At 38.3% G+C, this 126871-nt stretch overlaps 1 protein-coding gene and 3 pseudogenes across 1 annotated transcript; 2 read left to right on the forward strand and 2 right to left on the reverse strand.

Moving 5' to 3' along the window:
* Nucleotides 1-16388: 16388 nt before the first annotated feature.
* LOC114636407 lies at nucleotides 16389-16847 on the forward strand (annotated as a pseudogene).
* A 13740-nt stretch (nucleotides 16848-30587) lies between these two features.
* Nucleotides 30588-31596, reverse strand: LOC114636402 (annotated as a pseudogene).
* Nucleotides 31597-76162: 44566 nt separating this feature from the next.
* On the forward strand, nucleotides 76163-77230 carry LOC114636405 (mas-related G-protein coupled receptor member B2-like). Its single transcript, XM_028784518.1, has one exon. The coding sequence runs from the start codon at nucleotides 76163-76165 to the stop codon at nucleotides 77177-77179; it is 1017 nt and encodes a 338-aa protein (XP_028640351.1). The 3' UTR covers nucleotides 77180-77230.
* Nucleotides 77231-96951: 19721 nt separating this feature from the next.
* LOC114636403 lies at nucleotides 96952-98700 on the reverse strand (annotated as a pseudogene).
* Nucleotides 98701-126871: the final 28171 nt, after the last annotated feature.

Here is a 126871-nt window from a genome sequence, read left to right on the forward strand (position 1 = left end):
TGGAGCCAGGAGCTGCAACAGTATGAATATTTGAAAAGGCAAAAAGGGATACATATCAGTTTATAATCTTTCTTCATTTCTTTTTTTGTTGCTTCTTTTTACTTTCTTCCTTCCTTTCCTCTCTCTTTCATTCATTCTTTATTTATTTATTTTTATTTATTTTGATAAAGGGCTTCTGTGAAGCTCTGGTTGTCCTATAACTCATAATGTAGAGCAGGCTGGCCTCAAACTCAGAAATCACCCTGCCTCTGCATCCAGATTGTTGGGATTAAAAGCATGCATTATCACCTCCTCGCTTTTTTGTATACACACACACACACACACACACACACATATTTAAAAGAGTTGTTCTGTTTTCCTTAGTTTGTTCCTTGTCTGTTGATTCTGTTCTTGTTGAAGTCCAGTATTCATAATGATGATCTGACAAGATACAAGGAGTTATTTCAATTTTCTTGTATCTGCTGAGGTTTGCTTTTTGACCAACTATATAGTCAATTTGAAGAAGGTTCCATGAAGTCCTGAGAAGAAGATATATTCTTTTTTATTTGAGGAAAATATTCTACAGATACCTGTTAGGTGTAGCCCTCAGTGGCCATGGATGAACTGAGTTCAACTGAAAGGAAGGCTGGAAATGAAAAAGAGATGAAGGGGTGAGAAAAACATGAAGCCAAGAAAAAGTTCTCTGATCAAGACTCAAAGTTTAATATTCAGCACTTGTATATATAGGGAAAGCCCAGGGAACCTATACTTTGATTCAACTGGATTATGCCACAAGGCAAGGTCAGTTGTAGGTTGAGAAACTAGCAATGCAAATAGTCAAGGAACAAGCAAGGCAATAAAGAAAGTCCCATGATCACTCCCCTGATCACTGTTTCTATGGTGCTAATCAGAATGATCAAGATATCTGAGTCTACTTCCCTGTACTAGCCCAAGTCATATTCATGCCTGAAGCCTACTTCCTTGTTGTAGCCTCAGATTTAGATTCTTGCCTAAAATTAATTCCTTGCCATGGCCCAATGTCAGATTCCTGCTGGAAGCCCATTTCCTTGTCCTTGGCCAATTTCAGATTCCTGCCAAACAGCCCCAATTTGCTCTCCACAGTTAGGTCTATTTGATTCTTTACTTTTATTACTTTCATTATTTCTCTGGTTAGCTTTTGTCTCAATGACCTGTCCATCCATGAGAGTAGGATTTGAAGTCCTCTTTAAACAATTATTATGATTTTATTATTATTCTTTAATCCATTTTAAAAATAATCCAGCCTTCATCCCTCTTCAGGTCTGCCACACATCTCCCTCCATGCATCCAGCCTCCTCCCCCTTGTTTCCAAACTGATATCCCTACCCCTTACACCAACCCAATCAGGCCTCCCAACTCCCTGGGGCCTCAAGTCTCTCAAGGGTTAGGTGCACCTTCTCTCACTGAGACCAGACCAGGAAGTCCTCTCCTGTATATGTGTTGGGGGGGCTCATATCAGCTGGTGTATGCTGCCTGGTTGGTGGTGAAGTGGTCAGCTGAGGAACTTTGGAAAGGTCATGGGACACTTGTTCCTCCAGAAGGGAAAGGCTAATTAACATTCCTTGGTCTTGTGACATTTGCCCCTCCAGAAATGAGAGGCTAGTTAACATTTCTCAGACCACAAGGGGTGGGGGGAATTGATCTGCAGATAGGGACATGTTCCACAGGCCTGACTGTTGGCCACCCACAGACAAGGGCAGCCCTTGCTACCTCATTCCATGAAGACCAATCAGTTTAAAAGTAACACTGTTCTGCCAATCATATTGTACCTAAATGCTATTTTTCTATCCTACTCATGAAAACTGTATAAAAACTGGTCAAATGGACTCCATGGGGTCACTACCTCTCCTTCGGGTGCAGGATAACCCTGACATGTTGGAACAATAAATTCCTCTCGTATTTTGCCATGATTCCCGAATCTCTGGTAAGCTAAGGCTTGCCAGAGTCTTACAGTGGCTCAGTGTCTGAGAGATCTTGGGGGTCCAGGTCATCTGATACTGCTGGTCTTTCCATGGACCACCATGCTTATCAACTTCTTTCTGCTTTTACCCAATTCAACCACAGGGGTCCCCAGTTTCTGTACATCAGCTGGGTGCTAGTATCTGCATCTGATTCTTTCAGCTGCTTTTTGGGCCTCTCAGAGGGCAGCCATGCTAGACTCCTCACTGCAAGCACATCACAGCATCAGTTACATTGTCAGGGTCTTTGGGCCTCTCACTTAGTTCAATCCAAAATTGGGTTTGTTACTGGACCTCCTTTCTCTCATGCTCTTTTCAATTTTTATTCCTGCAGTTCCTTAAGACAGGAACAATTCTGAATCAGAGCTTTTCACTGTGGGATGGCAACTACATCATTCCACTTGATATCCTGTTTCTCTACTGGAAGTGGACTCTACAAGTTCCCCCTTCACACTGTAGAACATTCATCCAAGGTCCCTCCCTTTTAGTACTGAGAGTCTCTCATCTCCCAGGGTTCTGTTACATTCTACAGGGTCCCCTAACCTCTTCCTACCTCCTGAGGTTGGCTGTTTACATTCGTTTTGCTGACCCTCATGTCTTCAGGCCTGTTCCCTAGCCCCCAATATCTGATCTTGTTCCCCACAATCCCTTCTCTGTCCCTTCTCCCACCCATATCCCTCCCTCCCTCTGCCCTTGTGCCTCATTTCTTCTACCTTCCAAGTGGGATTGAGGCATCCCTACTTGGGTCCTTTGACTTGTTAACCTTCCTGAGTCCTGTGGTTTGTGTCCTGGGTATTCTGTACTTTTTTTTTAACTAATATCCACTTATTTGTGAGTATATACCATTCATACACGCATGCCATATTGAGTCTGAGTTACCTTACTCAGGATATTTTCTAGTTTCATTCATATGCCTGCAAAAGTCATAATGACCTGTTCTTAACAGCTGTGTAGTATTTTATTGTGTAAATGAACCATATTTTCTACATCCACTCTTCCATTGTGGGACATCTGAGTTGTTTGCAGCTTTTGGTTGTCACAAGGCCATTATGAACATAGGGGAACACGTGCCCCTGTCGCATGGTGGGGCATCTTTTGGGTATATGCCCAAGAGTGGTATAGCTAGGTCTTCAGGTAGATCTATTTCCAATTTTCTGAGGAACCTACAGATTGATTTCCAGAGTGGTTGTACCAGTTTGCAATCCCACCAGCAATGCAAAAGTATTCTCTGCATCCTGGCCAGCATTTGCTGCGACCTGAATTTTTCATCTTAGCCCTTCTGATTGGTATAAGGTGGTATTGTAAGGACCCCCAAAGAGGACCCCCGACTCAAATCCTGATCAGCGTGCACCCAAGGAGACACGAGAGACTGACTTGATGCAAATGGCAAAAGACAGTTTACTGACAAGGGCCCTCGGATCAAAACTCATCCCACGCAGGGGAGAGAATCGACAAAGACTCCAGAAAGTTTGTGTCTTTTGTAGGGAACAGTGTAAGGGGGGAAGGGGAAAGTGGGAAATTCTGACGCGGTTACATATAATTGGACATTTCAAACATCAGTACTTTGCATAAGCAATCATTTTGACAGGCTGGATGGCCCACTATTTTTGACCATGAAACCTCAGACCTTCTAGGATAAACACCATTACTCACTTGGGCATGTTTAGACTTGTCAAGATATGTCTTTGGTTGTCTCTACATTTTTGGTCACCTTGTCCCTAGAGGGGATTGATATTTTTATTATAGCTATTTTCAGCAAGTTGTTGGTGGTCTCTGCTGAGTTGTTTTAATTTTTACTCTCACAGTATCTCAGTGTCATTTTAATTTGCATATCCTTGATCACCAAGGACTTTGAACATTTCTTTAATTGCTTTTCAGCCTTTCAACATTCCTCTGTTGTAAATTCTTTGTTTAGTTCTATACCCCATTTTTTGATTGTGTTTGATTTTTGGTGGTTAGCTTCTTGAGTTTATTATATTTTGGATTTTAGCCCTCTATTGAATGTGAGGTTAGTGAAGATTTTTTCCCAATCTGTAGGTTGCCTATTTGTCCTATTGGCTATGTCATTTGCCTTACAGAAGCTTTCCAGTTTCATGAGGTCCCATTTATCAATTCATGACCTCAGAGTGTGAGACATTGGAGTTCCATTTAGGAAATTTCCCCCTGTGACAATGAGTTCAAGGCACTTTTCCACTTTCTCTTCTATTATGTTTAGTGTATCTGGTTTTATGCTGAGTTCCTTGATCCAGTTAGACTTGCGCTTCGGGCAACATGACAAATATGGATCCATATCCATTTTATACACAAATACTGCCAGTTAGACTAGCATCATTTATTGAAGATACTTTCTTTTTTCCATTGTATATTTTGGGCTTCTTTGTTAAAGATCAAATATGGTTACGTGTGTGGTTTTATTTCTGGGGCTTCAATTCTGTTCCTTTGACCCACTTGTCTGTCTTTGTACCAATATCATGCAGTTTTTATCACTATTGCTCTGTATTATAGCTTGACATCAGGGATAGTGATTGCCCCCAGATATTCTTTTGTTATGAATTGTTTTCACTATTCTGGGATTTTTTTGCAGTAGAATTTTAGAATTTCTCTTTTCATGTTTTTGAAAAATTATGTTGGAGTTTTGACTGGGATTGCATTGAATTTTAAGATTGCTTTTGGTAGAGTGATCATTTTTAGTATGTTAATCCTACCAATTCATGAACATGGCCATCTCTTGATTTCAGAAGTCTTCTGTGATTGGTTTCTTGAGAGACTTGAAGTTCTTGTCATACAGATTTTCACTTGTTTGGTTACCATTACCCCCAAAGTATTATATATTATTTGTGACTATTGTGAAGGGAGCTGTTTCCCAAATTTCTTTCTCAGCTTGTTTATTTTTTGTATAAAGGAAGGCTACAGATTTATTTGAGTTAATTTTATATCCATCCACTTTGCTGAAGTTTCTTATCAGCTGTAGAAGTTCTCTGGTAGAAATTTTGACATTGCTTAGATATACTGTCATATTATCTTTTGATTTAATCTAGAAAATCATCCATTTCATTAGATTTTTCCAGTTTTGTTGAGTATAGGCTTTTGTAGTAGGATCTGATGAGTTTTTGAGTTTCCTCAGTTTCTATTTGGTTTGTCTTGTTTTTTATTTCTGATTTTGTTGATTTGGATATTATCTCTGGGCCCTTTAGTTAGTTTGGCTAGAGGTTTATCTATCCTGTTGTTTTTGTTAAAAAAGAGCTTTTGGTTTGTGGATTCTTTGTATAGTTCTCTTTGTTTCTATTTCGTTGATTTTGGCCCTTGACTATTTCCTGCCTTCTGCTCCCCTTGAGTGTGCTTGCTTCTTTTTTTTTCTCTAGAGCTCTCAGGCATGCTGTTAAGTTGCAAGTGTAGAATATCTCCAATTTCTTTACGAGAACACGTATTGTTAAGAATTTTCCTCTTCGCACTGCTTTCATTGTGTTCCATAAGTTTGAGTATGCTATTTCTTAATTTTCATTGAATTCCAAGAAGTCTTTAATTTCTTTTTACTTTTCTTCCCTGACCAAGTTATCACTGAGTAGAGGTTTTAATTTCCCATGGTTATGTGGGTTTTCTGTTGTGTTTTTTGTTTTTTTCTGAAGACCAGCCTTTGTCTGTGGTGATCTGATAGGATGCATGGGATTATTTCAATCTTCTTGTATTGGTTGAGGCTTCTTTTGTGACCATTTATATGGTCAAGTGTGGTGTCCGATGGGTGATTTAAACTTCAATTATGTTTCTTTTGTGAATGTAATTACCTTTGCATTTGGGACATAGATCTTCAGGATTGAAATGTCATCTTGGTGGATTTTTCTATGATGTGTCCTTCCCCAACATTTTGATTAATTTTATTTGAACATCTATTTTACTATATTTCATTTCCATGGAAATTCCCTTTTGATAACCTTTACACTAAAGTAATTTCTATCTTTGTTGCTAAAGTTCGTATTCCGGTATGCAGCAGAATGATGGACCGTGGTTTTACATCCATTCATCTAGTTGGTATCTTGATTGAGTCCATTGATTTTTGAGAAATATTAATGATGATTAACTTCTGTTATTTTAATTTTGTTGGTGGTGGTGGTAGTGTTTGTATGTGTATGTGTGTGTGAGTATGTGTGTATTTGTGTATGGTATTTAAATTTTGTTTTGTACTGTGGAAGTATCTATTTTCTGTGTTTTCTTGTATGTCCTTAGCCTCCTTGGAATATAGTTTTCCTTTAAGTAATTGCTGAAGGCTGGATTTATGCAAAACATTGTTTAAATTTGATTTTGTCTTAGAATACCTTTTTTTCCCCTCCATCTATGTTTACTGAGAGTTTTGCTGAGTATACCGATCTGAGTTGGAATTTGTGGTTCTTTGGAGGCTGTAACACATTTGTCCAGCCTCTTCTAGATTTTAGAAACTACATTTGAGAAGATCTTAGACCCTAGGAAAAAAACTCTACTCTTTCTTATCTCCTTTGATACAGTATCAAAACACCTTCAAATATTGATGTTTGCAAGCTCAGACAAAGGTTACACACATCCTAAATCTGAGAAGTCTCTCTTGGGAGGGAATGGAGAGATATTCAGAAACCCATGACTGCAATAGGTATTCAGAACAAAGATAGCACAAGGCTCAGCTCTAAACAAGGCATTTGTATCACTCCTTTAAGTCTCAAGCAATCTTGCCAAAAAAGAAGTTGAAATTATCTTAGAGCTGAAGATAGGAGAATTGCTATTAAATGCCATCCTGTAAGCATGACATGGTGATGTCAATATAAACCCACAGCAATTGTGTCTATTCAAAAAGTTGGGCCAATGTACATCCAGTTTTGGATAGAAAGGGGGCTCACAAGACCCTACACTTCTTGCTGAACTATTGGCAGATAAAAATTATGAAAAAAATTAAATTTAATTAAATTTAAATTAAATTTAATTTAATTAAAATTAAAGTGTATCAAGTTGTGTAGCTTCTTTGAGCCTATAGGACTGTGATGGTTAGTTTAAACCCTTGGTCACATAGATAATCCTTTATTAACTCTGGAACACCAAACAAAACAAAAGTAATTATTATGGAACAAAAATTGTAAGGTAGTAATCAGACTTTCCAGGGTGAGGGAAGGAGTAGATGGTAGGAAAAGACAATAAACATAATGAATATTTATGTATAAACTTCCTAAAGAACTAAATTTATTAATTAAAAATGCTACCTTACAGGTTTGCACTGCTCACACTGAGCTTCTGTCCACATATTTTCTCAGATTGTAGCCCTTTGGATCCCTTTGAAAATGATGTAAGTGAACAGTAAAACAAGTGGCACTTGTTATTCAGCTAGGTGTTAGCCCGCATGCTCTATAAAAGACCTGAGAGTAAATACTTTGGGCTTGGCAGGCCATGTTTTCTGTGTCATAACTTCATGACCCTGTCTTCAAACAACCATAGTTAATGAATAAGCAAATCAACATGACTGTGTTTCAATAAAACTTTATTTGTAAAAAAATATATATTTGCATGATATTGAATCAACTTTTCAATTATAATAAGACTCCCAATTTTTCACCCTTCCATTACTCATTCTATTTCTCTGTCCCTCCCTTCCTTTGTTCTTTCTTTTCTTCCTTTATTCAATTTTTCCATTCTTCTCTCATTCTATTATTTATTTGTTGAGGGCATAATTCATGCCTACTCAGCATAACCTGTGAATGAAAATCGGCCCTTATAATACACAATATATAAAAGGTATTTCATGTGCATACAGCCCTTTTGTACACAATGTATGGCTGTTTTTCATCTGCTTTAGCAAAAGGTAACATTATGTTAATGAATCTTCATTTCTTTATTATATCTTGGATGGACCTACATGTTACAAAGAACTGACATGCATCATGATTGAGAGTTCCAGATTTTCTGCCCCTGCTCCAGAACAAAAGCAGAGAGAAGGCCAGAGTTCATTCCTATCCAATACACCCTGCTTGGACATTACTCCTGCTTTCAAGAGATATTATGTCTTAGGGCATTGAGTTAGAACTTTGGGACTACTCAAAATTTAAAGTTATTAGAGGACTGTTGTCAGAGTTTACAGAACCCAGTGTAAGAAACCTCATGTGCTTACCATCAATGCTTTAGCAGGACTGGCAGGAAATGGATTGTTCTCTGCTATTAGGAAGCAAGCTGGAGTGGCCATTCTAATATTCAATAAAATAGACTTTCAACTAAAATTTATGAAAACAAATGGGGGATGACAGTTCATACTCATCAAAGAAAATATCTACCTTGAAAAAGTCTCAATTCTTAGCATCTATGCCACAAATGCAACAGGACCAGCATTCATCATCAAAACAGAAACTATAATGAGAAACAATAAAATTAACAGAAGTTATAAATCAAATGGACCTAATATATAGCTATAGAACATTTCACCCAATCATATACACACAAAAATACATTCACCTCAGCACCTAATGGAAGTTTCTCCAAAATTAATCATGTACTCAGTCACAAAGCAAGTATCAACAGACAGAAGAAAATTTAAATAACCCCTTGTATCTTATTAGACAACCATGTACTAAAGCTGGACTTCAATGAAAGAAAAAAGAAAAAAATTGGACTTTCTACTATTCAATGAAAATTGAGTCTAAATATAACGAAAATTATGGGGCACAATGAAAGCAGTGCTAAGAGGAAAGTTCACAGCATTAATTGCCTTCATAAAGAAATTGGAGCTATCTTATAGTAGCAACTAAAAAGCACAGGTGAAAGTTTTGGAACAAAAAGAAGCAATCACACCCCAAAGTAATAGACAGCAGGAAATAATCAAACACAAAGCTGCAATCAATAAATTAGAGCAAATGAACAAAAGACAAGTACAAAGAAGCAACAAAACCAAGAGCTGATTCTTTGAGAAAACCAACCAGATAAGCAAATCCTTAGCCAATCTAACTAAAAGCCAGAGAGATAGTAGTCAAATTAGTAAGATCACAAGTGAAAGGGGGGCATGAATGCACTGAGGAAATCAAAAGAATCATTAGGTCTTACTTCAAAAGCCTATATTACACAAAGTTGGGAAATCTAAATGAAGTGGATAATTTTTTTTTAGATAGATACCACTTACAACTAATCAGGCAAACATTTTAAATATTTTTATAACCCTAAAGATATAGAAGCAATCATAAAATACCTCCTAACCAAAAAATGCCCAGGGCCAGGTGGTTTTTAGCAAAAAATACTATCCCACTTTCAAAAAAGAATTAATATGAATACTCCTCAAACTATTCCACTAAACAAAAAAATCATGGTCACAATTATTCAATGAGGTTACAATCACCCTAGTACTTAAATCACACAAAGACTCAACAAAGAAAGAGAATTTCAGACCAATTTCTTTTATGAACATGGTTGAAAAATAATACTCAATAAAATACTCAAGAACACATTAAAAACATCATCCACCATGATCAACTAGGCTTCATCCTAGCAATGAAGGGATAGTTTAACATTCAATAACACATGAATGTAATCCACCATGTAAACAAACTGGAAAAAAATGTAATATTCTTATTAGATGCTGAAAAATCCTGTCATAAAATCCAACACCATTTCAGGTTAAAAGATTTGAAAAGGTCAGCTATACGTACCAATAATAATAATGTAAAGAAGAAAGTGTATTGAATTTTAGAGGAAGTAGAGGGCATGAGAATTGTGGTGGGGATGATGCAAATACAGTATTTATATTTGAAAATTTCAAAAGTTAAAATTTAAATAAAATCTTGCATGGAGTTAAGGAGACGGTCTTGGCAGTTGATGAATCCTGGGGAGGAAGACTCATTTTCTTTGATGGTGTGAAACTAGTAGAAAGGTTGTCTGAATCTCAACAATGATACCCAACACATGGACATATCATTAGTATCAGTTGGATTCATTGGGTTGGAAAATAGGTAGATATGAGAATGCATTGCCTCAGTGGGAGTATCTTGCTCCTAAGCCTTACCACATGAATTTCATATCGGAGACAGTGGAAGGATAGAACTCAATGCCAAGCAATGTTCTTTTCTCTAGAGGTACACCATGGATGTGTGCAGCACCTTGACACATGAAAATAATGAAAAGTATCTGGACATCTTAAGGAGCTATAAAAGAAGAAATAAAACTCAAGTCAAAATAAGTCAAATGGAATAAGTGATAAAGACCAGAGAAGGCATATGTGAAGCAACAATTTAAACACAACAACAGTGAACAACATAGGACTGCTAAGTAAAAAGGAGAAATTATGCTGAAAAAAATCTCCATGCAGACTAACTTAGAAAATGAGATTTAAGACTCAAAGATACAACATCATTGTTGAAAAAGACTTAAAGGCTGATGCCACTGAAATGCAAAGGATTATTGATTTTTGAGCATACAGATGCTAAAAAGTTGATAGCCTAGTACAAATTGTCAGTCCTGGAGAGATACACATCACCACTAGCCATAATATATTCATGAAGATGTAATTAAGTGGTGAGGTTGTGAAGAGATGTGATTCAGGAATAAAGAGCACACACTCCTCTTGTGGAGGATTGTTGTTGGTTCCAGCATCTATACCAGCTCACATCCACTTGCAACTCCAGTTCCAGAAGGAACCAATGCTTGTGGCTTCCACCAGGATCTGAAATACACAGACACTGACATTAGACATCACACAGATGCACATGAGCAGACACAGTCACAAACACAAGGACATGCACAAGCATACACACAAACACACAAACACAAAAACACAGGCACACAGAATGACACATGAAATGAAACCATTCAAAAAGCAATGATACTGAATCTACCAGAAGAAGTTACAATCCAACAAAAATTCCATCTACACAATGCAGCTTAAGACATGACTACATTAAAAGTATTTGTACAAATATGTGGCAACTTCCATACCGATAGGTTCTAGATATTGACTGACAAAAATACAAATTCATAATAAGGGTCTGGGGGTGGATCTAGTGTGGTCTCCATCATACAGATTGTACAAAACTCAGGTTGTGATGCCCAGTTACAAGCCCAGTGTCACATAGATCACCCTAGATTAACTCTGGAATACAAAACAAAAAGTCATGAATATGAAAAAATTTTTGTAGTTTAAAAATGGGGTTCCCAAGAGGAAGAGATGAGGAATAGCGGATAGGAAAAAAAGTATAACATGAATGAATATCTATGAATAAACTTCTCAAAAACTAAATGTATTAATTTATAATATTAACGTGATATTGACTCAAATTTTCAACTATAGTAAGACTCCCTATTTTTTTTCCCTTCCATTACTTGGTCTCTCTTACCTTTCTTCCCTTCTTTTGTTCCTTCTTTTTATCCTTCATTGAATTTTCTTTTCTTTCTTCCATTATTCATTTTTGAATGTATATTTCATTGCTGTTTCTTATATCCTGTACAATGAAATATGGCTTTGCAATATAAAAAGTGCCGAATACCCAAGATGTATCTCACAGAACTGAAAAAGGTCAACAATCTGAAGAGCCCAAGTTAGGATGTCTCAGTCCCACTTGTGATGGAAAAGAAAGCAACCACAAGGGTGGAGGAAGGGATCTGGGAGGGAAAGGGGATTGGGGGCAGGCAGAGAGGGGAGCATGATCTGATATTGGGTCGGGGAAAAGGACTTAAATCCCTGAAGGCCAGCAGGAAGAATGGGAACATGGAACCTTGGGAGGTAGGAGGTTGAGGGGACTCTCCAGAAAGTACCAGAGACCCAGGAGGTGAGAGACTCTCAGGACTCAAAGAGAGGGACCTTAGATGAAATGTCCTACATTGATGAGGGAGAACTTGTAGACCTCACCTCCATCAGAAAGACAGGGCATCAAGTGAGGGATGGGGTTGCCATTCAACAACCAAAATTCTTACCTATAATTGTTCCTGTCTGAAAGAATCCCATTCCTTTCAGGGATGGAAATGGAGAGGAGGCTGAGGAAAAGAAGGTTTAGTGATAGGCCCAAAGTGGGATCCAGCTCAAGGAGATGCCCCAAGATCTGATACTATTACTAAGGCTATAGAGCACTCACAAAAAAGGGACCTATCATGACTGCCCTCCGAAAGACGCAACAAGCAGCTGAAAGAATCAGATGCAGACATTTGCACCCAAACAACGAACAGAATCTGCTGACCCCTGTGGTTGAATTGAAGAAGCTGAGGAGGAGGGCGACCTTGTAGGAGGACCAGCAGTCTCAATTCACCTGAACTCCAGAGATCTCTCAGATACTGGGACACCAACCAAACAGCATACACCAGGTGATATGAGGCCTCCAAACATATACTGCAGAGGACTGCCAGGTCTGGGTTTAGTCAGAGAAGATGCACCTAACCCTCAAGAGACTGGAGGCCCCAGGGAGCTTAGAGGTCTGGTGGGGTGGGGGTGGAGGGAGAGGAAATCCTCTTGGAGACAGGTATGGGATGAGAACAGTCAGAGAGTGAACTGGGAGGGGAATAAAATCTGGAGTTTAAAATAAATAAAAAAGAGAGAGAGAAAAAATAAAAATTTAAAAAGACAGAAGAATCCTCAAATAATTAAAAAAAAAGAAAAATAAAAGAAATTCTAAGAGCAAGAAGGGTCTGGGCAGATATCTTACAGATTCTAAAAGAGCACAGATGTCAGCCCAGACTACTACAGCCAGGAAAACTTTCAGTCGCCAGATGGGGAGTGGGAAAGAGATATTCCACAACAAGACCAAATTTCAAAAAATGACTGACCCAAGTTGAGAAACATCCCATGGGAGCAAACCAACCACTGATACTATTAATGGTACTCTGCTCTGTTTTTACACAGGAACCTAGAATTACTGCTGCCTGAGAATCTTCATCCAGAAGCTGATGGAAACAGATGCAGAGATACACAACCAAACACTAGTTAGAGCTCATAGAGACTTGGAGAAGAGTCAGTGAAAGGATTGAGTGAGCTGGAGGTGTCATGGGCACCAAAAGAAAACCTGCAGAATCAATTAACCTGGTCCCATTGGTACCCACAGAGACTAAACCACCAACTAAATGATGTGGGCTGGTATCTGAATGTAATATAAAAAATGTGCCTAGATAGTCCTCGGGGATTGCTCAGTGGTTAAAGCTCTTATCCTGCAATTGTAAGGATCTGGGTTCAAATTCCTATTATCCACATTGATGCTGGTTGGTTGTCTTTTTGCAATCCCAGCACTTGGAAGTCCCTTGGGAAAGATGGTTAACGAGACTACCTTAATAGGTAGGTTCTTGTTTCTACTGCTACGAATAGGGAAGAAAAGCCAGAAAGGTTGGCCTGATCAGTGGCCAAATGCGAAAAACAGTCTCCTGAAGAGCATGACTCAAAGGGGTGACATGCATATGCCAGCAGATCCAAGTACAGGAAACCACAAGGCTTTCTGACATTCTCACCTTCATCAACACCAGTTGCATTGCCCTCCATGCACTACAGAGGTATGTCATACTGACAGCTGAGTCAAGTAAGAGGCTTTATGAGACCTTTTCCCCAAAGTTTTTGTCTATTTTTCTCAGTGTGTACATTAGTCTCAAATGCTTTCTTTCTCTCTTTACCAACTTGTTGGAAGTCTATAGACCAGTTACAATATTTTTCCTCTGAGAACAAGAGCAAGTGTATGTGTGTGTGTGTGTGTGTGTGTGTGTGTGTGTGTGTGTGTGTGTGAGAGAGAGAGAGAGAGAGAGAGAGAGAGAGAGAGAGGCAGAGGCAGAGGCAGAGGCAGAGGCAGAGGCAGAGGCAGAGGCAGAGGCAGAGGCAGAGGCAGAGGCAGAGGCAGAGGCAGAGAATATTGAGAGTCGATTTAAAAACCAAACTTGTAAGTCTTTTGTGAATAGGATAGGTCTGGGGTGCAGATTAAAGCACAGAAAACTAATTTCATAAAATAGAATATAGATTTTCCTTAATCTTCATGAAGATATGGATATTCAACACAGGTGGTGTTCCAAACATACACAAGAAGAAATGAACCCATACACATCAAACTCAAGTGACAATTGTCAAGAGTAGATGACACATAACAAATGCTAATGTTGTGAGTCTCTCCCTGCACTCATTCCCCACCTTCATTAGACCTACTTATCTAGAAGCATACAGGATAATTTTTCTCCGTGTACCCAGTAGAATCCTCTAGGCCATGCCCAGCTGCCCTGAGCAGCCTGTTGTCACTCCTTCAACCTCCATTGTTCAGTCATCTCTCTACACAACTTCATAGGACCTGTTGATATATGTAAGATTTTTCTCCTTGTGCTCATTCCACTCCCACTGAGTCCTCTGGGGAATGTCCAGCTGCCTAGAGTAGTGTACCATCCTCCTGAGCACCATTGTTCCACAATTTCTGCCTGCCTTTCCACTGGAATCCCCTACCCTATTTCCTCAAGGAAACACCCAAAAACTGGGAGATTTGCATTGCTTGATGAGTTCTATTGTCTAGCCCAAGGATACCCACCAGAGGCCTGACCCACCAGAAAATCAAGGTTATGTCACTTTCAAATACCTTGAGCATCAGAAACATCCAAGGATAGCGTAAGACCTCAATCAACAAAAGCTATGGCAATATGAAACCTTCAGAGAATGACTATCCTACTTCAGCAAGCCCTGGATACTCTAACACACCTGACTATGACCTTAAACCTCATATTCTGAAGATGATTGAGGCCTTTATGTGAAATTAATAAGGAAATTAATAAGTTCCTTAAGAAAATACAGGAAAACACAGTCAAACAGATAGAGGCTTTTAAAGGGGAAACAAATCCCTTAAAGAAATACAGGAAAATATAAATAAATAGGTGAAGGAAATAAAAAAGCTGATCAAAAATTGAAAATAAAAATAAAAACAATACCTAAATCACATACTGAGGGAATTCCAGGGATGGAAAACCTAGAGAAGAGAACAGGAATAACAGACACAACCATCACTAACAGAATACAAGATATGGAAGACAGAATCTCAGGCACAGAATATAGGATAGAAGAAAATGATTCAACAGACAAAGAAAATGTTAAACCTAAAAATTTCCTGACATAAAAGATCCAGGATATGTGTCATACCATGAAAAGACCTTACCTAAGACTAATAGGAATAGAAGTTTAAGAGTCCCAGGTCCAAGACCAAAAAATTCTTCAACAAACTCATAGGAGAGAATGTTCCCAACCTAAAGAAGGAGAGGCCTATAAATATACATGAAGCTTACAGAACACCAATTAGACTTGAAAAGGAAATACTTCTGCCACATGATAATTAAAACACTAAACCTACAGAACAAATAGATGAAAAGCAGTAAGGAAAAAGAGTCAGCTAACATATAAGAGCAGTTCTATCAGAATTACACCCGACTTCTCAACATAGACTGTAAAAGATAGAAGGCCCCGGACAGATAGATGTCTTGCAGACTCTAAAAAGCCACAGAGGCCATCCTATTCTACTATACCCAGAAAAACTCTCAATCACCATAGGTGGAAAAAATAAGATATTTTAAAACAAAACCAAATTTAAACACTATAAATCTATCTATAAATCCAACCTTACAGAAAATATTAGAAGGAAACTCTAAACCAAGGAGGATATCTATGCTGATGAAAACACAGAAAGTGAGTAATTCCATATCAGTAAAACAAAACAAGAAGAACACACATGAACACACACACACACACACACACACCCTCTACCACTACAACACCCACCAACAGCACCAGCATCACCAGCATCAAAATAACAGAAAGTAATAATCACTGGTCATTAAGATCTCTCAATATCAATTGACTCAATTCTCCAGTAAAAACTCATAGACCAAAAGAATGGTTCCAAACAGGATCCATCAATCTGCATCATACAATAAGCACACCTCAGCAATAAACATTACCTCAGAGTAGAGGGATAGATCCAAGCAAATGGATCAAGAAGAAAGCTAAGAGTATCCATTCTAACATCTAATAAAATTACCTTTATAACAAAATTAATCAAAAGAAACAGAATGACACTTCAGAATCATCAAAGAATAATCTATGAAAATGATGTCTCAATTATGAGGATCTATGCCCCAAATGTAAAGGCTTCCACACTTGTAAAAGAAACATTGATAAGGTTTAAATCGTACATGGAATACCACACATTAATAGTGACCAACTTTATTACTACACACTCACCAATTGACAGGTCATCGAGGACAGAAACTTAGCAGATAATAATAAAACTAAACCAATATTATGAATCAAATGGACCTAACAGATATCTACACGCACCCAAACACAAGAATACAACTCTTTTCAGCACTTCAGAGAACCATCTAAAAGTTATATACTCAGTCACAAAGCAAGCCTTTGCATATACAAGAAGATTGATATAATGCCTTCTTTATTCAACAGGAGACCTACACACCGCCGTCTGTGCCATCACCATGTCTCTAGTGATCCCTGAGAAGTTCCAGCACATTTTGTAAGGACTCAACACCAACATTGATGGGCGGCAGAAAATAGCCTTCACCATCACTGCCATTAAGTGCCTGGGGCAGAGATTTGCTCAAGTGGTGTTGAGGAAACCAGACATTGACCTCACAAAAAGGGCTGGAAAACTAACGGAGGATGAGGTGGAGAGTGTGATCACCATCATGCAAAACCTACAACAGTACAAGATTCTAGACTGGTTCTTGAACAGACAGAAGGATGTGAAGGATGTGAAGTACAGCCAGGTTCTTGCCGACAGTCTAGACAGCAAGCTGCATGAGAACCTGGAGCAGCTGAAGAAAATTTGAGCCCATAGAGGACTGTGTCACTTTGGGGGCCTTCGTGTCTGTGGTCAGCACACCAAGACCACTGGCCAGAGGGGCCGTACTGTGGGTATATCCAAGAAGAAATGAGTCTCTGGGCCTTTGCTGTTAATAAATAGTTTACATACTTTAAAAGAAAGAAAGAAAGAATGCCTTCTATTTTATCAGTCCAACATGGATTAAAAGTGGACTTCAACAATGACAAAAACATCAGAAATCCTAAACACTCTCATGGAACTGAACAATTCTCTCCTCAATTATCTTGGGGTCAGGGAATAGATAAGGAAAGAAACTAAAATCTTTCTAGAATTAAATGAAAATGAAGGTACAACATGTCCAAAATTATGGGGACAAATGAAAACTGTTCTAAGAGAAAAGTCCTAAAGAAATCAGTAAGTCTTTACACCAGCAATTTGAAGACACATCAGAAAACTCTAGAAAACAAAAGAAGCAAACACATCCAAATATGGCAGGAAATAATCAAATACAGGACTGAAATCAATAATTTAGAAACAAAGAAATAAATTCAAAGAATCATTAAGACAAAGAGCTTGTTATTTGAGAAAAGCAACAACATAAACAAGCACTTAGCCAAACAAATATAAACACAATCAAAAATGAAAAAAGAGACATAACAGACAATGAGGACATTCATAGAACCATTAAGTCATACTTCTAAAGCCAGTATTTCACAAAATTGGAAAATCTAAGCGAAATATATGATTTTCTAGACAGGTACCACTTACCTACATCAAGATAGGCAAAATACTTAACTATTTCCATAACCCTTGAAGGAAATAGAAGTAATCATTAAATACTCTCCAATGAAAGAAAGCCCAGGATCAGATGGTTTTAGTGTAGAATTCTGTGAGAATTTTAAAGAAGATCTAATACCAATATTCTTTGAAATAGTCTACAAAATAGAAGCAGAAGGAACACTACCAAACTCATTCTATCAGGTCCCAGTCACCCTGATGCATAAAACACCTAAAGACTCAACAAAGAAATTAAATTTCAGAATAATTACCCTAATCAACATTGATGCAAGAATAATCAATCTAACACACACACATGGAATCATTTCAAAGCACATCAAAAAGCATCAAGGGGTCTTCCTCCCAAGGATGCAGGAATGGTTCAATATACAGAAATCCATCTATGTAATCCACCATATAATCAAACTGAAATAACAAAATCACATGATCATCTCATTAGATGCTGAAGAAGCCTTTGACAAAATTCAACACCCTGCCATTGTTAAATATCTTGGAGAGATTAGGGGTACAAAGTGCACGCCTAAACATAATAAAAGCAATATGGCATAAACAAGTAGTAAAGATAAAATTAAAAAGAAAGAAATTAAAGACAGGGCTTCCTTTTCTCTCTCTCTAGCTACTCAACAATAGTACTTGAAGTTCTAGCAGAAGTAATAAGACAACTAAAGGAAATGAAGGGGATACAAATTGGAAAGACAGAAATAAAACTATTGCTATTTGTAGATGATATGGCAGTATACATAAGGGAACCCAAAAATTCTACTGGAGAACTCAAATGGCTATAAACACTTTCAGAAAAGTAGCTGGATAGAAAATTATGTCTAAAATGTCATTTGCCTTTAAACAAACAATAAAGGGTATAATAAAGAAATCAGAGAAACTACAAATTTCACTGTAACCACAAATAACAAAATATTTGGTGTAATTCTAACCAAGCAAGTGAAAGATCTCTGTGACACTAACTTTAAGTCTCTGAAGAAAGGAATTGAAAAAGATGTCACAAGATGGAAAGATCTTCCATGCTCATGGATCAGTAAAATCAACACAGGTAAAATGACCAATGTGTTAAAATCAATGTACAGATTGAAAGCAATTCCCATCAAAATTCCAAAACATCTTTATAGATCTTGACAGAGCAGTTCTCAAAATCATATTGAAAAAGATATCACCCTAGATAGCTAAAACAATCCAGAACAATAAAAAAATTTCTGGAGAAATCACAATCCTTGACCTCAAGCTGTAAGCAATAGTAATAAAAACTGTATGGTATTGGTATAGGAATACCCTGGAATAAATCCATACATGTATGGACACTTGATTTTTGTCAAAAATCCAAAACCGTGCAATGGAAAAAATGAAGCATCTTCAACAAATAGTGCTGGCTAACTAGATGTCTGTATGTAGAAGAATGCAAATAGATCCATATTTATCATGTTGCACAGAACTCAAAACACAAGTGGATCAAAGAACCCAAAAGACAACTTCCTGAACAGAACCCCAGTGGCTCAGGCTCTGAGATCAAGAATTGATAAATAGGACATCATGAAACTAGAAAGCCTCTGTAAGACAAAGAGTACCATCAATATGTCAAAATGGCAGCCTAAAATATCAGAAATGATTTTCACCAACCTACATCTGACAGAGGGCTTATATCTAAAGCATACAAAGTACTCAAGGAGAAAGACACTCACAATCCAAATAACTCAATTAAGAAATGGTGTATAGAACTAAACAGAGAATTCTCAACAGAGGAATCTTTCATGCTGGAGAAGCATTTAAAGAAATGTTCTATGTCCTTAGTCATCAGGGAAATGCAAATCAAAATAATCCCGAGATTCCATCTTATACCCCTTAGAATGGCTAAGATGAAAAACTCAAGTGATAGCATATGCTGGCCAGATATGTGGAGCAAGGGGAACGCTGCTCCACTGGCAATGGGAGTGTAAACTTACACAACCACTTTGGAAATTAATTTGGCATTGTTTTTCCAGAAAACTTGAATAGTTCTACCTCAAAAACCAGCTATATCACTCCTGGAAATAAAACCAAGAGCTACTCCACAATACCACAGAGACGCTTGCTCAACTATCTTTATAGCAGCTTTCATGGTTATAGACAGAAACTCAAACCAACCTAGATGTCTTTCGACTGAAGAATGGATAAATATAATATGGTACATCTGTACAATGGGCTACTCTTCAGCTGTATTACAAGCAAAGACATCATGAATTTTGCAGCCAAATGGATTGATCTTGAGAATATCATCCTCTGTGAGGTAATCCAAAGCCATAAAGGCACATATGATGTGTAATCACTTATAAGTGTACATCATTGATAAAGTGTAGTCAATCATGCTACAATGCACAGACTCAAAGAAACTGGGTAATATGGAGGTCCTAAGAAATGATGCTTAAATATCACCCATAAGAGAAAAATTAATAATCAAGAGAGGTGTTTAGAGAGAGGAAACTGTGTACAGGAATGAGGAATTTGGCATAAGGATGGTGATCGAGTTAGGGGCCAGGAGAGGGCTGAGAGTGAAAATGGAAATTGGTGGGGGCATCTCTGCTGACTAGCTGAAGACATGTGATGGGGAAGGGTACAGGAGTCTATGAGGGTGACCCTTGCTGAGATTCCTACAAAAGGGGGATATAGAGACTGAAGTGGCTACTTTCTGCTGCCAGGCAGGAGTTCAAGAGGAGGGAGGGAGAAATGAGTACATCAGAGAGGTTAAGGAAACCACAAGAAGAACCACAGAGTCAACTAACCTGGGTCCATAGGGGCTCACAGAACCTAGGCCACAAACCAGAAGTATGCGGAAGCTTGAACTTGACCCATATTTGTAGCAAATGTAGTGCTTGGACTCCACGTGGTTCACCTAACAAATGGAGTAAACATGGCTGTCTCAGTCTCTGTTCCCTGCTGTTGGACTTCCTTTCCTCCCCACCCGTACTACCTGGTTGGACCTCAGAGGGAGAACATGCATCAAGTCATGCTAGGACTTGATGTCCTAGGGTGGAGCCATACCCATAGGGGGCTCTCTTTCTTTGAGAAGAAGAGGAAGGAGCAGTTGGAGGAGAGCTTTGTAAGAGTGGAACTAGAAAGAGAGGATCAGGGGAGGCTGTGATTGAGATGTAAAAGTGAATAAAAATACCGATAAAAAACGGTAAAGTAAAAAGATATAGAAGCATGTGCCACTTTACTAGCAAAGAAAACTTGTCAGAAAAATAGTACCTTTCTATACAAATATCTAAGTTGAGAAAGCATGGAAAGATGTGTTCTCTACCTTTAGAGCAAACAACTGCCAATCAAGCTGTACACCCTTTCTGGTATGAAGCATTGAGCAATTTTCTTCTGAATGTTCCTATTACAAACAAAACCAAAAGTGATGGATTTGAGAAAGGGTCTAGTAGGGATGGATGAGGAAGTTTAAAGGAATGAGGTAGAAGTAAGAGAAGGGAGAGAAGAGTAATTGGAGAACATCATATAGAGAAATCAAATTATCAAATAATGAAGGTAATCAATGAATAAAATTTGTTGTATGCCTGGGGCAGCTCAACTACACCTACATCCATAGTAACATCCATCTCTTAGTTCAGAACACTAGTACTGTCTATAAAGTTCAACACTCTGTGTTTTCCTAGGGTTGGAGATGGAGTTAACCCTCTGTGTAACTTTCCCTAAATATGTACATTACTGATAAATTATTCTTAACTATATTCTTCTCAGTCACTCATTTTCAGTCCATCTTTTATCTATTGAGAAAGAAATCCACAAAGAAATAAAAACCTTTCTGTTGCAGGAAGCACAGGTGTCTAAGCTACTGACATAACTGGGCTTTTAGAAGCGATAACTGTACCCAAATGCTTGCTAAATCAAAGAGAGTGTCAGAATTCTCACAGTAAAATATCACTTTGATGGTTGGGATGAGAGCAGAAGGGGAAGAAATTACAAGAAGTCAACAGTACCTTCACTCACAGTATTCTAATCTTGTAGAGAGAAATATGCCAGCATAAATAGCAAAAATTCCTTTTGCATCTGCTATGTTTTCAGGAAAATCTGATGGTCCTTGGAATCACCACTTCGAGGTGTAGATATATAGCCACAAATAAAGAAAAATAGACAAAAAACTTTGGAAAAGGGTGTCGTAAAAACCATTACCTTTCCTCCATTTTTCCTATGGGAGATATTAAAGTGGTCTGTGTCAAAGTGAAGAGGCTCTGGAATCAGCTGTCAATAAAAAACCAATCTTTAGTGCATAGATGGCAATGTGACTGGTGGTGATGAAGATGAGAATGTCAGAAAGCCTGGTGGTTTCTTGTACTTGGATCTGGTGGCATATGCATGTCACCCCTTTGAGTCAGGCTCTTCACGACACTGTTTTTCACATTTGGCCTCTGGTCATATCAACCTTTCTGGCTTCCCTTCCCTATTAGTAGCAGTAGAAACAAGAAGCTATCTATTAAGTTAGTCCAGTTAACCATCTTTCCCAAGGGACTTCCAAGTGCTGGGATTGCAAAAAGTCAACCAATCAACATCAATGTAGATAATATAGGGATTTGAACACAGATCCTCACAATTGCAGGATAAGAGATTTAACCACTGAGCAATCCCCCAGAACTATCTAGGAACCTTTTTTTTTCTTTTTTAACATTACACCCAGATTGCAGCCCACATCCTTCCTCTTTGCAGACCCACCCTCCCCTACTCCTCCTTCTGATACTTCCATCTCTTCTCATAAGAGAAGGGTAAAACCTCCATGGGTACCACTCCTCTGGAGGTGTTTCCAGTAGTAGCACAACTAATTACATCCCCTCACACTGAAGCCAGACAAGGTACCCCAGCTAGAGGAAGGGGATCCAAATGTAGTCAACTAGGTCAGAGACAGTTTCTGCTCCAATACTTAAGGGACTCACATGAAGACCAAATGGCACATCTGCTAAAACTGTGTAGGGGGCCTAGGTCCAGTGCACGAATGCTCTTTAGTTGGTGGTTTAGTCTCTGTGGGTACCAATGGGACCAGGTTAATTGATTCTGCAGGTTTTCTTTTGGTGCCCATGACACCTCCAGCTCCCTCAATCCTTTCACTGACTCTTCTCCAAGTCTCTATGAGCTCTAACTAGTGTTTGGTTGTGTATCTCTGCATCTGTTTCCATCAGCTTCTGGGTGAAGATTCTCAGGCAGCAGTTATTCTAGGTTCCTGTGTAAAAACAGGGCAGAGTACCATTAATAGTATCAGCGGTTGGCTCGCTCCCATGGGATGTTTCTCGAGTTGGGTCAGCCATTGGATGGAATTTGGTCTTGTCAGGATTATCTCCTTCCCACTTCCCATTTTGGTGACTGAAAGTTTTTCTGGCTGTAGTAGTCTGGGCTGACATCTGTGCTCTTTTAGAATCTGTAAGATATCTGCCCAGACCCTTTTTGCTTTTTAGAATTTCTGTTGATAAGTTGAATGTAATTCTGTTAGTTCTGACTTATTATGTTACTTGATCTTACCCCTTTGCAACTGTAAATTTTCTTCCTTTTTTCTTAACATTTAATGTTTTGATAATCTTGTTGCAAGGTAATTTTATTTTCTGGTTCAATCTATTTCATGTTCTGTAAGTTTCTTATATGTTTATAGGCATATCTTTCTTTAGGTTTAGGAAATTTTCTTCTATGGTTTTGTTGAAAATATTTTCTGAGTTTTCTTCACTTTCTATTTTTTTCTCACGTTTGGTCTTTCATAGTGTCACAGATTTCTTGGACATTTTGTGTTGCAGATTTTTTAGATTTAACATTTTCTTTGACTGGTGTTCAATTTCTTTTATTGTATATTGTATTCCTGAGATTCTCTCTTCTATCTCTGGTATTTTGTTGTGGATACTTCCATCTGTAGTTTCTATTTTGTTTTCTATCTCCTGTATTCCCTCACTTTGTGTTTTCTTTATTGTTTCTATTTGCATGTCCATGTACTGAAAAGTTTTATTTATTTTACATGTTCGATGGTACTTTTGTTTATTTGTATGGATTTATTAATTTCTTCTTTAAAGACATGAATCATATTTATAAGATTGGATGTGTGGACATCTTGTTATTTGGCTATGTTAGGATATCTAAGGCTTTAAAGTAGGATAGCTGGGTTTGAAGGTGACATATATCCCTGAATCTTGTTGATTGTATTCTTACACAGGTCTTTTACCCATTGTTTGCCCTAGGTGTTGGCTTGATGTTCCTTATATGGGCAGGTTTCCTTGGGAAAACAAGCAGACTCACAGGTCTGACAACTGAGTTCAAGGAACAGCATGCTGCTTACCTCTGCTGGTTGTGTCCCAGATGAACAGGAATGTTCCTGAGGCCCTACAGACCTCCTTGGGAAGCCTGACAGAGTTATGGGCCAAATGATGGAGGTCAGGTAACTGTAGCTCACCCCTTCTCCTAGGATCAATTTTATAAATCAGAAAAACATTACTTTAAACATTCCTGACAGTTTTTAATATGAATGATTTTTAGGCATTGGGATTATTCACAGATTTAGCTGATTTCTGTGTTAAGTTAGTTGTTTATTTATCTTTCTTGATATCCAAGAAATACTAGGAAATGATGTATATAAAGGTATGGTAATCTCCTGCTTCAGCTTTATATTTCAGAAAAGTTAAGAAAATTCTCCAAATTGATGATGGCATTGTCCTTCATCATTAAACATATCTATTTACCCAAAGCAAACAATTTATCACTGCTCCACTGTTTCCCTGCCAGTGCTCTACTGGGGAGACCAAACCATCCCTCTGCAGCCCCACAAGCAACAGTGTACTCTCAGCCATCAAATAAATAAATGAATGAATAAATGAATAAATAGTTAATGGAAACTAGTAAAGGAAACTAAGTGGTTATGAGCCTATGCGTTGTCCTGTGGTAGGAAATACTCCATAATCAGTAAGAAAGAGATGTTCATGTGATGTCCTCGCCCCTACAATTCAGTGATAGTGGATCCTGCGTGGTCCTGATATGGTTTTGTATTTATTTCTTGATCTTCTTAATCTCTACATCTGCCCCTTTGTCTCCTTCTGTAGAGGCCGTGGAAGTTCTTCACATCAAGCTAGCAAGCTTAAATGAATTGCTCTATTTACTTCAACAGCACATGTGACTGTCCACCGTTATTATGATCATGCCTGGATTTGCATCCTGCACTTAGACAGAGATGCTATTAGTAAAGCCAAATTTCCAAATGGTTGTAGTATTCTTTGTCTTCACTGAATTTTTATTGTTAATTACAGCTATTTTCTACAACATGCTTTGTATGTTATCATTCCCTCAGAAAGAAAATGCAAGGAATAAAATAGTAAATATACTATGTTCAATGTGATCTGTGCTGAAAGAAACATGGAGCATACTATTACTAGACCTGAAAGTATGAAGAGAATTCATAATTGGCTGTAGGTACTGTGGTTATTAGAATGGGCCGTTGGGAAGGTAAGGTTTCTATGGCACTGCGAATTGACAGCCTAATACACACACTTACACACACACACACACACACACACACACCACATGGAAACATACAAACCCACACACAGTGTCAGAGACAAAGAGACAGACAAACTGACAAAGACAGACAGGCAGGCAGACAGAGATAGAAATACGGAGAGATATGTAGATACAACAACAGAGAAACAGATAGTAGAAAGAGACAGCGAGACAGAGAGAGAAGAGATAATTAAAAATCAAGCAAAGGAAACGACCACCAAACCATCAAATTGTTCTTTCTCTTCCTGACTTCTGTAAGTGTGTGTGTCTCCCTATGTAAAATTGGGATCAGCTTTGCTATGAATCCATTCATGATACATGATAATGTCTTTCTCCTGGGATGCTGAAGAGCAACAAGAGAAAATATGAGATCTTAATGGAAAATAAAAGTATTTTATATCTTCTGGAGCCTCCACACAGTTTGCAGTTCCAAGAACTTTCTTTATCTCTGTAAGACAAACTGAGTTTTGCTTTGTCAATTTGAACATGTCTTCCTATGCAATGTCAGTTTGGTGGAATGATCCTACTGCTACCACATCTACCATAAGAATGACAGGAGGTGAATAAAATGAGTGTGCACCAGGATTTGTGTTCTACATTAATTAAATTAATTGGGTTTATAGATAGATAGATGATAGATAGATAGATAGATAGATAGATGACAGATAGATGATAGATAGATAGATAGATAGATAGATGATAGATAGAAGATAGATAGATAGATAGATAGATAGATAGATAGATAGATAGATAGATAGATAGAGTGATTTATACAATAGAGGACTTTTTTGGGACTTTGACACAACCAGGAAGAATTTCTCTCATCTTCCCTTTCCCACCTCACTCTGAAATGCATCAGCATTCTGGTTTAAGGAAGAGGATTCTTCCTATAAGGGTCTGTACAGGAAGCAATCCTCTGCTACATATGTAGTGGGATCCATGGAACAGCCTATGTATAGTCTTTGATTGTTGGTTTAGTCCCTGAAAGCTCTGAGGGATCTTGTGGGTTGATACTATTGTTCTTCCTATGGAGATACAATCTCCTTCGGCTAATTCAGGCCTTTCCTGAACTCTTAATTTGGGTGCCCCAGGATCAGTCTAATAATTGGCTGTGAATATCTGCATCTGTATTTGTCAGGTACTGACAGAGCCTCTCAGAGGACAGCCACACCAGGCTCCTGTGTGCAAGCACATATTGTTATCAGCAATAGTGTTATGATTTGGTGTCTGCAGATGGAATGGATCCCAAGGTGGGGTGGTCTCTGGATGACCTTTTCTTCAGTCTCTGCTCTATTTTTGTCTCCGTATTTCCATTAGACAGGAGCAATTCTGGGTTAAAAATTTTGAGATGGGTGGGTGGCCCCATTCCTCCACTGACGGCCATGTCTCTCTGCTGGAGGTGGTTTCTTCAGATTCTATCTCCACACTGTTGGATATTTTGCCTAATGTCATCTCCATTGCATTCTGTAATCCTCTCTTATCTCTGGAATCTGGAATTTTCTAGTGGTTCTCCAGTTCCCCACCTGACACTGCTACTAGTGATGACATGTCCTGTTGGTGCCCCTTGGGCTGGCCATGGAGGTGCCTTGTTGCTAACAGTAAGATCCTATTGTTTGGGACTTAATTCCATTTAGACATAACTTCCATTCTCAATGAGTACATGTATAAAGCAATTTATGCACCTAAGTCTTTGGTATCATTGCAGAAGAGCTGGCATAGGGGAGGTGCCAGAATGATTTTAAAGTCAGGAGGATCTACATGTTTGCTGTGAGATTGTGTCTTCAAGTAATAACACATTCTATACCCATAACCTCTCACCAACATGAATCCCCAAACATGAACTGAACAAGGACAGCAAAAATAGACATGTCAAACTGGATGGGGATCAGATGATAAGACCTCAACTTTACATGAGAAACAACAGGCAAGTTGTTTCAAGTTCTGGACTACTGAGAGTGACAAAAAGTCTTCCACTATAAAGATCATATCAGTGAGAAAAAAGCAAGGAGTAAGATATGGAAAGATTTGAAGGGAGGATAATGAAAATTATGTTATTATATAATAATATGAAAAATAAAAAACATACAATAATCATGTAGACCTACAAATTGCACCAGATGCTTATTTGAAAATAAAGCCATTTCAGCTTAAAATTATATTCAAGGATATATCATAGTAAAAAAAAAAATCATATTTTAAAAGTTCACTGAATAATTGTCCCCAGTGTTTGAGGCAGGTGAGTAACCCAGACAAGTAACAGTGGAGGGATTAATCATGAAATTGTGGCAGTCACATACAGAACATGATTAAGATTACACAACTTGTAAGAGCAAGGAGTCCTGGTCATTTGCTGCAGTACAGTGATTTAATGTACATTATAGTATGTTTTATAAGATGATTGTAAAGAGGAAAAACTCACACCATCTCATTTACAAGTGGAAAGTATTTTGGAGTCAATATATACAGAACAACAATATGATAATTGTTGACAATTCTTTGGTGAGTAAGGGACAGAATAAAAGTATATATCTATTTATGTTACTATTGAGTAACACAAATGTAAAATGAAGCAAAATCATCATCTTAGTTCATTTTCCGTGGCTATGGTGAGACACTGTGAACAAGTGTGAACAAGACAACTTATAAAATAAAATAGTGAATCTGAGAATCACAGTTACAGAGTGTTAAGAGTCTATAACCATCATGAGAGGAGGAGACATGCAATGTACTGGACCAGTAGGTAACAGCTTATATCTGAATCATAATCATGATGAAGAGAAGAAGGGGGAACAGACAGAGATGGATACACAGTGAGACAGGGAGAGTGCTAACTTGGAATTGCACAAGGTTTTAAGCCTCAAAAGCCCACTCCAGAAGACATTCCTCTTTCAAGAAGGCCTCACCTCATGATCTTTCCCAAAACAATCCACCAACTTCAGACTTTTCATTCAAATCCATGAGAACATTTGGGCCATTCTCATTCAAACCTTCAGATTCACTCAGTGGCCTCCATAGGCTTGTAGCCATATCCTAATGGAAAATGCATTCAGTTCCACTTCAAATGTCCCTATAGTATATCACAGTCTCACGGCTGCTTAACTGCCTAAGTCTCTGCTGAGACTCAGAGCAATCTTCTAGGAAAAACCTCTGGTCAAGTCAAAGGGAATAAATGTTTCCAACACACAAAGGCACAAATCATATATCACCATTCCAAAACAGATGAATGGGACAGAATGAGGAAATTCTGGATCAAAGCAAAATCAAAATGCAATAGGGCAAACTCCAAACTCTTGGAGTTTGCTTTATAGTCCATGCTCTTTGCTGTGTTACTGTCTTCCAAGCTTCTACACAAGGCTCACTTATAGCAATCAATTGTTTTCATATTCCATTGTCCCCAAGTCTTCCACATTCCTTCAAAAAGCAACATCTAGTACATTCAGGCCTATTACAACATATTCCCAGTCCACTGCACAAAGTTAAATTTTAGTTACTCTTCTACTCACCCTGAGAGAGGAAACTTCTAAAAAAATTTAATTGGGGACGCATGATTCTAAACAGTTAAGATTCCTGACCACTGAGACAGTGAGTATAGCATTAGGCCAGCAAACAGGCAAGGATCACATTGTGCAGTAGCCGATTGCATTTGATTCACAGGTATAAGACAGACAGACAGACAGACAGACAGACTGGGCAGGGTTTGTAAAAAGGATGTTCTTTTGAAACTCAAAGTGAACCGCGAGTAAACACATCTCCTCCAATGAAGCCTCACTTAGCATTCCCACACAGCAGTGCCAACAGTGAACCAAAATTAAAATTCCCAAGACTAAGTGGCCATTCTCATTCAAATCACCACATTAATAAGTAGATATATTCATATAACTATGAAAGAACACTGCATTGCACACAGGACTTTATCTATATATAAACTTATTCCAACAAGGAGAAAATTGAGTATTTATGTGAAATGATATATAGGTTAGTTTTCTCAACTGTAACAACAATCTCAACCAATCTTCATGTTGCACTCTAAATTTTAGTTTAGAACAGAAATAAGGACACTGCTAACCTCTGAGGCAAAAAGTTCTAATGGAAGGAAATGTAAACGGAAATGGAGAGAGATAGATGTTTTGTGTCTTGATTATTTATGACTCCCATAGCCACACTCACCTATAAATATTTGTTGAACTATTTCCTTTTATCTGTGCATATTGTACCTTCTTAATTGTGCTTCAACTTAAAATATCACATAGTGCAGTTTGAAAACTGAAATATTATTTTATAGGAAATGTTACTAAAATATTTATAATTCAATTAAAGATGCTTGTTATAAATATAACTAATAATTTCAAGTAATAAACGTATCTGAGAATCATGTAAATTTGAGACAGGTTTGATTCCAAAGGAACCTAGCCTAGAAGGCATTATTGCAGACTTCTCATGAGGGATTAGAAAGTCAGAGTGAGGGGAAATTATGACAAAGGCAAGAGAAGAAAGAAAACAAACTTGACCATGAGATGCTAACGAAGGCATTGTGAAGAGAAACACATAGGATAGACTACCTCCACCTTCATGTATACATGGATATTGATGGATCTCATTACAAAACCTGAGTGCACTTTTCCATTCTTAAAATAAAAGACACAGTGAACTTGATGGTGATGACTCAGCTATGTAAGGAGAAATTTAATAGTCTTCCTTTGAGAATGTTTATTTGTTTAGCAAATAATTTACACAAAAAGAATATCACTTCATATATTATTTATGAACTGCAGAAATTAATGAGCACTATGATTTTTAAAGTGTATCCATTTAAATCTTAAAATACCAACCAACCAGAGCTCCCATGGTCTAAACAGCCAGCCTGGGAACATACATGGAAATACCCATGGCTCCAGCTGTATATGTAGGGGAGATGGCCTTGTTGGGCATCAGTGGGAGAGGAGGTCCTTTGTCCTTTGAAGGCTGGATGTGCCAGTGTGGGGGAATGCAAAGGCTGAGAGGCAAGAGTAGGTGGGTGGATGGAGGCACACTCTCATAGAAGCAAGAGGAGGGAGTGAGATAGGAGGTTCTTGGGGGGAAATGGGGAAAGAGAATAACATCTGAAATGTAAGTAAATAAAATACCAAATTCAAACAAGAAATGCTAGAAAAAAACACTGAGAAAAGGGTCTTCTTTTAAAATATTTTTTCAAGATACATTTGTGTAAGCAGTATAAAGTGTCTAAAGAAGAGTAGTTCTTTTTTGTACTTCCATTTGTCTTCTAATGAAGGAGAATTTGTCAACAGTAGGAACAGTTCTCTACACCCAAAGAAAACTTCTTCTACTACCATAGAAGACTTACAAAGGGTCTCAGCAACAGGAGACGGTGAAGCCCTAAGTAACATAGCATCAGATATGCTACAGTCAGTATTTTTATGACAAGTCCTGTATCCCTCAATGTTTAAAAAAAATAATAATTGCTTTTTTAATCAATTGAAGATAGGCAACAAAGAGAACAAGGTTGTGAAAATGGGTCTGCACAAATCAGAAAAAATATTTTCCGTCAAAATCATTTTTGTCTGCTCTGGACTGTTTCCAGTTCTTCAGGGTGTACTGAAAGATCCTTATCCCTATCTTCCTCCTCAGGGCTGTCCTGCATGGCTTTCTGCAGGAGTAGTTTGAGAGTCTTCTGCCTGAACTTGGGGTGCTTAATGGAGCCAATGAGGAAGTAAATGATGGGGTTGGCAGAGCTGTTAATACAGGATAGGAATAGTATCTCGTGATAATAACCACAAATTTTAACATAATGAAAATTATCAACCCATTGATAGAAGCAGTCATAGATCCCATAGGGAAGGCTAAAAATCAGGAAGACCAGGACTGTGAATGCAATGGTCACATACAGCCTAGTCACAGCAATCCTCCATGAGGCACAGAAGATGCTGACAAGCAGAATTAGGCTGGACCCACAGAGAATCACAAAGAAAACAACTGACCATACAGTAGTGATGACATCAAATATTTCACACCAATGAAAGTCAAAACTATTGAACAGTAAGCCACATTACTTCCCTTCCAGGAGACCCACACCAGGGACATAGCCCAAAGCACAAAACATGTATTAGCTGATATGTGTCTTGGACATTTACATCGATACCTGATGGGCCATATTACAGACAGGCAGCACTCAATGCTAATGGTGCTGAGAATTCTCAGGCTAGTAAGATAAGTAAATGTTGGCATGACACAAAAACCAAAAGGAATTTCAATTGAGTAGAAGATGTAAATGCAAATAAAAAGCCAAAATACAAACTGAGAACACAAAAAGGAAAGTCAATCAGAGTCAGGTTGAAAATGTAGACAGAGAAGGCATTTCTGTGAATCTGGAAGCCCAGGAACCACAGCACTAGGGCATTTAGTCCCATTCCATCCAGGGAAATTACAAGGGAAACCAAATTCATGGCCTGGATCTTGATGTTACAAACTGAAGTATCAAAGTTGTAGCTTCCATTTCACAGTGTGATGTTAGTTTCCCAGGCTGTGATGCGTAGGTCCTTGTTTGGGAAATCCCCATTCATGTTTCTGGAATAAAAAAATAAATAAAAATATATGAACACATCTTGTAGACTGTCTGATTCATGATCTCCCTGCCATGTGGTAATGAGTGACCTAGTTCATAAGAAGGAGAAACTGAATTCTAGAGATTAAGTAATTTATCTATCCCAGTATTTCTGGAGCCTTAATTTAATTCCAGTTTGTATTTACTTGGATTATCTACAATCCATGTCATTTAATGGTTTGAGAGTAGTTGGTTCCCACCCCATGTAGACACTCAATGTTTCAGGCGGTGTCAGAAAGAAGTAGAACTCTGAACCTAACTTTCTTTCTTTCCCATTACTATTTATTTTCTATTGCAGGAATTCAGAAGCTAGAAGAATGACCAACAGCTGCTCCTAGTCCTGGCAGAGAGGAAGCCAGCAAAAGGAAAATATGGAAATCATGAATGACAGTCGCAAATGGAATGAAAATTCATACTAAGCTGAGTTTGAAAAGAATCAGACTTATATGCTAGTGTGACTCAGTCTCCATTCCAGATTTAAAACTAGAAAGAAGGAAAGCTTTTGAGCTTTAAGCACTTTTCTGTTGTCTGTTGCTATATCACAAGTGCATATATACATATATATACATATATATGTGTATATATATAATAAGCAATTGAGAATTTTCACTTATTTATTATTATTCACAAATTATATATTTTATATGTATATATTACATATAAATTACATATGTGATAAATATAAGATATATAAAATAAATATCCTATATATGTGATAAGTTATATATGTAATATATAAAAATCAACCTATATATAACAAAATGTGTTGAAAAGTGTCAGAAGTAAGTGACAAAGAATTCTGATCTGAAAGGCTACAAGAACATGTGAAAGTTTACTTGCAAGTAAAACTTATCACTAAAACAACACAGTTCTGTATAACCCTCTTAGAGCAGGAAAATCAGGGAAAGATGGTATTCTACATCCTGAAAGAATCTAAATGCAAAAGTCAAGTGTCACACCCATCCTTATAGAAACCACTTTCCTTCGGACTACCCTACCTATCAGGATAGATACTCAACTTTGATCTCCTCTGTATCAACTTAGATCTCTTTGAATAGAAACTCCTCTGCTCTGAAAGATTATTTATCTCCCCAAAGTATATAGTTCATGATTCATCTGAGGACTCCTCTAAAATGGTGAGCAAAACCTTACACCAAAAGAAATAACTAAGTACCAGACTTCAGATGCCTGGATCATATCTCCAAATTGAAATATATATATTAAAAATAAAAACAATTATGTCTCTCCTAAAGATCAGGAATTCTAGAGTATATACCCCCAGTGAGTATAAAGTAGATAAAGCTCAAGACTCAGGATTCAAAGAAAAAAATCCAAGTATGTTCTGGAGTTCATGGAATTCAAAGAGGATTTGAATAAACACCTGAATGAACAAATAGAAGACAGAAATAAATACCAGAATAAAGGAAAATAACACAACTTCCCAATTCCACATACGGCAGATGATTGTTTTCTAGAAAACATGAAGATCATCAAGAAGAGAAGCAACCCTATCAAGGAAAGAAATATAGACTTGAACAGACACATGCCCAAAGAACAATTATGAATATCTGCTAACATTTTGAAAAGTATTTGTCAGTGGCCATCAGGAAAATGTAATTGTCATGAGAATCTATCTTGTCCCAATAAGAATGGATATTACCAGGAATCTAAAGAACAGGAAATAATGATAAGGATACGGGGAAAGGACAGTAATTCACTCTTGTTGATTCAAATGCAAGCTAGTACTACCACTATAGAAATCAGGATGAAGACTCTTCAGAAAATGAAATAGATCGGTTATAGTACCTGTACTGGCTTGGTTTTTATGTCAACTTGACATAAGCTAGAATCATTCAAGAGAAAAAAACCTCAATTGAAAAAATGCCTCCACAAATCAGACTGTACACAAGTCTGTAGGGCATTTTCTTGGTTAGTAATTGATGGAGAGAACCTAGCCTATTATATATGGTGCTGTCTCTCAGTGGCTACTTCTAGGTTCTGTAAGTAAGCAAGTTGAGCATGCCAGTAAGTAATCAGACTGTACTGTGGACCCTTATCAGCTCTTGACTTCAGATTCTGTTCCTGCTTGAATTCCTCTCTTAACTTCCTTTGAAGATGAATGCATTGTGATATGGAAACACAAGTCTAAAACAACCCCAAAAGACAGAATGACAATAAGACAATCAAGCAAAAACAAAACCAAACCAAAACCAAACCAAAAAAAAAAAAACCAAAAAACAAAAAACCTTTTCTTCCCCCAATAGGTTTTATAATGCTATTTCAACACAGAAAATGGAACCTTGACTATATTATGCCTTGCATAATTTCTAAAGACTTTATATCCTAAACAGTCCTACATCATCCATGTTAATTGCTATTCTATTCACAATAACTAGGATAAAAAATCATCCTGGTTATCAATCCTCTAATGTCTGGACAATGAAATATTGTACATACAAACAATGGAATATTAAACAGATAGAAAGATAAATTACTGTGAAAATTTTATGTAAATGGCTATATCTGGAAATAAATTATTTTCAGGGAAAAACCTCAGGAAGAACAAAAAGGAAAATGCCATATATTCTCAATCTGTGATACCTAGCTTAAAATCTCTAATTTTTTTGATCTTCTAGAATTATCTGTGTAAACAAGGAAACTAGAAAGAGGTCTTTGGGAGAGGATGCTTTAAGAGAGGCAAAAGAATGAAACGAAGAAATATGAATGTACAAACAGGGATATTGGGGCAGAAAGACTTACATAGGAGTTGGTGGAGAAATAGGTAAGTAGGCAAGATTAAGATAGTTAATCAGAATAAGATGATTACAGAAATTTACTGTCTTATACCTGAACATAAAGACACAATTTATCTTTGAAAAATGAGTTTTCAGGGAGCTACTTTATGTACCTGGCAGAGGCTACTTTTGATGACCAATAGGTTGTTAAACAAAATAACATGCCAGACATACATGTATGTATATATCTGTACACACATATATTTATGTATATGTACATATATGAAATATATGTATGTGATAGATATGTGTGCGTCATGGAATGACCAGAAAGCACCAAAAACTATTACAGACTAGTGTTATTCCTTTTCTTTCCAAATATTAAATGCAAGTCAGACCATATTACTGAATACAACACACATCTTGAATGTACAAATTGCATAGAAGAAGCTGATATGAGGGAGAGGTGCTGGGGATCTTACTCCCTGTTGGGTACCTTTCATAGTCCCAGAATATGCTGTTAAGGCTCCAATAAGACTAACATTATCTACGGTCATGAGCAGCTATGAATTCAGCAGTCTATGAGACCAATCTGGAGGCAAGATGTTCACAGTTGTACAATAGTGGCAGTATAGATACAGAGGTATTTGCTTTTTGGCTGCATTTGAAGACAAATTCATAAAAGGAATACTTGCCTTGTGCTGAAAATAGAATACAACCCACATGATTTTGGATATCATCTGCACAGTGGTGAAACTGAGGTCAGTTGTTGAACTAAATTGACATAGCATTGAGCTGCTCTCTGAATATATTATCTATACACATGTATAAACACTACACTCAACCTGCATCAGAGAAGATTGTTTTCAAGAAAATACTTATAAAAAATTTAATGGCAGCATAAGATATTGCGGACAATTAGTGTTTGAGTGTTTCATCCTCAGAAAGTCATGTATATCATCTCTGTGAGGATCAGGTAACACTTCAGGAAAAAGCAGAAAGAATGTAAGAGCAGGAAACAGAAAAAGAAGAGCTTAAAATATGATATATACTTATGAAGACATGTTCATTCTAGTTACAGACTCAAAGCAGTTGGGAATACCTACAAAAGTTATGCACAGACATGTTCCCATCAAGCCAGATACTGATGGAGGGTGGATTCTGGGAGGACTACCTCTGGAAGCTGAATAATTGACTAACATCAGATTCAAGTAAAGGAGAAATAATTTCTTTCAATCAGGTTCCCAAGTAGCAATCAATTCAAGTGCCAATAGATAGCTCAATTCACCCAGCTGGCATACAGAAGAGATTTTATAAAATAAAACTAAATATCATGATCTCAAAAAGGAACTGGTAGAGGGAGAGGTTGACAGAGATGAGAGGAATATTTGACAGACACTGTATGCTTAAATCAAATGTTCAAAAAACAAAATTGATCAATATTTAATGCCTGGGTCATAGCACAGGTATATTGCTATCACAGCAACAGCCAGCCTTGGGTTCAGATAGAGCTCCACACTTCATATTCTTTATTTGGATTGTAGATAGGTTAAACACTTCATGCAACTTCCCCAAAATATGTATATCATTGGTAAGTTATACTTAACTGTGTTCTTCACAGTCACACATTTTTAGACCATATGTTGCCTACTGAGACTGAAATGCACAAAGGAATAGAAACTTTCCCTTGCAGAAAACACAGGAAATGGAGGGAGTACATAACTTGGATTTTATAGACAGTGCCTGTACACATATACACACTAAGTCAAGAAAAGGGACAGACTTACCACAATAGCAGTAGTTTGAGTAGTTGGGATGAGAGCATATTTTGGGAAAGCACAACAAGAGGACATTGCCTTGGTTCAGTCTTCCTTCAACACAGTCTACAAACCTACAATGCTGTCATGAGGAATTGTGTGGGTCCTTCTGCAGAAATGCATGACACTTTTACACTTCAAGATGTAGATACATGATCATAGACTATAAAATGTAGATGATAGTTTTGGAAGAAGGTCTCAAAAAGGCATCTTACATCTGCTCTATTCTTCTTATGAGAAATGTTAAGCTAGTCTGTGGCAAAGAGAAGAATCCTCTGAGCCACTTGTCAATATGAATATGTCCTAGCCCATAGACTGCTGAGAAACTGGTGCTTGAGGGTGACTATTCAAAAGAGAAAGAAAGATATGTGTTTTCCTGTAAATGGATCTGCATTGAGTTTCACTCCTTTGTGTCTTGCACTTCATGAGACCATTCTGAACATTTGTACTGGCTCGTTTCTCCTGTCCTTTGATCATAAGAACCCTATTGGTTCCTCTTCCCTCTTAGTGCTTGGATGTTTTTAACTTCTTGCATCTAGAAGGTGTGCAATGCCAAACAATGTGAGCCAGTGCTGTAGCTTTTTCAGACATAACATGTTTGCAAAGCTAGACAATGATGGAGCAATAAAATTCAGGATAGTAATCAAATCTGATGAATTTTCAGAACAGTAACTTGAAATATATCAGGTAGAAGTCTCAGTCTCAAAACTAGAAGCATTCTTTGGGTCAGAAACATAGCCAGGGGAAGGATTTTGGGAATGTTTAGCCTTAGGCTCCAAAAACATCTGCTTTACTGCTTAGGTGACCAAGAATCTGGCCAACATAACACTCATCAATAGGGCCTTAAAAAACTCAAGATGTCGTTTGCAGGAGTGCTGGATAAACCTCCTTCTACAAAGGTAGTAATGAAGGAAACAGAAAGGCAGCAGAAATGAATAAACTTTAAATAAGAAATAAATAAGCAAGCTAGAATGTGAAAGGAGAGAATAAGAAACAGATCAAAACGAAGAAATTTTTGTAGTTGCAGTGAGTGGTGAATAGTAATGGGCAGTGACTGGCCTGGAAGAAAACAAGAGAGATAGGAACCATGTCAGCTTGATCTCAGAGCTGTGTATCCTTGGTAATTCCTGCTTCACTATTTTATGATGCCAAATACTTTTATAAACTATTTTGCAAAGGCAAATTTAGTAGCTATAGGACATTTCAAATTTGAAAAAAATGCTCATTGTATATGGATTTTCATGTACATTGGTAAAATGGATGCTCTTATAAATATTCTTGCATATGTATGCACATGCTGGTGAAGACCAGAGTTCAATGTCTGGGGTATTCCACTAACTATCGTCACCTTGTATCTTGAATCAGGAGTCTCTACTTGAAACCATAACTTACCTGTTGAACTATTTGCCTTAACTTTCTTTCCCTAGGGTCTCCCATGTGCTGAGAATACAGGCAGACTACCAATTTGAATCAATACGGGTGATAGGGGTTTAAACTCACTCTCACAATTGCACAGCATGAGTTTTACTCTCTGAACCATCTCCCAAATCTAGTTAGGAACATTTTTATTTAGGAGGACATCTCACTTTACCATATTCTAAATATACATGATTTTTAAGAGATTATTTATTGGGTTGGTAAATTTATTTGTATTAGGTTGTTGGTTTGGTTGTTTAGTTGTTTGGCTGTTTGACTTGCTGGCTGGTTAGTTGTGTGGTTGGGTGATTGTTTGCCTGGATGTTTAGATGCTAGGTTGAGTGGCTTGTTGTTGGGTTGTTCATTGGTTGTTTGGTTGTTTGATTAATCTGTTGGTTAACTTTATTTTTTAATATTTATTTATTTATTTATTTATTTATTTATTTATTTATTTATGTGAGTACACCATTACTCTCTTCAGACACACCAGGGCATCAGATCCCATGACAGATGGTTGTGAGTTACCATGTGGTTGCTGGGAATTTAACTCAGGACTACCAGAAGAGAAGTCAGTGCCCTTAACCATGGAGCCATGTCTCCATACCTGGTTGACTTTCTTTAAGTAGGAAACAGTAAGATATGAATTACAATATGATTTGGTTGTTTTGCATCTTTAGCTTTACATTCCATAAGATAAAGTGATTAATTTCCTATTCTAAAATGTGATGCATAGTAATTGGCCAACTTAAATTCAACTACTGTATTTACTGCCTAAAATATTTTAAATTACTTCTATTTCCATATGGTATTTTGGTAAATTCTCTTACTTAGAAAACATGTTTCTTGATCTTGGTTCTGTCAAAGTGGTGTGATCTCTGTAGTGTCATTGGTGATAGTACTATAATCTGCTAATTTTTGTTAAAAGGATATGAAAGAAAATATGAGTGTGTGTTATATATGGTGTAAAACTGTGGATTGGTGAGACAGGTAAACTCTTTTCTGAAGTGGAATGTTTTGTTGTGTTTCCTGATGCTAGACCACATGATTTCTAGTAATACCAAAAGCATCCATTGTGTCTACTGCAGTGCCCTTGTCCTTAGAAACCAAAATAGCTTAGCAATTCTACGCCCTGTATCAACTTGCATCTCCTTTTCCACATATGCCATGACTTTTGTTTTTTCTTTGCTATCCCCTTCTATTATACTTGGATGAACAATAAATACTTAAGAAGTTAAACCACTTCTTCCTAAGTTTATTCCTATTGTCCTACTATCTATAAAAGTAAAGAACCATAAACAACAGTGGTTGACTTGCAACATTCTAATTTTGGGGATAGTGTAAGAGGGGTATTTGTGGCCAGATCCAAAGCTACACTCCTTTCTGTAGCACGTTTATAGCATGAAATAATAAACATGCTATCAGAAATACTTAGTTTTAATTTCCTTTCCCTCTTGGTACCTCCTGACTGAACACAGGAAGACAGCTTGTATTACTTGCTGTGAGGCCCAGAGCTAATATGCAGCATTGTTCATATTCCAGTGGCAAAAGTTTAGCTCATATGTCTATCTTGGACATACAATACTTTGACCAATATTTTCCCTTACCACAGTATCCAAAATACTCTGGAAGCCTTTGTGGTCCTAGAAATGAGAACCTGCTTATTCACTTCTTCAAATACTAATCAAATGCTAATCCCCTGTCATACCCAACCTGATAGAAACTACTCTCCTTGCTTACACACTCTTGTGACGACTCTATCTAACCAGCTACAGGTTCTATCTTGTTTGTTTGTTTGTTTGTTTGTTTGTTTGTTCATTTGTTGTTTTTCAGTAGGAACTCATAAACTCCTGATAAGTATGGAGTCCAGAATCCATCTGGGGACTCCAAAATCATGAAGAAATACTTACACAAATTAAATAACAAAGAACCAAACTCCAGATGTCTAGATACAATCACAAACTTAAAAACAATATGAAAAATAGAAACTATTTCTCTCCTAATGCACATAAATTCTATTATATGTTCTTACTTCATTATTCATTTTGTGAGTTAAAATTTAAAGACTAATCACTATAATCTATACATAGAAATAGGCTGTTGCAATACACAATGTATAAAAAGTTTATAATATACCTATAACCATACTCAGGAAGTATGGGTTTCTCTGTATCTGCTTTAGTGAGAGGTGACATCAGCTTCATGAATCTTCACCATGATTTAATTATTATATCTTGGATAGACTTTTGAAATCACTAATACTGGGCCAGTTTCATGATTGAGAGTTCAAATTTTTCTGCCTCTGTTCCAGAAAAGTAGAGACAAGGCCAGAGTTCTAGCCCATCCCTTACAGCCTGCTCAGACATTTCTACATGCTTTCAAACATAATCTAGCATAGGACATCGAGTTACAGCATAGTGACTAGTCAGTATTCTAATGTAGTTAGAGGACAATTATCAAAGGATCAAGAGCCTAGGATAAGGAGACTCCAATCATTGAACTGCTTCGCTTCAGTCATCTTGTGGAGCTGTCATGAAATAGGCTGATCTCTGCTATTAAGATTCCACCACTTAAAGAAATGGTCAACATCCTTAGACATCATAGAAATGCAAATCAAAATGACCCTGAGATTCCACCTCACACCAATCAGAATGGCTAAGATCAAAACCTCAGTTATAAGCAGATTCTGTGGAGAATGTGGATTAAGAGAAACACTACTCCATTGCTAGGGGAACTACGAGCCTGTACCTGTAAAACTACTTTGGGAATCAATCTGGCAGTTCCTCAGAAGACTGGAAATCGTTCTACCTGAACCCCTAGCCATACCATTACTGAGAATATAGTCAAATGATGCCCCAACATATGACAAGGACACATGATTCACTATGTTTATAGCAGCCTTATTTATAATAGCCAGAAGCTGTAAAGAACACAGACATCCCTCAACAGAAGAATGGACACAGAAAATGTGGCACATTTAACCAATGGACTACTGGACTACTGCTCAGCTATTAAAAACAGTGAATTCATGAAATTCACAGGCAAATGGATGGAACTAGAAAATATCATCCTGAGTGAGGTAACCCAGAAACAGAAGAACACACATGATATGTACTCACTGATAAGTGGATATTAGCCCCAAAGGCTGAGAATAACCGCAATATAACACACAAACCATATGGAGCTTAAAAAGAAGGAAGACCAAAGTGTAGATGCTTCACTCCTACATAGAATGGGGATCAAAATAATAAAAATAATGAAAGGAGGTAGAGGGAAGGAGGAACTAGGGAGAGAAAGGGGGAATGGGCAGAATCAGGTATTGGAATGGACAAGAGAGAAGTACAGTGTGACAGGAAATTGAGTAGAAGCATGTAGCCATGGGAGGATGGAGAATTGAGAGTAGTCAGTAGCAAGTTTCAGATTCCTGAGAAGGGAGAGGTCCCCAGGCCCAGTTGCAACGACTTTAGCCAAAATATCCAACAAAGGGGAGACAGAACCTATTGAGACCATCTCCAGTAGATAGATGATGCTCCCAGTTGAGGAATAGTGCCACCCACACATCTCAAAATTTTTAACTCAGAATTGTTCCTGTCCAAGGGGAAGACAGGGACAAAAAATGCAACAGAGACTGAAGGAAAGGCTATCCAGAGACCGCCCCATCTGGGGATCTGTCCCATCTGCAGACACCAAATCCCCACACTATTACTGATGCCAAGAAACACTTGCTGACAGGAGCCTGGTATGGTTGTTCCCTGAGAGGTTCTACCAGTACCTGACCAATGCAGATGCAGATGCAGGAAAGGGCCAAATTCCTAAGGCCACAGCTAAAATAGGCACGCAATTAATTTCCCATTTCTAGTGAATTTCTTTAAATTATTCCAGTTTCTCTCTCACTTAAGTGAAATACTTCATTTTGATCTGTCCCTACAAAACATAGTATGCTTGACTCTTAGCAGGCCTTGAAGAATATCCATAGTTAATAAATGTTAAGTGAAAAGTGAAATACTTGATATAAAAAGAACTGGTGCATTTTTCTAACTTAAATTTGATTAATGTGTGCATAGACCTGTCCATCATTCAACACCAAACACTCTAAAAAGTCATACTCTGATTCTTGTTCAAATTACTATTGGAAAGTCTCTCCTTTCATATAGAAGTAATTTGTTCCTAAGTGCCATTACCTGCAAGTACTGATAAGAATTTACATGCTTCACCAATTCACCAATGTATGTCATAAATAACACACTCATATTTTCTTGCATGGATGCTAACAGAAATTATGAGATTGAAATACCACAATCAAAGGCTTTACAGAGTTCACACAGCTTTGAAGAAAACATGATCCAGAAACAACTTTTCTAAGAAAACATGTGTACCAAAATATCATATCATATGAGATAGAAGTAATTTTAAGTATTTTAGATTCAGTAAGTGCAGGAAGTGAATTTAAGTTGCCACTTAGTATACATAGTACTTTAGAATGAAAAATAAATCACATTAGCCTATATAATGTAAAGCTGAAGGTGCAGACATGCAAACCAACCTGTGTCATCCAGGCTGTGGTAAGCAACCCCTTATTCACATTCCACTAATAACCCCTACTTACAGTTCTGTAAGACATACAAATAAACTAACTGGTTCATCAAGAAGAACTTTTGTAGAAATGTTACTTTGTTCTTCATGTGATTGCTTGGTAAGTTGAAGTTTATTCACATCTCCCCTGAAAAGATACACAGCCACTTGATACCCAAACAGTGATCAAAGAGGAGTTTTAGAGGAGGGTTGTGGTCCTGCAATGAAGATAACTAAATGAATCTGGCATTCTGAAATGCACATGACCCTCTAGGGTCAAGCGCAGAATGCTAAGGTTTCAGTATGAAAAATACTTTACACGTTTAGATCCTTTAAATAATTCCTTATCAGATACAAACGATATTTTGGGAGATTGCAGGAACTTTAGAAGCTAGAATGTACTGAAGTAAGCCAGTGAGAGGGATGCTATGTCCCTTCCTGTCACCATCTGCTTGTTGTCTTCCGTAGTGCAATCTTCCATCATCTACTTTGTGCGCTGATATCCATTATATTCTGCTCAGGCTCATGGTACCACACAAGCATGAACAAAACGCTCAAAACAAACTGTTATAGTTGACTTATTCTGAAAAATAGGTGATCACAGTGAAACAAAAATAACACAGCATATTTTTTGGTAAGTGTTTGTTGATGTGCCTTAGCACTGAGACGACCTTTATTAATTGGGATGAATCATCTCTCTAGTGTACCATTTGTTGAAGACACAGAGGTTATTGACCTCACAAGTAAGCACTGGAGAAATAAGTACTATTAAACAAACAGGGTTTTCTCTTTAAACGGAGAAAAGTATAACTTTTTTTATCTACCAGAGCTGTGGGAACACATGTAGTTTATAACCTGGTGAGTTTTGTACTATCTGTATGATGGAGACCACACTAGACCTACCCCCCAGACCCTTATTATGGGTTTATATTTTTGTCAGTCAATATCTAGAACCTATCAGTATGGAAGCTGCCACATATTTTGTACAAATACTTTTAGTGTAGTCATATCTTAAGCTGTATTGTGTAGATGGAATTTTTGTTGGATTGTAACCTCTTCTTGTAGATTCAGTATCATTGCTTTTTGAATAGTTCTGTTTCATGTATAATTCTATGTGCTTGTGGTTTTGTGTTTGTGTGTGTGAGCGTGTGTGTTTGTGAACGTTCTTGTGTTTGTGACTGTGTATGCTTATGTGCATCTTGTGCTGTCTAATGTCAGTATCTGTATTTCAGATCCAAGTGGAAGCCACAAGCATTGGTTCCTTCTGAAACTGGAGCAGCAAGTGGCTGTGAGCTACCTGATAGGGATGCTGGAACCAACAGCAATCCTCCACAAGAGGAGTGTGTGCTCTTTATTCCTGAATCACATCTCTTCACAACCTCACCACTTAATTACATCTTCATGAATACATTATGGCTAGTGGCGATGTGTATCTCTCCAGGACTGACAATTTCTACTAGGCTATCAACTTTTTAGCATCTGTATGCTCAAAATCAATAATCCTTTGCATTTCAGTGGCATTAGCCTTGATGTCTTTTTCAACAATGATGCTGTATATTTGAGTCTTACATCTCTTTTTCTAGGTTAATCTGGATGGAGGGTTTTTTTTTCAGTGTAATTTCTCCATTTTACTTAGCAGTCCTATGTTGTTCACTGTTGTTGTGTTTAAATTGTTGCTTCACATATGCCTTCTCTGGTCTTTGTCACTCATTCCATTCAAATTATTTTGATGTTAGTTTTATTTCTTCTTTTATAGCTCCTTGAAGTATCCAGATATTTTTTCATTATTTTCCTATTTGTTTACATGAAGCGGTTCTGCACACATCCATGGTGTACCTCTAGAGAAAAGAACATTGTTTGGCATTGAGTTTTGTCCTTCCACTGTCTCCGATATGAAATTCATGTGGTAAGGCTTAGGAGCAAGATACTCCCACTGAGGCAATGCATTCTCATATCTACCTATTTCCCTATGCAATGACTCCAACTGATACTAATGATACGTCCATGTGTCGGGTGTTATTGTTGAGATTCAGACAACCTCTCTGCAAGTTTCACACCATCAAAGAAAATGAGTCTCCCTCCCCAGGATTCATCAACTGCCAAGACCACCTCCTTAATTCCATGCAGGATTTTATTTAAATTTTAACTTTTGAGATTTAACTTTTGAGATTTTCAAATATAAATACTGTATTTGCATCATCCCCAACACAATTCTCATGCCCTCTACTTCCTCTAAAATTCAAGACAGTTTCTTCTTTATATTATTATTATTATTGGTACATATAACTGACCTTTCCAAATCTTTTTACCTGAAATGGTGTTGGATTTTACAACAGGCTTTTTCAGCATCTAATAAGAATATCGTGTTTTTTCCCAGTTTGTTTACATGGTGGATTACATTCATGTATTTTTGTATGTTAAACTATTCCTTCATTGCTGGGATGAAGCCTAATTGATCATGGTGGATGACGTTTTTAATGTGTTCTTGGATTCTGTTTGCAAGTATTTTATTGAGTTTTTGTTTTTGTTTTGTTTTGTTTTGTTTTGCAACCATGTTCATAAGAAAAATTGGTCTGAAATTCTTTGTTTGTTGAGTCTTTGTGTGGTTTAAGTATTAGGGTGATTGTAACCTCATTGAATAATTGTGGCCATGTTCTTTCTGTTTCTGTTTTGTGAAATAGTTTGAGGAGTATTCATATTAATTCTTCATTGAAAGTGGCATAGTATTTTCTGCTAAAACCCACCTGGCCCTGGGCATTTTTTGGTTAGGAGATATTTTATGATTGCTTCTATTTTCCTTAGGGTTATACAAATATTTAAATTGTTTGCCTGATTGGTTGTAAGTGGTATCTATCTAAAAGAAAATCCACTTCATTTGGATTTTCCAATTTTGTGGAGTATAGGCTTTTGGAGTAAGACCTGATGATTCTTTCAATTTCCTCAGTGTTTGGAGTCATGTCCCCCTTTTCATTTGTGACCTTGCTAACTTGACTACTATCTCTCTGCCTTTTAGTTTGATTGGCTAAGGATTTGTCTCTCTGGTTGGTTTTCTCAAAGAATCAGCTCTCGGTTTTGTTACTTCTTTTTATTTTTCTTTTATTTGTTTGCTCTAATTTATTAATTTCAGCTTTGTGTTTGACTATTTCCTGCTGTCTAATTTTTTCTTTATGTCTTCTGTGATGCAGTGATCGTTCAGTAGAAAGTTGTTCAGTTGCCATTACATTGTATGCTTTCCTTTTTTTTTTTCATTGAAGTCCAGCTTTAGTATATGGTGGTCTAATAAGATATAAGGAGTTATTTAAATTTTCTTGTATCTGTTAATACTTGCTTTTTGAATAATACATGGTCAGTTTTGGAGAAGCTTCCATTAGGTGCTCAGAAGAATGTATATTTGTGTGTATGTGATTGGGTGAAATGTTCTATAGCTATATGTTAGGTTCATTTGATTTATAAACTCTGTTAATTTTATTGTTTCTGTTTATAGTTTCTGTCTCAATGAGTATTGGTCCTGTTGCATTTGTGGCATAGATGTTAAGAATTGAGACTTTTTCTTGGTAAATATTTTCTTTGATGAGTATGAACTGTCGTTCTTCATTTGTTTTGATGAATTTTAGTTGAAAGTCTATTTTATTGAATATTAGAATGGCCACTCCAGCTTGCTTCCTAATAGCAGAGAACAATCCATTTCCTGACAGCCCTACTAAGGCATTGATGGTAAGCACATGAAATTCCTTAGACTGGGTTCTGTAAACTTTAACTAAAGTCCTCTAATTACTTTAGAATTTTGAGTAGTCCCAAAGTTCTAACTCAATGCCCTAAGACATAATATCTCTTGAAAGCAGGAGAAATGTCCAAGCAGGGTGTATTGGATAGGAATGAACTCTGGCCTTCTCTCTGCTTCTGTTCTGGAGCAGGGGCAGAAAATCTGGAACTCTCAATCGTGATGCATGGCAATTCTTTGTGATGTGGTAGGTCCATCCAAGATATAATAAAGAAATTATGAGAATTCATTAACATAATATTACCTCTTACTAAAGCAGATGAAAAACAGCCATACTTTGTGTACAAAAGGGCTGTATGCACATGAAATAACTTTTATATATTGTGTATTACAAGGGCCAGTTTTCATTCACAGGGTATGCTGGGCAGGCATGAAATATGCTCTCAACAATAAAATAATAGAATGAGGACAGAAAGGAAAATTGAATGAAGAGAAGAAAGGAAGGGAGGGAGGGGGGAGAGAGATAGAGTGAGTAATGGAAGGTGAAAATAGGGAGTCTGATTATAATTGAAAAGTTCAGTCAACATCATGCAAATAATTTTTTTTACAAATAAAGTTTTATTGAAACAATCATATTCATTTGTTTATTCATTTACTATAGCTGTTTGAAGACAGGGTCATGCAGTTATGACACAGAAAACATGGCCTGCTGAGCCCAGAGTATTTATTCTCAGGTCTTTTAAAGAGCATAAGGGCTGACACCTAACTGAGTAACAGATGCTACATGTCTTACTGTTCACTTGCATCGTTTTCAAAGTGATCCAAAGTGCTACAGTCTGAGAAAATATGTGGACAGAAGCTCAGTGTGGGCAGTGCAAACCTGTAAGCTTGCATTTTTAATTAACAAATTTAGTTCTTTGAGAAGTTTATACATAAATATGTATTATGGTTATTCACTTTTCCTATCATCTATTCCTTCACTCACCCTGGCCAGTCAGTCCCATTTCTACCTTAAAATTTTTTTCCATAATAATTACTTTTTTATTGCTTTGGTGTTCCAGAATTAATAAATGATTATCTATATGACCAAGGGTTTGAACTAGCCATCCCAGTCCTATAGACTCAAAGGAGCTACACAACTTGATACACTGATTTTTTTTCAGAATTAGTTATGTGCCAATAGTTCAGCAAGAAGTGTAGGGTCTTGTGAGCCCCATCTCTATCCAAACCTGGATGTACATTTGCCAACTTTTCCAATAGACACAATTGCTGTGGGTTTATATTGATATCACCATGTTATGCTTCTAGGATGGTATTTTATAGCAATTCTTGTATCTTTAGCTCTAACATAATTTGAACTTCTTTTTTGACAAGTTTGCCTGAACCTTAAAGGACTGAGAAGAATGCCTTGCTTAGAGCTGAGCCTTGTGCTATCTTTATTCTGAATACCTACTGCAGTCATGGGTTTCTGAATATCTCTCCATTCACTCTCAAGAGAGACTTCTCAGATTAAGAATGTGTGTACCCTTTATCTGAGCTTGCAAATATCAATATTTAAAGGTGTTTTGATACTGTATCAAAGAAGATAAGAAACAGTAGAGTTTTTTCCCCTAGGGTCTAAGATCTTCTCAATGTGGTTTCTAAAATCTAGAAGAGGCTGGACAAATGTGTTACAGCCTCCAAGGAACCACAAATTCTAACTCAGATTGGTATACTCAGCAAAACTCTCAGTCATCATAGATGGAGAAAAAAAGGTTCTAAGACAAAATCAAATTTAAAATTTTTGTACAAATACAGCCTACACAATTACTTGAAGGAAAACTATATTCCAAGGAGGCTTAGGACATATAAGGAAACACAGAAAATAAATAATTCCACACCATCAAAAACAAAATTAAAAAAGCACTCACAAACACACAGACACTCACACACATACACAGACATACACACACTAACAACATTAAAATAATAGAAATTAACCATCATTAATATTTCTCAAAATCAATGGACTCAGATACCAATCAAAATACCAGCCAGATGAATGGATGTAAAAACAATATCCATCATTCTGCTGCATATCAAAAACAAATTTTAGCAAAAAAGATAGAAATTACTTTAGTGTAAAGGTCATGAAAAGGGATTTTCCATGAAAAATGAACCCATGAAGAAAGCTGGATTAGCTATTCTAATATCTCGTAAAATAGTTGTTTAACCAAAATTAATCAAAATGTTGGAGAAGGACACATCATAGAAAAATCCACCAAGATGACATTTCTATCCCGAACATTACTGTCCCAAATGCAAAGGTAACCACATTCACAAAAGAAACATAATTGAAGTTTAAATCATCCAGCAAACCCCACACATGACCATATAAATGGTCACAAAAGAAGCCTCAACCAATACAAGAAGATTGAAATAATCCCATGTTTCCTATCAGATCACCACGGACAAAGGCTGGTCTTCAATAATAATAATAATGATGATAATAATAATAATAACCAGCAACAGAAAGCCCACATAACCATGGAAAATTAACAACTCTTCTCAATGATAAGTTGGTCAGGGAAGAAAAGTAAAAAGAAATTAAAGACTTCCTGGAATTCAATGAAAACGAAGATTCAGCATACTCAATGAAAGTAGTGCTAAGCAGTACTAACAGGAAAATTCGTAGTACAAAGTGTCCTGGTAAAGAAATTAGAGAGGTCCTACACTACTTAACAGCACGCCTGTGAGCTCTAGAACAAAAAGAAGCAAACACACTCAAAAGGAATAGAAGGCAGGAAATAGTCCAATTCAGGGACAAAATCAATCAAATAGAAACAAAGAGAACTATACAAAGAATCAACAAAACAAAAGCTGTTTTAAAAAGAAAAACAACAGGATAGATATACCCCTAGCCAACCTAACTAAAAGGCTCAGAGACAATATCCAAATCAACAAAATCAGAAATGAAAAGAAAGACAAAACACATAGAAAGTGAGGAAACTCAAAAACTCATCAGATCCTACTACAAAAGCCTGTACTCAACAAAACTGAAAAATATAGATGAAATGGATGATTTTCTAGACAGAGGCCACATACCAAAGTTAAATCAAGAACAAGTAAATTATTTAAACAGGACTATATCCCCTAAGGAAATAGAAAAATTCATTAAAAACTTTCTAACTATAAAAAGCCCAGTGACAGGTGCCTTTACTGACAAATTCTACCAGATCTAATACCAATTCAATGTCAAACTATTCCATAAAATAGAAACAGAAGAAACACGACCTAATTCATTCTATGAAGCTATAGTTACTCACTCGGAAACATAAACCATATAAGGATCCAACAAAAAAGAGAACTTAAGACCAATTTCACTTATGAATATCAATGCCAAAATACTCAATAAATTTCTCACAAACCAGTTCTAAGAATGCGTCAAAACCATCATCTACCATCGTCAAGTAGGCTTCATCACAGGGATGCAACATTGGTTCAATATACTAAAATCCATTAACATAGTTCACTATATAAACAAACTCAAAGAAAGCAATCACATGATGATCATGTTACATGCTGAGGAAACATTTGACAAAATACAACACACCTTCATGTTAAAAGTATTGGAAAGATCAGAAATTCAAGGTGCATTCCTAAACATAATAAAAAGCAATGTACAGCAGGCCAACAGCTAATATCAAACTAAATGGAGAAATGCTTAAAGCAATACCACTAAAATCAGAGACAAGAATGCCCACTTCCCCATATCTATTCAATATAGTACTCGAAGTTCTAGCTAGAGCAATAAGACAACAAAAGGAGATCAAAGAGATACAAATTGGCAAAGAAGAAGTCAAGGTATCACTATTTACAGATAATATGACAGTATATATAAGCAATGCCAAGAATTCTACTAGAAAACTTCTACAGCTGATAAATAACTTCAGCAAAGAGGCTAGATATAAAATTAACTAATATAAATCAGTAGCTTTCATTTATACAAAAAATAAACAGGCTGAGAAAGAAATTTGGGGAACAACAACCTTCACAATAGTCACAAATAATATATAATAACTTGGGGTAATGCTAACCAAACAAGTAAAAAATCTGTATGACAAGAACTTCAAGTTTCTCAAGAAAGCAATCAAAGAAGACTTCTAAAAATGGAGAGATCTCTCATGTTCATGGATTGGTAGGATTAACAAACTAAAAATGACCACTCTACCAAAACCAATCTAGAAATTCAATGCAATCCTCATCAAAATCCCAATACAATTTTTCAAAAACACAGAAAGAGTAATTCTCAAATTCACTTGAAAAAATAAAAAATCTCAGAATAGTGAAAACATTTCATAACAATAAAAGAATATTTGAAGAATCACTATCCCTGACTTCAAGCTGTAGTACAAAGCAACAGTAATTTAAAAACTGCATGGTATTGGTACAAAGACAAACAGATGGATAAATTGTATAGAATTAATTAGCCCCAGAAATAAAGCCACACACTTAGCCACACTTGATCTGTAACAAAGAAGCCAAAAATATACAATGGAAAAAAGAAAGTATCATCAATAAATGGTCCTAATCTAACTGGCACAGGGGAAATTTTCTAAATGGAACTCCAATGTCTCACACTCTGAGGTCAAGAATTGACAAATGGGACCTCATGAAACTGGAAACCTTCTGTAAGGCAAAGGACATAGACGATAGGACAAATAGGCAACCTACAGATTGGGAAAAAATCTCCACTAACCCCCCATTCAATAGAGGGCTAAAATCCAAAATATAATAAACTCAAGAAGTTAACCACCTAAAAACCAAACAACACCATCAAAAAATGAGGTATAGAACAAAACGGAGAATTGATAACAGAGGAATCTCGAAAGGCTGAGAAGCACCAAAGAAATGTTCAAAGTCCTTGGTGATTGAGGATATGCAAATTAAAATGACACTGAGATACCACCTTATACCAATCAGAAGGGCTAAGGTCAAAAATTCAGGTGACAGCAAATGCTGGCCAGGATATAGAGAAGAATACTCCTGCATTGCTGGTGGGATTGCAAACTAGTACAACCACTCTGGAAATCAATCTGTAGGTTCCTCAGAAAATTGGAAATGGATCACCCTGAAGACCCAGCTATACCACTCTTGGGCATATATCCAAAAGATGCCCCACCATTCAACAGGGGCACGTGTTCCCCTATGTTCATAATGGCCTTATTTGTGATAGCCAAAAGCTGCAAACAACTCAGATGTCCCACAATGGAAGAGTGGATATAGAAAATATGGTTCATTTACACAATAAAATACTATACAGCTATTAAGAAGAAAGTCATTATGAGTTTTCCAGGAAAATGGATGAAACTAGAAAATATCATCCTGAGTGAGGTAACTCAGACTCAATATAGCATGCATGTATGCATAGCACATAATCACTAATAAGTGGATATTATCTAAAAAACATAGTACAGAATACCCAGGACACAAACCACAGGACTCAAGAAGGTTAACAAGCCAAAGGACCCAAGTGAGGATGCCTCAGTCCAACTTGGGAGGTAGAAGAAAGCAGTCACAGGGTCAGTGGGAGAGGGGTCAGGAAAGGGATTGGGGGAACAAGATCAGATATTGGGGGATAGGGAACAGGCCTGAAGACATGAGAGTCAGCAGAAAGAATGAAAACAGGCAACCTCAGGAGGTAGGAGGTTAGGGGAATATCTAGAATGTACCAGAGACCTGAGAGATTAGAGACTCTCAGGACTAAAATGGAGGGACATTGGATGAAATGCTCTACAGTGGGGAGGAGGAACTTGTAGAGTCCACTTCCAGTGGAGAGACAGGACATCAAGTGGAGGAATGTGCTTGCCATCTCACAGTCAAAAGCTCTGATCCAGAATTGTTCCTGTCTTAAGGAACTGCAGAAATAACAATTGAAAAGAGCATGAGAGAAAGAAGGTTCAGTAACAAACTCAAATTTGGATTCAACTCAGTGAGAGGCCCAGGCACCCTGACAATGTAACTGATGCTCTCATGTGCTTGCAGAGAGGAGTCTAGTATGTCTGCCCTTTGAGAGGTCCAAAAAGCAGCTGAAAGAATCAGATGCAGATAGTAGCACCCAACCAATGTACAGAAACTGGGGACCCCTGTGGTTCAATTGGGAAAAAGCTGGAAGAAGTTGATAACCATGGTGGTCCATGGAAAGACCAGCAGTATCAGATGACCTGGACCCCCAAGATCTCTCAGACACTGAGCCACCGAGCCTTAGCTTACCAGAGATTTGGGAATCCTGGCAAAGCACAAGAGGAATTTATTGTTCCAACACGTTAGGGTTATCCTGCACCCGAAGGAGAGGCAGTGACCCCATGGAGTTCATTTGGCCAGTTTTTATACAGTTTTCATGGGTAGAATAGAAAAACAGCATTTAGGTACAATATGATTGGCAGAACAGTGTTACTTTTAAACTGATTGGTCTTCATGGAATGAGGTAGCAAGGACTGCCCTTGTCTGTGGATGGCCAACAGTCAGTCCTGTGGAACATGTCCCTATCTGCAGGTCAATTCCCCCCACCCCTTGTGGTCTGAGAAATGTTAACTAGCCTCTCATTTCTGGAGGGGCAAATGTCACAAGACCAAGGAATGTTAATTAGCTTTTCCCTTCTGGAGGAACAAGTGTCCCATGAACTTTCCAAAGTTTCTGAGCTGACCTCTTCACCACCAACCAGGCAGAATACACCAGCTGATATGAGCCCCACCCCCAACACATATACAGGAGAGGAATTCCTGGTCTGGTCCCAGTGAGAGAAGGTGCACCTAACCCTTGAGAGACTTGAGGCCCCAGGGAGTTGGGAGGCCTGATTGGGTTGGTGTAAGGGGTAGGGATATCATTTTGGAGACAAGGGGGAGGAGACTGGAGGCATGGAGGGGGATTGAGTGGCAGACCTGAAGAGGGATGAAGGCTGGACTGTAAAAAAAAAAAAAAAGGATTAAAGAATAATAATTGTGGGGCTGTGAAAATCCTGGGGTGTTTGGCCACATCTCGGAACCCAGAGACCTAATACGCAGTGGATCACGTAAGGCACAGTTAGAGGGCGTGAAACAGGTCTCTGCCTCAAGATTTACATATTATCTAAAGGTCCTAGCCCCTCCCTTTTCCCTGATCCCCAATATAAGCAAGCCCCTCCTGGTATTTTGTGGGAGAACACCACCATTCAGATACTACCATCAACATGATCAGTAAAATTTCCATGTCTTCAATTCCACATGACTCCTGGGACTCTGGACTTTCTTTGTGTAAGTGGGAAACTCGCGACCTTCCCCGCCTCCCTGCGCTCCCTGTTGCAGCCGTCCACGGGGCACTCTCCCTGATACAGCAGTCCTTCTCTGCGCTCCCTGCTCCAGTGGTCTGCGGAGCTCTCTCCCCTGTAGTGGCAGCCTATGCACCCGGGCCTTCGCGGGCTGCCCCGTCCCTGCTCCAGGCACCCACTTCTCCCCTGAGCCACTGCTCTGGGACCCTGTGGCCCCCTGCAGCATACCAACCCTGCCCTGCACACCCTGCTCCAGTTTTGAACCACAAATAATAAAATCATAATGATTTTTTAAAAAGTACTTCAAATCCCACTCTCATGGATGGACAGGTCATTGAGACAAAAGCTAACCAGAGAAATAATGAAAGTAATAAAAGTTATGAATCAAAAAGACCTAACTGTAGAGAGCATTTGGGGCTGCTTGGCAGGAATCTGACATTGTCCAAGGACAAGGAAATGGGCTTTCAACAGGAATCTGACATTGGGCCATGGCAAGGAATTAATTTTAGGCAAGAATCTAAATCTTAGGCTAGAACAAAGAAGTAGGCTTCAGGCATAAATATGAGTTTGGGCTAGGACAGGGAAGTAGGCTCAGACATCTTGATCATTCTGATTAACACCTTAGAAACAGTGATCAGGGGAGTGATCATGGGACTTTGTTTATTACCTTGCTTGTTCCTTGACTATTTGCATTGCTAGTTCCTCAACCTAGAACTGACCTTGCCTTGTGGCATAATCCAACTGAAACAAAGGACAGGTTCCCTCGGCTTTCTCTATATATACAAGTGCTGAATATTTAAACTTTGAGCCTTGATCAGAGAACTTTTTCTTGGCTTCATGTTTTTCTCACCCCTTCATCTCTTTTTCATTTCCAGCCTTCCTTTCAGTTGACTCAGTTCATCCATGGCCACTGATGGCTACACATAACAGGTATCTGTAGAATATTTTCATCAAATAGAAAAGAATATATCTTCTTCTCGGGACTTCATAGAACCTTCTTCAAATTGACTATATAGTTGGTCAAAAAGCAAGCCTCAGGAGACACAAGAAAATTGAAATAACTCCTTGTATCTTGTCAGATCATCATTATGAAAGCCAGACTTCAACAAGAACAGAATCAACAGAAATCCTACAAACTAAGGAAAACAGAACAACTCTCTTAAATATATACATTTTTTTCAAAGCTTATAAAAGCGAGGAGGTGATAATGCATGCTTTTAGTTCCAACAATCTGGATGCAGAGGCAGGGTGATTTCTGAGTTTGAGGCCAGCCTGGTCTACATTATGAGTTAAAGGACATCCAGAGCTTCACAGAAAACCTCTATCAAAATAAATTAAAATAAATAAATAAAGAATGAATGAAAGAGAGAGGAAAGGAAGGAAGAAAGTAAAAAGAAGCAACAAAAAAAGAAATGAAGAAAGATTATAAACTGATATGTATCCCTTTTTGCCTTTTCAAATATTCATACTGTTGCAGCTCCTGGCTCCATACCTCTTCTTTTGCATTACAATTGTTCTACCTCTGCTGTTAAATTTTCTCCCATCTTTAAAATTTCTTCTTCATAAGGTCTGTGTTCTGCTTGCTGTTTCTCTTGATCCCCTTATCTCCCTACTCCTAAGACTGCTTTCTACCATCATAGTAAATGTATCATTATTTGTAAACTTGAAACAAACCTAGACATATATTGAAGGAAAGAGTTTCAAGTGAAGACTTGCCTTAATCAAACTACCCTGTAGACTGTCTTTGGTGAATTTTTCTTGATTAAGTTTTTTTGTAGAAAGGTACAACTACTGTGGATATAGTATGCCAGGCTATCATATTATACTGAATCCACTGAGTGACACCAAGCTTGCCATGCTGTGAACAGAGACTGGTTCAAAATAAGTACAGTGCTGAAATAGTTTAAACCCACACTAAGTGACATCTACTGCTGAGATGGACTTGTAACTCTAGCATATTACATTGATCTATGGCTCAATTAGTCATTATATGGACTTGATTCTTGTGTAATCCTGAAGGCTATACTGTAGATTTTCCCAGTGTAAGGTCTTACCTACTCAGTATAAAGTTCTAGGACAAAGAGTTCTACCTACTCTTATGACCTAGCTGCAATAAATTATACCTTACCACATACAATGCAGTCCAAAATCAAAGGACTATTAATGAAGACAACATTCCCCTTCAACATCTAGACTAATTCTCCTAAACAGATGCAAGTAATCTCATGATTTCAACTTGAAGTTGAAATATCTGCTTTCTTTGGAGACTCAGTTGTGTTTGTGGTGTTTTTCTAGAAGCTGTCTTAAGAGAGGATGTTTTGGTGAAGGAGAAACATGACAGGATGTTTTGCTGAAGCAGATACTTGAAAGTACATGTGATGTTTGTAAAGAGTATAAGTAGAACCCAACAAACACTCAGCAACCTACTGCATTGGTTCGCTTCGCAACACTTCACTGGTCTTCACTGATATCTCACTTGCCTTGCAACTCTTTGCTGGTCTTTACTGGTCTTCACTTGTCATAGCTTTGTAGAGAATAATGCACCAGTCAACTTCTGATGATATTCTGGCTGCTTCTTGCTATGTCTGGAGACTGATGTTCATGTTCATTCACTGAAGCCTCGTGTTTTCTAGTGAATTGAGCTTCTGCTACTAATTCATGTTTGGTGTTTTCCAATTGGACTGGACTGCCACTACTGATTTGTGTTTGGTGGTGGACTAAACTGCTGACAACTAGGATTAGAATTGCCCATAAGAACTATTTCTAAACAAGTCCACAACCCCTGTTTACAATTAATCTTTCTTTTCTCCTACTTATGTTAGGTGGGCTAGAAGGAAGGTTGAAGCATTAAAGACTTCTAATTAGTCCTTCCAGTCTGTACCAGAGCACCGAATAGATCTTGAGCTTCATCTCTGCACCCAATCCCTCAAAACCCAGAGGAGGCAGAACTCCTAGGAGCTCTAATCCTGGCAGGATCTTAGGTAAGGAGGCAGCAATGCCTGCCCCAAACAGGAAATAATTGAGACCTACAGGGACCCAGGAACTTGCTCCTGACCAGGGGCACTGATTCCTTCTGGTCTACACCCGAGCACTGAGCAGATCTTGAGCTTCAGCTCTGCACCCAATCCCACAAAGCCAAGAGGGGCCTGGACTCCTAGGAGCTCTAACAAGCTCAGGAACATAGGATCATAGGATCACCAGATCTCAGGAGATTGGTACAAAAGGATATCTGGATCCCAGAGGCAGCCTGACTCCCAGGAGCTCTTACACCCAGGACATCAGGATCACAAGATCACAGAGACAGCTGGACTCTGAAGAGATCTGACACAACCAAGATAACAGGAAAGACAGGTACCAGTCTGAGACAGTGAGTGCGGATAGCACTAAAGATAATGAGATGGTGAAAGGAAAGTGCAAGAACATAAGCATCAGCATCCAAGGGTACTTGACATTATCAGAACCTATAGCAAATCCCAAATACCATATCATACTGGAAAAAAAGATTCAGACTTACAAGCACTTCTCATGATGATGATAGGGTACTTTAAGAAGGACATGAATAACACTCTCCAACAAACTGAAGAGAACACAGATGAACAGGTAGAAGCCCTTAAAGAGGAAACACAAAAATCCATTAAATAATTACAAGAAAACACAACCAAACAGGTGAAGGAATTGAGCAAAATGATCCAGGACATAAAAATGGAAGTAGAAACAATAAAGAAATCACAAAGGGAGACTATCCTGGAGACAGAAAACCTAGGAAAAAAATCACGAGTCATAGATGAAATCATCACCAACAGAAAACAAGAGATAGAAGAGAGAAAATGAGGTGCAGAAGATACCATAGAAACTATTGACACAACGGTCAAAGAAAATGAAAAGTACATAAAAACACCTAACCCAAGATATCCAGGAAATCCAGGACAAAATGAGAAGACCAAACCTAAGAATGACAGGTATAGAAGAGAGTGAAGACTCCCAATGTAAAGGACCAGTAAATATCTTCAACAAAATTATAGAGGTAACTTTCCTAACCTAAAGAAAAAGATCCCCATAAACATACAAGAACCCTAAAGAATTCCAAATAGACTAGACAAGAAAAGAAATACCTCCTATCAAATAATAATCAAAACACCAAATGCACAAAACAAAGAAAGAATATTAAAAAGAGTAAGGGAAAAGGGTCAAGTAACATATAAAGGTAGGCTTATAAGAATTATACCAGACTTCTCACCAGAAGCTATAAAAGCCAGAAGATCTGGGACAGACATCATACAGACCCTAAGAGAACACAAATGCCACCCCAGACTACTATACCCAGCAAAACTCTCAATTTCCATAGATGAAGAAACCAAGATATTTCATGACAAAACCAAATTTACATGATATCTTTACACAAATCCAGCACTACAAAGGATAATAGAGGGAAAACTCCAATAAAGGAAAGAAATTATACCCTAGAAAAAGCAAGAAAGTAATCTTCTTCCAACAAATGCAAAATGAGATAGACACAGAAACATAATTCCACTGCTAATAACAAAAATAATAGGAAGCAGCAATCACCTTTCCTTAATATATCTTAACATCAACAGACTGAATTCACCAATAAAAAGAAATAGACTGACAGACTTGATATGTAAAGAGAACCCAGCATTTTGCTTCATACAGGAAATGCACCTCAGCTACAAAGACAAACACTACCTTAGAATAAAAGGCTGGAAGACAATTCTTCAAGCAAATGGTTCTAAGAAACAAGCTGGAGTAGCTATTCTAATATCTAATAGAATCAACTTTCAACTCAAAGCTATCAAAAAAGATAAGGACACTTTATACTCGTCAAAGGAAAAGTCAACTAAGATGAACGCTGAATTCTGAACATCTATGCTCCAAACATGAGGGCACCCACTTTTATAAAAGACCTTACTACAGCTCAATGCACACACAGCATCTCACACAATAATAGAGGGAGACTTCAACAACCCACTCTCAACAATGAACAGATCAAGGAAAAAGAAACTAAACAGCCACATTGAAACTAAGAGAAGTTATGAACCAAATGGATTTAACAGATAACTATAGAACATTTCATCCCAAAACAAAACAATATACTGTATTCTGAGCATCTCATGGTACCTTCTACAATATTCACCACATAAATGATCACAATATTGATCACAACAGATACAAAGAAATTAAAATAATCCCACGCATCCTATCAGATTACCATGAATTAAGACTTATCTTCAATAACAACAAAAACAATGGAAATCCCACATACACTTGGAAACTGAACAACGCTCTACTCAATAATAACTTGGTCAGGGAAGAAATAGAGAAAGAAATTAAAGACTTTTTAAAATTTAATGAAAATGAGGACACATCATACCAAAATTTATGGGACACAACGAAAGTGGTGCAAAGAGGAAAACTCATATTTCTAAGTGCCTACAAAAAGAAACTGAAGAGAAAATACACTAGCAGCTTGACAACACACCTGAAAGCTCTATTAAAAAAAAAAGCAAACACAACAAAGAGGAGTAGATGGCAGGAAGTAATCAAACTCAGGGCTGAAATCAACCAAGTAGAAACAAAAAATACTATACAAAGAATCGACAAAACCAGGAGCTGATTCTTTGAGAAAATCAACAAGATAGATAAACCCTTAGCCAGACTAATCAGAGGACACAGAGACAGTACCCAAATTAATACAATCAGAACTTAAAAGGAATACATAACAACAGAAACCCAGAAAATTAAAAAAAAACATTATATCTTATTACAAAAGCCTATATTCAACAAAATTGGAAAATCTGGATGAAATGGACAGTTTTCTAGACAGATATCAAGAACCAAAGTTAAACCAGGAGCAGATAAACTGTCTAAACAGTCCCCAAAAGAAATAGAAGCAGTCTCTAAAAGTCTCTCCACCAAAAAAAGCCCAAGACTGGATGGATTTAGTGTAGAGTTCTATCACACATTCACATAAGACCTAATACCAATTGTCTTTAAACTGTTTCACAAAATAGAAACAGAAAGAACATTATTTAATTCATTCTATGAAGCCACAATTTAAACCACACAAAGACCCAACAAAGAAAGAGAACTTCACACAAATTTTCCTTAGAAGTATTGATGCAAAAATACTCAATAATATCCTCATAAACCGAATCCAAGAAAACATCAAAACAATCATCCATCATGATCAAATAGGCTTTATCCTAAGAATGCAGGGATGGTTCAATATATGGAAATCCATCAATGTAATCCACTATATAAACAAACTCAAAGGGGAAAAAAACACTATCACTAGATGCTGAGAAAGCATTTGGCAAAATTCAACATCCTTGCATGGTAAAAGTCTTGAAAAGATCTGGAATTCTAGGCTCATACCTAAACATAGTAAAAGCAATATACAGCAAGCCAACAGCCAACATCAAACTAAATGGAGAGAAACCTGAAGCAATACCACTAAAATCAAGGACTAGACAAGGCTGCCTACTCTCTTTCTACCTATTCAATACGGTGCTTGAAGTCCTAGCCAGCGCAATGAGGCAACAAAATGAGGTCAAAGGGATACAAATTGGAAAGGAAGAAGTCAAAATTTCACTATTTGGAGATGGTATGATAGTATACATAAGTGACTGCAAAACTTGCACCAAAGAACTCCTAAACCTGAGTGAGAAACAACTTTAGCAAAGTGGCTGGATATAAAATTAATTCAAAGAAATCACTAGCCTTCCTGTACTCAAAGGATAAACAGGCTGAGAAAGAAATTATGGAAAAGACACCTTTTACAATAGTAACGAATAATATAAAATACGTTGGTGTGTTTCTAACAAAGAAAGTAAAAGATCTGTAAGACAAGAACTTCAAATCTCTGAACAAAGAAATTGAAGATCTCAGAAGATAGAAAGATCTCCCATGCTCATGGATTTCCAGAATCCAAAAGCAATCTACAGATTTAATGAAACCTCCATCAAAATTCCAATTCAATTCCTTGTAGAGATAGAAAGAGCAATTCTCAAATTCATTTGGAATGACAATGAACCTAAGATAGCAAAAACTATCCTCAACAATAAAAGAACTTCTAAGGGAATCACCATCACTGACTTCAACCTGTAATTCAGAGCAATAGTGATAAAAACTGAATAGTATTGGTACAGATACAGGCTGGAAGATCAATGGAATAGAATTGAAGACCCAGAAATGAACCCACACACCTATGGTCACATGATCTTTGACAAAGAAGCTTAAACCATACAGTGGAAAAAAGACAGAATTTTCAACAAATGGTGCTGGTTCTACTGGAGGTCAGCATGTAGAAGAATGCAAATTGATCCATACTCATCACCCTGTACAAAGCTCAAGTCCAAGTGGATGAAAGACCTACACATAAAACCAGATACACTGAAACTAATAGAAGAGAAGGTGGAGAAGAACCTTAAATATTTGGGCACAGGGGAAAAGTTCCTGAACAGAACACCAATAGCTTATGCTCTAAGATCAAGAATTGACAAATTGGACCTCATAAAACTGCAAAGCTTTTGTAAGGCAAAGGACACTGTCAACAGGACAAAATGGCAATCAATAGACTGGGAAAAGATCTTTACCAATCCCACATGTGATAGAGGGCTAATATCCAAAATATACAAAGAACTCAAGAAATTAGACTCCAGACAACCAAATAACCCTATTAAAAAATGGGTAAACATAGCTAAACAAAGAATTCTCAACTGAGGAAACTCAAATGGCTGAGAGGCACCTAAAGAAATGTTCAACATCCTTAGTCACCAGGGAAATGCAAATCAAAACAACCCTGAGATTCCACCTCACACCTGTCAGAATGCCTAAGATAAAAAACTCAGGTGATGGTAGACACTGGAGAGGATGTGGAGGAAGACAAACACTCCTTCATTGTTGGTGGGATTGTAAGATGGTACAACACTCTGGAAATCAATGTGATGGGTCCTCAGAAAATTGAACCTAGTATTACCTGTGGACCCAGCTATACCACTTCTGGGCATATACCCGAAAGACGCTCCAACATATAAGAGGGACACATGCTCCACTGTGTTCATACCAGCCTTATTTATAATAGCCAGAAGCTGGAAAGAACCCAAATGTCCTTAAACAGAAGAATAAATACAGAAAATGTGGTACATTTACACAATGGAATATTACTCAGCTATTAAAAACAATGAATTCATAAAATTCTTAGGCAAATGGATGGAAAATATCATCCTGAGTGAGGTACAATCACAAAAGAACACACATGGTATGTACTCATTGATAAGTGGATATTACCCCAAAAGCTCACAATATCTAAGATACAACTCACAGACCACGTGACACTCAGGAAGAAGGGAGACCAAAGTGTGGGTGCTTCGGTCCTTCTCAGTAGGAGTAACAAAATATTCATGGGAGCAAGTAAGGAGACAAAGTGACTGAGAGACTGGATGAGGGACTGTCTGGCTGTATTGGACATATATTCCTGATTCACGTTTGCTTGCCTATATCTCAGATGTGACAAGTTGCTTTGTCTCAAGTTTTTAGACCTTGTGGGACAGAGAATCAAAAAGAGAAACTATAATGACTTGGATTTTTCTTAAAGTCGACCAGTTATTTGGTCTCCACCATGTACTGGTCTAGAAATCAATCCAATATTGGAAATAATAGTCATCATTTGGAAGGCTGGATCTGGACATTTTCAGAGACATATTTGGAAGTTAGTTGCAGTTCTTCTCTATGATGTTATATTAGCAAGAGATAAAGTTGTGACAGTATCTGGATTTCAAACAAGGGTTAGTGCATGTGTTAAGGCTCTTATAATTGTCAAGATAAAATTGGTTTAGTCTCTTCAACAGTATTTGTTATAATTTGCATTGACTATATACTTTCTAATTGTGTTAGTGTGCTTAAATCTGGCATGGCTGTTACGGGGATCTATCAACCAGCTTTTGTCTTGCTGCCCTGAGTATTAGAAAATCTTGATTCTCTGAAAAAAGCTTGAAAGTGCTGGAAGAAGTGAGTTAGGCTTTCAGAAGAAGCAAAATGGTAGTGGGTTTGATTATTGCTTATATAACAGGTTTAATTACATTAATTACTAGCACCACTGCTTCTGCAATACTTTTGACACAAGAAGTTAAGACACCTACTTTTGTTAATCATCTAGCCAAAAATTGTTACTAATGTATTGAGTATACAAGAAGATTTATATAGGTGTTTGGTACTATGGATTGATGCTCTATATCCTATTCAAATTATTGGAAAGAGGTTCAGGGTTTAATAGCTGGGAGCCATCTTGAGTGTCATGACAAATATCATTGGAGTTGTGTTACATCTAAAATTTACAATGATAGTCATTATAATTAGGAAAAAGTTTAAAGACGGGATATTTGGTATTACCAACCTAAGGCTGAAGTGTATTGCTTTTGATAATGCATATTCCACAGTGGGTAAGGAATGCATTCTTGTCAGAACAACCTAAGACAGGCTCAGTCTGATTTATGCAATAAAAAGGGGGAGTGATGTGGAGAGTTATCGGAGCTTTCTGGCAGGAATCTAACATTGGCCAAGGGACAAGGAAATGGACTGCAGGCAGGATTCTAACATTAAGCTAGCACAAAGAAGTAATTACAGGCAGGAATCTAAACTTAAGCTAGAACAAAGAAGTAGGCTTCAGGCATGAACATGACTTCGGGCTAGGACAGAGAAGTCCTAGTAGGTTCAGATAGTTTGGTCATCCTGATAAGCCCTTCGAAATAGTGATCACAGGAGTGATCATGTGACTCTGTTTATTGTCCTGCATGTTCTTTCACTATCTGGGTTTATTGTCTTGCTTGTTCTTGACTATTTGCATCGATTGTATTGCTAGTTCCTCAACCTAGAACTGACCTTAATACTTATATGTAATTTAAAAAATATAAAAGCAAAAAAGGAGGAGAAGGGATGGAATAGGGGATTAATGGGGAAGGGAGTGGGGAAAGGGGATAACACCTGAAATGTAAATAAATAAAATATCAAATAAAAAAATTTATTTCAAAAAAAGAATCCTAATTAAAGTAGGTTTTGAAAAAGCAAAGCCTCCAGGTGGCACTCAATGTAGCTTATGCATAATGGGCAGCTCTACTTCTAATGTAGTAAAGGAAAAGACAAATATTAATGAGTTAGAAATGTTGTTTTAGGAGGTTGGCAAAATCAAAATAGCAGCTGTTGATGCTGTGTGGTCTCCAGCCTTGTTCCTGGAAGTAAGTTTTCTGATTTTGCATCATAGTCTACATGTATACCAATTGAAAAATGTTGGGGTAGAGGGAAGCTGAAAATTCAGAAGGTTCATCCAATTCTCTTGTGTTAAAAAGATTAGAGAGTTGGCTAAGCACTTAAAGAGTTTATCAATAGAAGCTGAAGTGCTTGGAAAGCAAAAAGAGCCAGTGGGAGAAGAAAAACAGGGTTCAGACTTGATGTCTGAGAAGGGAAATTTACCTCACTATGAAAGAGGGAAGCAACCTACGCTAGAAGGCAAACTGCTGCCCTGCCCTGTCCTGCCCTGCCCTGCCTGCCCTGCCCTGCCTGCCCTGCCCTGCCTTTCCTTCCACCATGCACTTTCACTGCCAGGTGCCTGAGAATCTCAGTGAGACAAGGGGCCAGGAAGAGCAGGAGACAGAGCAGTGACAGTGTGTTAGTCTTCAGCCAAGTGCACCACTAGAAGATTTTCTTGGGGCTACTCAGGCGACTTCAGCCTTCCAAGTCTGTGCAGCATGTGCCTGCTAATGACAGTCATGCTTATAATGAGTTGACATGGCATCCAATAGAAATGCTAGAGCTAATTCATTTAGAAGAGGCTGTTGTATTGTATAGCTTGCATTCTCCACTCATTAGAGAAATGTTAAATAACTGGGCTACACAGCATAGAAGAGTTATTTCCCAGTATAGAAAGGGATTGGTGTCAGCTGTGCTAGAAGCCACAAAGTAGAACAACATAATATAGAAAGGAGATGGATGTTACTAAAGACCAACTGCTTGGTGAAAGATGTTATGCTGACCTACAAAAGCAAATTCAGCCTGATGATGTTGTAATTGAACAATGTCCTATTGCAGATTTAAGAGCTTTGGATAGGATTGTTGAGCTGGGGAAAAATCCAAATCATGTGCTAAGGTAAATGGGGTAAGCAGAAGCATTTGCTGACTTCTTATATTGAATTCTGCTTACATTGAATTCTGCTGTAAATAGAGCCATATCAGACCCTAAAACCAAGCAGACATTAATAGAACTCTTGACATTTGAAAACGCAAATACTGAATGTAAGAAAGCAATAGACCATTGAAAACATGAGGAGCCCCGGTAGATGAATAGATAAGATAAACAACTGATATTGGTTCTCATGCCATTATCTTATGGAAAATAGTAGCTTAAAGTCTCACGAATAAAAATGCCTAGTGCTTAGTGCTTCAATTGCTGTGAATTTGCTCATTTACAAAGAAATTAAGTCTGAAAGACTCAGAGTTGAATATAGCAGATATATCGACACTGGAGCATATAGCATTTCTAGAAGAAAACAATCAGGTTCTGGTTGCTAGGACCACAAGAGGCTTCCAGAGTATGGTGGTTGCTGTGGTAAGGAACAATATTGGTCAAAGGTTTGTATGAGCTAAACTCTTGCTACTGGAAAATAAACAGAGGAGCCTGTCAGCTCAAGGACTCACAGAAAACAACACAAGTTATCTTCCTTTTGTCAACCAGGACTTAACAAGAGGGCCAGAAAACCAAAACTAAGTATTTCTGCTATTATACATGCTGCAGAAGGGAGTGCAGCTTTGGATCTGGCCACAAATACACCTCTTACATTAACCCCAAAACTTGAATGCTACAAGATAACCACTGGTGTTTAAGGTCCTTTACCTTTAGGGACAGAAGGTCAATAGGAATAATATTGGGAAGAAGTGAATTAACTTTTTAAGGATTTATTGTGCATCCAAGTATAGTAAATGGGGATAGCAAAGGAGGGACAAAAATCATGGCATATGTGGAAAAGGAGATGCAGGTTGGTACAGGGGATAGAATTGCTCGGCTGTTTTTGTTTCCTTATATCAAGGTCAAAGGCACTCCAGTAGAAACAACAGGTGCTTTGGGGATACTAGATATCATGTGGCCTGTCATCAGGAGACACAAACAGAAACTTCCATTTCAGATAAGAATTTGCATGTCTCATCAATCCACAGTTTCACATTATATATAACACACACTCATACTTTCTTTCATATCCCTTTAACAAATATTAGCAGATTGTAATACTATCACCAAGGGCACTACAGAGATCACACAACTTTGAGAGAACCAAAATCAAGAAAAAAGTTTTCTTAGTAAAAAAAAAATCTACCAAAATATCATATGGGAATAGAAGTAAATTAAAATATTTTAGATAGAGGAAATACAATAGTTGAATATAAGTTGCCACTTAGCATGCATCATATTTTAGAATAAGAAATTAATCACTTTATCCTATGGAATGTGAAGCTGAAGATGCAAACAACCAAATCATATTGTAATTCATATCTTACTGTTTCCTTGTTAAAGACAATAAACCAACAGATTGAACAACCAAAAAACCAATGAACAAACCAATTAACAAGCCACTTTACCAACCAACTAAACATACAGGCAAACAAGCATCCAACCATACAACTAACCAAACAGCCAGTCAAGCAGCCAAAAAACTAAACAACCAACAAACAACCTAACACAAATAAACTTGCCAACCCAGCAAATAATCCAATCTCTTAAAAAGTCATGTATGTTTAGAATATGGTGGAGTGAGACATCCTCCTCCATAAAAATCTTCCTAACTAGATTTAGGAGACAGTTCAGAGAGGAAAACACTTGCCCTGCAATTGTGAGAGTCTGAGTTTAAACTCCCATCACCCGTATTGATGCAGATTGGTAGTCTGCCTACTTTCTCAGCTCATAGGAGCCCCTGGGGAAAAAGAGTTAAGGAGAATAGCTCAACAGGTAAGTTATGGTTTCAAGTGGAGACTCCTGATTCAAGTTATAAGGTAAAGAGTGTTAAAGAAATAACCCAGACATTGAGCTCTGGAATTCACGAGCATGTGCATAAATATGTGTGAATATTTACAAGGGCATCCATTTTACCAATGTACATGAATAGAATATTTTTTTTAATTTGAAATGTCCTGTAGCTACTAAATTTGCCTTTGCAAAAATAGTTTATGAACGTATTTAGCACCTTAAAATAGTGAAGCAAGAATTACCAAGGAGACATAGCTCTGATATCAAGCAAACATGGCTCCTTTAGCTCCTGTTTTCTCCAAGGCCCAGTTACTATTCACCACTTACTGAAACTAAATAAATTTCTTGGGTTTGATCTGTTTCCTTTATTCTCCCTTCCCATTCTAGTTGGTTTATTCATTTTTATTAAAGTTTTATTCATTTCTGCTGCCTTTTTGGATTCCTTTATTACTACCTTTGCAGAAGCAGGTTTATCCAGCTTTCCTGCAAACCACATCTTGAGTTCTTATGAACGCCCTGTTGCTGAGTGCTGAGTTGGCCTCTTTCTTGGTCATCTAAGCAGTGAAGAGGATGTTCCAGGAGCCTGCAGACTACACATTCCCTAAATCCTTTCCCTGGCTGGGTTTCTAACACAAGGAATGCTTCTAGTTTCAGAAAAGAGCCACCTATCTGATACATTTTAAGTCACCTTATGTTTATTGTTCCATCATTGTCTAGCTTTGCAAACACGTTATGTCTGATAAAGCTACAGCACTGGCTCACATTGTTTGGCATTGTTCACCTTCTAGTTGCAAGAAGTTAACAACATTCAACCACTAATAGGGAAGTGGAGTCATAGGGTTCTTATGACCAACGGAGAGGAGATAGGAGTCAGTACAAATGTCCACAACAGTCTCATGAAGAGCATGACTTAAAGAAGTGACACTCAGTGCAGATCCAAGTACAGGAAACCACAGATCTTTCTTCCTTTTTTTAATAGTCTTCATCAAGCACCAGTTTCTCAGCAGTCTGTGTCCTAGGATGCATTCATATTGACAACTGACTCAGAGAACTCTTCTTCTTGTCACAGACCAGCTAAACATCACCCATAAGAAAAACAGAGCAAAGGTAAGATGCCTTTTGAGACCCTCTTCCCAAACTATCACCTATATTGTGAGGTGTATCTACATCTTGAGGTGGAAAGTCCAAAAAGTGTCATGCGTTTCTGCAGAAGGATCCACAAAAGTCCTCATGACAGCATTGTAGGTTTGTAGACTGTGTTGAAGGAAGACTGAACCAAGGCAATGTCCTCTTGTTTTGCTTTCCCAAATTCTGCTCTCATCCCAACTACTCAAACTACTGCTATTGTGGTAAGTCTGCCCCTTTTCTTGACTTAGCGAGTATATGTGTACAGGCACTATCTATAAAATCCCAGTTATCAGTCACTCAATTACCTGTGTTTTCTGCAAGGGAGAGTTTCCGTTCCTTTGTGCATTTCAGTCTCAGTAGGCAACAGCTGGTTTAAAATTGAGTGACTTTGAGGAACACAGTTAAGTATAACTTATCAATGATGTTAATATTTTGGGAAAGTTACATGAGGTGTTTAATCTATCTATAACCCAAATAAAGAATGTGAAGTGTGGAGCTCTATCTGAACCCAAGACTGGCTGTTGCTGTGATAGCAATGTACCTGTGCTATGACCCAGGCATTAAATATTAATCAATTTTGTTTTTTGAACATTTGATGTAAGCATATAGTATACTCTTATTACTCTGCCCAGATCTGTCAAATATTCCTCTCATCTCTGTCAACCTCTCCCTCTACCAGTTCCTTTTTTGAGATCATGTTATTTAGTTTTGTTTTATAAAATCTATTCTGTATGCCAGTTGGGTGAATTGAACTATCTATTGGCACCTGATTTGATTACTAGTGGGAACTTTATTGAAAGAAATGATTTATCCTCTCCTTGAATCTGATGTTAGTCAATTGTTCAGCTTCCAGAGGTAGCCCTCCTAGAATCTACCCTCCATCAGATGGGAACATATTTGTGCATAGCCTGTGTAGGTATTCCCAAGAGCTCTGAGTTGGTGACTGGAATGGGCATGTCTTGGCAAGGATATATCATTTTTGAAGATCTTATGCTTCCTTATCTTACATTCTTTCTTATTTTTCTTCTGCAATGTTATCTGATCCTCATAGAAGATGATATAAATGAATTTCTTAGGGCCAAACACTCAAATGTCCTCAGTATCTTACACTGCCATGAATCTCTTACAAGTATTTTCTTGAAAACAGAAGCTTCTCTGATAAACGCTGAGTGTAGTGTCCATACAGGAATATAAGTATTATATGCAGAGAGCAGCTCCATGCTATGTCAATTTAGTTTAATAACCTACCTCAGTTTCTCCATAGTTCCTGTGATATCCAAATTCTTATGGACTTTATTCCATTTTCAGGACAAGGGAAGTGTTTTCTCTATGCAATTTGCTTTAAATCCAGCTAGAAAGCAGTTACTTACCTCGTTAACTCTGCTGCCTCTATTGTATAGCTATGTACATCTTGCCTGGAGGTTGGTCTCATAGACTGCTGAATTCTTAGCTGCTTAAGATCATAGATAATGTTAGTCCCATAGAGGCCATCACAGCATGTTCTGTGACTGTGAAAGGTATCCAGCAGGGAGTAAGCTCCTCACCCCCAGTACCAGCGTCTTCTATGTAATTTCTACACTCACGGTGTTCAGTGTCTTAAGTAATATGGTCAGAACAAGTAATTATAATTTGGAAAGAAAAGGAATAGCAAGAGTCTGTAATTGTTTGGGGGGCTCTCTGGACATTCCATGATACACACACAAACACACACACACACACACACACACACACACACACTTATCACCTACATATATGTTATACATGTACATATACATAAATATATATGCATATATATGCATACAGTTATACACACACACCTATGTGTGGGAAAGTACTTTGTTTAACAATCCATTGGTCATCAGAGCTGTGTTTGCCAGGTACAAAAAGTAGTTCCCTGAAAACTCATTTTTTAAAAAATAAATTGTATCAAGTTTAGTTATAAGGTAGGAAATTTCTGTATTCCTTTCATTTTGATTAACCATCTTAATCTTGCCTTATTTACCTATTTCTTCACTCTTCTCTGATGTGAGTCTTTTTACTCCAATATCTCTGTACATTCATTTTTCTTCATTTCATTCTATTGCCTCTCTTTAGGCGTAACCTCTCAATAAGCAGACTCTTCTCTGGACTATCATTAGGCTTCTGCCTTCAGGTTCAGCCCTGCTTGAATTCCTGTCTTAACACATATTCTAGTGTCTTGCCTTCCATGAATAATTCTAGATGACAAAAAAAAAATCTAGAGATCTGAAGCTAGGATTCAAAGATGGAGATTATCTGCTATTTTCTCTTTTGATGTTTCTGGAGTTTTCCTTTTAATATAATTCTTTTCAGTGATAGCAATTCACATGAAATTTTCACAATAATTTATTTTTTATCTGAAAAATGTCCGAATATATATATATATATATATATATATATATATATATATATATATATAATTTCCTTGCCCAGCAATCAGCTGATTGATATATCTAGACTTATTCTCTATCCTAGTTATAGTGATTACAACAAGAATTATTGTGGATAATGTAAGATTGTTTTTTCTAGGATATAAAATCTTTAGGACATATGCCAAGGCATAATATAGTCAGGTATTATCTTAGTTAAGTTACTATTGCTGTGTTGAAATGCCATTATAAAAGCTATTTGGGGGAGGAAAGGGATTTTTCTTTTTGTCTTATGCTTTTATATCATTTCATCCATCAGCAAAGGAAGCTAAAACAGAAATTCAAGCAGTGCTGAAACTTGAAGGCAGGAGCTGACAAGAGTCCACAGAAGAGTCTGCTTATTGGTTTGTTTTTTATAGCTTTCCCAACCTGCTTAACTATACAAGCTAGAACCAGCCAACCAGAGACAGTTCCACCCATAGTAGGCTAAGTTCTCCCCATTAGTTGCTAAGCAAGGAAAAGCTGTGCAGCCTGATGTCCAGTCAGATCTTATAGAGGTGTTTTCTCAACTGAGGCTATTTCCTCATTAATCACTCTAGCTTATGTCAAGTTCACAGAAAACAAGCCAGTACAGGTACTGTAACAGATCTATCTCATTTCCGGAGGAATCAGCATATGCATTTCTATAGTGGTAGCACCAGGTTGCATTCAAACCAACAAGAGTGAATTAGAGTTCTTCTTTCCCCATATCCTTATCATTATGTCTTGTTCTTTAGATTCTTGGTAATATTCATTATTATTGGGACAAGATAGATTCTCTTGGCAATTTATGATTTCTTGATGGCCACTGACAAACACTTTTCAAAATATTAGCAGATACTTATAATTCTTTGGGTATGTGTCTGTCCAAATCTTTATGTCATCCTTTGATTGGGTTGTTTCTTTTCTTGATGTTTTACTTTTTAAGATATTTATGTTTTCTAACAATCTTTCTATTGTATGGGTAGCTGAAAAATTGTATTATCTTTCCTTTATTCTTGTATTTATTCCTGTCTTCTTTATGTTCATTCAGGTGGTTATTCAAATCCTCTTTGAATTCCATAAACTCCTGAATATGCTTGTATTTGCTCCTTTGAACCCTGTGTCTTGAGCTTCAGTTAAATTATTCTTGCTGGGGTTATATACTCCAGAATTCCTGATCATTAGGAAAGACATTTTTTATTTATTTATTTTTAAATCAAATCGTAATTTTTACTTATTCATGCAAGGGTTATAAACACAAAAAGGCAGGATGTGGGGAAGGAGATGACACCAGAGCATGAGTGTTCAGGGGGGTACAAATATCTTTCAGAACAGGGTATCAGCTGGGTGAAGGTTCAGGGGACAGGTCACTATGACTCTGCTTATGATTCACTTGTACTTATCTAAGTTGGTACTATCTGCCAAGGCTAGCTATTTACAAGGTCTATTACTACTCAGGCTGGTAAATTTCCACAAAAACTGCCTGTTTACAATAGCTTATAGCCATCTGTTTCAATATTTTTCTACGAAGACCCAAGACTATGTGTTAGCATACATGTATGACAGCCCTATTACTGATTTTAGGCCTATGGCTGATTTTAGGCCTTCAGTGTATAAGTAGGCTATCTCTTCCCTTCTCTAAGTATAGAAGGGCTGTGGCGAATCTAATCTTGCAAAGGCGGGGATAGAGACCTGACCTTCAGCAATTGAAGGGGACCTTGTAATGGCTCCAGTCTTCTTGTCATTGTCCAGTGAGGCATGAGGGCCATATTCATCCTGATGTTTTTTTCCTGGAGAGGGGATACTTTTGACATCAATCCCTGTGCAGACAGGCTTGTCCCTCAGGGAACCCAGAGAGATATTTTTAACTATCATTTATATTCCCTTGCAGTGCTTAGCCTCGCAGCCTAAGCAAGAATTCAGATTGCCTGCCAGAGGGGGTTCTGGGTGGCCTCTCTCTGCTTGGTCTAGGGGTGGAAGTCCCCTCTTTTAGGTTGGGTGGAGATGGGTTTTGAGAACACCCTGGATAGAGTAACTACCTCATCTTAAGCCTCGTGGTCCTCCATAGCTAACTTATGCTAATGTATCTGAATAGGTTTTGCTACCAAATTATCTATCTATTGTTTCACAAAGTTAGTCAGCCTATTTAAGGCCCAGGAACCAAAAGAAATAAGCAAAAATAACCCAAATAATGGTCCCAAGATGGGAAGAAGCTGGGTTGACAACCATGGAGAGCTTGAAAACCAATTCTTGTACCAGCTCTCATCTTTCTCTTTCTTTCTCTGACTTTTCTCAGGGCCTTCTCTGACCTTTATCATGCTCTCTTTAACCATCGTTGTCTTGTCTATGTAAAAGCAACAGTCTTCTTTAAGGGCTGTACACAGTCAAGGGCTGTACACATTCTTTTCTATTGTAAAAGAGTAAATCAAGTCCAATAAAGTTCTTTGAAATTTTGGGGGGTCACTTCAGACAGTAAAACAAGGGATTTCTTCAGATTAGTGATGTGAATCTCTAGCTGTTTGATATCCTTGTCAATGGCCCACTGAAGGTCTGAGTAGTATAAGTTCGGAGGCCAGCATCTGTATTAGAATTTCTAGCAGCAGACATCATGGGTGATTCATTTTTACCTGGAAAGGAAAAAGAAGGGAATTCTCAGGGAGATTTCTCTTCCCTGGATGTCAATTGTTATTCATCTTATTTATAGTTGGGCCTGGCTTTTTGGGGGTATCTATTTATTTCATTAATCTTTTTGGAATTTAACTGTGTCTTCTGTGGTATCAAACAGGCATATCAATCCTCAACCCCATAAGAGAACTGGGTCCAGGCCAATCCCATTAAGGGTAAGAGGATACTTCCACATAGCTGTGGCATAGTTTTTATTGGTCTCAGTGATGCCAGAGGCAGTCAGCAGCAAATTTGCCATGAGCTTTCAGTTTTAGCAAGCTAAATGTGAACAAGGCATGATGGAGAGTATTTCGGGAGACTCCTTCTGAGGGGGAGTACCATTCCCCCTCTTTTGTTTTTAAAGTCAAATTTTCAGAGTTCTTGTAAAATCGGGGCAGAAGCACCAGCAGACGCTCCTTCCACACTCAGAAAGTCATGAAAACACTATTTAAAGAAATATAAATCTATATTAATAATCTCTTTTATCAAAGAACTGTTATAGAAGAGCCAACAACTAATCAGAATATATATCGATTAATAATAACTTCTACTTTTTGTAAAATTACTCCTCTTTTGTCTATTAATTTTTGAGGGAAATTAGGATTTACATCTCTCTTGAGAATATTAAACAGAAACCTAAATTCTTTTGTGGAGAGCTTAAAATAAGATCTTAGCCAATTAGCATCTCCTAGAAACTTTTGAAAATAATTTGAAATAAGTAAACTATCTTTTTTGTTTTCTGGTTTTTTTTTTTTTTGCCAGACTCTTTATCTGAGATACTGCCTGGGTTAGAGCTCCTGGGAGGCCCTTTTTTTCTGGGTTTTGTGAGGTTGGGTACAGAGCTGCTGCCCAGGATCTGCTCTGTGCTCAGGCCGTCCTTGAACTAGACACTTTTTTTCATATATATTTTTTTAATTTGATGATATGACCCAAGCATCTGAAACCTAGTTCTTGGTTATTTCTTTGGTATAAGGTTTTGCTCGCCATTTTGAGAGAGTCCCAAGATTAATCACAAAATACATACTTTGGGGAACTGAAAGGAACAATCTTTGAGAGCAGGAGAGTTTCTTATGAAAGAAATCTGAGTTGATACAGAGAAGATCCAGGTTGAATATATAGCCTGATAGGTAGAATAGACCCAAGGTTTATCAGGTTTCTATCAGGATGGGAATAACACGTTCTTTTTGCAGTAAGATTCTTTTTAGTTGTGGAATGTTATCTTTCCCTGATTTTCCAGATCAAAGATGTTAATACAGAACTGTGCTGTTTTCCTGATAGTTTTTTTTTTTTTTTTTGGAAGTAAACTCTCACATGTTAATGCAGCCTTTCAGATCAGCATTCTTTATGTGTCATTTACTTCTGACACAGGTCAACACATTTTTTGTTATATATAGGTTCATTTTTTTAGCATGTTCATTTGGAATGTCCCTGCATTTATTGGATTGCCCCTATATTTGTTGGAATATCTCTATATTTTTATAATTAAGAAAACTTCTGAATTCAAGCTTAGGCTATCCATGAACTCAATGAAATCTTCCTGACCCACCCTCTAGAGTCAGGTTTTCCTCAAGTCAGCCACCATGTCTGATAGACAGTTTCCATTAAGTGCTCTCTAGCTCTGTGGTTGTTTCTGTCTCACAGTGACCTCTATTTAGCAGTTGTTACTTTTTTCTTCATTTTATTTTTTCTCCAATTTTTCTTTTTTTATTTCACAAGAGTCTTAGAAATTCAGTTAATCTCAGAACTAATGAATACACTCTGGTTTTGCATACTTCTAGGTCAACAGTCTTGCCATTTATTGGAAATGTCTCCATTGGGCAATGATGAAGTCCATCATTAGCCACATTGCAGCATAAGCCATTCCTTCAAACACACTAGAACTTACTCTGAAAGAACCACCAGTTATATTTTCTTCATTTTTCATATGCTTTAAGGTACTAAACCTGCTCTAAAATATTTGTAAAAACATTTCATCAAAATTTGTAGCTACTGTTGGATTTATTAATTTATTCATTTTTGAATAATTTTACATAAATCTTACATTTAATATATTACATATATGTGATATTTATCTTACATATCTTATATGTATCACATGAAACTTATATATGTGATATATATACATAAACATATAGTGTATATAATTTGTGAATAGTAGTAATAAATCAGTCAAGATTCTCAATTACTCACTGTGTCTCAACAGAGATATGTACACTTGTGATATAGCAACAGACAACAGAAAAGTGCTTAATGTCATCAAAGACTTTTTTCTTTCAAGTTTCAAATCTGAAATGGATAATGAGTCACACTAGCATATAGGTCTGGTTCTTTTCAAACTGGTTTTAGTATGACTTGGCATTCTGTTCATGACTGTCATTCATGAATTTTATATTTTCCCACTTGATGGATTTCCCTATGCCCAGACTAAGAGCATATGTTAGTCGTGCTTCTGGCTTCTGAGTTCCTGCAGCAGAAAAGAACCATCCTTATAGAAAAGAGAAAGTTAGGTTCAGAGTTCTAGTTTGTTCTGACACAGCCAGAAGACACTGAGTTACTATATGGAAACCAACTACTCTCATACCATTAAAGGTCATAGATTAAAGAAAGCCCAAATAAATATCAAGTGCATTTCAATTAATGCCCCAGAAAATTTGTGGAACTGTTACCTCGAGTGTGTGGGCGTGGGTTCTATTGTGGCTCAGGGAAGCAGAAGTGTGGAATTTGACTGAGTTCACCCCACACGGCACCAAGTGGATGCTGCAGGGCTCTGCCCTGGTGTGGAGAGATCTCAGCCTGCAGTTCTGCTGGGGTAGAGCTTCTGAGTGGAGGTCTCCGGGAAGAGGCGGCTGACCTGGAGGCCGTTGGTCTCTGTCCTTGGGCTCCCAGACACGGCTGGGAGCCATGGAAGAACTAAGATGGAGGGCATATGGGGGGACTGGCCTGCAGCCAAGAGGGGCAAGAAAGAAGCTCTGGCAGCGTCCTGTGGTATAGAGAATCTTGGTTATGGCACTTGCTTAGCTCAGTTGAGTTGGTAGGCCTCCACAGCAGGGAAAGTAGAGAAGTCTTCTAGTGGGAGATTAAGCAGCAGCTAGGTTCTCAAAGGCCTTCTCCACGGTTTCCCATGGCAGGGCCCCAAAGACACAAGGAAGTCCATGGTTAAAAGGTTTATTGTCATGGCAGAAAGTGGATAAAAGTGTAAGACCTCCCCCCCAACCTCAGTGCAGACATGAGTTAAATAGGAAAGGAGGAGGGAGAAGGGCCTGGGAAGAAATGCTTAATTGGCTACACCCTCTGGCCTTTAAGTATCTCATTAATATGGAGATCTCTTGCAGCTGAGGCCTATAGTCATACCCTCAATCTGTGTTGGGTGATACAAAACTCTCTTTGGAAGGGCCTGTAGGGCATTGTCTTACATGACTAAAGGGCATGGATCAATGGAGGTCTTGGCCGTGTGTCAGGAGCCTGGAGTTTGGGAGCATGGCAAAATGTATGCCATCCCTTGTAGGTATGAATACCTGTTGGTTCTTGGCTATCTCTAGCCAGTGTCCCACCAGAAACCAAGCTATCCTTCCATGGTCCCACAAAAATTAAATTAATAAAGGCTCCAGAAACACTGATATAAATAAATTACTTAATTTTTAGAGTCCTGTTTCTTCTTCTTATGAACCAGGTGAGGCATCACCACATAGCTGTGTGTTCCTGAATCAGAGTCCACAGCATGTGCTCATATACTTTTATTTTGCTGTTTCAGGAAAATGAGTGGAGATTTACTAAGCAAGAATCTAAGCATCTCAGCCTGGGAAACTAACATCATATGGCTGAATGAAAGCTACTACAATGATACTTCAGTTTGTGCCATCAAGATCCAGGCCATGATTTTGCTTTGCCTCATCATTTCCCTGGTTGGAATGGTACTAAATGCCATAGTGCTGTGGTTCCTGGGCTTCCAGATGCACAAGAATGCCTTCTCTGTCTACATTCTCAACCTGGCTGTGGCTGACTTTCTCTTCCTGTGCTCTCAGTTTGTAATTTGCCTTCATATTGGCATTTACTTCTTCTACTCAATTGACATTGAAATCCCTTTGTTTTTTTATATTGTGTCATCATCTGCTTATCTTTCTGGTCTGAGCATTCTCAGCACCATTAGCATTGAGCGCTGCCTGTCTGTAATATGGCCCATCTGGTATCGCTGTAAACGACCAAGACACACATCAGCTATCACATGTTTTGTGCTTTGGGCTATCTCCCTGGTGTTGGGTCTCCTGGAAGGGAATGCATGTGGCTTACTGTTTAATAGTTTTGACTTTTATTGGTGTGATACATTTTATGTCATCACTGCTGTATGGTCAATTGTTTTATTTGTTGTTCTCTGTGGGTCCAGCCTCATCCTGCTTGTCAGAATCTTCTGTGGCTCCCAGCGGATTCCTGTGACCAGGCTGTATGTGACCATTGCACTCACAGTACTGGTCTTCCTAATCTTTGGTCTTCCCTTTGGAATGTATTGGCTAATCTATAAATGGGTTATCAGTATTCATTATGCTGACATTTGTAGTTTTTATCATGAAACACTATTCCTTTCCTGTGTTAACAGCTGTGTCAACCCCATCATTTACTTCCTTGTTGGCTCTATTAGACACCGTAGGTTTAGGCGGAAGACTCTCAAGCTACTTCTGCAGAGAGCCACTCAGGATACCACTGAGGAGGAAGAAAGTGAAAATAAGAGCTCTTCAGACCACCCTGAAGAACTGGAAACAGTTCAAAGCAGCAGCTGAGAGCTGCTTGATCAGACAAAAGTGGTTTTGAGGGAAATATTTTTTTCTTATCTGTGAGGACCATTTTTATAACTTTGTTCAGTTTGTTACCTCTTCTTCAATTGGTTAATTAAAACAATAATTTTTGGAAAAGTTGAGAGAAATGGGTCTTCATACAAATACTGACTGTAGCAATTCTGAAGCTGGGTTACTTAAGGGTTTATTATCTCCTTTTGATGGGACTCCTTGTGTAAGTGTTATATGGTAGAGAACTGCTCCTACTGTTGACGAACCCTCCTTCAATAGAAGGCAAGTGGAAGTACAGGGAAGGGCTGTATTTCTGTAGTCACTGAAATTTATAATGCTTACACAAATGTTGTGTCTTACAAAAATTCTTTCAAAATACCCTTCTCGGTGTTTAAGACTTAAACACTGCATGGTTATGAAGAATATATGAAGTAATACTCTTTCTTATATAAATTGATTACTAAACAGATAAATATTATCAAATGAAGACTGTTACATCTCTCTTCACACGGCTGAGTCCTCACTGTGAACATCAGGTTCACTGTGTCTCTAATTTTTAAAATTGGAAGAGTGCTCTTAGGTTTTGCAATGAGATCCATCAACATCCATGTCCATACGAAGGTGGAGAGAGTCTGACTTCTGTGTTTCTCTTCACAATGCCTTCCTTAGCATCCCATGGTCAAGTCTTTTACCTTTTCTCCCTTGTCCTTGCTGTGATTCCGCTCTCTCTGACTTTCTAATCCTTTATGAGACGTTTCCAATAATGTTCTTTAGACAAGGTTCCTTTGAAATCAAACCTGCCTCAGATTTAAATGATTCTCAGATATATTTATTGCTTGAATTTATTACTTGCATTTATAACAACTATTTTAACTGAATTATGAATAATTTAGTAACATTGTCTATAATATTCTGTTTTGAAGCTGTACTGTGTGATATTTTCAGTTGAAGCACAATTAAAAGAGTTCAACAATTTTTAATTGGATATTTTATTTATTTACATTTCAAATATTATCCCCTTTCCTGGTTTCCCCTCTGCAAACCCCCTATCCCATCACCTCTTACCCTGCTTCTATGAGGGTGCTCCCCAACCCACCTACCCATTCCTGCCTCACCACCTTAGTATCCCTTTACACTGTGGCATCAGGCCTTCACAAGCCCATGGGCCTCCCCTCTCATTGATGACAAATAAGGCCCCTTCAGCTCCTTCAGTGCTTCCCCTAATTCCTCCATTGTGCTCATTCCAATGGTTGGCTGCAAGCATCCCCATCTGTATTGGTCAGGATCTGGCAAAGTCTCTTAAGAAACAGCTGTATCAAGCTCCTGTTGGCAAACACTTCTTGGCATCTACAATAGTGTCTGGATTTGGTGGTTTGGTGTCTACATGTGAGAGGGATTCCCAGGTGAGGCAGTCTCTGTATGGCCTTTCTTCAGTCTCTGCTCCATTCTTTGTCCCTGAATTTCCTTTAGACAGGAGCAATTCTGGGTTAAAATTTTGGAGATGTGTGGGTGGCTCTTCCCATCAGCTGGGGACCATGCATAGCCTCTGGACATGGTCTTGACAGGTTCTCCCTTACTTTTGTGGTGTATTTCAGCTAGTGTTCTCCCTGTGGGGTCCTGGAAGGCTCTTGTTTTCCTGGCATCTGGAAGTTTCTAGTTGCTATCCCTAGTTCTCTATACCCCTTTACTACACACATTAGTTCAATTTCCTGACCCTATGTACACCTCCTCCATCTTCTCCCATACCTGATTCTTTCCCTCTTTTTCCACTCCTCCCTTCTATGTAGGCCTGAAGAATCCACTCTATGGTCTTCCTTCCTCTTGAGCTTCATGTGGTACATGAGTTGTATTGTGAGTAATCCATGCTCTTTCCCTAGTATCAGTTAGTACATACCATGTGTGTTCTTTTGTGATTGAGTTACCTCACTCAGGATGATACTGTCTAGATCCATCCATTTGCCTGTGAATTTCAAGAACTCATTGTTTTTAACAGCTGAGTGGCACTCCATTGGGTAAATATACCACATTTTCTGTATTTATTTCTTTGTTGAAGGACATTTGGGTTCTTTCCAGCTTCTGTTTATTATAAATATGGCTCCTATGAACATAGTGGAACATGCATCCTTATTGCATTTTGGAGCATCTTCTGGGTATATGCCCAGGAGTGGTATAGCTGGGTCCTCAGGTAGTACTATGTCCACCTGGGGAACCACCAGACTGATTTCCAGAGTGGTTGTACCAGCTTGCAATACCACCAGCAATGGAGAAGTGTTCCTCTTTTCTCTACATTCTGGACAGCATCTGCTATCACCTGAGTTTTTTATCTATCTTAGCCTTTCTGACTGTGATGAGGTGGAATCTCAACGTTGTTTTGATTTGCATTTCCCTGATAACTAAAGATGTTGAACATTTCTTTAGGAGTTTTTCGGCCATTCCTCAGTAGAGAATTCTTTATTTGGTTCTGTTCCCCATTTTTAATAGGGTTATTTGGTTCTCTGGAGTCTAACTTCTTGATTTCCTTGTATATATTGGATATTAGCCCTTTATCAGATATAGTATTGATAAAGATCTTTTCTCAAACTGTTGGCTGCCATTTTATCCTACTGATAATGTCCTTTGCCTTACAGAAGCTTTGCAATTTTTTCTTATTCTTATTATTATTTTGCTTTTATACCATTTGAATTACATTCAAGTATTATGGTCAGTTCTAGGTTGTGGAATTAGCAATATAATAGATGCAAATAGTCAAGGAACAAGCAAGACAATAAACACAAATAGTCAAAGAACAAGAAAGACAATAAACAAAGTTCTGTGATCACTCCAGTGATCACTGTTTCTAACAGCTTATCAGGATGACCAAAATATCTGAGCCTACTTCCCTGTCCTACCCCAAAGTCATTTTCATGCCTTAAGCATACTTCTGTTCTATCCTAAGATTTAGATTCCTGCCTGAAATTACTTCTTTATTCTAGCCTAAGATTGAGATTCCTGCCTGAAATTATTTCTTTATTCTACCCTAATGTCAGATTCCTGCCTAAAGCCTATTTCGTTTGTTTTGGCCAATGTCATATTCCTGCCAAGCGGCTCATTTCCTTGTCCTTGGCCAATGTCAGATTACCACCAAGCAGCCCTCAAAGCTCTCGACATCTCCCCTTTTTTTATTTCATAAACAAGACTGAGCCTGTATTAGGTTGTTCTGACAAGAAAGCCTTCCTTATCCATTGTGGAATATTCATTATCAAAAGCAGTGCACTTATGTCTTAGGTTGGTAAGGCTTTGTGCAGAGTCTTACCCATCATTGTCTTCCCAGCCTGTTAAATTAATAACTCTGTCTAGGGATTCAGTTTCAGATTCAAGTCATGTACTTTGGCTTCCAACATGTTTATGTTGTTAAAGACAAGCTTTAATACAATGGGCAGGAATAAAACCATTCCCAGGACAAAAAGGGGTAGCATAATCCAGCTATATATGCCATTCTTGAAGCTTGACCAAAACAGAAGTACTGACCTCAAACCATGGATGATTTTATCAGCAGTATATGCAGCATCAAAGCTCAGTAGAGCAAAATTCTTTAAATACATAATCTCACTATGCAAAGTTACAACATCCAGAGAGGTGTTAGAATTATGCCAAATACCTGACAAGTGTCTTTAAACTTTTACCTAATTACAATGACTATCATTGTAAGTTTTATCAGTAACACAACTCCATTGGTATTTGGCATGACACTCTCAAGATGGCTCCTTATTCTTAAACTCTGAACTGCCTTCCAATAATTTGAATAGGATAAAGAGTAACAATCCGATGTTGCAAACACCTATCTAAATCTTATATACTCATTACACAGTAACATTTTTTTTGCTAAATGATTAACAGACGTAGCTATCTTAACTTCTTGTGTCAAAGCAATTGCAGAGGCAGTGGTGCTAGCAATTGACGTAATTAAAGCTGTTATACCAGCAATACTCAAGCCCATTACCCTCTTGCTTATGCTTAAACCCTAACTCACTTCTTTCAGTACTTGCAAGCTTTTTTCAGAAAACTAAGGTTCTGTAATACTCAGGGCAATAAAGCAAAAGTTGGTTGATAGACCCACATAACATACATGCTAGGTTTCAACACACTAACAGAATTAGAAAATGTACAATCAATGCAACTACCAATAAATACTGTAGAAGAAACAAAAGTAATTTTAACTTGACAATTATAAAAGCCTTAACACATGAACTAACACTTCTTTGAAATCCACATCCTGTTGCAACTTTATCTCTTGCTAACAGCATCATAGAGAACTGCAGCTAACTTCCAAATATGTCTCTGAAAATGTCCAGATCCAGCCTTCCAAGTGTAGACTGTTGTTTTGCATATTGGATTGATTTCTAGACCAGTATATGAGTGAGTCCTAATAGCTGGTCACCTTTAAGAAAAATACAAGAGCTCTTCAGCTTGGCCCACTCTCGGCTTCTGGGCCTGCAGACTCCTCTGCCTGCCTCCTGCACCTACAAGCCAGAGGACCACATGCCAGCTGCTGCCGGCCTCCCGGCCTGCTCAGGATCACCCTGAGCCTTTCAGCTCTGCGAGGTCTCCACAGACACAGAGTTGGTCTGCTCCTGTGGAGATACTGAATCCTGAGCCATCCTAGAGGAGCCTCTGCACTCAGAGCAGCCGGTAAGAACTCCATCTCACTCCCTAAGCCCCAGAGTTACATCTGGGAGCCAGGGACATTCAGGACCCACCAGCTACCCAGACCCCGCCCCTCCAGAATTCCACTTCCCTTCTGCCCCTGTCTGGTCCTTTGGGCTGGGGAAGACACAGAGTTGGTCTGCTCCCGTGGAGATACTGAATCCTGAGCCATCCTAGAGGAGCCACTGCACTCAGAGCAGCAGACACCAAGCTAGTTTGCACTTGGGAGACATTGTATCCTGAGCCATCCTAGACGAACCACTGCACCCAGATCAGAACGATTTCCAGATCCAAGAGGTGGCCTGAGTCCCAGGAGTTCTTCCACCCAGGAGATTAGGATCATAAGACCACAGAGACATCTGGATTCTGAGGAGCTCTGACACAAGCAAGATAACTGGAAATACAGACTCCAGTCTTGCACAGTGAGGGCAGGTAACACTAGAGTTAACCAGATGGCGAAAGGCAAGCACAAGAACATAAGTAACAGAAACCAAAGTTTCTTGGCATCATCAGTACTCAGTTCTCCCAATATAGCAAGCCCTGGACACCCCATCACACCGTAAAAGCAAGATTCACAATTAAAATCACTTCTGATGATGATGATAGAGGATTATAAGACGGACATAAGTAACTCCATTAAAGAAATACAGGAAAGTACAAGTAAACTGGTAGAAGCCCTTAAAGAGGAATCACAGAAATCCCTTAAAGAACTGCAAGAAAACACAAAGAAGGAATTAAACAAAAACATTCAGGATCTGAAAACGGAAATAGGAACAATAAAGAAAGCTCAAAGGGAGACAACCATGGAGATAGAAAACCTAGGAAAGAGATCAGGAGTCATAGAAACAAGCATCACCAACAGAATACAAGAAATAGAAGAGAGAATCTCAAATGCAGAAGATACTGTGGAAAACATTGACACAGTTGTCAAAGAAAATGCAAAATGCAAAAAACTCCTAACTCAAAACATCCAGGAAATCCAGGACACAATGAGAAGACCAAACCTAAGGATAATAGGTATAGATGAGAATGAAGATTCCCAACTTAAAGGGCCAGTAATTATCTTCAACAAAATTATTGAGGAAAACTTCTCTAACCTAAAGAACAAGTTGTCCAAAAACATACAAGAAGCCTACAGAACACCAAATAGACTAGACCAGAAAAGAAATACCTCCCGTCACATAATAATCAAAACATCAGATGCACAAAACAAAGAAAAAAATACTAAAAGCAGTAAAGGAAAAAGGTCAAGTAACATATAAAGGCAGACCTATAAGAATTACACCAGACTTTTCACCAGAGACTATAAAACCCAGAAGAGCCTGGACTGACATCATACAGACCCTAAGAGAACACAATTGCCAGCCCAGACTACTATACCCAACAAAACTCTCAATCACTATAGATGGTGAAACCAAGATATTCCATGACAAAACCAAATTTGCACAATATCTTCCCACAAACCCAGCACTTCAAAGGATAATTGATGGAAAATGCCAACACAAGGAGAGAAACTACAACCTAGAAAAAGCAGGGAAGTAATCTTCCAACAACCCCAAAAGAAGATAACTATACAAACATAATTCTACCTCTAATAACAAAAATAACAGGAAGCCACAATCATTTTTCCTTAATATCTCTTAACATCAATGGTCTCAATTCTGCAATAAAAAGATGCAGACTATCAGACTGGATACACAAACAGGACCCAGAATTTTGTTGCATACAAGAAACCCACCTCAGTGACAAAGACAGACACTACCTCAGAATAAGAGGGTAGAAAACAATTTTCCAAGCCAATGATCCCAAGAAACAAGCTGGAGTAGCCATTCTAATATCAAATAAAATCAACTTTCAACCAAAAGTAATCACAAAAGATAAGGAAGGACACTTCATACTCATCAAAGGAAAAAACTACCAAGGAGAACTCTCAGTTCTGAACATCTATGCTCCAAATGCAAGGGCACCTACATACATAAAAGAAACTTTACTAAAGCTCAAAACACACACTACACCTCACACAATAATAGTGGGGTATTTCAACACCCCACTCTCAGCAATGGACAGATCATGGAAACAGAAACTAAACCGAGACACTTTGAAATTAACAGAAGTTATGAGCCAAATGGACTTAACAGACATCTATAGAACATTTCCTCCTAAAACTAAAGAATATAACTTTTTCTCAGCACCTCATGGTACCTTCTCCAAAATAGACCATATAATTGGTCACAAAACAGGCCTCTACAGATTAAAAAAAGACTGAAATAATCCCTTGCATCTTATCAGATCACCACGGACTAAGACTGATCTTTAATAATGACAAAACCAATGGAAAACACACATGCACATGGAAACTGAACAACTCTCTACTCAATGATGACTTGGTCAAGGAAGAAATAAAGAAAGAAATTAAAGACTTTTTAGAATTTAATGAAAATGAGGACACATCATATCAAAACTTGTGGGATTCCATGAAGGCAGTGCTAAGAGGAAAACTCATAGCTCTAAGTGCCAACAAAAAGAAACTGGAGAGAGCAGACACTAACAACTTGACCGCACAACTAAAAGTTCTAGAAAAAAGAGAAGCAAGTACACCCAGGAGGAGTAGAAGGCAGGAAATAATCAAACTCAGGGCTGAAATCAACCAAATAGAAACAGAAAGAACAATACAAAATATCAACAAAACCAGGAGCTGGTTCTTTGAGAAAATCAACAAGATAAATAAACCCTTAGCCAGATTACCCAGAGGGCACAGAGACAGTATCCAAATTAATAAAATCAGAACTGAAAAGGGAGACATAACAACAGATACTGAAGAAATTAAAAAAATCATCAGATCCTACTACAAAGGCATATACTCAACAAAACTGGAAAACGTTGTCGAAGTGGACATGTTCCTAGACAGAAACCAGGTACAAAAGTTAAATCAGGAGCAGATAAACCATCTAAACAGTCTCATAACCCCTAAGGAAATAGCAGCAGTCATTAAAAGTCTCCCCACCAAAAAAAGCCCAGGAACAGATGGCTTTAGTGCTGAATACTATCAGACCTTCAAGGAAGACCTAATACCAATTCTCTTCAAACTATTCCACAAAATAGAAACAGAAGGAACACTACCCAATTTGTTCTATGAAGCTACAATTACACTCATACCCAAACCCCACAAAGACCCGACAAAGAAAGAGAACTTCAGACCAATCTCCCTTATGAACATCGATGCAAAAATACTCAATAAAATTCTAGGAAAATGAATCCAAGAACACATCAAAACAATCATCCATCATGATCAAGTAGGTTTTATCCCAGGAATGCAGGGATGGTTCAATATACAGAAATCCAGCAATGTAATCCACTAAATAAAAAACTCAAAGAAAAAAGCCACATGATCATCTCACTAGATGCTGAGAACACATTTGACAAAATTCAACATCCCTTCATGATAAAAGTCTTGGAAAGATCAGGAGTTCAAGGCCCCTACCTAAACACAGTAAAAGCAATTTACAGCAAACCAGTAGCCAACATCAAACTAAATGGAGAGAAACTTGAAGCAATCCCACTAAGATCAGGGACTAGACAAGGATGCCCACTCTCCCCATACCTATTCAATATAGTACTGGAAGTCCTAGCCAGAGCAATTAGACAACAAAAAGAAGTCAAAGGGATACAAATAGGAAAGGAAGAAGTCAAAATATCATCATTTGCAGATGATATGATAGTATACTTAAGCGACCCCAAAACTTCCACCAGAGAACTCCTAAACATGATAAACAACTTCAGCAAAGTGGCTGGTTATAAAATCAACCCAAACAAATCAGTAACCTTCCTCTACATGAAAGATAAACAGACTGAAAAAGAAATTAGGGAAATGGCACCCTTCACAATAGTCACAAATAATATAAAATACCTTGGTGTGAATCTAACCAATCAAGTGAAAGACCTGTATGACAAGAACTTCAAGTCCCTGAAGAAAGAAATTGAAGAAGATCTCAGAAGGTGGAAAGATCTCCCATGCTCATGGATTGGCAGGATTAATATAATAATTAATAATAATCTCCCATGCTCATGGATTGGCAGGATTAATATAATAATTAATAATAATCTCCCATGCTCATGGATTGGCAGGATTAATATTATCTTGGCAAAAGCAATCTACAAATTCAATACAATTCCCATTAAAATCCCAACTCAATTCTTCACAGAGTTAGAAAAGGAAATTCTCAAATTCATATGGAATAAAAAAAACCCAGGATAGCGAAAACTATTCTCAACAATAAAAGAACTTCTGGAGGAATCACCATCCCTGAATTCAAGCTGTACTACAGAGCAATAGTGATAAACACTACATGGTATTGGTACAGAGACAGGCAGGAAGATCAATGGAATAGAATTGAAGACCCAGAAATGAACCCACACACCTATGGTCACTTGATCTTTGACAAAGGAGCTAAAACTATCCAGTGGAAAAGGGACAGCATTTTCAACAAATGGTGCTGGTTCAACTGGAGGACAACATGTAGAAGAATGAAAATTGATCCATTCTTATCTCCTTGTACAAAGCTCAAGTCTAAGTGGATAAAGGACCTCCACATAAAACCAAATACACTGAAACTAATGGAAGAAATGGTGGGGAAGAGCCTCGAATACTTGGGCACAGGGGGAAACTTCCTGAACAGAACACCAATGGCATATGCTCCAAGATCAAGAATTGACAAATGGGACTTGATAAAATTGCAAAGTTTCTGTAAGGCAAAGGACACTGTCAATAGGACAAAACGACAACCAACAAATTGGGAAGAGATCTTTACCAATCCTACATCTGATAGAGGGCTAATAGCCAATATATACAAAGAACTCAAGAAATTAGACTCCAGACAACCAAATGACCCTATTAAAAAATGGGGTATGGAGCTTAACAAAGAATTTTCAACTAAGGAAACTCGAATGGCCAAGAAGCACCTAAAGAAATGTTCAGTATCCTTAGTCATCAGGAAAATGCAAATCAAAACAACCCTGAGATTCCATCTCACACCAGTCAGAATGGCTAAGATTAAAAACTCAGGTGATAGTAGATGCTGGCAAGGGTGTGGAGAAAGAGGAACACTCCTCCATTGTTGGTGAGACTGCAAGATGGTGCAACCACTTTGGAAATCAGTCTGGCAGTTCCTCAGAAAATTGGACATAGCATTACCTGAGGATCCAGCTATACCACTCCTAGGCATATACCGAGAAAATGCTCGAACATATAACAAGGACATATGCTCAACTATGTTCATAGCAGCCTTATTTATAATAGCCAGGAGCTGAAAAGAACCCAGATGTCCTTCAACTGAGGAATGGATTTTAAAAAATGTGGTATATTTACACAATGGAGTATTACTCAACTATTAAAAGCAATGAATTCGAGAGTTTCCTAGGTAAATGGATGGAACTAGAAATTATCATCCTGAGTGAGGTAAGCCAATCACAAAAGAACACACATGGTATTCACTCACTGATTATTGGATATTAGCCCAGAACCTTGAAATGCCCAAGATTCAACTCACAGGCCACTTGAAGCTCATGAAGAGGGAAGACCAAGTGGGGGTGATTCGGTCCTTCTTAGAAGGAGCAACAAAATACTCAAGGGAGCAAATATGGAGATAAAGTAAGGGACAGAAACTGAAGGAGGGGCTGTCTGAAGACCATTCCACCTGAGTATCCATCCCATGTGCAGTCACCAAAGGTAGATGCTAATGTGGAAGTCAGGAATTGCATGCTGATAAGAGCGTGATAGAGATGTCTCTTCAGAGGTTTGCAAGAGTCTGACATATTCAGAGGCAGATGCTCACAACTAGCCATTGAACTGATAATGGGATTCCCAATGGAGGAGTTAGAGTGAAGACCATTGGAGCTGAAAGGGTTTGTGGCCCCATGAGGAGAGCAGCAATGCCAACCAACCACAGCTCCCAGGGTCTAAACCACTAGCCTGGGAGCACTTAGGAAGGGATCCATGGCTTCAGCTGTATATGTAAGAGCAGAGGGCCCTGCTGGGCATAGGTGGAAGAAGAGATCCTTGACCTCATGAAGGCTGGATGCCCCAGGGGGTGGGAATTTGAGGGTTGGGAGGTGGGAGTGGGGGATGGTGTAGGTAGGGGTTACATCCGCAGAGAAGCAGGAGGAGGGGTGAGGGGATAGGGGGTTCCTGGGTGGGTGGGGGATGGGGTAAGGGGACAACATATGAAATGTAAATAAAAATCTAATAAAAAAAGAGAAAAAAAGAAAAAAAAAGAAAAATTCAAGAGACATTATAATTTCTCTTTTTGATTCTCTGTCCCACAAGTTCTAAAAACTTGATGCAAGGCAGCTTGTCCCATCTGTGATGTAGGCAAGCAAAAGTTGGTCAGGAACATATGTCCAATACAGCTCCTCAGTCACCATTGTCAGGGCACTCAGCAAGCTCACAGGTCAGCATCATTCCTTGTTTCAGCATCAGCATGTCTTGTCAGTCACTCTGGCAGCCACCATGCTCCCTCAGCATCCTGTATAAAAAATACAAACATGCCCTTTTCCCCATATTAGATATGTAATAGAGATCATGCCATATGTCAGTAAATTGATTCTTCCTTTTCACCTAGGCATAGGTATGTATGCCTAGTTGTAGGTATACTTATGCCTAGGTGAAAAGGAAGGATCATAGGCACTTGGCAGAATGTTCCTTGGCATCCAATTTTTTTAATTGGACATTTTATCTATTTATATTTCAGATGTTATCTGCTTTCCTCATCCCCCCACCAGAAATTCCTTATGCTGTCCCCCCTCCTGCTACTTCTATGAGGGTGTGCCCCTACCAATCCACCCACTTCACCCTCCCCACCCTCAAATTACCCCACACTGGGGCTTTCAGCCTTCACCAGACCTCCTTTCAAACCAATGCCTGACAAGGCCATCCTCTACTACATATACAGCTGGAGCCATGAGTCTCTCCAAGCATGTTCCCAGGGTAGCAGTTTAAACTCTGGGAGCTCTGGTTGGTTCCTATTGTCGCTCTTCCCATTGTGCTGAAAGCCCCTTCAGCTCCTTCAGTATTCTCTCCTCCTCCTCCAAGGGGACCCCATCATCAGTTTCAATGGTTATCTTTGAGGCTCTGCCTCTGGTAGACCATCTCAGGAAACAGGTATATTAGGCTTCAGTTAGCATACACTTCCTGGCACCCACAACAGAGCCTGTATTTTGTGACTGCACATGTGATGGACCCCCAGGTAAGGCAGTCATCAGATGGCCCCTCCTCCAGTGTCTGCTCCCACACTTTGTCTCTTTACTTGCCCCTATGAGAATTTTGTTACTCCTTCTAAGAAGGACTGAATTTACACACTTTGATCTTGCATCTTGAGCTTCATGTTGTCTATGAGTTGCATCTTAGGTATTGTGAGACTTTGGGCTAATATCCATTTATCAGTGAGTGCATACCATGTGTGTTTTTTTGTGATTGAGTTACCTCACTCAAGATGATACTTTCTAGTTTCATCCATTTGTCTAAAAATTTCATGAATTCATTTTTTTTAATGGCTGAGTAGTAATCCATTGTGTAAATGTACGACATTTTCTGTATCCATTCTTCTATTGAAGGACATCTGGGTTCTTTCCAGGTTCTGGCTATTATAAATAAGGCTGATATGAACATAGTGGAGCATGTATCCTAGTTATATGTTTGACCATCTTTTGGGTATATGCCCAGGAGTGGTATACCTGGGTCCTCAGGTAATACTATGTCCAATTTCTGAGGAATCACCAGACTGATTTCCAGAGACATTGTACCAGCTTGCAACCCCACCAACAGTGGAGGAATGTTCCACTTTCTCTACGTTTTTGCCAGCATCTGATATCACCTGAGTTTTTTTATCTTAGCCATTCTGACTGGTGTGAGGTGGAATCTCAGATTTTGATTTGCATTTCCCTGATGATGATTTCTTTAGGTGTTTTTCAACCATTCGAGTTTCCTCAGTCGAGAATTCTTTGTTTAGCTTGGTACCACATTTTTTAATAGGGTTATTTGATTGTCTGGAGTCTAATTCTCTAAGTTCTTTGTATACATTGGATAATTTTCATCTATTGGATGTAGGATTGGTAAAGATTTTTTTCTAATCCATTGGTTGCCACTTTAACCTATTGACAGTGTCCTTTGCCTTGCAGAAGCTTTGCAATTTTATGAGGTCCAATTTGTCAATTCTTGATCTTAGCGTATAAGCCATCAGTGTTCTGTTCAGAAAATTTTTCCCCTCTGCCCCTGTGTTTGAGGCTCTTCCTCACTTTCTCTTCTATTAGTCTAAGTGTTTCTGGTTTTATATGGAGGTCTTTGATCCACTTGTATTTGAGCTTTATACAAGGACATAAGAGTGGATTGAGTTGCAATCTTTTACATGCTGACCTCCACTTGAGCCAGCACCATTTGTTGAAAATGCTGTCCTTTTCCCACTGGATAGTTTTAACTCCTTTGTCAAACATCAAGTGACCATAGATGTGTGTATTTATCTATGGGTCTTCAATTCTATTCCATTGATCTTCTTGCCTATCTCTATACCAATAGGTTTTTATCACTACTGCTCTGTAGTACAGTTTGAGGTCAGGGATTGTGATTCCCTTAGAAAAATCTTTTATTATTGAGAATAGTTTTTGGTATCCTGTTATTTTTTGTTATTCCAAATAAATGTGAGAATTACTCTTTCTAACTCTGTGGAGAATTGAGTTGAAATTTTAATGGGGGTTGCATTGAGTCTGTAGATTGCTTTAGGCAGGATGGCCAATTTTACTATATCAATCCAGCCAATCCATGAGCATCCAGACATTTCACTTGCTTGGTTGGATTCACACCAAGGTATTTTATATTATTTGTGACTATTGTGAAAAGTATCATTTCACTAATTTCTTTCTCAGACTGTTTATCCTTTGAGTAGAAGAAGGCTACTGATTTCATTAAGTAAATTTTATATTCAGCCATTTTGCTGAAGTTGTTTATCAGGTTTAGGAGTTCTGTGGTGGAAGTTTTGGAGTCATTTAAGTATACTATCATATCATCTGCAAATACTGAAATTTTGACTCCTTCCTTTCCAATTTGTATCCCTTTAACCTCCTTTCGCTGTGTAATTGCTCTGACTAAGACTTTGAGTTCTATATTGAATAGGTATGAGAAGAGTGGGCAGCCTTGTCTAGTCCCTGATTTTAGTGGGATTGTTTCAAATTTCTCTCGATTTAGTTTAATGTTGTCTACTGATTTGCTATATATTGCTTTTACTATGTTTAGGTATGAGCCTTGAATTCCTGATCTTCCCAGGACTTTTACCATGAAGAGGTGTTGAATTTTGCCAATTGCTTTCTCAGCACCTAGTGAGATTTTCATGTGGTTTTTTTCTTTGAGTTTGTTTATGTAGTGGATTACGTTATGGATTTCCATTTATTGAACCATCTCTGCATTCTGGGTATAAAACCTACTTCATCATGATGGATGATTATTTTGGTGTGTTCTTGGATTTAGTTTGCAAGATTTTTATTGAATGTGTTTAGTATCAATATTCATAAGGGATATTGGTCTGAAGTTCTCTTTCTTTATTAGGTATTTATATGGTTTAGATATGAGCATAATTGTGGCTTTAAAGAATGAATTGGGTAGTGTTCCTTCTGTTTCTATTTTGTTTAATAGTTTAAAGAGAATTTGGTATTAGGTCTTCTTGGAAGGTATGATAGAATTCTGCACTAAAACCATCATCTGGTCCAGGGCTTTTTTTTTAGTGGGGAGACTTTTAGTGACTGATGCTATTTCCTTAGGGGTTATGGGATTGTTTAGATGGTTTATCTGCTCCTGATTTAACTTTGATACCTGGTATCTGCCTCAAAAATTGTTCATTTCATCCAGATTTTCTAGTTTTGTTGAGTATAGGCTTTTGTAGTAGGATCTGATGATTCTTTTAATTTCCTCAGTTTCTTTTGCTATGTCTGCCTTTTCAGTTCTGATTGTATTAATTTGGATACTGTTTATGCACTCTGGTTTGTCTGGTTAATAGTTTATCTAGCTTGTTGATTTTCTCAAAGAGCCAGATCCTGGTTTTGTTGATTCTATATAGTTCTTTTTGTTTCTACTTGGTTGATTTCAGCCCTGAGTTTATTTCCTGCTGTCTACACCTCTTGGGTGTATTTGCTTCTTTTTGTTCTAGAGCTTTCAGGTATTCTGTCAAGTTGCTAGTGTATCCTCTCTCCAATTTATTTTTATAGGCACTTAGAGCTATGAGTTTTCCTCTTAGCATTGATTTCATTGTGTTCCATAAGTTTTTGGTATGATATACCTTCATTTTCATTAAATTCTAAAAAGTCTTTAATTTCTTTCTTTATTTCTTCCTTGACAAAGTTATCACTAAGTAGAACATTGTTCTGTCTCCACATGTACGTGGGATTTCTGTTGTTTTTGTTGTTATTGAAGACCAATCTTAATCCATGGTGGTCTGATAGGGTGCATGGGATTATTTCAATTTCCTTGTATCTGTTGAGGCCTGTTTTGTGAGTAATTATATGATCAATTTTGGAGAAGGTACTATGAGGTGCTGAGAAGAAGGTATATGCTTTTGTTTTAGGATGAAATAAATGTATTATAGGTATCTGTTAAGCCCATTTGGTTCATAACTTCTGTTAGTTTTACTGTGTCTTTGTTTAGTTTCTGTTTCCATGATCTGTCCATTGCTGAAAGTGGGGTGTTGAAGTCTCTCACTATTTCTGTGTGGGGTACAATGTGTGCTTTGAGCTTTAGTAAAGTTTCTTTTATGAATGTGAGTGCCCTTATATTTGGAACATATTCAGAACTGAGAGTTCATCTCAGTGGATTTTTCCTTGATGTCTATGAAGTGTCCATTCTTATCCTTTTTGATAACTTTTCATTGAAAGTTGATTTTGTTCAACTTTAGAATGACTACTCCAGCTTGTTTCTTAGAACCATTTGCTTGAAGAATTGTTTTCCAGGCTTTTATTCTAAGGTAGTGTTTGCCTTTGTAGCTGAGGTGCATTTCCTGTATGAAGCAAAACACTGGGTTCTGTTTACATATCCAGTCTGTTAGTCTATTTCTTTTTATTGGTGAATTGAGTCTATTGCTGTTAAGATATATTAAACAAAGGTGATTGCTGCTTCCTATAATTTTTATTATTAGTGGTAGAATTATGTTTGTGTGTCTATCTTCTTTTGCATTTGTTGGAAGAAGATTAATTTTGTACCTTTTCTGGGGTGCAGTTTTCCTTCTTGTGTTGGAGATTTCTATTTATTATTCTTTGTAAGACTGGATTTGTGGAAAGATATTGTGTAAATTTTGTATTGGCATGGAATAACTTTGTTTCTCCATCCAGAATAATTGAGAGTTTTGCTGTGTATAGTAGCCTGGCCTGGTATTTATATGCTCTTAACATCTTTATGACATCTGCCTAGAATCTTCTGGCTTTTATAATCTCTGGTGAGAAGTCTGGTGTAACTCTGATAGGCCTGCCTTTATAAGTTACTTGACCTTTTTCCCTTACTGATTTTAACATTCTTTATTTGTTTTGTGCATTTTGTGTTTTGATGATCATATGACAAGAGGAATTTCTTTTCTGGTCTAGTCTATTTGGAGTTCAGCAGGTTTTCTGGTCTAGTCTACTTGGAGTTCAGTAGGCTTCTTGTATGTTCATTAGTATCTCTTTTTTTTAGATTAGGGAAGTTTTCTTCTATAATTTTGTTAAAGATATTTACTGTCCATGGTTTTAAAAGGTTTATTGTCAGGGCAGAAAGTGGATGTAGCTGTACCACGTATCCTCAGGGCAAGCCTGAGGTTAAATATTGTTTGTAAGGAAGAAGGTCTGGGAAGGAATGCTTAATTGGCTATGCCCTCTGGCCTTTAAGTACCTCAATATGGCCTTAATATGGAGATCTCTTGAGATTCTGCAGCCTGTAGTCATGCCCTCTACCTGTGGAGGGGCTGGTAGGGGTGTTGCCCTATGTGACTGAAAGGTGCTGGTCAATGGAGGTCTTCAGCCTCATGTCAGGAGCCTGGAGTCTGGGAGCATGGTGAAATGCGTACCATCCCTTGCAGGGATACTTGCTAGGTCTCCGACTACCTCTAGCAGTGCTCAACCAGAAACCAAGCTATCCTTTCATGGTCCCACAGGATGGGTCAGAATATGGCATCTTCCTGGGAGCAGACCAGCTATCTCTGCTGCAATTCTGATATGTCTGGTTGTATATGTTACTTGACTTATTCCGTTACTACTTTTAATATTCTTTCTTTGTTTTGTGCATTTGATGTTTTTATTAATATATGACTGGAGAAATTTATTTTCTGGTCCAGTCTATTTAGAGTTTTGTAGGCTTCTTGTATGTTCATGAGCATCATTTTCTTTATGTTAGGGAAGTTTTCTTCTATAATTTTGTTGATGATATTTACTGGTCCTTTAAGCTAGGAATCTTCCCTCTCTTCTATACCTATTAACCTTAGGTTTGGTCTTCTCATTGTGTCTTGGATTTCCTGGATGTTTGAGGTTAGGAGCTGCTTGCATTTTTTGTTTTCTTTGACTGTTGTGTCAATGTTTTCTATAGTATCTTCTACACCTGAGATTCTTTCTTCTATCTCTTTCATTCTATTGGTGATGTTTGCATCTATGACTCCTGATCTCTTTCTTAGTTTTTCTCTCTCCAGGATTGTCTCCCTTTGTGATTCTTTATTGTTTCTATTTTCACTTTTAGATCCTGTATGGTTTTATTCAATTCCTTCAGCTGTTTGGTTGTATTTTCCTACAATTCTTTAAGGGATATTTGTGTTTCCTTTTTAATGGCTTCTACCTGTTTACTTGTGTTCTCCTACATTTCTTTTTTTTTTTGAGCTTTTGTCACTTAATTGTTAACCAATGAATATTATCCAAAATTAGAGATGTAATTTACTTGTACAACATGAAATTATGCTAATGGGAAATTACCAAATACTCATTAGTGTGTTTTTACATTGCTATATGAACCTGTGCTCTCTCAACTGCTAATGATAAACGTTATAATTGATGCAATCACTATGAAAACCCATTTTACAAATGGCTGTTCCTGTTTAGAAAAATTCATACATCTATAAAAATGGATTAAACCCACTTTAATCCTAATCTACAAATAGACTATTAACAGCAAATATAACTGGTATCCTCTCAACACTGTAACAACTGGTGTAGCAATGATAATGTATACAGTGCAAGTAGAAAAAAAACTGTAAAAATCTGATGGAAGTCAATTCTTTTAGCAATAAGGACTATTGCTCTGATGCTTTGGAAAAGAGAACACTCATACTTCAAAGTCTGAATGGTAAGGCCTACTGTCTCTCCCTCTCATCTATGGGAAGCATTCCCTCACAAATGACTTGGAAGCATGTACACAACCACTGTACAGCAGTCACTTCAAGGTGAACCAGTTGTCTTTTGTCCTATAGAGTCCAAAAAATATATTAACCTTTTCCTTTTTATAATGTTTGCCCAATTTAAACCTTTTTAAGTCAGCAAAAATCAAAAACATCACAAAACAAGTTGAATCTTCTGTGCGTGAAAACTGCTTAATAAAATGGCAACTGTCATAGATAAAGTTAAGTTTGAGTGCATAATATCAAGTGGAAAGTAGCTGAACCACACAGAGAAAACAAGGCTTTCTGTATCTTCAAATTCAGGTGCCTCATGATCAGAGAATGTAGGAGCAGCTTTCTAGCTGGAAAGAATTCCTCAGTAAGATGTAATTGAAATAAAATTTGTTTTTAGAAGTTGTAAATAAAATAAGCAGTGATTTAGAAACCAAATATGCTAAAATGATGTTACCTATCCCATCAAGAATGAAGGGTGGGAATGCTTCATGTGCTGCAAAGGCAATGACTTTCTCACAAAGAGTCACTCCACTTCCTCAGACACAGAACACCCATCAGGGAACAGCATACCAGTGATAATATACAATCTAAACACAAATCAGAGTCCCACAATTCAACAACAAGGCAGTTAAAGCATTAGCACTGGAATCTCAGAAGCACACTCGATGAAGGACATGATTGTGACTGCCCATGGGTAACAGACATGCAGCACAGACTGTGTGTGAACAGTCAACATATGACGAGTGAGGTAGTGTTATGTTCTCGGAATTGATGTTTACATATGCTGCCCTTGCAGAAAGGCCAAGGTTTGGTTTTTTTTTTCCCCCTTCAACAATTAGAATTAGCTATCATCAAGAGTTACCTTCTATTGGACATCTGTGTTTCTAAATCAACCTAAGAACAAAACTTGCATTTTTTTTCAGAGACAACATACTTGCAGGCAGTGCTTCATCAATAATTTTCCTAGGAGCAACTGCCTAGTGGGTGTATCGCTGAAGTGGCAGGCAAGGAAAGCCACCATAGGACTACAGGACTTGAAACACCATCACTCAAGCTATCTGAGATGACTGTACTTAAGTAAAGCAAACACCCAATAAGATAGATAATTAAGGGATTCTGTAATAATTAACCACTGGCTGCATACTGTGCTGTCCAATGTTCTAATCATTTTGTGATGTAGTCCCCTATCTGTCCGTCTGTCTACCCCACTATCTCATTTTAGACACCTCCAGTAAGTGATCTGTGTGACACCAGGATTACAGCTCTATCATGAGAGGGCATGAGAAGGCCACACTGACAAAACATGAGAATGACATGGAGATGTATGTAGCCTACAACATGGGAAGGGCAAAGAAAACTGAACTCTTTAACTGAACATGCATGGAAATGTCCACTACTATCCTAGGATGTACACAGTGCTCAAAGCACATACACACATTTGTCAGACATGGCCATCAGTGTTAATATTCAACTGAAAAAGATGAAACAAACAAAAAGTGAAAAATGTACAAAAAGGTGACAGAATGCCATTATTTATTCCCTGGACAAGAGAAAAATGACCAAATATGACATCACACTGCCTTAATGCTGAAGCACGCCCTTCAGTGTTCTGCGTGCTTTGGCAAGGTGGATGCGTCCACAGCACCTGCACGGGCCTGCTTTCTCGGTGGTGGTTCAGCTTCAGGACATGGATCACAAGAACGGCTCTCACATGGCTTCAAACTCATCAATGCGCTGCTTTGTGTTGCCTTGTCAGTTCTGTCGCAGAGTCTTGTACTTATCACGGCCTGCCTTGACATTCTCAGCATGAAGAACATCACTCTGGGTCTTCTTGGTTTCATCTCTGGCTTGGGCTAATTCTGAACTTAATGTCTCGAGCTGCTTCTTCACGCTATTGTTCTTCTGAGTTTCTGTCACCCGCTCCTCCTCGCTTCTGTGGTTCATTACCCCTCACTGGACAGCTCACTGCTGGCCTCATCACTGTTCTCGTTGTGCTCCTCATGCTCATTCTCTGTGGGAGGGATGACTGGGGGCGGGGGCGGTGGAGGAGGCGCAGACATCACAGTTTTTAACTCTTCTTTGGTCTTTTCCATGTCTTCCTGAGCTGCAAAAGCTTTGTGCTGCGACTCAGTAGCTTCCTCTTCTTTTTTCTTCCTGGCTTCTTCTAAAAGTACGATCTTGGCAGTGAATTCGGCAAGTTCTGCTGCCAGCTGCTCTTGCTTCTTCATCTGGTCAGCAGCTTGCTTGGCTATTGCAGACTTGGCCTCTTCCGCAGCCCGGCACTCCCTGTCTAACCGTTCTGCCTCCTCTTTTGCTCGCTGGCACTCCTGCTCCAGTTCCAGAGCTTTCAGTGTCTGTTCTTCTAGTTCTTTCTGGGCTTTCATTGTGTGCTCTTCAATTTGCCTCAGACGCTCCATCAGCTCTTCGTTTTCATGTTCTTTTCTTTCCTTTTCCTTTTCTGCTATTTCTTGTTTCTTCTTTTCATTCTCTAATTGTGCCCTTTCTATCTGCTTCTGATGTTTTTCCTCCCGGGCCTGAGACTTCATCTGTTGTACTTCAATAGTATCAGGCTTTCTCCTTCACATGTACAGTTCATGGTTTCCCATACATAAGGCCAAAATTCACTTATCGATTCTCAGACGAGGTGCATAAAAGACAAAATCAGGTGCCTTTTTGTCAATTGGCTTTATAACAAATTTTTTGTCATTAAATGAAATGTTTCGGATTTCACTCCAGGGAAAACCAATTTTAGGTGTTAACTAGTTATCATGTTCATAAATATTCAGACTTAAAGTATCAACACCCAGCCACAGCTCTGTACCCTTCTTATTCTTGATTTCAAAGTAGTTGACACCATACATCTCTAGATTTTGTGCAATCTTCAAGTATTCCATCATCGAATCTTCCCTTAGCATCCCTCTGTGCTCCTCATGGCAGTTCTGTATTCTCTCCTCCAACTACTCTTTGATCAGTTTGTGTTGTTCCAAAACACACTGCGGTAAGAGTCTGTCATTAGCCAGATAGCCTGGTTTGTGAATCTCTTTATTATAATCTCCATACTTGGCTTGAACAGCATATAAAGCCAAAAGAACTGCAGTTTCTGGTGGGCAATGTATCTCATCATTTAAGATGGCTTCTTTAACTTGCAATAAGAAAAGTCTGTGTTATTTCTTGAATCAATTCCTCAGAAACATCTTCAGGAAAGAATTTAGCTCTAAACTTGAACTGTAAAGGATTTTATTTTTTAACATCTTTCTGTGTTACCTTTTTATTCAGTTTTAGCGTAGAATATCCTTTGCTGTCTACATATTGCAGTCCAAAAAACCAGACCTCAAGTAAACCAACTGTTTTTACAATCTTGTCAAAAAGTTGTTTGTCAGTTGTATTGGGCTGAATGGCAAATTCTACCTCAGCATCCATTGTAGCTACTCTTACATTGATTGGCTTCGGCATTTTTCTTTTCTTGTTGGTTATCTGTTGGACTGTGTAAGGGTATCCTGGTTCATGACTGGACATGGGCCTAGAATCCTGAGACTCTAAGTGAGAAATGGCAAGAGTTTGGCCACATCCCCAGAACCCAGGGTCCTGACACAGTCTCATCTCCATAGACCTACATTGTTCAGGCACATAGGCCATTACAGCCCCTCCCAAAGTGCACGGGTAGAGGGTGTGCCTAGAGGCCTCAGGGCCTAGATAAAGCAAATTAAGCATGCTTCCCCAGAACCTCTCCCTTTCTACCTCCCTATTTAACTCAGGACTGCCCTGAGTTTCAGGGGACATACTTCCAGATCCATCCACCATCCGCCATGACAATAAACCATTTTGCAACCAAGGACTTCCTTGTGCTGTTGGAGTCTGCCATCGCCAATGCCTCCAGCCTCTGAAACCTTAGAACTTTCTCCTGCATGTGGGACCAGCCGCGTGGAAACCCTCCAACTCCTCCTCCGCCACCATGGATTTTTTCCCACAGTTACTTTCTTTAGAAACTCTTCACTTCTATAAACTATTATAGCCCTTACTGAGACGGTAGCTTTTCCAGAGGCTCTGCAGACAGATCCTTTGATTAAGCTTCGTCTTCAGTGAACTACCACCGTCTTCCCAACATTTCTTTATGGGAGTTATTTGTGTCCTTCTTAAAGTCCTCTATCATCATCAGGAGATGTGATTTTAAATCCAAATCTTTCTTTTCTGGTGTCATGGGGATATCCAGGACTTGCTGTAGTGGGAGAACTTGATTTTGATGATGCCAAGTAGCTTTGGTTTCTGTTACTTATGTTCTTGTACTGTACTTTCCTCTCACCATCTGGTTATCTCTAGTGCTACCTGTCCTTGATGTCTCTGACTGGATCTTGTCCCTCCTGTGATCCTGGTTGTGTCAGAGCTTCTGGGAATCAAACTTTGTCTGGGTGTTTCAAGTATGGGTGGGGAGCCGGAGCCCTGGGTTTTCTCCAGGGACAGGTGTAAGCCGGAAGGAACCTGTGCCTCTGGCTGGGCAGGGCTTTGTGTTTCCCTGGTTCTTGAAGGTGTCTCAGTTACACTGGGTGTTGGAAAATATGTTGTAGCCACAACTGTGATCCTGAGTGTGTCAGAGCTCTGTGCTCCTGGGTGTTTCTGATCTCTTGGGAGTTGAGCTTCCTCTATGATCCCATGATAATCTTTGAGCGTACATATATAGTTTGTTTTCATTGAATTTGTTTATCTAGTTGCTTAAATTGTTGGATTTTCATATATAATTCATTCCTGCAATGAAACAAACCTACTTGATTGTGAGGAATGATGGTTTTGATATGTTCTTGGATTTGGTTTGTAAGAATTTTATTGAGACAACATCTGTCCCATCAACCAGAGTAACTGGGTTCCTCAGGATCCAGGGATGCAGATCCTGGGCATTTCAGAGCACCTGGGAGACAGGCTCCCTCTGGGTGTTGTAAGAGTGGGTACAGAGCTAGCACCCCAGGTCTACTCTGGGTACAAGTTCAAACTGTACCCAGGAACCTGTGCCTCTGGCCAGGCAGGAGTTCCTGTGTCCCTGAATCCTGAGGGACCCAGTTACTCCAGGTGATGAAGCAGATGTTGTGGCCTCATCACATGTGTTCTGGGCATGTTAGAGTACTTGGGAGTAGAGCTTTTTCTGGGTGTTGTGGGACTGGGTGCAGAGCCAGCACCCAAGGTCTACTCAGGACACAGGTTCAGACAGGAAGGAACCTGTGACACTGGCTGAGCAGGGGTTCCTGCATCCCTGGATCCTGAGGAACCCAGTTACTCTGGTTGATGGGACAGAAGTTGTCTCAATAAAATTCTTGCAAACCAAATCCAAGAACATATCAAAACCATCATTCCTCACAATCAAGTAGGTTTGTTTCATTGCAGGAATGAATTATATATGAAAATCCAACAATTTAAGCAACTAGGTAAACAAATTCAATGAAAAAAAACTATATATGTACACTCAAAGATTATGACATGATCATCTCATTAGATTATGAAAAGGTCTTTGATGAAGTACAACACCCCTTCATGTTAAAAGTCTTGGAGATATCAGGAATTCATTGCACAATTCTAAATATGAGGAAAGCAATATGCAGCAAACCAACAACCAACATCAAATTAAATGGACAAAAACTTGAAGCAATTCCACTAAATTCAGGGACAAGAGAAGGTTGGCCACTCTCTCCTATCTATTCAATATAGTACTTGAGGTACTAACCAGGGCAATTAGAAAACAAAAAGAGATCAAGTGGGTACAAGTTGGAAAGGAAAAAATCAAAGCAACACTGTTTGTGGATGATATGATATTGTACATAAGCCATCCCAAAAATTTTATAAGAAAATTCCTGCAACTGATAAACAATTTCAACAAAGTGACTCAATATAAAATTAACTCAAACAAATTCTTTGTACAAATGATAAATGTTCTGAGAAAGAAATTAGGGAAACAACATCCTTCAAAATAGCCACAGATGATATAAAATAGCTTAATGTAACTAACCAAGCAAGTGAAAGATCTGTATGACAAGAATTTCAAGTTTCTGAAGAAAGACATCAAAGAAAACCTAAGAAGGTGTGAAGATCACCCAAACTTGTGGATTGGTGAGATTAAGATAGTAAAAATGGCTGCCTTTTCGAAATCAATCTACAGATTTAAATGCAATCTCTATTAAAATCCCGACACAATTTCCCAGAGACATGACAGTAGTATTTTGTTCAACTTCATATGGAAAAAAAAAAGTATAGCAAAGACAATTCTCAACAATAAAAGAGCTTCTGGGGGAATAATCACCCCTGATTTCAGGTTGTACCACACAGCAATCGTGGTAAAAACTACATGGTATTGATACAGAGACAGAGAGATTGATCCATGGAAGAGAATTAAAGAAACAGAAATTAAACCACATACCTATGCATTACTTGATCTTTGACAAAGAAGCCAAAAACAGAGAGAGAAAAAGAGAAAGCATCTTCAACAAATGGTGCTAGTTTCACTGGCAGTCTATATTTAGCAGAATGCAAATTTATTCATATTTATCACCTTATAAAAAAGCCAAAGTTCAAGTGCATCAAGGATCTCAACATAAAACCAGAAACACTGAATCTAATAGAAGAGACATTGGGAAAAACCTCAAATGAATGTAAAATGTCAGTCTGTGTACTGGAGGCTACCTGGCTACTTTTGGCCTGGCCCAGTGGGAGGGTTCAAGTGAAGTGGAAAGGACATAAGCAGGAAGGGAAAAGTGCCTCCCCCACCTCCTCTGCTGCTGCTACTGCTGCTCTGGCGTCACTGCTGCTCCAAGGTGCTGCACTGGCTGCACCAAGCAGAGCTAGCTGGTGAGCCAAATGCATGGGAGCTTCTAGTGGTGAAAGCTTTGACAGAGCATTCTCTTCCCAGGCAGTGTTACACTGATTTGTGACAGATGCTTTCAGATAACAAAGTAATTCTCACATACCTTTATTTCTTCAGGATGGGATCTTATATATAGTTTTGGTGTAGGTTGAGTCTGATGGAGGTGATTCCTATTAGCTTGGCCTGAGGTGCCCCATCTACATGAGGTGGGGGTTTGAGGTGGCTGCCCCTACATGACAGATGGCCACAATTCTTTCTATGGGGGCTGTGGCTATGGGGCAAAGGCCTGGTGCCAAGAGCAGGCAAAGCTCCTACCATCCCTTCAGGGTCCCTAGGGCTTCAAGTCTTAGCTCGACCTTACCAGGCTTGCTCTCACAGTCCACTGTCCCACAGCTCTCCCTTTACTTTTTATAAAGGAAAGGTATCATCAGAATAACTATCTCCTATGTTGGGAACAGTTTGATATTGAACCTACCCATTTAGTAGTAATCTTTATAATGTTGCTCATCAGCTGCTTTAGAAACTGAATGAGACAAGGTGCCAAAAGAAGAATAGCCCCAGTAGCTAGTATGGGATCAAGGAGGGGAAGAGGCCAAGTTACCAAGGGGTTAGAGTACCAAGGGGTAGGGATGTTGATAGCATGCCTGGAGGTTCACCCAGAGACCTTCAACCATCTGCGCATCTTATTCTACGAGCCTAGATTCATTGACATAAAAGCAACATTCTTCCCCCAGCAAAATGCAACAACCTCACTATTCAGCAGTCAGTAAGTCCAGGTCTCTCTGGTTTTGGAGAGCAACGCCTACTAATAATGCTATCTGGCACTGAAGAGACTCAAGACTGTCTGCAGTGGAGGCCATTGCTTGGCCAAACATGTCTTTCTACCATGCCCAGTGAAACAGGAAGGCCTAGTCTAATGAACAGAGGGATGAAGATCTTTCTCTCTCTTCTTTCAGCTTCCCCCCATCTGCAAGGTGAGTTCTTCAGGTTCATAGAAATAAACCTGGGAAACAATTATCACAGGGGTGCTGTGGCCTTGGAAAGGGGGATTAAAACAGGCACCTGCAATGCCTTTGTGCCAAAGCAGAGCAGGAATTTTAACACATACTGACCTGGTGACTATGATGCAACTCACTTGGTTACTGGCACATGTAAGATGGGGTTTTGAGGAGGGTAGTGCAAGGCAAAGAGGAGAGTATATCAAAGAAAGGAGTATCTTGTACTTTCCTTGTGGGTAAGGCTCTATGTAATTCATGAACAGAAATGTTAATGGGAATGGCTGAGAGAAGCACAGAAAACACATTGGGAAGAATTGTGGTGAGTGGTTAAAGGAAGGAGGTCAGCTGCTTATTGGATGTACTGTAGCCAGCAGAGAGTAGCTTGAAGTTCCTTCTGAGACCAATTTTCCTGCTGGAGAGTATTAACATGTGTAAAAAGTGATTTGGAGGTAAGAATAAGCTCACAGGAGACATGTAGGCCAGCTGTGGGGTATTCTACATAGCAGTTAGGGTGAAGTTTCCCCATGACTCCAGTTTGCCAACGCTCATCCCATGGATCACTTGTGGAAAGCTGAAAATGAGTTTCAAGGTTGGAAAGCATAATGCTGCCTCGGCTGATGGATTCCCTTCTGCAGCTCCAATATCTGTGACTTCCATATGTGCAGACAACGTGGAGACATTCACCAGTGTTTTGGTAAGGAAAGCAAAGGAGATGGCTAAGGGTAGTGGAGATGGAGTCTGGGTGTAGAGGAATCTCAATCCTGGACTGATGTCTGTACCCTTCCACCCAGCCTTGAACAGGCCTGAAAGATCTTGTTTACCACAGTAGACCAAACAATAGGACCCAGGAGGTGTTACCCACCTTGGCTACACTACAGTCTGCTATAGGAGCTGAGAAAAATAGACTGCCTGCTGAGCTTGCCTTGAGACCCCTCAGGCTGTGATTAAGGATGGATTATCCTCACCCACACTGGCTGAAGCAAGAAGGGGTTCTGGTGGTAGGGGTGGAGCTTCCCCTTTAAATTGAGAGCTAAACTTTGAGCCTTGATCAGAATACCTTGTCTTGGCTTGATCCCTTTTCACCCTCCATCCCTTCTTTCATTCCCAGCCCCACTTTCAGGTGAACCCAGTTGTTTCATGGCTACAGGCAGCTACAGATTGGCACTGCAATGAGGGACCTGAAAATAGGGGACCAGCTGAGGAATACTGTCTTGGGTGGAGCTCCATGGAAAATGGAAGAAGAATAGTATCCTGGGCACTTGGTAAGCAACAAACAGCATTGATACTAGTTAGTTATGGCTGTGTTTGCAGGAAGTGTGTTTAAAGACATACAGTCTAGGTTGAATAGGTGTTGACCCAATGCCAAAATCACCTAGGGGATGACAGCAAATTATGGGACGTGAGAGTTCCAAATAGGCATTTGCCCACAGCCTAAGAGCTGCCTCAGACCAGAGGAGCAGGGTTAGAAGGAATTGGAAAACTAAAAAAGCAGAGCACTGAGGAGTAAATATCAATACCTGCCCACTACATCTCCTAAAGAAAGAGATGAAGCGTTAGTTCTTGAATATGAGAGAAAGAAGGTGTTAGATTTTCATGTGTAGCTTAGACAGATAATGCCAGACCATAAAGTTCCACGAAGGGGGAGGAGAGTTATTCAGGGCAAAGGGAAGAGAGTGAGAGGAGAGAGAGAGAGCAGAGACGTAGAGGAGTAGAGGCCGAGAGAGGGGGAAAGGAAGGGGGGAGGGGGCAGAGGAGAATCTGCAGGCACAGAATCGAGGGAGCAAGAGAGAGAGGAGGGGGCAGGCAGCCCCTTTTATAGTGGGTAGGCCTACCTGGCTGTTGCCAGATAACTGTGGGGGTGGAGTTTAGACAGAATACTAACAGAAGGGGTTTCAGAAAAGCAGTTTTCCTCCCTCTGAGCTATGTCAGAAAAAAAAAGAATGAAAAGGCTATTTCAGAGCTTTCCTAGAAACAGGAGAAAATTCAGGAGATGTGCTGAGTTCCTCTTTGGCTGCTAGAGGTCTTCGTCTGTTGTCTGTCCTTGACACGCCAGTGTCCATGTGTGTCAATTGTTTGTTTTTGTTTCATTGTTTGACTGATTGTTCTATGTTTCATGTTTCTAAAGAAAAGATTGTTAAAACTGCTTGATCCATCCCTTGATCTAGCTTAACTTGGTTTGAAAGGCAGCCTTAATATGCATAGTCTGGCCTCCCCATCTAGTGCTATTGGCTGGGGCAGACACCTACCTAGTCGACTCCTGTGGAGTCACCATATCCTGAGCCATTCTAGAGGAGCCACTGCACTCAGAGCAGCAGGTAAGAACACCCTCCCACTCCCTACACCCCAGAGTTACAACTGGGAGCCAGGGGTGCTCAGGACCCACCAGCTACACAAACCCCACTCCTCTGGAATTCCACTTCCCTTCTGCCCCTGCCTGGTCCTTTTGGCTGGGGCAGACACAGAGCTGGTCTGCTCCTGTGGAGATACCAAAGCCTGAGCCATCCTAGAGGAGCCACTGCACCCAGAGCAGTGGAGGAGCCACTGCACTCAGAGCAGCAGACAATTAGTTGGTTTGCATTTGTGGAGACATTGTATCCTGAGCCATCCTAGAGGAATCACCACACCCAGAGCAGAAGGATTTCCATATCCCAGAGGAGGCCTGAGTCCCAGGAGTTCTTCCACCCAGGAGATTAGGATCATAAGACCACAGAGACAACTAGACTCTGAGGAGCTCTGACACAAGCAAGATAACTGGAAATACAGACTCCAGTCTTACACAGGGAGGGCAAGTAACACTAGAGCTAACCAGATGGCGAAAGGCAAGCACAAGAACATAAGCAACAGAAATCAAAGTTACTTGGCATCATCAGTACCCAGTTCTCCTAATATAGCAAGCCCTGGACACCCCATCACACCGGCAAAACAGGATTCAGAACTAAAATCACTCCTCATGATTATGATAGAGGATTTTAAGAAGGACATAAGTAACTACATTAAAGAAATACAGGAGAGTACAAGTAAATAGGTAGAAGCCCTTAAAGAGGAAACACAGAAATCCCTTAAAGAACTGCAAGAAAACACAAAGAAGGAATTAAACAAAAACATTCAGGATCTGAAAATGGAAATAGAAACAATAAAGAAAGCTCAAAGGGAGACAACCATGGAGATGGAAAACCTAAGAAAGAGATCAGGAGTCATAGACACAAGCATCACCAACCGAATGCAAGAGATAGAAGAGAGAATATCATGTGTGGAAGATACCATGAAAAACATTGACACAGCTGTCAAAGAAAATGCAAAATGCAAAAAACTCCTAACCCAAAACATCCAGGAAAGACAGGACACAATGAGAAGACCAAACCTAAGGATAATAGGTATAGATGAGAGTGAAGATTCCCAACTTAAAGGGCCAGTAAATATCTTCAACCAAATTATAGAGGAAAATTTTCCTAACCTAAAGAACCAGATGCCCATAAACATACAAGACGCCAACAGAATGCCAAACAGACTAGACCAGAAAAGAAATACCTCCCGTCACATGATAATCAAAACTTCATATGCACAAAACAAAGAAAAAGTACTAAAAGCAGTAAGGGAAAAAGACCAAGTAACATATAAAGGCAGGCCTATAAGAATCAAACCAGACTTCTCACCAGAGACTATAAAAGCCAGAAGAGCCTGGACTGACATCATACAGACCCTAAGAGAGCACAAATGCCAGCCCAGACTACTATGCCTGTGCCCTTAACCTAGTTTTGAGCAGGCCTGAGAGACCTTGTTTACCACAACAGACCCAGTGATAAGGATCTAGGTGGAGTTACCCACCTTGGCTGCACAGAACTTGAAAGAAGAACTGTCCCTGGGCTTGCCTTGAGATATCTCTGGCAGTGACCCATGACTGAGGACGGATTATCCCACCCAACTCTCCAGCTGAAACTAGAAAGTGTTCGGTGGGATCTTTCCCTTTAAATTGAGAAGCTGAACATTAAAGCATTGAGCCTTGATCAGAGAACTTTGTCTTGGCTTCATGTCTTTTCGCTCTCTGTCCTCCTTTCATTCCCAGCCCCTTTCAGGTGAACCCAGTTGTTTTGTGGCTGCAGGCAGCTACATATACCCAGCAAAACTTTCAGTTACTATAGATGGAGAAACCAAGATATTCCATGACAAAACTAAATTTGCAAAATATCTTACCACAAACCCAGCACTTCAAAAGATAATTGATGGAAAACTCCAACTCAAGGAAGGAAACTACAACCTAGAAATAGCAAGGAAGTAATCTTCCAACAACCCCAAAAGAAGTTAGCTACACAAACATAATTCTACCTCTAATAACAAAAATAAAAGGAAGTCACATCATTTCTCCTTAACATCTCTTAACATCAATGAACTCAATTCTCCAATAGAAAGACCTAGACTATGAGACTGGATACACAAATGGGACCCAGAATTTTACTACATACAGGAAACGCACCTCAGTGACAAAAACAGACACTACCTCTGAGTAAAAGGCTGTAAAACAATTTTCCAAGCAAATGATCCAAAGAAATAAGCTGGAGTAGCCATTCTAATATCAAATAAAATTGACTTTCAACCAATAGTAATCAAAAAAGGTAAGGAAAGACACTTCATACTCACCAAAGAAAAGATCTACCAAAATGAACTCTCAATTCTGAACATCTGTGCTCCAAATGTAAGAGTACCCGCATACATAAAAGAAACTTTACTAAAGGTCAAAACACACAATGTACCTCACACAATAATAGTGGAGGATTTCAACACCCCACTGTCAGCAATAGACAGATCATGGAAACAGAAACTAAACAGAGACATATTGAAATTAACAGAAGTTATGAACAAAATGGATTTAACAGCTATCTATAGAACATTTCATTCTAAAACAAAAGAATATAACTTTTTCTAAGCACCTAATGGTACCTTCTCCAAAACATACCATATTAAGTGGTCACAAAAGAAGCCTCTACAGATACAAAAAGATTGAAATAATCTCTTGCATTCTATCAGATCACCATGGACTAAGGCTGGTCTTTAATAGTGAAAAAAAAAAAAACAATGGAAAACTCACATGCACGTAGAAACTGAAAAACACTCTACTCAATGATAACTTTGTCAAGGAAGAAATAAAGAAAGAAATTAAAGACTTTTTAGAATTTAATGAAAATGAGGACACATCGTACCAAAACTAGTGGGATTCCATGAAGGCAGTGCTAAGGGAAAAACTCATAGCTCTATAGGTACCTACAAAAAGAAACTGGAGAGAGTATACACTAACAATGTGTCAGCACACCTAAAAGCTCTAGAACAAAAAGAAGCAAATACACCCAGGAGGAGTAGATGGCAGGAAATAATCAAACTCAGGGCTGAAATTAACCAAATAGAAACAGAAAGAACTATACAAAATATCAACAAAACCAGGAGCTGGTTCTTTGAGAAAATCAACAAGATAAATGTACCATTAGCCAGATTACCCAGAGGGCACAGAGACAGTATCTAAATTAATAAAATCAGAACTGAAAAGGGAGACAAAACAATAGAAACTGAGGAGATTAAAAAAATCATCAGATCCTACTACAAAGGCCTATACTCAACAAAACTGGAAAACCTGTATGAAATAGACAACTTCCTAGAAAAATACCAGGTACCAAAGTTAAATTAGAAGCAAATAAACCATCTAAACAGTCCCATAACCCCTAAGGAAATAGCAGCAAACATTAAAAGTCTCCCCACCAAAAAAAGCCCAGGACCAGATGGTTTTAGTGCATAATTCTATCAGACCTTAAAAGAAGATTTAATACCAATTCTCTTCAAACTATTTCACAAAATAGAAACATAAGGAATACTACCCAATTCTTTCTATGAAACTACAATCACATTCATATTAAACCTCACAAAGACCCAACAAAGACAGAGAACTTCAGACCAATCTCCCTTATGAATATCGATACAAAAATACTCAATAAAATTCTTGCAAACTGAAACCAAGAACACATCAAAACAATCATCCATCATGATCAAGTAGGCTTTATCCCAGGAATGCAGGGATGGTTCAATATACAGAAATCCAGCAATGTAATACACTATATAAACAAACTCAAAGAAAATAACCACATAATCATCTGACTAGATGCTGAGAAAGCATTTGACAAAATTCAACACCCCTTCATGATAAAAGTCTTGGAAAGATCAGGAATTCAAGGCCCATACCTAAACATAGTAAAAGCAATTTACAGCAAACCAGTAGCCAACATCAAACTAAATGGAGAGAAACTTGAAGCAATCCCACTAAGATCAAGGACTAGATAAGGATCCCCACTCTCTCCCTACATATTCAATATAGTATACTAGAAGTCCTAGCTAGAGCAATTAGACAACAAACAGAAGTCAAAGGGATACAAATTGGAAAGGAAGAAGCCAAAATATCACTATTTGCAGATGATATGATAGTATACTTAAATGACCCCAAAACTTCCACTAGCGAACTCATAAACCTGATAAACAACTTCAGCAAAGTGGCTGGTTATAAAATTAACTCAAATAAATCAGTAGCCTTCCTCTATATGAAAGATAACCAGGCTGAAAAGGAAATTAGGGAAATGACACCCTTCACAATAGTCACAAATAATATAAAATACATTGGTGAGAATCTAACCAAGCAGATGAAAGAAATGTATGAAAAGAAACTCAAGTCTCTGAAGAAAAAAATTGAAGGAGATCTAAGAAGATGGAAAGATCTTTCATGCTCATAGATTGGCAGGATTAATATAGTAAAAATGACCATCTTCCCAAAAGCAATCTACAGATTCAATGAAACTCCATTAAAATCCCAACTCAATTCTTCACAAAGTTAGAAAGAGAAATTCTCAAATTCATTTGGAATAACAAAAAACCCAGGATAGCGAAAACTATTCTCAACAATAAAAGAACTTCTGGAGGAATCACCATCCCTGTCCTCAAGCTGTACTACAGAGCAATAGTAATAAAAATTGTGTGGTATTGGTACAGAGACAGACAGGATGATCAATGGAATAGAATTGAAGACCCAGAAATAAACCCACACACCTATGGTCACTTGATCTTTGACAAAGGAGCTAAAACTGTCCAGTGGAAAAAGGACAGCATTTTCAACAAATGTTGCTGGTTCAACTGGAGGACAACATATAGAAGAATGCAAATCGATCCATTCTTATCTCCTTATACAAAGCTCAAGTCCAAATGGATAAAGGACCTCCACCTAAAACCAGATACTAATAGAAGAGAAGGTGGGGAAGAATGTTGAATACTTGGTCACAGGGGAAATTTCCTGAACAGAACACCAATGGCTTATGCTCTAAGATCAAGAATTGACAAATGGGACTTCATAAAATTGCAAAGTTTCTGTAAAGCAAAGGACACTGTTAACAGGACAAAACAACAATCAACAGATTGGGAAAAGATCTTTACCAATCTCACATCTGATAGAGGGCTAATATCCAATATATACAAAGAACTCAAGAAATTAGACTCCAGACAACCAAATAACCATATTAAAAAATGGGGTATAGAGCTTAACAAAGAATTTTCAACTCTGGAAACTCGAATGGCTGAGAACCACCTAAAGAAATGTTCAGCATCCTTAGTCATTTGGAAAATGCAAATCAAAACAGCCCTGAGATTCTACTTCACACCAGTCAGAATGGCTAAGATCAAAAACTCAGGTGATAGTAGATGTTGGTGAGGATGTGAAGGAAGAGAAACACTCTTCCATTGTTGGTGGGATTGCAAGATGGTGCAACCACTTTGGAATTCAGTGTGGTGGTTTCTCAGAAATTTGGATATAGCATTACCTGAAGACCCAGCTATACCACTCCCGGGCATATACCCAGGAGATTCTCCAACATATAACAAAACCATATGCTCCACTATGTTAATACCAGTCTTATTTATAATAGCCAGAAGCTGGAAAGAACACACATGTCCTTCAATAGAGGAATGGATAAAAAAAAAAAAAATGTGGTACATTTACACAATGGAGTATTACTCAGCTACTAAAAACAATGAATTCGAAAAATTCTTAGGTAAATGGATGGAACTAGACAATATCATCCTGAGTGAGGTAACCCAATCACAAAAGAACACATATGGTATTCATTCACTGATTATTGGATATTAGCCCAGAAGCTTTAAATACCCAAGATTCAATTCACAGACCACAGGAAGCTCTTGAAAAAGGAAGACCGAGTGTGGGTGCTTTGGTCTTTCTTAGAAGGAGTAACAAAATACTCAAGGGGGCAAATATGGAGACAAAATGTGGGACAGAAACTGAAGGAGGGGCCCTCTGGAGACCATTCCACCTGGGTATCCATCCCACGTGCAGTCACCAAAGGTAGACACTGATGTGGATGTCAGGAAGTGCATGCTGACAGGAGCTTGGTATAGCTGTCTCCTTAGAGGTCTTCCAAGGTTTGACATATTCAGAGGCAGATGCTCACAGCTAACCATTGGTTCCAATGGATCAAGTGGTTCCCAATTGAGGAGTTAGAGTGAAGACTGTAGGAGCTGAAAAGGTTTGCGGCCCCATGAGGAGAGCAACAATACCAACCAACCAAAGCTCCCAGGGTCTAAACAACCAGCCTGGGAGCACTTAGGGAGGGATCCATGGCTCCAGCTGTATATGTAAGGGAGGATGGCCCTGTCGGGCATAGGTGGAAGAGGAGATCCTTGGTCCCATGAAGGCTAGATGCCGTATGTGGGGGAATTTGAGGGTGGGGAGGTAAGAGTGTGGAGGTAGATAGGGGGTACATCCACAGGGAAGCAGGAAAAAGGGCAATGGGACAGGGGGTTCCTGGGGGGGGAAGGATGCGGTGAGGGGATAACATCTGAACTCTAATTAAAATATCCAATAAAAAAGTACAAAAAAGAAAGCCACCAGAATTAGCTTAAAGACACCAACCTTTTAAAATGTTTTAATTTAATCTCTCAGCTAACTGTTAAATTAGTAAGATAGTTCACTAATAAATCAATAAAATTGAAATTAATGGGCTATAAAAATATGCACAGTGGAGGCTGATAAGTTACACTACTCCTGTATCTAAGAGTCTAACAGAGCTGGAAAAGCCTTTTCTGGAAAGCATAAGCTGCTTTTAAAGGGACCAGCAGCTTTTTGGATTCTATAAGGAAGCTGAGAGTTGTTTGTCCCAGAAAAATCTTTGTGACAAGGTGCTTTTCTCTTGAAATTACCTCTAGAAAAAGCAAGAAATTTTGTTTGGTCTAAATATATAAGATATTTAGCCACTTTATTTTTGTTTCTGATTGGTTTTAAAGGTATAAATATGTTCTACATGTCTTGGTTATAGATTATTGATATATAAGTTGTTGAATTTGATTAAAAAATTTCAACTTTGGTAATAGAAAGTTGGCTTAAAACTGATAACTCAGGGTTGGAGTCATTCAGAAACCAAATGTATAAAAGATAATATTAAAAACAATGTTTCTTTAATGAAATATTAAAAGCTGCACTATTATACACTCATATATAAGAACTGGCAGCAAACTTTGTAACATACTGATAATCTACTTGGTGTTGATTTTAGAAAAAATAGAATGTCTACATTGATAAAATTGGTTTTGTTATCCAAAAGAATGGTTATACTCTAATATTACAAAAGAAACTTAAAAATATAGTTAAACTGCCACTATTCCATTGGCTTCAGTTGGCAGTTCAACTGTGAGTTTGGTATTTTTTGACTTGCCCATGTTTATAGAAAAGAGTATACAACAGGTAGAGTTAAATGGAGGTGTTGAAAACAGCTGTGGTACAGTACAGGCCTACAAAAAGATAATCTTTGAGCCAGGCCTCAGGAAATAGGCCCAGATTAAGAATACTTACATTTGAATTAAGACAATACAGACTAAGCTCTGCAGAAGCTTGGGTGTCAGACATTCCTTTTGTCTTGGTCTTCATGCCCAGCCCCTAGAAAGGTGTTTTCCAAAATTTGTTTATTGCCTTGCTTGTTTCTTGTGGGGGAGGGGTCACTCTCAGACCCAAAGACATTCACAACAAACAGTTTATGGGCCAGGAGTTATAGTTAATGATTATGCTGGAGAAATTAAAATTATGGCTTCTTCCCTCCATGGCATTACAACTGTACCTGTTGGCAAAAGAATTGCTCAACTTGTTTTAGTTCCTTTGCATCCACTTCCTTTCAAATTTGTTGAGAATGAGGGAGGACAAGATGGCTTTGGTTCCTCTGATGTGTTTTGGGTCCAATCTATTACTAGCAAGAGACTTAATCAGCTGGGGCTGATGTAACAATTATTAGAGGACAACAGTGACCTTCAGCCTGGCCGTTAACTGATACTTTCACTCAACTAAAAGGAACTGGTTATTCAATTAACCCAAAAATGTAAGGAGCAGGCCCTTAAACAGGACCAACTCCATTTTGTAACAGGAAACTTGTAAAGACATGTCTGGTACTTGTAAAGGCAAGTCTGGAAGTAAAAGTTGTGCTGTGATAACCAGCTGTGATGAGGTCAGAGCCTGGCAATAACAGACCCAAGTGGTTATCTGCCATGTACATCAGAAGTAGTGCCAAATTCAAAATAAATGAGGAGCCAGATCAGCACACTTCATTCATACTTGTAGCCATGACTGGCCAATGTGATCCTCCGGACAAAGCCTCCTCAACACCCAGTCATCAAAGAGTTAACTGGGAGACCAATGCCTCCAGCTTCTTCGTGGTCAAGCACCTTATGAGGTCAAATGAGCAATTCAACTATCTGGAAGCCGCAGCCTGACCCCAACTTCCCAGACTCCAGACCTGTAACCCAAAACCAATATAAGGACTCAGGTCGTATAATCTATGAATGAATAATGTGTTTACTGCTATGCTTATTTCTTTGGTAATTAGCAATGTATTTTTTGTGTTCATTGTGCATATTGTTAGAGGCAGTGTATAGGAAATGTGGCAATATCTTGTTGTAGCAATAGCCTTAGCATTTGTGTTTGTGATTGATGTATTTATTGCTATGCTTATTTCTTTGATAATTAGCAACTTATTATTTGTGTTTATTGTGAATATTGTTAGAGGCAATGCATAGGAAATATGTCAATACCTTGTTGTAGCAATAGCCTTAGCAATTGCCTTAATATATTGTCTGCTATGCATCATTCAAAAAAGTAACTGAATCCCAAAACCTCTGTTTCTCTGGTGTACTCGCTCTTCCCTCTCGAGGAGCTGATGCCCTCACAGTAAAATCCAGTATATGATCCCTGAGTGGAGCAGGACCTTTCGCTCCACTCCCCGAGGGGGATTCTAACCCCTTATCAATAGCCTGCTCGTAACAGATAAGAGTCTCTGCTCTCGACAAAAACAAAGTTCAAATTTAAGATTTATGAAACTAATGGGGCATTACAGTCTGACTTGCCTGCTCTGGATGCCATTCCAGTAAATACACATAGAATTATTATAGATCTAGAAGATTGTTTTTATACCATTCCTTTACATCCTGGTAAAGGTGAGAGGTTTATGTTAAACAATAGCACACAGCTTTGAACAGACAACATCAGACCAAAAGGTTGGAGGGGGTTATTCAGGAGATAGGGCAAAGGTCGGGGGGGGTAGAAGTAGAGGAAGAAGATGGAAGAAGAGAGAGAGAGAGAGAGAGAGAGAGAGAGAGAGAGAGAGAGAGAGAGAGAGAAGAGAAGAGAAGAGAAGAAAAGAAGTGGAGGCCAGCCATGACTATGTGGAGAGAGGGGGAAGGGAAGGTGGGGAGGGGGGAGGGAGGGAAGCTAGAGGCAAGAGATCAAGAGATCAAGAGAGGGAAGAGGGGTCAAGCAGCCCCTTTTATAGTGGGCCAGGCCTACCTGGCTGTTGCCAGCTAACTGTGGGGAGGAGCAAACCTGGCTGTTGCCAAGTAACTATGGAGGTGGAATTTAGACAGAATACTAACAGTTTATATTCACTGAATTTACTTGTAATCTTTGAGAGCCCATGAAGCAATATCAGTAGAAAAGTTTGCCTCAAGGAATGGTTAATAGCCTTACATTCTATAAAAAATGTGTTGTTGCTTTAATACAAAAAGTTAAGTGTGTGAATCTTTCAGTGCATAATATTCATTGTATATTTTATTAGCCAATCTCTCTGAAGGAGTTTTTCTACAAGCCTTTGCTTTAATATAATTAGCTTTGAAATTTTAGAGTGCTTGTTGCTCCAGAAAAGATTCAAAGACAATATCTGTTCAATATTTGAGACCTCAGTTATATCTTAAGCAAATTGTGGCACAGAAAATTCCAATAAAAATAGATAGTTTGGGCTAGTAAGATGGGTCAACTGTTAACAGCTAGGTTCACAACCAAAAATATTAAGAGTTCAATTCCCAGCGACCACATGGTGACTCAGAACCATCTGTAATGGGAACTAGTGCCCTCTTCTGGTGTACATATGTACATGGAAAAAAAATGGTTTACTTTTAATAATTTTCAAAAAGTTGTTAGTAGATATTAATTGGCTAAAACCTCATCTTAAGCTTATCATAGGAGAACTCAAACCTCTGTTTGATATTATCAAGGGGGATACAAGTCCTAATTCCCCTCAACAATTAACTGATGAGGAGGAATAGCTTTGTAGAAAGTAGAGTAAGCTGTTAGTTATCAACAGATACATTATATAGACTATGATCAATTGCTGGCTGATTACATTATTGCTACTCACAATTGTTTACATTATTGCTAGCTCACAGCAGCCCTTTGGCAAAAAAAAAAAACCCATTAATGTGGATTCATCTTTCTTCATCTTCAAGTAAAGTTTGAACATCCTATTATGAAACTATTGCAGTGTTATTACAGGATTGTAAGATAGAATCCTGAAAGTATTTTGGATGAAATATTTATTCCTTATTCCAAACAACAATTAAATTGGTGGAGAATAATGATATTTGGCCTATTACATGGCAAACTTTTTAGGCAAATTTGATAATCTTAATCCATAAGACAAGTTGTTACAGTTTTTCTCTATGCATGCTATTGTATTTCCTATAAATTTGCATGCAGCCCATAGAAAAGATGTTTACTGTATTTACAGATGCCTCATCTATTGAGAAGGCAGTATATGTAATCAGATCACATGTTCATTTTCTTGAGTTTCCTCCTGCTTCAGCACAAACAATTGAATTACATGCTGTAGCCACTGTTGGAAATAGTGAAAAATCAAGCTTTCAATTTATACACTCATAGCCAGTTTATGGTTCATGGTTTATAATTGCTTAAGATTGTTCTTTCTTTAGATATTACTAATTCTCAAATTTTACAGTTATTTATACAAATATAGCTTAATTTAAGAAACATGTACTGTTCCTTAATTTTATAAGACATTTAAGAGCTCATTGGATTGCCTGGACCCCAGGGCAATGCCACAGCAGATTTGTATACCAGGCAGATTATAGACCTTACAGAAACAATTGGTTATACAATCTTATTCTTTACATCATCAAAATAATAATAGCTTGAGAGAATAATTTGGCATCTCCAGAAAGTATGCAAGTTAAATTGAAAAAAACTTGTTCTTAGTGTCCTCAAATTTTTCATAATCGTGTTGAGCCTTTAGGAATTATATGTAATCAATTATGACAAATGGATGTTACTCATTTTTGATTTTGGAAAATTAAAATATGTACATGTGCCTTGATACACTTTTAGGCTTCCTAGTTGCAGCTGCTTTAACAAGAGAAGCAACTGAAATTATAATTCGTTACTGGCTACATTATTTTTCTATGCTTGGTGTTCCATATCAGATTATAGACAATGGAACTGGCTATTGGAGTCAAACATTTGAGATGTTTTGTTGACAATTTAATATTATCCATATCACTGAGATTCCTTATCGTCAAGGGCAAAGGATTGTGAAAGAGAGATTATGAAACTTTAAAATAATATCTTCATAACTCTCTGAATGTGGAAAAACAGCTACTGGTGCTTCTTCCCTGGTTTTACAAGGAACTCTGAAAAACTGGCTTTTAAAACTAAAAAGGGGGAATTATACCTCTCAACATCACCAAAGGCACACCTTGCTTTTGTCTTGTTTTAAATTTTCTGCAAACTGATTCTAAAGGTCAGTCTGCAGAAGATCGTCACTGGGATCCAGTCACTTTCAGTTCATTTGCCAAGGTCAAATGGATAGACTTCCCTAACTAATATTTGGAATGGTCCCTACCCTGTTTTAATTTGGAGTCATGGTTCAGTCTGCATTTTCTCAGAAAAAGAAAATGGAGCCCGATGGCTGCCTGAAAGACTGGTCTGTCAAGTGGACACAGATCTTAAGCCTAATAATTATGATTCTAATGATGAAGAAGTCTCAAAATCCTTATCAACCAGCTGATTTAACCTGGCATGTAGTCTCCATCAATACTTAAAGCCATCACTATATATGTGGTGGCCAGACTTTGAGTCTAATCCCTGTTAACCAGCAGTTGGATTAGATATTGGGACATTTCTGCTTTCAACCTTATTTTCTACATTGCTTGGATAATCATGTTGCTTTTAACCTCTGAACCTTGTATTTTAAGCAGATTGATTGCCATCACACAGGATCACTCTCAGCAAGTTCAGCTATTTATCATGGCAGTTATCCATCACTATGAAGAATTGCATCGAGTACACGCCCACAAGTCCTTTGGTCTGAATGTAGCTTTGGTCTATATAGGAAAGAGTGTGCCAATGATGGCTGGTTAAATGGATAAGAGTGTTCTTGAACTCCTATAAACCAAAGACAGAGGCATACATCAATATGCTATGTATGCTTTCCTCGAGGACAGGTAATATAGGAGCAATAAAATACCAACTTAAGCCAGGCACAGTTGCCCAGCCACTCTTTACCCTAGATGGAATGAAATCCAGCTGCGTGCACTGTCATCTTTAAAATTAAAAAGGGGGAATTGAGCCCTTCCCCCAGCCTTGAACAGACCTGAAATATCTTGTTTACCACAGTAGACCAAACAATAGGACCCAGGAGGTGTTACCCACCTTGGCTACACTACAGTCTGCTATAGGAGCTGAGAAATGTAGACTGCCTGCTAAGCTTGCCTTGAGACACCACAGGCTGCGATTAAGGATGGATTATCCACACTCACACTGGCTGAAGCAAGAAGGGGTTCTGGTGGGGGGTGGAGCTTCCCCTTTAAATGGAGAGCTAAACATTAAACTTTGAGCCTTGATCAGACTACCTTGTCTTGGCTTCATCCCTTTTCACCCTCCATCCCTTCTTTCATTCTCAGCCCCCCTTTCAGGTGAACCCAGTTGTTTCATGGCTGCAGGAAGCTACAATATCCTTCAAGTGGGCAATCCTGGGTTTCTGTGACTTTGTTGTGTCCATTATAGGTTTCTCTAGCAAAGAATCTCCAGTAGTAAGTGTTGGGAAGGCTAGGGAGAGGCTGGTCAGTAGCAGAGTTAGTAAGAAAAGTGACAAAAACAGTCATAAGAGGGTTAGGGAGCCTTTGAAGGACACATGACCTGGGCAGCAGCAGCCATCAGGTCATGGATGCCCTTCCAGAATATTTTGCTTTCCCTCTGGATGTTGTGTTTCCTCTTCCTCCTCCTCTTCTTCTGTCCTTGATCTTCCAGTGAGAGATGGGCCATCTTCTTGGTTGGTGGGGTGGTGTTGGACATTTTTGCAGGAAACCAGATAGGCTTAGGCTGGTCCTGTAAAAAAATACAAGTGAAACTCCTCCCAGTTGTAAGTAGAGGGTCTGTTCCCTTCCAAAGTCCATCAAAATGATCATGCCATCATATTATGATAGGGGGTGTTAACATTGGTTTGTGCCAATAAATGGGGTAGAGGGTGTTTGGAGTTTTTGTAGTTAATATTGTAGAATAGTCAGAGCCATCATTAACTGTACATTAGAGAGATAGGTGGTTGTCTTTTGCTTTAGAAGTTGGGCTTTAGGATTTGATGTATTCTTTCTATTATTCCTTGGCCTTGAGAGTTGTGGAGAATCCCTGTATGGTGGCCAATTTTTCAATGTGTGCAGAAGGTTTTGAGAGCCAGTGAAGGCAGGGCCATTATCAGTTTTTATCTGTTGAGGAATACCCATCATGGTAAAAGTGGAGAACATACGGTGAATTAACCTTTTTGAATTTTCATGCATTTGGGTTATAGCGAGTATGTATCTCTAGTAACAAAAACATAGTTCTGTCTACCAAATTGGTGAATGTGGGTGACATCAATTTGCCATAAGGCATTGGATTTGAGGCCTCAGGATTGGTGCCCTTCATTTGTAAAGCTAGGGTGATAATAAGGGATGCACAAGTGGAGCATGTTTTATTATTCTTTGGAGTTGAGCAAGGGGGATGTGGGAGAAGCAGGTATGAAGCCCCGTTGTGTGCACACAAATGGAATTTGTCTGCTTGCTCGGTGGAGACTACGACCGTTCCTGTTGTTTGATCAGTGACTGCATTTCCCTCAAATATATAGGACCTGTCAGGGGACTGCAAGATCTGACATGCTGGATGTAGATGGGGGAGGCTCCTTCCTGTAGGAGGGTGAAAATTTTATGAGTAAAGGGCAGAGTAGGTTGGCATCTAACTTGACAGCCAGGGGAGCAAATTGACAGCATATGCACTGTCTGAAAAGACATTAAGGGGCTCTTTACTTTTTCTAGAGCTAGATAGATAGTATATAGTACTTTATATTAGGGGTCTGTGATGGGGCAACTCCCTGAATCTGAGAATAGAGGGTTCATGCTCAGGGGAGTACTACTGGTGCAGCTCCACTCTTTCTCCCATTGGTAAATATTGAGGGAGCTCCCACTATGGGATTTTTTGAAAATAGTTTGGAGGGCAGCCATCAAAAACAGAGGGAGGTCAGAGGCCCATTTTTGTCAGGAAAATGACTGTCAATTTGTCCTGATAATCCTATTAAGCAGATATCAAAGCAGGAGTGATTTCTGATTAACTATTGAATATTAGAGAGGGAGAAGGGGGTGACAAGAATATCAGATTCTCTTTGTAGGGCTTATAGGGCTGTGTCCCTGCCATATTTAATCATACTAGTGACTGCATCCATCTCATTTAAAGTTTGGGGTGCACTGTCCACAGGAATGTGAAGCCATTCCAGTATCCCTTTGGGTTGGTAAATGGCTCCCACAAGTATAGAGGATAAATTAAAGATGAGGAGCTGTATGGTCATACTAAGCAAAAGCCATTTCTTTTAGGGCTACATGGTCAGAATTTATAGCTTGGATTGCTTCGTGGGACAGTGTTCATGTAGAGAAGGACCTTTTAATCTCCTTTTAGGAAGTTAAAGAAGGGTTGAAGGGTACTGGTGGGAATGAGGAGCCAGGGCCAAAGCTAATTAAGGTTATCCTTAAAAATTCTCTGGAGGCAGGCAAGAGTTAATTTTTGAGAAAAAGAAAGGGTGGGTTTTGAGGGAGGATTTTGAGGTAAGGGAGATCTCTGTTCCTAAAAATGTAATGGGAAGAATTTTATAAGGGGCTATTTTGAATCCTAGGGCAGATGGATAAGTTATTAGCTGGTCATTAAGTTGGGATGGGGAAGTGGAAGAGTCCATATTATTATATCATCCATATGGTGGTATATATTGAGAGCTTTATCTAAATAAGGCTGTAATGCAGTGGTTACAGCCTCCTGACAAATGGTTGGACTGTTAGCCATTCCCTGTAGGAGGACTGTCTGTCTATATTATGAGGCTGAGCCAGAGCTGTTAAGGGGGGGGCAGGGAACAGAGAAAGAAAATTGTTTGCAGTCTCAGAGGTGAAAAGGGATAGAAAAAAAAGCTGTCTTTTATATCTATTTCTAATAGGGGGACATTGGCAAGGATGGGTGATATGTGGGGCAGCCCTGTTTAGGTAGAGCCCCAGACTCTCACAGATTTGTTAATTGCCTTCAAATCTTGTAATAGTCTCCATCCACCTGAGCTCTTTTCTATAGAGAACATAGGGGTGTTCCATGGACTGTGGGAGGGGCAGATGTGTTGTAGCAGAAGCTGTTCCTCTCCCAGCTGTGTAAGGGCTTTAAGCTTCTCCCTTGATAGAGGCCACTATGGGACCCAGATGGCTTCACTGGAGAACTAGTCAAGATAAGGAGTATCAAATCTAACAGTGTCCCTAGAATTGAGGGTGATTTGTGGGGGTTTTTATGGTCTCCTTAGGTATTACTTTCTTTATAAGAAATGTCTTCTATTTTGCTGTGGTCTCTTTCTAGTTTGGTCATAAAAATATAAAATGCTAAAATTCTTGGAAACATATATGCAAAACACATACTTAAATATAATAAAGGCAATACACAATAAATGTGAAATTGAATGTAGGGAAACTTAAGCAACTCTACTAATATAAAAGACTCGACCAAACTGTACACTCTCTCCTTATCCATTTAATAAAATAATACTTGAAGTTCTATCTAGAGCAACAAGACAACAAAAGGAGATAAAGTGGATAAATGTTTAAAAGAAAGAAGTCAAAGTATAACTTTTCACAGATAGAATGATAGTATACATAAGTGACCACAAAATTGTACCAGAAAACTACTATAGCTGATAAACACATTCAGCTAAGTGGCTGGATACAAAATTAACTCAAAGAAATCCACAGCCCTCTTTTATACAAATGATAACAAGACTGAGAAAGAAGTTAGGGAGGCAGAACTCTTCACAATAGCCACAAATACTATATAATATATTGATATAATGTTGTAATGTTATTTACAAAGGTCCTAGCCACAGTGTTCCTTTGACCGTTTATCCTCACAGATGAAAGACAAACACAGAGCTTTTATATTTTAATATGCCTTAAGCAATACAATAATGGGCAATTGCCTGCCCTTCATGCTGTTAGATTCTACTTTTCTATGGATAACTCTGAATTATTACTTACTAATTTCTATGTTCCATCTTGGATGCTCTTGGCTCAATTGGGCAGCCCTGTGGGCCATGTTATCTTAGCTCTTTTATATGGCAGCTTTCCTTCTCATCTCCCTTCTGCTGGTTCTTCTCCCATGATATCTCTGTCTCTCCTGCTCCTTCCTCATGGTACCAAGCCTGGGAAAATTTAACCCCTCCTATTTCTCCTTTTCCTAGCTATTGGCTTCTGGTATCTTTATTTAACAATCATAAATAAATGGAGGTAGGTTCCAAGAAGCTACATGCAGACTCTGGAACTAGGGGACCAGCATTTATCATTAAAATAAACAACAAAAGACAAAACCCAAGCAAATGAAAGATATATGACAAGAATTTTGAGACTATGAAGGAAGAAATTGATGAAGATATCAGAAGATGGAAAGATCGCCTATGCTCATATATCAGTAAGATTAATCTAGTGAAGATGGCTATATTACCAAAAGCAATTTATAGATTCAATGCAAATCCCATAAAAATTCCTACATGATTCTTTACAGATATTGAAAGACAATTCTCAACTTCATATGAAAAAACAAAAGCCCCAGGACAGCTAAAACAATCCTGAAAAATAAAAGACTTTCTGGAAGTATCACCATGCCTGATTTCAAGCTGTACTAAAGAGCAACAGTAATAAAAACTGCATCTTGTTGGTGTACAGACAGACAGGTTGATCAATGGAATTGAATCAAAGACACAAAAATAATCCACCAAACATATGATCACTTGACTTTTAACAAAGAAGCCAAAATCATACAATGGAATAAAAAAGCCTATATAACAAATAGTGCTGCTCTAACCGGATGTCTGCATGTAGAAGAATGAAAATAGATCCATATTCATCATCCTGCACAAAACTCACATATTCATATTTAAATGATTTATTACACTTATCACGTTGAAACTCACATGAATGCCTTTTTTGTCACTAACAAACTTGCTTGCCACACTAATAGGCCCATTTTCCCACTTTCACTAACTTTGTTAATGAATTCTCCTTCACAATATTTAAATTGGAAGTAAAATCCCATTTACTTCACCTGAGGGAAATAAGGGAATTTTTTATAGTAAGACTATATACAAAATGACTTAATAGTAACCTCTGACTTAGACTTGCCTTATCTTCATTGATCAGAATTCATTGCTTTCCTCTATTTGCTTTTACATCTACAATAGTGACAGAAATACAGTTCTTGGTGAACACATTTCTAAAATATGACCTGAGATTCTCTGTAACATTACCTACTGCATCTCACTGCTTAGGAGACATATTAATGACAGACATTAGCCCCCATCTGCAAACACAAGGAACTTGTCACACATAATGAGAACTTTGCATTGACAGCATTTCAGGAGAGTCATTTTCTTGCCCAGCTATGAATTCTGTGGAATATAATCCCAAATTGGCAGGCAAGATGTGTTTTTTGTTGAAATAGTGGCATGACTGTTATGTTAGTAGCAAACTCACATCTCAAAAGATTGGAGACCTTTTCACAAAAGAGATTCATGCACAGACCTGTGAATAAGTTCAAGAATCCACAATTGAGAAAGCCTTAAGTTCTAGGTAGAAACCTACTACTGTTTTTTATCTCCTTTGACACAGTATGAAAGCACCTTCAAATACTGATATTTACACAATAAAACAAAGGCTACTCTCACCCTTAATCTGATTAGTTTCGCTTTGCAATAAATAGACAGGATTCCAGGGACCCATGAATGTTCCAGGTATTCAGCAAAAAGGATAGGATAGGGCTCAGGCCTAAATAGGACATTTGTACCACTTACAGACTCTGGAAATGCTGCCAAACAAGAGGCTGAAATAATATAAGAATCTAAGATATGTAGAACGACTGTAAAATGCCATCCTATAAGTATGTCATGGTGATGTCAATATAAACTCACAGCAATTCTGTCTGTGGGAACTGAACCTCTTCAAATTGGGCCCACCGAACTATGCAAAGCCAACTTTGCATAGAGTTGGGGCCCACATGGCTCTGCCATGGTTGTGTAACTATTAGCAAATATTTGATTTTGGAAAAACAAAAATCAGTGTATCACATTGTGTAACCACGTTGAGCCTATCAGACTGCGATGGCTAGCTCAAAACCATGTTCTCACATGAAATACTAGATCAACTCTAGAACACCAAACTATACAAAATCTCATGAATATGAAAATGATTTTTGTAAGAATAAATGGGGCTAGCTAGTAAAAGAGGATAAGAAATGACCATAACAAGAATGCATATCTATGTATAAATTTTCAAACCACTAAATTTATTAATATAAATTCTTGTGTAATATTGACCCAAATTTTCAGCTACAGAAATATTCTATCTTTTCTATCCCCCCTTTTCTCCCTCCATTCTGTATGCACTCTCTCCCTCCCTCCCCTCTGTTTTCTGCTTTTCTTTCTTTTAATCCATATTCAAACTCTCCTTTCTTCCCTACCTCCTTTAGTTGTTCATTTGTTGAGTCTATATTCCAGACCCACTATTAACTGTACATAGATATAGGCTCTTACAAACCACAATAAATAAAAAGTTCATCATTTACCCATAGCCCTTTTGTACTCACAAAATATGGCAATCTCTATATCTGCTTAAGAAAGAGGTAACATTATCTTCATAAATATCCATTATTATCATCTTATTATATACTGGATGGACCTTCCCAGTCACAAAATGTGTACTTTTTTCATGATCGAAAAATCCAATGTTTCATCTCCTGTTCCCAAAGAAAGAGCCAAGGACAGAGTTCTGTCACTATAGACTTCCCTAACTTTCTCCTGCTTTCAAGACATAATAGGGCTTAGGATATTGAAATAGAGAGCTGAGATTATTGAGAATTCTAATGTCGTGAAAGAATATTTGTCAGAGTATGGAGAGCCCAGGGTATGGAGACTACCTTAATTGACTTGCTGACTCTCAATGCTTTGGTGAGTCTGGGAGGAAATGGACTGTTCTTTTCTTTTAGGACTCTGCATAGGCAAGGATGTCTTCTTTATGTAAAAGTTTCAAGCTTTTATGGGTTGACTTCTACCTCATTTTGTCCCATGATAAAAACTCACAGTCACTTTCTGTATCATAATATTTTCATCACTTCATTCATCACCAGTGTGTCATGTTCTCCCTACACTGCAGTCCTGAGCATGTTCAGTGTCATTACGACTGTGCATTCCCTGCTCATCTTGTACCTCATACAGCATCACTAATTCTTTCTAAAACACAGGTCAGCTAGCATTTTTTTCTGCTGTGGATTCTATCTCTGTTGCTTAGTATGCTATTGCTTAATAAAAGCCTGATGTGGCTGATCCTTCAAACAATTGGCTATTAGTTGTATCTGCCAAATTATTTCATCACAAGCTATGCCTGATTATTTTATTGTTTGTTTTCTCTGGACTTTTTCTTCCTCTGCAGATCAGTACCTTTGAGGTTCCAGGTAGATATGTATCACAAAGCTTTATCGGATGATAATGCTTCTGTTCCTTCTCATTGGTAGCCAGGCTTCATGCAACTGTTGTACCCTACTCTTCTAGGTTCAGGTTGATTTGAGTACTTTTTTAGTTAGTGTTGGGGTTCCCTAATCTTTCTTCTCTCAACAGGTGTACAAACAACCTCGGCTATTTTTGTGTTGACTTTTAACACGATGTCACCACCTCATAAGTGACAAACCTTCTAGGTGATTCAACATAACTCTTTGTAGAACAATACTTTGGAGGGTTACTGAGGAACTGGTCTTCTGCTGGGAACCCTGGAAAGGCAGGAAACAGTGGAACACTGATAGAGTTTCTACTCTGAGTGAACAGATATGTTTTGACAAACAAAGCCCTTATTAGTTTAAAGGATTTTCTTCACTTATCTCCTTCATGATCACCAGTTGTATGTTGGTTAAAGTAACAAACATCTTGAGAATTAAAAAAAAAAGGCTATTAATCAAATATTACATTAGTGTCCCTAGAATCACCTTTTTAGGGGTTTACCTAATCCCTGTATAAGCTTCACCAACTCTTGGATCTAGAACTGTCTGAACTTTTTTCCAATCTCCTCTCTTGAAAAATGCTGAATCAGTGCAGGAATGTTCCAGTTTCCTTAGTTCACAACTGCTAATAGATACAGAATGATAGTTACATTTAAAATGTGTTTCATTCATTTTTCTCTAATTTCTGTCTCAGTATGAAACTTTTTATTTCCATCTGTCCCCACAGAAGGTAGTCTTCATGACGGTTGACAAGCCTTAAAGTATATCCTCCAGTAAACAATATAAAATGAAATTAATTATGTGAAAAAGCATTGATACAGTTTTCATAGTTGGAATATGATTAATTATACACAAACCTGTCAATCAATTAGCAGGAAAAATATAAAAAGTCATATGCTATGATTTATATTCATGTTACTCTAAAAGATTATCACCTTTACATTTGAAGATAGGTTTTCCTTAGGTTCCATTACTTTCAACTACTACTAAGAATGTACATGTCGCAACAATTCACAGTTTTACATCGTATATGTATACAGTATATGTATACACTCAAATTTTCTTTTAATAAAAGACCAAAAAACAAGAAATTGTAATACTGCCACTGAATGAATTACAGAGTTCACAAAGCTTTGACAGGATCAAGATCAAGGAACAGCCTTCCTGTATAAAAATATCTACTAGAATGTCATATGAGAATATGAGTAATTTAAACTAAACTAATTAAGACTAATTTAAACTAATATTATTAATGCAGTAATTGAATTTAAGTTGACACTTAGTATGAGAAGTATTGTAGAATATGAAGTTAATCACATTATTCTATGGAAGGTAAAATTACGGTGCAGACAACCAAAACCTCTCTCTCTCTCTCTCTCTCTCTCTCTCTCTCTCTCTCTCTCTCTC

The sequence above is a fragment of the Grammomys surdaster genome, unplaced genomic scaffold, assembly GCF_004785775.1.
Source record: "Grammomys surdaster isolate TR1022 unplaced genomic scaffold, NIH_TR_1.0 123888, whole genome shotgun sequence".
In the NCBI taxonomy this organism is placed as follows: Eukaryota; Metazoa; Chordata; class Mammalia; order Rodentia; family Muridae; genus Grammomys; species Grammomys surdaster.

Excerpts from the sequence above, each read along its gene's own strand:
- LOC114636405 (XM_028784518.1), top strand. The coding sequence starts at position 76,163 with ATGAGTGGAGATTTACTAAGCAAGAATCTAAGCATCTCAGCCTGGGAA.